We start from the raw sequence: 144,179 nt of genomic DNA on the forward strand, positions 1-144,179 counted from the left end.
TGGGAAGGATACGAGGAACTGCAGATCCTGGTTTACAAAAAAGACACAAATTGCTGGAATAACCCAGCGGGTCAGGCAGCATCCCACCCTGTTATAAGGAAACAGGTTCAAGGATCTAACTAGTAGAAAAGGAAAAGGCTCACTCGTCTGTTTAGTTTCAAATCAGTTTTATTGGCAAGAGAGGACAAAAGCAAAACTCAGTATGCGCGGGGTCCAGTTTTACAGCAGCACATCTCTCTCTCTCTCTCTCGACCTCCGTCTGCAGCGCTGATCGCAACTCAGCCGGTCGGTGAACGCCTCTCGTACATGAACTTGAACTAACTTCTGGCTTATTGGCGCCTGCGTTTATACAGGTAAGAAATCAGGTGTTGAAATAACCGCCGGTAAGTCCTGGCCAATAGCGCTGCTCCCAAATTCAGACCATAACCAATGGCAGGGGACTGCATCCAAGCGAGCCTTTGGGAACAAAGCACTTTCAGCCGCAGACTAGCACATAAGGGCGGCACGGTAGCGCAGCGGTAGAGTTGCTGCTTTACAGCGAATGCAGCGCCGGAGACTCAGGTTCGATCCTGACTACGGGTGCTGCACTGTAAGGAGTTTGTACGTTCTCCCCGTGACCTGCGTGGGTTTTCTCCGAGATCTTCGGTTTCCTCCCACACTCCAAAGACGTACAGGTATGTAGGTTAATTGGCTGGGTAAAATGTAAAAAATTGTCCCTAGTGGGTGTAGGATAGTGTTAATGTACGGGGATCACTGGGCGGCACGGACTTGGAGGGCCGAAAAGGCCTGTTTCCGGCTGTATATATATGATATGATATGAAAGCAATACACAGCGCTACAGACTTGGCGTGCAATTCAATACACGCAGCGCTACAGACACCGCTGCTAGTTTGGCGCACAAAGGTTTAAACAGAGCGCTGTTGGCTTAATGCATGGGAATTTAAACAAAGAGCTAGCTGTTGGCTGCAGCACGATGGGTTCTAAATACATCGCTATCGGCCACAGCGCTATGGGTCACAGACTGTTCGGGAAAATTCTCGTATAACGCACCCAAACCATCCCTTTCCCAGATCCTTTCTCCAGCAACTGCAGGAGATGTAACACCTGTCCCACTACTGCCTCTTCTAACCTCATCTCCTTATCTTACACTTTTTGTCTTTTCATCTGAGGCCTTTACCAACTACTACAGATGCACCATCGAGAGCCTGCTGACGGGTTGCATTACAGTCTGGTACGGAAACTGTTCTGCCCACAGCCACAAATCACTACAGAGAGTGGTGAAGACGGCACAGCACATCACTGGCAACTGTCTCCCGGCCATTCAGGACATTGTCTACCGGCGGTGCCTGCGGAAGGCACGCAGCATCATCAAGGACCACAGCCACCCAGCACGCAGGCTGTTCTCCTTGTTACCGCCAGACAGACGATACAGGAGTATGGCTGCGCGTACCACAAGACTGAAGAACAGTTTCTACCATCAGGCCATCAGGCTTCTGAACTCATAAACACATTTCAAATCATATATGTTGATTATTTTTAATATTGTTTTACCTATTTTTAATATTGTCTTTTTACCTTACTAATGTCATTTTTTATCTTATTTATCCTTGGAATATTACTGCTGAGGTGACCCATTGTCTTGTCAAGTACATTTCATTGTACCGTTGACCCTGTGTCAACCTACATATGACAAATAAAATTTATTATTATCTTTTAATCAAAAACAATCCTCACTTGTATCCATCTATCACTTGCCAGGTTTTTTTTCCCCCCCAACCCCCCCCCCCTCCACAATCAGATGGCAGAAGAGTTCCGACCCAAAACATCGCCTATCCATGTTTTCTAGAGATGTTGCCTGACCCACCGTCTTACTCCAGCACTTTGTGTCTCTCCTTGAGAGTGTTGGTCCCAAGATCTCACTGTGATCCCAGATTCATGTGCTGCTCCATGGTTCAATAAGGAGATTGATCCTGTTTGGAAGACCCATCTCCCTCTTAGTATAACATAATAATAACAGAACTTTATTGTCATTCGGTATAAATACCGAACGAAATTTCAGCAGTCACAAAACACAGCATAAAAAGAAAAGAACACAGGACACACGACCCCAACACAAACATCCATCACAGTGACGCCAAACACCCCCTCACTGTGATGGAGGCAACAAAACTTCCACTCTCTTCCCCCCGCACCCACGGACAGGCAGCTCGACCCCTACTGAGGTGACCGACACGCACAGCCCCCGCAAGGGGATGGAAGGCCCCGCGGCCGAGCCGCACCGGGCACTGAAACGTCCCGCGGCTGAGCCGCGCCGGCGATGTTAAGTCCCGCGGCCGTACCGCGCCGGCGATGTCAAGTCCAGCGGCCGAGCCGCGCCGGGCGATGGAAGGTCCCGCGGCCGCGCCGGGCGCTGAACCGTTCCGCGGCCGAGCCGTGCCAGGCGATGGAAGGCCCCGCGGCCGAGCTGCACCGAGCGCTGAACCGTCCCGTGGCCGTACCGGGCGATGGAAGGCCCCGCGGCCGAGCCACGCCAGGCACTGTTAGGTCCCGCGGCCGAGCCGCGCCGTCGATGTTAAGTCCAGCGGCCGAGCCGGGCGATGGAAGGCCCCGCGGGCGATGGAAGGCCCCGCGGCCGAGCTGCGCCCCGAGGAAGAGACCTAATAAAAGAAAGGTTTCCCCCACCCCACCCGCCGCCCCCCCGGGTGCTTTGTTCTGTGTCATTAGACAAGTTTTACAGAATATATTTGAACCACATTTATCAAAATTAAAATGTAATTGACAGAACACAAGAAGAATGGGGAGAGAACAAAGCCATCTGCATTTGAAAACAAAATGATAAGGTGATAGTTAAATAAAAGAACAAATACATTTTAGCTGTGCAATATTGGCTTTCCATGGGCAAAATCAGAAGACCTTGGATTCTGAATGGAAAAGAGAAGAGGAAGGATCTTTAAGTTAATAAAGTGTATTACATAGGTTAATCCATTAAAAAAACTGGGGTTCCTTTCCAAAAATTGAAAAGTGTATGTTATATCAAACCTGTATAGATATTTGGTTAGACAATTCTTGGAGGAAAAGAATGATTTCCATTTACATTGCACATTTTACAGCCTCAGAATGTCTTAAAGCCATTACGTTCAATGGAGTATTTTGAAGTATAGTTGCTATTGTAATGCAATTGACAAATAGGAAGAATTCTGGACTTCAGTAATATAACTAATTCGGAAATCATTGAAAAAGGTTCAAAGAAGATTAACTAAAGTTGAAAAATTATATAAATGAAGAGATTTGAGATCTTTTCTCCCAAAAGTCTATTGCTGACCAGAAAAGGCATCTTTAAGATAATGAAAGGTTTTGATAGGGCAGACATTGAGATTGTCTCCAGAAAGAGTGTTGGTCCCAAGATCTTACTGTGAAAGAGGGAATGACATAAATACAGAGCACTAACTAGTGAGTCCAACACGGATCTTAGAAGAAAGAGTTCATATGATTAGTAATGAGAACGAGTGACTTCCTATCTACTGGGAGGGGGTGGCCAGAATAGATAAATAGTTGAGAATAAAGGTATGAAACGAAAACATAGCAATATGATGAAGCAATTGATGAAAGAAGCAGCACGAGGTTTAGTGGTGAATAAATTTACACGGTAGTTATAGTGGAATGTCTTACTTAGTCTGTAACTTCTATTTAATTATCCAGTTATTCCCCAATAGTCCTTATTCAGTAATAATTCAGTTGTAATCTCCTAGCTAATAGTTGTAGCCAAATAACCCAGGATTAAATTGTCGAATCATCTTTAAATACAGGAGAGATGCCGGAAGACTGGAGGGTGGCAAATGTTGTGCCTTTATTCAAGAAGGGCTGCAGGGAAAATGCTGGGAACTACAGACCAGTGAGCTTAACATACGTAGTTGGAAAGTTACTAGAGGGTATTCTGAGGGATAGGATATACAGGCATTTAGATGGACTAGTGGTGATTAGGGATAGTCAGCATTGTTTTGTACATGGGAGGTCGTGTCTCACAAATTTGATTGAGTTTTTTGAAAACGTGACCAAAAAGGTTGATCAGGGCAGAGCTGTAAATGTATATATGGACTTCAGTAAAGCATTTGACAAGGTTCCCCATGGTAGGCTGCTCTGGAAGGTTAGATCGCATGGGATCTAAGGAGAAATAGCTGAATGGATAGAAAATTAGCTTCATGGAAGGAAACAGAGGGTGATGGTGGAAGTTTGCTTCTCGGACTGGAGGCCTGTGACTAGTGGTGTGCCTCAGGGTTCGGTGCTGGGCCCGTTACTGTTTGTCATCTATATCAATGATTTGGATGAGAACATACACAGCAAGATTTGCAGATGATACAAAAGTGGGTGGTTTTGCAGATAGTGAAGATGGTTGTGAAAAATTGCAGCAGGATCTTGATCAATTGGCCATGTGGGCTGAGGAATGGTTGATGGAATTTAATGCAGAAAAATGTGAGGTGTTACATTTTTAGTTCCCTGAAGGTGGAGTCGCAGGTAGATCGGGTGGTCAAAAAGGCTTTTGGCACATTGGCCTTCATCGGTATAGTATAGAAGTTGGGAGGTCATGTTGCAGTTGTATACGACGTTCGTGAGGCCACATTTAGTGTATTGTGTTCAGTTCTGGGCACCGTGTTATAGGAAAGATGTTGTCAAGCTGGAAAGGGTACAGAGAAGATTTACGAGGATATTGCCAGGACTAGAGGGTCTGAGCTATAGAAAGAGGTTGAGCAGGCTGGGACTCTATTCCTTGGAGCATAGGAGGCTGAGGGGTGATCTTATTGAGGTGTATAAGATCACGAGAGGAATAGATCGGGTAGATGCAGAGTCTCTTGCCCAGAGTAGATGAATTAATTGCCTGTCCCTGAATGTCCTGGAGAAGGTGGCACCATTGAACTACTGCACTCTTTCTGATGAAGCTGCCCTTGCGGTAGCATAGAGGGAGTTCCAGGATTCCAATCCAGCAATGGAGAAATTGTGACACATTTCCAAGTTAGAGAGCAAGTTCACCTGTGCCTGGCTGCCGTTTTACTTGGGAGGTGCCGTGGAATAACCTGGGTGAGTATCTTAAGTGGTTTTTGAAGATTACGCACTTCAGCCACTGCACACCAATGGCGGAGGAAATAACTCTTTAGGTTGATGGATAGAGCACTAATAAAGTCTGGATGGTACCGAATCTCTTGAGTGTTATTGGAGCTGTACACATCCATGTCAACGAAGAGTATTTTATTGCACTCCTGCCTTGGGCCTTGTTGATAGAGGAAAAGCTTGGGGCATCAGGAGCAAGATAGGCCCATCCAAGATCCCCAGTCTCTGGCCAGCTTTTGTAGCCACGTATTTATGTGGCTGGTTTAGTAGCGATCCTCAGACTATTGCTGGTGAATGACTCAATAACAAATGTCATTGAATGACAATGGTGTGTAGTTAGACACTTGTTGCCAATAGTTGGCTGGAGGAATTAGCAGGTCAGGCAGCCAGTGCAGAGGGAATGGATAGACCAAATTTCAGATTGTAACTCCTCTTTGGACTCACTTGGAATTGTGCATTGAACAGAGAGTATTACCGTGGCTGTTTGTCAGATGTTCATTGGCAAATGCAATGTGATAGCAATGTCTATTACCCTTCTTATCTCATTACTGATGATGGAGTGTAAACTGAATGGCTGGTAATTAGGTGAATTAATGGCAATGCAGGAGACTGCCATTAGGTCTAGGCTAACTTATAGGAAAACAATTCAGTGAATCTTATTCACCCCCTCATTTCCATACTCCTGCAGCTTATTCATGCCTGTCAGTTCCCTTTTTGATTACGTTTGCAATTAACCTACACTAACAGGTAATTAATCTATCAGCACGCCTTCAGAATGTGGGAGGAAACCGAAAGAAACCCATGCAATCACAGAAGGAAAGTGCAAACTCTACATGGAAAACACCCAAGGTCAGGTTCACACTCAGATACTTTGATCTGTTAGCACAGCACAAGGTAACACGAACTAGATAATTTTCTAATCGGTAGGTTCAGTAGTATGCAAAAACAGTCACTAATTGGAGAAAGTTAATAATTCTGATTTTTTTCCAGCACTGATAAAATATAACTAACAAAATGTCTTCACTGACAAAATGTCTTCACATTGCATTTATTATAAGTACAAACTCTTTAATATATTGGTCTTTCTCACATTGAAACACTTCTATGTAGTTAAAATTGGCAACATTCCAATAGATGTATAGTTTTAAAAACAGAATCAATAGCAATAGTTAATTTTACAAAAATAAACATTTATTATAGTCATCACTATTGCTTACATTAGCTCTGCAAAACAAACTAGCCTCATTCATAATGGCTTCAAACTTTACCAAAGCTCAATTTTGATTGAATATGGTTCAAATACATTCTATAAAGGGTCTTGACCCGAAACGTCACCAATTCCTTCTCTCCAGAGATGCTGCCTGTCCCACTGAGTTACTCCAGCATTTTGTGTCTACCTATAAAACTAATCGTTGGGATGTTTGTATCTTCATTTTATTGCGACATTCTCTCACACAGTTGTTGCCATAGTAAAAGTCATAACAAAGATGACGAACACCAGTTACCTGCAGAAAGATTTAGAATAAGATTGTAGGCAGTGTGAGTCATCAGATGAACTCAATTGCAGGTTTAGATGGATGTCGTAAACCACAAAATCAAAATTTACGAACGCTATCTAGATCTGAAGACTGAATCACTGCAGAGCCTATCATTTTCACAATTACTCCAGGCTAAATCTGAGCTAGGTCAGAGTTTAAAAGTGGTCTCACATTTAATGAGACAATCTGCAGAAGGGCGTCGACCGAAAACATCACCCATTCCTTCTCTTCAGAGATGGTGCCTGCCCTGCTGAGTTAACTCCAGATTTTGTGTCAATCTTTGAAATAGATTTATTTTATAATAATATGGTTTACCAAAAAGGAGTTGGAAATACATTTACACTGTCAAATAACTTTGCTACATGTTTCACACAAAATACAACAGGAATGGGATGGCGGGACTTACATATGAGGAAAGACTGGATAGACTGGGCTTGTACTCGCTGGAATTTAGAAGACTGAGGGGGGATCTTATAGAAACATATAAAATTCTTAAGGGGTTGGAGAGGCTAGATGCAGGAAGATTGTTCCCGATGTTGGGGGAGTCCAGAACCAGGGGTCACAGCTTAAGGATAAGGGGAAAGTCTTTTAGGACCGAGATGAGAAAACATTTCTTCACACAGAGTGGTGAGTCTGTGGAATTCTCTGCCACAGAAGGTAGTTGAGGCCAGTTCATTGGCTATATTTAAGAGGGAGTTAGATGTGGCCCTTTTTGCTAAAGGGATCAGGGGGTATGGAAAGAAGGCAGGTACAGGTTACTGAGCTGGATGATCAGCCATGATCATATTGAATGGCGGTGCAGGCTCGAAGGGCCGACTCCTGCACCTATTTTCTATGTTTTCTATGAATGGCGGGACTGTTGTATGTTGAAAGACTGGAGAGACTAGGCTTGTATACACTGGAATTTGGAAGGATGAGAGGGGATCTTATTGAAACATACAAGATTATTAAGGGGTTGGACACATTAGAGGCAGGAAACATGTTCCCAATGTTGGGGGAGTCCAGAACTAGGGGCCACAATTTAAGAATAAGGGGTAGGCCATTTAGAACGGAGATGAGGAAAAACATTTTCAGTCAGAGAGTTGTAAATCTGTGGAATTCTCTGCCTCAGAAGGCAGTGGAGGCCAATTCTCTGAATGCATTACTCCTGCACCTATTTTCTATGTTTCTATGAACCCGTTTGAATTCTCAACTGCATGGAAGAGTTAGGACCAGTGGCCACAGCCTCAGGATAAAAGGACGTACCTTTAGAATGGATATGAGGAAGAATTTCTTTAGCCAGAGGATAGTGAATCTGTGGAATTCATTGCCACAGATGGCTGTGGAGGCCAAGTCATTGGGTATTTTTAAAGTGGACATAGATAGGTTGATTAATAAGGTTACAGGGAGAAATCAGGAGAATGGGGTTGAGTAGAAACAAAAGATCAGCTATGGAAAAAATGGTGGAGCAGACCTGATGGGCTGAATGGCCTAATTCTGCTCCTGTCATGATCTTACGTTAGAATTTAAATATGCCACATTTCTATGAATGCATACAATTTACTAAAACATGTTGAAAAGCCTAGTATAATTGCAGTGGCAGGAAATCTTGCTGAAGAGAATGAAAGCAAGCAAGGTTTTGTTGAAAGCCCACACTCAATAATGGCAAATGATTCCACATTTCTTGCACAATGGGAAAGAAATATGCGAATACAATATTTAATAAGTTGCCAATGTTTTAAAATGCTCATCAAGATAGGTGATGCCGGTGAGGTGGAAAGTCTTACTTTCAGAACCATTCTCAGGATAATATATGCAAAGAACTGTTCATAAGCTGGAAAGGGTGCAGAAAAGAATTACAAGGATGTTGCCAGGATTCGAGGGCCTGAGCCACAGGAAGAGGCTGAGCAGGGTAGGACTTTATTCCTTGGGGTGCAGGAGGATGAGGGGTGATCTTACCTGGGTGTACAAGATCATGAGAGGAATAGATTGGGTAAAAGACTCTGCATTTACCCTGAGTAGGGGTATCAGAAACCAGGGGACATAGTCTTAAGGCGAGTAGGGAACCTGAGGGGCAACTTTTTTTTTACACAAAGGGTATATAGAACGAGCTGCCAGAAACATTTAAACAGGTACATGGATAGGATAGGCTTAGAGGGATATAGGCCAAATCCAGGCAGGTGGGACTAGTGTAGATTAGGCATGTTTGTCACCATAGGTGAGTTGGGCTGAAGAGCCTTTTTCCACACTCTATATCTATATAACTCCGTCCAATAATACAACTTCAAAGACAATTACAATACCCCGTCCTATAGTTCTCTGGACATATTTGTCAATATGTGCCACTTTAGAAATTTTATTTATTTTGACGAGACTCCATTAAATACTGATGAATTGATTACTATACTGTGTCATTTGAACCAACCTTGAATCCTGCAATAATGTTCATAATCTTAGTTTCCTACATTCCACTTTTAAAATAATTTTTAATGCAGTGCAGTGGAGGAACTAATCCTGCAGCCTAGAACTTGATGAACTTGTCATACAGCCACAATCTGTGATGAACATAATGCCACGCTGATTTTCTCTGCCTCTATTTGATCCATATCCCTATGCTTATACTAAAGCCTCCTACATAGCATTTTTGTATCGACCTCTACCACCACCCTTGGCAGTATGTACCACCCACCACTGTGTGTAAAAAAAAGTCACCCCTCACACCTCCTTTTAACTGCCACTTTCATTTAAAGCTATGCTTTCTAGTCTGATATTTCCACTCTGGGTACAAAGATTCTGTCTACCCTATCTATGCACCACATAATTTTATGTACTTCGATGCATCCATCAGTATTTGCTGTTTTTATCTATCCCAATTGCTGATCTATGAAGCCCTGTAAGAATTCTGAAATTTTCAGTGAGATCACCTCTCGCTGATGAAAGTTCTGGGGAGGAAAAGGATGTAGAGGTCAAAGCCGTAATACCTTAATAAAATACTTTGTATTTCTATAGTAATTCATAGAACAGTACAGCACAAGAATAGGTCCTTCAGCACACAATGCTTGTGCTGAACATGATGCCAAGACCAACTGTTATCTGCCTGCACGTAATCCATATCCTTCCAATTCCTGCATATCCTTTGCCAATCCTAAAGTTTCTTAAATGTCACTTTCATACCTGCCTCAACCACCACCCATGGCAACGCGTTCCAGGAACTCATTACCCTCCATGTAAAACAAATCTTGCCCCACACAGCTCCTTTAAACTTTGCCCGGGTAATCTCAGGACCGTGGTTGCTTTACACTGCACTGTACGAGTGCAAATACACTCATTGTTTTTGTGTCAGAAGAACAACAGCCAATTTGTGCACAGCAAGACCCCACAATTGTAATCAGTGATTTGACATTTTTGTGATGCTGAATGAAGGATTGTTATTGGGCACAATGCTTGGGAGAAGTTTCCTTTCCTTCTTCAATCGGTGTAAACCTTTAAATGTAGAACTGTACAGCACAGGAACAGGCCCTTTCATTCAAAATTATTTATTATTTTAAACTTTACAATCTTCTTGGACCGATGAATTCATCATCCGTTGGGGAATTCATCATTTCATAATCTTGTAATGGGTGTCAATGAACAAACACCAGCTGACCCAAAACAAAGTCGTTCAAACATCTAAGCCCTCCCTTGCTTCATTTTAGCAACCTTTTCTTTTCTTTTCTTGACATGTTTCGGCACTTTGCTTTTTCGTTTTTCTCGCTGGGCTTCTTTAACCAATCGTTTTTTATCCTAAGGATAAACAAAGAGCATTGTTCAGAAACCTAATAAGCATCAATGACAATATTATTTTTTCATTTTATATAGCTTTCCAATTAATTACATTAATTCAGTCCGCAGTGCAAATAATGCAATTACCAATTACATCTTTGGAAGCAATTTATGCGAGAATTTAAGTTCACTGCCAAAAACCACTGCACATCATAACTCCAAATACATTTTCCTCTCTATCAAACTAAACACAAGTGACGTGTGGGTAGGAACTGCAGATGCTGGTTACACCAAAGATAGACACAAAATGCTGGAGTAACTCAACGGAACAGGCAGCATCATCTCTGGATAGAAGGAATGGGTGACGTTTTTGGTCCCATTCTTCAGAGGTGATTGAAGACTCTTTAAGAAACTTTGAATGCAGACAAAGAGAAGTAATCACGTCCATCAGTCAGTGATGAAATCTCATGTATCAATTACCCATCCCTAACAACACACACAAACACTACCCTCCAGCCTGATCCTGATGCAACATCACCAGTTTTTGTCCTTGGATAGATAGAGGGAATGTTTTGGCACAATCCATTATATTCTGGTAACTTGTGTTTCCTGTGAAAATCCTCCACCACTTTCTCCCATTTGGCATTTCTCCCTGAACTATATATGGGCCATTCTTAGTCACGTGTGTGACCAGAAATGCGAGAAATTGTGGAATACATCTCTTCTAATTCTGAAAGCATTACAGGTATATTGTTTTGTACTGTATATATGACTTATATATGTCGAAGTTTATCAAGTGAAATTTGTATATGTTATGCTGACAATGTTTGTTTCGGGTCAGAGGTCAAATATGACTCATCACACGTGGGACCATGTGAGGTCACACATGTGACCAGTAATATTTGACTTACAGTACAAAACAATATACCTGTAATGCTTTCAAAATTAGAAGAGATGTATTCCCCAATTTTTCACATTTTTGGTCACATACGTGACTAAGGATGGCCCATATACTGTCTTTGAAAACGTTTGAAAGCTGCATTTAATCTTCACTCCTCAGTCACAGAGTATTATAAAACTGAATATATGTTCAAGTTTTCTAATTATTAAATTGTAGCAATTCATTTTACACAGAGGCACTATAAAGTGCTTAACTTTTTAAATGATCATAAAGAATTGCATTATTAATTGCTAGAAAAAATAAGTTGGCACTCATCAAGTAAAGCAATTTGACCTTTGTGAACTAACCTTTCTGTTAGTTTCATCTTCCTGAACATGTTTTTTAGGATGGGTCTTTTCTCCTTCTTCAGAATCAAGCTCTGAATCAGAGTCATCTTGTTCAGAATTAGATTTTTCATCACTTTCTTCTGAATTCTCAAGAAGAGCAGGTACCTGATACAAATAATTACAATTAATTAAATGAATGAACAATAACCTGCCATACAAAATGCATTAAATAAATTTAAAAGTAGATCAACAATCACCGAGAGATTCATTATCAAGTGTTAAAGCATCATTCAAATACGGAAACAAAAATAGATTTAAACCACTGCAAAACACATCATATTTCATCACTTGTGTAGGAAGGAACTGCAGATGCTGGTTTAAACCGAAGATAGACTCAAAATGCTGGAGTAACACAGCGGGACAGGCAGCATCTCCGTAGAGAAGGAATGCCTGTCCCGCTGAGTTACTCCAGCATTTTGTGTCTACCTTCCATCACTTTCTGTTTAATCTCAAACCATCTATTTCATATATTCTCAAGTATCTTGACTCTTGTTGAATTGCTCAATTTGCCTTGATTTATATAATGGCCTTGCTCAAAAGTAGGCCCACAACTTATCTTCTTAAAAAGTTCATTTTATTTCTCTTTGTTTTCAACTTTTTGATTTTGTTTTTAAGTTTACACCAGATTCCGGGTCCTCAAGAAAGGAATATTGTACAAAGGGAACTCTTCACATTTGAACTCATTTTCCAAAACAGAACCACAAATCTTACCCGTTGTACACCCGTCAAGTCCTTCTTCATTCCTGTCACCGTTTGGTACAGAATCTAAGCAAAGCCACAAATCAGACTGGTTGAAATATGTTATTTTATAACATGCAAAAAAATGCTATTTAATGGCATATTTAGAAAAGGTAGAAACATATTTTTGCTGCTGAATGTTATAAACATTTATTGTTAAGTATCTCAAAGACTAGATCCACTCGATATCCAAAATGCATTAAATGATTTATAATGGGTGCATTTGGCTCTTTTTTTTTTCCCCTCAGGGGTCAAGGACGACTTGCTTCTATTCCATTTCTGTGGGCACCACGGTGACAAATGAGCCCTATGCCCCTTCTAGGAGGAATAGGTGGGGCAGGTGGGAGGGTAGTTGGATTGGGTGCTCTTTTAGTTCATTCCATGTAGCCTCTGGGCTCATTTTGTAGAGACAATAGCTTCTCATCGTTTTCCCAATTGCTGCTTCTCCATTTTGAATCTTTGGGAGTGAGGAATTCGTATTGGTCAGAAGGATGTTAATTTTTATACAGAAAAGCTTGGAGAATAAACTTAAATCCTTCCTTTGTGCTCATGGGAAAACATTTTATGTGACTGATTTCAGAGTCAAGTGCTTGTTTTGGAAATCTGATGTCAGGCATGCAGATGATGTAGCCTGCTAACCACAGAGCCTTGAGGCAGGGATATTGCCCCAAAAGAGGACATTGCGATTACTTCATCTCTCTTAACAATGAATTTGTTGGATATTTTGGAGGCAGAGATGTACCTCTCCAGCGCTCCGAGGAATCCACTAGAGGCTGTCGATGTCCCTGAAACAAACAGTAGAGCAAAACATCAATGCTGCTCAGTAGACCGTGAGCTTTGCACTGATGTTCATGAGACAGGTGGCTCACACAGTTTGGGAACAGAAATGAAGGGGGTTCTAGGCAAGGTACATGTTAGTTCCATCAAGCTTGGATAGTTAACGCTGATTAGAAAAGGGAGCCAAATTAATTTTCTAAATTATTTATTTGTTAACCCATGAAGTGAATGTATTAAAACTGGCACCACTGATGAATTATATTTAAATTATACCAGAAATGAAATAAAGACTGGGTTATGCTGATAGGATTGAAGGAGAATTGTAAAGGAGGACAATCAGTAAAACCAAATGCTTTGTTTATACTACAATGTTAATTTTCCTTTGAAGGAATGTTAACATTTTTTTGCAGTTAATTGGTCAGGGTCTGAAAGTTGCTCAATTTAATTATTGCTCATTATACTGTTAATCATTCATATTTGCATAAACTAAACCTAACATTTGCATTTGCCTTTAGCATTAAACTTGTGGATAAGTTTGTACCATTGAAGTGATTATAAAGCCAGATCTGTTGGTGAAATCTGCAACTATCACCATAGTGAAACAGCTGAAGTTCGTGACAGCAACTCATGGTTTTCTGCCTTTTGGAGTGAATTGTCGTACGTACCAAAAACAGAATAAAGCAATTCTTACTTGCTGCAGCTTTACAGGTATGTAGGTTAATTGGCTGGGTAAATGTAAAAATTGTCCCTAGTGGGTGTAGGATAGTGTTAATGTACGGGGATCGCTGGGCGGCACGGACTTGGAGGGCCGAAAAGGCCTATTTCCGGCTGTATATATATGATATGATATGATATGATACAGGCCTATTAGCTCAATAGCACACAGATATACAATGATCATAAATAAATAAAAAATCAGTCAGTAATACTAGTTAACCAGACCGACTATTTACAGAATTGTGAAAAATCAAAATATGTAGTGTAACCAAAAACAAAGTCTACAGTATATCGTTGCAGAGGTAGGTTTGTTATTAGTGTTGTGGTTCGACAGCTTAATGGTGGCTGGAAAGAAGCCATTTTGAATCTGGAGGTCAGAGTTCTAAGACTGCTGTACCTTCTTCCTGATGGTAGTAATGAAATGAAAACGAGATCAGGGTGGTGTGGGTCATTAATTATATTGACTGTCTCTTTGAGGCAGCACTTCCAATGGATCCCTCTGATGGTGGAGGGAGGGGGAATATCCATGATGGATCAAGCAAAGTCAAGCACTCTGCAGCCTCCTTTCTTGGGCATTCAAGTTACCGAACGAGGCCGTGATGCAATGAGTATGATCTCTACTACTGCACAGCTGTAGAGGTTCAACAGAGTATTCAGTGGCATATCGGATCTCCTCAATCTTCTAAGAAAGTAGAGGCGTTGCTTTATTGCATCATTGTGCTAAAGAGATCATCGGTGATATGCACGCCCAGGAACATGAATCTATTGACTCTTTCTAGAAATGCAGAAGAGTCTGTTGGATATATCCAGACCTGCCACATTTGATTTTACAAATTCATAATTTTGATGTCCAAAATTCATAATTTTACATCAAAATTCATAATATGGCTAATAATGCAACTTTTCAGCAAAAAAAAGTATGCACGCCAAATGCGCTACATTCATGTGTGAAAAACGACTATTATTTCCAACAGTTGTTGTTCTTGGACTATATGTACAATGTCAGGCCTATCATGAGTATATTCCGCTATTTATAGAAAGGTTATTGAACAGATACCTTTTGCAACACAAAGAAAAAATTGTTTTGTTTTGATTTTTCTATTTGCTTTTTCTTTACACATCCCAATTCTCTTGGTCAAAATCACAATGGTCATAAAATGTATGACTAAGTTATGAAGAAAGAGTTGATATATGCAACTCGACTAAGCATATGGAAGTACTTGTTGAAGTAAATTCGCACATTAATTTATAATCAGCCCAAAAAAGTGGCAATTGGCTTTTCTGCTGTGTTTTATATTTTAACCCCATCTTAATTAATTAATATAGTTATATAATCTTGCACTTAAATTGAATATTTACTCATTACAGTTCCACCACTGATTTTCTGGCACTCTTGGTTCCAGAGCTTTGCTGGTTTATCCAGCTGGCCAAGGAAGTCGGCTATGGGGATAAATGTGCTGACTCCAGCTGGGCAGGAGTTCCAGAGCCCCGGCTGCAGGTTGCAAATTCAACCCATCGATCGGCCATGGAAGTCCCGATGAGGTTGAGATTGGCGGCTTTGCCCAGCCTAGGTGCCACATTTTCGGGGAGACTTCCAGAGCGGGGGATTTCTCGCGGAACCCCTGGCGGCCAAATTGACAAATTGGCCATGGAAGTCCCGATGAGGTCGAGATTGGCTGCCTTGCCCAGCCTAGGTGCCACATTTTCGGGGAGACTTCCAGGGCGCGGGGGATTTCTCGCGGAACCCCTAGTGACCGAATTGACAAATTGCAATTACCGACTGTTTTGTGGAAAAATGTGAGGCGAAATCGGAATGGCAGAAATGAAATAAGAAAACGGAAACTTTCCGCGAAATCCGGAAAGGTTGGGAGGGGTGTATATCCTTTCACGGTGGTGACTTCTAATTGCTTTGTTATTTTTAATATCAAAATAAAGTTTAGTGTATTGGTATTCACAGCTAAGCAAAGTGTCAGCAGCTGAATTATAAATTTTAACTGAAAGAATTGCTGCTTTGGGGAAGGTACTTGCAGAAATCATTAAAAATTATTGGACAGATTTTCAGAAATTCTATAAAATGAGGCAAATGTCTTGCTGGAGATTATACTTTCAATAAGCAGTAAAACAACATTATCTTCATACAATAGATTTTTTTTTTCTAAAGCAGATCACAAAGACTACCACTTACATTGTCATGCTGTCTATCTAAAATATTCTCTTCCTTAAACTTTGTCATGATATCAACATCTCGTTCATAATCTTTCACTTCATTTAGCGTCCTGGGAATGTAGGCCCTTTTGAACACCTACAGAGAGAAAAACAAATAAAACCAACAATCATTTTTTCAAATGGAGAGGAATATCCAGGGTATTGCATTGTCAATAATTGTCAAAATTCATACTGTCAAAATTGATATTTGTATCACTTCCAATCCACTAAGTTTATAGTTGTTAGAAAGAACATTTAATAAATAAAAATCTGATATAGCAATATCATATCATATATATATCTTTTATAAAATGCACTCACACTTAATTGATTTATACACAACACATTTTTCTACTTTAACTTTTAACTTCTTTTAACTTTAAACTTTTAGTCGAACACACTCACTCCCAAGTCTGGATCAAGGCCCAGTCTAGTACCTAAAGTAAATACTGAACCATGATGTACAATTAGAGGCACCATATTTAAAGTGAGATGTTACATCAATGCAACCCTTACATTCAAACGTTCCCTCACCCAGTATAGAACATCTTATATATCTGTTCAGCATTATAGCATCTTAGAGCAGTAAAGCTCCATGACAATTTTGATTAATACAAGCTAAAATACATCCAACTTTTATATATAATCAGTAACACTGAACAGTGCACTAATATGTATAACATAAATTTACAGAAGAAAGTAGATAATATGCTCAAGGCAAAACTGCAACTGAAATACATCTGGAGAGCTTAGGAAGATGAAAATACAATCAATTTCCCCGACAAGATACACACCTCTTCATTGACTTTGTCTTGGTTGGATCGTTGCTCCTCTGTTCTATTTGCAGCTAATTCCATTGCCTAATAACATAAGTAAAGCATCAGTTATGTTAGACACACAACAAACAAGCAATTTCCTTCATTGCATATTTGTTTATGATGATAAACAAATATTTTGCAATACTCTTGTTCAGTAAAGTTATTCGCAACCGAGGAGATTTCACACCAATTATCAAAAAGATGAAAACTTTTAATCAATCGTACTTCTTTGGAAAGAGTCACAAGTAATAATAAATAATCCAAAAGCCACAAGGCTCAAAAATGCATTGACCGGAAAGGATAGTATTAGGATAATATTAGGATAGTGCAAATATAAAGACCTTGGGATTCACGTAGAACCCAAGTTGATAAATAAATAATGGCTTTATAACACGAGGCATGTAATACAAAGATACTATCCTGAAAGTCTTTAATAAATCATAGGTTAAACACTTTGGTTATCAATATATAATTAAACCAATGATTTCAATTCTGGGCATGGCATGATATAAAAGACCCTTGAGAATTTTTAAGAGCCAGAGGAAATTTATTTGAATGACCCTAGGGATAAACAAATTTCGAATATTTATGAAGATATTAGTAAAATACTGGTGGGCAAAGTTAACCCATAATGGGGCTATTCAAAAAGATGAGGAGTTTTGATAGAATCGGTCAGGAAAATCCATTTCAATTGGTAGTAAGTAAACAGCGAAGACGTGTAAAATAATGGACGAAGGGTTCATATCTTAATAACTCGACATTATAAGTACAAGAAATAAAAACAAATTCCTTGATATAAAGCAGGTCAGACAGGTTCTGTTGAAAAACAACAGTCACAGGTTTTAGATCAAATATCTTTCATCAGAACTGGAAAGTGAGAAAACAAGTTAGTTTTTAGCTCAGATGGACACGGAAGAATGGATAAAACAAATGGAATATCTCTGAAAGAGCGAAGTGTGTGTTGCCAAGGTGATTCCACTGTTTACAGAGCCATCTGTTTGATATATTAATGAGAGCAGTTAGAGAAAGAGAAAACAAAGGAGGTGTAAAAGTTGTGAAATGCTCGACTGAGCTGTTGCTAAAAGACAAAACCAAATGTAAATGCCATGCAAATCAGACAGAGTGAGGAAAAACTGATGTAATATTGCAGATGAATATATTTTACACCAGAACTGGTCAATTCAGACACAACAAAAAAAGATATCTGAAGTTGTTGAATTCGGAGGCCACAAAATCTGAATGTAAGATGATGTTCTGTTCCTTGAGTTTACATTGCATTTCATTCAAGCGGCACAGAAGGCCATTGACATATAGATCAAAATGAGAGTGGTGTGGAAAATTAAAGAGAGAGATAACTGGTTGTCCTTGCAGGCTGAATGCAGGTGCTCTGATCAGCAGTCAGCCAATCTGTATTTAAAGAAACTCTTTTGCTGCAATTGGAACTATGCTTTTTAGCACATTTAAAAAATATAATTCTAGATATAGTTTCACAACCATTCTCATTCTTTTCATACCAAAAAACATTTTTAAAAAATCCTCATTTCTTTAAGATATAGTGGGTATTTTGGCCATCCATGCAAAAAAAAACTGGATTTTATATCTTTCTCTGACATATATGACAATGAAAAAGGTGGAAATATCCATTATCAGACCACTTAGAAGAATGCTTGCACGTTATTTAAAATAGAGATGCGCCTTCACCTGTGTTGTTCAGTGAAAAACATCCAATTGCAAGCTTGTTTGAAAATTAAGGTTTAAATTTAAGTTAAAATATTAAAAGACAAAACATTAATGGACAAATAAATGTATTGTGAGGACTCATGATCTAGTGTAGCCTTCGGGTGCAGTGTACTGGGGATTATTGGAACAGAATAGACATAAATTAAGCCACAATTCTAAGAGACACACATTGTTTTATATTTATCACACGTTTTTATAATGTTACTAGCCGGGCGTGGACCCGTTGGGTCCAAAACTCTCCTGCGGGTCCGGTAACCCTCCGTGCAAACCTCTCCTGCGGGCGTGGGAACCCCCGTTGGGAGGAAGACTCTCCTGCAGGCCCGGCAACCCTCCCCCAACTGACGATCCGTGGACCCTTTGCCGGCTGGGAGTGTCTCCTACGGTCGTGGGCGTGCGAGGGGGGAGGGGAAAGGGGAGAGGGAGGCATTCACCCTGGCCCCGAGCGGCCAGAGTGAGTCGGGGACCCATTGACTGGAAACCTCTCCTGCAGCGGCAGTTGGACGGCGACGGCCATCTTCTTTGATCCTCTGCCGCCGCGCTGCACCAAGGGGAGGAAGGTCAAGCGCGGGGCACGCCGGGACGGGCGCCGGTCCTCCGGGGGGGGGGGGGGGGCGCGGGTGCGCATTTATTAAAGTTTATTAAGTTAATTGCTTTTAAAATGTAACAAAACTTGATCAATCGAGACCGCAAGCGAATGATGAGGAGGGTGGGCCTAAAATTGTTGCGCTATCGTGTACCGTTTTGGATGTATTTCGGGTACGTACAATCAAACTAACAAAGTGACAAACAAACAAGATGAGAGTTTTAGTAATATATATATATACATATAGATAATCAAACAGAAAAATGCAGAGATTCAGAAAGTAGTGTTGCCAAGAGTACAATAATTTTCTTGCAGTTCGGGCTAATACTGCGAGTTGAAATGTGCAGGTGTAATTACAGTACGACAAACTTATGCTTGCAATTTATATTCTCAATATAGGAATGTAATATGAGAAAAAAATCAAAATGTGCAGCATTTTTGTAGCATATGAAGAAGCCATCTTGGTCAGGTAATGTAATAATTTATTCCAAGCACTGAATGAAAAATCACGTCAAATTACTACTTGCTGATTGGAGCTAATATACAAATTAAACATACAATATCAGAGAGGTGGGATATATATGAAGTTCCCAGATTATGACAGGGTTACGTTCCTGAGACGTCCATAAGTCAGAAATAAACAAAAATATTGCAAGATAGAAGCTCACAGAAACAGCCATGATGGAAGAGTGAGTAGGTATGGGAAGAGCAGCCATTAAGCGGCCTTACTGACACGGTGAGTCTGTTCAGAGCTCCCTTGGTCTGCTTGGTCCAACCCAGCACCCAATTGTTGCAGCTCAGGTGGAGAGAAAGAAAAGGCATGCGAAAAAGCCCCGCTCCCACTGGCAGACGATGCCTGCCTGCAGCCTTGCAGGAGCCAGCAAATCAATTCCACCAGTCTTCCAAACACTCATATATTTGGGATGTTCATAAGTCAACTGTTCATATGCAGGGGAGGACATGTACACTCTGTTTATTGCAAGGCCACCACTGATTAAACCTAAACATAATTAAAAATCAATATATCTTTCTGCATCTTGCTGTTTAAGAAAACTAGAATTTTATTTCAGGAATGTACTGTAAAGTCTTACCTTTTCTAGGTAAGCATCAAGGTTATCTTCTGCAATTGAAGGATCTGTGACAAATTCAAAGAGTTCTCGAACAGTCATCACAGCAACGTCGTGTTTACGGAAAAATTCTACCACAAAAAATATAACATCAGATTTTGATTTAAATCAAAATAATGGAAATAATGCAAACGTTCTTTAAACCTTATTCAATTAGAAAGTCAAGCAGGTAATTTTCAAAAATTTACAAACGTAGAAAATGCATATGAAATTTCATGTGTTCATTCTGTGCAGCTCTGGCAATAAGTTTAGAAACTCATCCATAACAGAAATAATGCATTAAAAACTATTAGATAAAAAATTACCAAGCAGTGAAAATTTGAAGATAAGTGTTCACTGAATACGTATGAAATATATAAATGTTACTTTTTTCATAATTGCCCAAAAGTAAAACTGAAATGAATTAAAGAATATGCCTAATTATAGCCTAGAAAAGCTAATAATACCAAAAATGAAACAATAATGAGCAGCCATGCATTCTAAGAGACTATCCTGGTTATGAACAAATAAAAACACCTAATTCATTAAATAACACCTAATTCTAAAATTGATTATTTTGAAAGAATCCCATTCTACCCTAATGTCATTCCCTAAATAATCCTCAGAAAACATACTTTTCCACATTTAGCCACTGAATATGAGATTAAAAATGTACCATAGTCAATATGTTTAATTTTATAGATAGTATTAAAAGCTAGATTAATAATTTAGCATCCTGGACATGGCATTATGTATCAACTTTCGTATCGAGGTTCCACATGGTAGACTGCTCTGGAAGATTAGATCGCATGGGATCCAAGGAGAGATAGGTGAATGGATAGCAAATTGGCTTCATGGAAGGAAGCAGAGGGTGATGGTGGAAGGTTGCTTCTCGGACTGGAGGCCTTTGACTAGTGGTGTGCATCAGGGTTCGGTGCTGGGCCCATTACTGTTTGTCATCAATGATTTGGATGAGAACATACAGGCCAAGATTAGCAAGTTTGCTGATGATACAAAAGTGAGTGGTTTTGCATATAGTGAAGATAGTTGTGAAAGATTGCAGCAGGATCTGGATCGATTGGCCAGGTGGGCTGAGGAATGGTTAATGTAATTTAATACAGAGAAGTGTGAGGTGTTACATTTTGGGACATCTAACAAGGGCAGGATCTACACAGTGAATGGTAGGCCTCGGGGAGTGTTGTAAAGCAGTGCTCGGAGTGCAGGTCGCAGGTAGATAAGGTGGTCAAAAAGGCTTTTGGCACATTGCCCTTCATCAGTCAGAATATTGAGTATAGATGTTGGGAGGTCATGTTGCAGTTGTGTAAGACGTTGGTGAAACCGCATTGAGAATATTGTGTTCAGTTCTGGGCACCATGTTATAGGAAAGATATTGTCAAGCTTGAAAGGGTTCAGCGAAGATTTTTTTTAGATTTTAGATTTTTTAGATTTTAGAGATACAGTACGGAAACAGGCCCTTTGGCCCACCGAGTTCGCGCCGCCCAGCGATCCCCGCACATTAACACTATCCTACACACACTAGGGACAATTTTTACATTTTACCCAATCAATTAACCTACATACCTGTACGTCTTTGGAGTGTGGGAGGAAACCGAAGATCTCGGAGAAAACCCACGCAGGTCACGGGGAGAACGTACAAACTCCGTACAGACGGCGCCCGTAGTCAGGATCGAACCTGAGTCTCAGGCGCTGCATTCGCTGTAAGGCAGCAACTCTACCGCTGCGCCACCGTGCCGCCCTTACGAGGATGTTGCCAGGACTAGAGGGTGTGAGCTATAGGGAGAGGTTGAGTAAACTGGGTCTCTAATCCTTGGAGCGCAGGAGGATGAGGGGTGATCTTATAGAGATGTATAAAATCCATGAGAGGAATAGATCGGGTAGATGCACAGAGTCTCTTGCCCAGAATAGGGGAATTGAGGACCAGAGGAAATAAGTTCAAGGAGAAGGGGAAAAGATTTAACAGGAATCTGAGGAGTAACTTTTTCACACAAAAGGTGGTGGGTGTATGGAGTTGAGGCTGGGACTATCCCAGCGTCTAAGAAACAGTTAGACAGGTACATGGATAGGACAGGTTTTGAGGGATATGGACTAAGTGCAGGCAGGTGGGACTAGTGTAGCTGGGACATGTCGGCCGGTGTGGGCAAGTTGGGCCGTAGGGCCTGTTTCCACACTGTATCACTCTATGACTCAAACTTTGGGGGCAACCTGTCTGTTCAATGAAGAGGAGATTAACGTAACATCTTTCTGCATATTCAATACTTAACATTAAATTTAACAGAGTTATTATATAACAATTAATCATCGTCTCCAGCAAATCAAAAGGAAAGATCTGAACAGGAACAAAAATATTTGTGGTTTTGCCCCACCATTAATATTGAGACAGTCTTTTCGGAGAAACTCCAAAGCACATGGATGATCGTGTTCCACTGACTGGGATACATCAATTATATAAATTCCCCCATTGTGGTACCTACATAATGACAAAAACAATATATACATAAATCATCTAGTTGCTCATTCGTGAATAGACAGGAAAGGTTTGAAGGGATATGGGCTAGATACAGGCAGGTAGAACTAGCTAGGTTGAGCAACTTGGTTGGCATAGACGAATTGGGCCAAAGGGTTCGTTTACATGCTGTATCGCTTAATGACTATGAATCCCATTAAGTAAAAAAGCCTGGGCAATACATACAATTAAATTTTAAAAACATATTTTCAAATGAAAGTCAAAGGATGAACGCAATTCAAAAATGAATTTCCCACTTTCAGCAATAGTGCACTTTAATATAATCACTTGAGACAAATAAAATATAGTAATAATTAGACTTATTAATTGCTTGATTAATAATGTGAAATCCATGGCCTACCAGATTAAAAAAATTATGTACAGATTCACTTTCCTTATTGTAAATAGCTATAGACATTCTGGTGAAAGTAAACAAAAGATTTAAGAATAATATTAGCAATGAATTACTGTAATTTCATGGAAAACTGAAGAGGCTGAATCATTTCACTAAAGATAAAGGTTGAGGAAATATCTGCTGGAGGTCTTGAAGGAATATGAGAAATAACATAGGATAGATTTTTTTCTTAAACTAGTTGAAAACTCGAAAACCAGGAGTCATAATTAAGATAGTAACAAAACAAATTCTCTTTTCTGAAGAAATTTTATCATCCAGAGAATGGTTAGAACATTGTTGGATACAGTATGTATGGCAAACAGCAATGACACAGGAAAAGGAAAGCCAGGTTGAAAAAAGAAAAGGGTACGCAGTAAAAAATTAGGTAAAGATGGATACAACTAAGGAAAGTACGACAATCTATCATTAAGGAACTGGTAAAGGGGCAATAAGAAAATAACAGAATTGGGCAGAGTTGACATAGGCTATGAAAGAGCATATTTGACAAACCCTTTGTAAAATTTTGAGCTTGTATTTAGCAGAATAGATAAACATGAACCAGTCAATGTGAATTTAGGCTTTCAAGAGTTTTTAGGAAGATACCAGTCTAGATATTATTAAACAAAATTAGAAGGCATAGTATTGAGGATAATACACTGGTATGAATTGGCAGAAAATAGTCAGAACAAATGGCTCATTTTTGAGTTGACTTGAGTTGAGTTCAAAGGGTTTCTTCGATTTATTGCAAGAGGATTTGAATAGAAAAGTAGAGACAAGTGATTTCAATTACACAAATCCTGGTGACACAACACCTGAGGTACAGTTCAGGTTTGATCTCTCTACCCAAGGAAAACCATATTTCAGGGTTTACGATTGGTTCCAGGGATTATGGGTTTGTCATACGATGACAGGTTTAGCAGGGCTTGAGTTTAAGAGAGTTAATTCATTGATTTCTTCTCATCCTCCAGGGTCCTAGAGAAAATAATCCAAGTTTGCCCAACCTCTCCTTGTGGCTAATACTACCTAATCCAGGCAGCATTCTGATAAATCTGATCAGTCTAAAGAAGGATCTCGACCTGAAACGTCACCCATTCCTTCTCTCCAGAGATGCTGCCTGAGTTACTTCAGCATTTTGTGTCTACCTAGCATTCTGATAAACCTCTTCTGCACCCTCTTCAATGCCTTCTAGTAATGGGCCGACAAGAACTGCACACAGTATTCCAAATGCAGCCTCATCAAACTCTTATAGAGCTGCATCATCAATGATTTGACCAATGAAGGCCATCATACCAGACAACTTCAAAACTTCATACAAACAACAAAAGGTATGATGAATAGATTCATTGTAAATCCTAAATACAGATAAGATTCAGACCGAAAATATTAGAAAAATAACTCACAACAGATTAAATTCACTGAGATCAGCATGAACTAGCTTGGCGTCCTTGTACATTCTTCGCATATATTGAATTAGAAGAAAATAAAGCTCCCTGGCCTTGGATTCAGACAAATGAGCATTCTTCAACAGTGGCGCCGGCCTAGAGAATAAAAGATGATAAATAAGTACGACTTTTTGATAAAGATAAATTACAAGTTTTTTGTAAACCAGCATCTGCAGTTTCTTGTTTCTACGATAAATAAGTGCAGTTTGTTAATTTCTTTATATTGAAATAGATACAACAGATGTTTACAACAGAAATGGAGCTGTGAAAATTCAGAACCGTAGCAATTTATTCTTAAGATGCAGGAATTTTGAATTTTTTAAACACGGCTGATTCCAATGAACCCACGTACATTGGCAGCCTTGTTACCCTGATTTAACTAAATACAAGTACTCATCTAGACCAGCATTTTTCAAAATATCATAGTTTCTAACATTTTTTAATGAAAGATTAATGACTTAGATGAAGGGATTAAAAGTACCATTAGCAAATTTGCAGATGATACTAAGCTGGGGGGTAGTGTGAATTGTGAGGAAGATGCAATAAGGCTGCAGGGTGACTTGGACAGGTTGTGTGAGTGGGCGGATACATGGCAGATGCAGTTTAATGTAGATAAGTGTGAGGTTATTCACTTTGGAAGTAAGAATAGAAAGGCAGATTATTATCTGAATGGTGTCAAGTTAGGAAGAGGGGATGTTCAACGAGATCTGGGTGTCCTAGTGCATCAGTCACTGAAAGGAAGCATGCAGGTACAGCAGGCAGTGAAGAAAGCCAATGGAATGTTGGCCTTCGTAACAAGAGGAGTTGAGTATAGGAGCAAAGAGGTCCTTCTACAGTTGTACCGGGCCCTGGTGAGACCGCACCTGGAGTACTGTGTGCAGTTTTGGTCTCCAAATTTGAGGAAGGATATTCTTGCTATTGAGGGCGTGCAGCGTAGGTTCACTAGGTTGATTCCCGGAATGGCGGGACTGTCGTATGTTGAAAGGCTGGAGCAATTAGGCTTGTATACACTGGAATTTAGAAGGATGAGGGGGGATCTTATTGAAACGTATAAGATAATTAGGGGATTGGACACATTAGAGGCAGGAAACATGTTCCCAATGTTGGGGGAGTCCAGAACAAGGGGCCACAGTTTAAGAATAAGGGGTAGGCCATTTAGAACGGAGATGAGGAAGAACTTTTTCAGTCAGAGAGTGGTGAAGGTGTGGAATTCTCTGCCTCAGAAGGCAGTGGAGGCCAGTTCGTTGGATGCTTTCAAGAGAGAGCTGGATAGAGCTCTTAAGCGGAATGAGGGGGTATGGGGAGAAGGCACGAACGGGGTACTGATTGAGAGTGATCAGCCATGATCGCATTGAATGGCGGTGCTGGCTCGAAGGGCTGAATGGCCTACTCCTGCACCTATTGTCTATTGAAAGAATAAAGCAATAATTTTCCTCAAAGATAGATACAAAATGCTAGAGTAACTCAGCGGGACAGGCAGCATTTCTGGAGAGAAGGAATGGGTGATGTTTCGGGTCGAGACCCTTCTTCAGACTGAAGTCTCAACCTGAAACGTCACCCATTCCTTCTCTCCAGAGATGCTACCTGTCCTGCTGAGTTACTCCAGCATTTTGTTTCTATATTCGATTTAAACCAGCATGTGCAGTTCCTTCCTATACCTAATAATTTTCCTCATATGCAGTAAAAGTAATAAATGAATGATCAAATAATAGGTGAGATCACTGGATACAGCAAAGGCAAAGGGACCAGACAACATCCCAGTGTTAGTATTGAAGATGTGCACTCCATAACTAGGTGTGCCTCATGACAAACTGTTCGATTATAATTGTGGATTGCCTTCACAGAATATAGGACTATTTATTCTGGCTAATTACTACCCAATCATTCTCCCCTCATCACTGATGACCTAATGGAGATTGTCATCAATAGTGCCATCCAGCGGCACTAACTCACCAATAATCCATTCACTGATGCCTGGTTTGGGTTTCCCTTGACCATTCAGCTCCAGACCTCATCACAGCCTTGATCCAACATGGACAAAAGAGCTGAATTCCAGAAGCTAGGTGTCTTCCAGAAGCAGGCCAGAGTGCCTGTCCTTGACAACAAGGCAATATTTGACTAAGTGTACCATAAAGCTAATAATGCCCAAACTTTCAAGTGAGTGGAGTGATACCTCAAACAAAGGAAGACTGTTGTGCTTATTGGCACACAGTAATCTCAGCCTGTACATATCTCAAGAGGTTCCTCATGGCAGCTTAGTGATGATTGCACAATGTTCGATTTTATTGACAATTCCTCAGCAATTGAAGCAATGTCTCTCACAGGAAAACTGTGACAATATTCAGGCAATGGCTGACAAGGAGCACACAAAATTCACGTCATAAATGTGCCAGGTGACAATATTCAACGAGAGAGAACTACCTGCCTCTGATATTCAATGGCACTACCGATGACAAATCTATCATCAACACATTGAGGGTCACCATCAATCAGAAACTCAAAGGGCCAAGCCACAAGCACCATTACTACAAAGGTAGATCAGAGGACAGATGCGTTTCTACCAAGCACAAACACGGAGCGTGATTAAATACACTGCACGTCCGATGAATGCAGTATCTACCTCTAACACAAGGAAGGACAAAAGCAACAGGCATAAAATGAAGGATTTTCCACATTGTCAAGTAGATGCCAGTGTATAATTGCACTGAAACAGCTTGGTCAGAGGCACAGCTAGTTCTTGAGCATAAATCTTTAGTGCTCCGGCTGGGATTTTGTTTGACCTGTATCAGTTATGCTTTATCCAGTAACACATGCTTTATTCTTAGTACTCCTGACATACAAAAAATCATCACAATGACAGTTTATCCAATGAATGCTGCAGCAAGGCTCTTAAATATATGATCTTTTTTGAATAAAATAAGAGTTTGAACTCTACAAGAGACTCACATGTCATCTTTACCAATAAAACCCATAACAAGCACATGACTCCTGAGCATAATTGGCTCTGGGCAAGGTAGTTTTGCTGTCTGCAACCTATGTTAGAAATGAAGAGTGTTATTTTTTACAGTTAAATACACAGTTTACAATTTACACAGTTTAAATTTTACGGTTATACAGTTTACAAGTCAGGTTTTCGACCACACCACAACTCTGAGACTGCTCTTGTTCAGGTCTTCAATGACATCCACTTAAATACATACAGTGGCAAAATGTCAGTCTTAGTATTACTGGATCTCAGTGCTCCATTTGACACGGTCGACCCCACCCTATTACTAGACCGATTGGAAAACTGGGTTGGACTCTCTGGCACAGTACTAAACTGGTTTGAATCCTACTTAAAGAACAGGGACTACTTTGTGTCTATAGGTAATAACACATCAAATATGACATGCGGAGTTCCCCAGGGCTCCATTCTGGGGCCTCTTCTGTTTAACATCTACATGCTTCCACTGGATCAGATTATGGAAAACAACAAAATAAGTTACCATAATTATGCAGACGACACACAAATGTACATAACCATATCACCATACCATATCACCAGGGGGCTATGGTCCAATACAAACACTGAGTATGTGTATCGAACAAATCAATGATTGGATGTGCCAAAACTTTCTTCAATTAAACAAAGACAAAGAGGAACGATTAAAAGTCAGCACTCAGCTTCTTCAATCGGCAATGTTAAAAACCATGGACAAAGCCAGAAATCTTGGTGTAGTCATGGACTCGGACCTGAATTTCAACAGCCACATTAAGACAATTACAAAGTCAGCCAATTATCACCTTAAGAATATATCAAGGGTTGAAGGACTTATGGCTCAGCAGGATTTGGAAAAACATGTCAATGCATTTATCTTCAGTAGACTTGACTACTGTAATGCTGTCTTTACAGGTCTCCCTAAAAAATGGATTAGACAGCTGCAGCTGATTCAGAACGCTGCTGCTCGAGTCCTCACTAAGACCAAGAAAGTGGATCACATCACTCCAGTTCTGAGGTCTTTACACTGGCTTCCAGTCTGTCAAAGAATTGATTTCAAAATACTACTGTTGGTTTCGAAAGCACTGAATGGTTTAGGGCCAAAATACATTTCTGATCTTCTGCTACACTATGAACCATCCAGACCTCTCAGGTCGTCTGGGACAGGTCTGCTTTCTGTCCCCAGAGTCGGACCTAAACATGGAGAAGCAGCGTTTAGTTTTTATGCACCACATATATGGAACAAACTCCCAGAAAACTGCAGGTCCGCTGCAACTCTGTTTTTTTAAATCGAGGCTGAAGACTATTCTGTTTGACGCTGCCTTTTATTAAATCAAATAATTATTCATTTCTTACACTGCACTGTAACTTTTAATTTTGTATTTTATACCTGTCTTATTCTATTTTAGCTTGTTTTTATTTTCTATTTTCTTTACTGACTGTTTTTAATTGCTTTTAACTGCTCTTTAATGTTTTATGTAAAGCACTTTGAATTGCCTTGTTGCTGAAATGTGCTATATAATAAACTTGCCTTGAACTTGCCTTGCCTTACAATTGTAATGTGCTGAATACAAACATTCAGTAAGTTATATGGAATACTCTCTGCTGCTTAAACTTTACTTAAACAGCCATAAACTTTGCTGTTTTAAAGAGTCCATTAATAAAGTGGATATCTTGTATGTTCATGTCCAGGTGTCGTCATTATTTAATTACTTAGCCAATAGAATATTTATTGTGTCAATAATGTGCATAATCATACAGATTTACTATCAATCTTATTGATGCCCAACAGAATATTGATGCGTCAAATAATTAGTTAAAAAAAAAAGTTTAGACATGCATTAATTTCTGACAGCAAATAACAGAAAATTATTGACTACATCCAAATGAAACAACCCAAAACACATGACGAGAACCAAAACAATTATTCAACTCAAATCTTTATCTGTTTCTCTCCCCACAGATGTGGTCTGACACTGAGTAGTTGCATTATTTTCAGTTTTTATTTCAGATGTCCAGCACCTGCAGATTTTTCTTCTGATTTTCAATTGAAACAATTTGTTGGTCTAATTGAACGCAGTATCCAAAGAAGTCAAATCATGAAATTCAGACAGCTTTTAGTTTAGATGGGCATCTTGGTTGGCATTGACAAGTTGGGCAGAAAGGCTGTTTCTGCCCTCTATGACACTATGACACTTTCTTGAAGATTTTGAAGATTTAAGTTTGTTTGAATCTAGCTATTTTAAGATGTTTATCAGATTCTTTTCAATATCAAGAACTTTGTATCTGAGATGTTAATCAAGCCGCTAAATTTCTGTAATTTAGGTTATCATAAAGTATTTTTACATAAGATGTACTTAGATTACAATTTTGCTTTCTGATGTCACCGAAGATCACAAAGGGGGATATGAAAAAACTAATGGGCAAAATAAATATTAATATATTCAGTTTTATTCATCGGCAAACATTCACCTCCACATCTGGAAAGTATGAAATGAGACACTAAAACTTAAAAAATAAACATGATTTAAAAGAAGTTAAAGAACCAAAATTCAAATTATGGTTGCAAGCATGTCCATTTTAAACAATTACAAGAGGATAAATGATTCATGAAGATTAAATCTCATATCAAAAAAGAAAAACAATGGGGATAAATGGTGTTGGGTAGACTGATGGGACTGAAGGCTGATAAATCCCCAAGGGCCTGATGGTCTGCATCCCAGGGTACTTAAGGAAGTGGCTCTAGAAATTGTGGACGCATTGGTGATCATTTTCCAATGTTCTATAGATTCAGGATCAGTTCCTGTGGATTGGAGGGGAGCTAATGTAATCTCACTTTTTAAGAAAGGAGGGAGAGAGAAAACGGGTAATTATAGACCAGTTAGCCTGACATCAGTGGTGGGGAAGATGCTGGAGTCAATTATAAAATAATAAATTGCAGAACATTTGGATAGCAGTACCAGGTCATTCTGAATCATGATTTACGAAGGGGAAATCATGCTTGACTAATCTTCTGGAATTTTTTGAGGATGTAACTAGGAAAATGGACAAGGGAGAGCCAGTGGATGTAGTGTACCTGGACTTTCAGAAAGCCTTCGATAAGGTCGCACATAGGAGATTAGTGGGCAAAATTAGAGCACATGGTATTGGGGGTAGGGTACTGACATGGATAGAAAATTGGTTGGCAGACAGGAAACAAAGAGTAGGGATTAACGGGTCCCTTTCAGAATGGCAGGCAGGGCCTAGTGGGGTACCACAAGGCTCAGTGCTAGGACCGCAGCTATTTACAATATACATTAATGACTTAGATGAAGGGATTAAAAGTAACATTAGCAAATTTGCAGACGACACAAAGCTGGGTGGCAGTGTGAACTGAGAGGAGGATGCTATGAGGATGCAGGGTGACTTGGACAGGCTTGTGAGTGGGCAGATGCATGGCATCAGTTTAATGTGGATAAATGTGAGGTTATCCACTTTGGTGGTTAGAACAGGAAGGCAGATTATTATCTGAATGGTGTCAAGTTAGGAAATGGGGAAGTACAAAGAGATCTGGGTGTCCTTATTCATCAGTCACTTAAAGTAAGCATGCAGGTAGAGCAGACAGTGAAGAAAGCTAATGGCATGTTGGCCTTTATGACAAGAGGCGTTGAGTATAGGAGCAAAGAGGTCCTTCTGCAGTTGTACAGGGCCCTAGTGAGACCGCACCTGGAGTACTGTGTGCAGTTTTGGTCTCCAAATTTGAGGAAGAACATTCTTGCTATTGAGGGAGTGCAGCGTAGGTTCACTAGGTTAATTCCCGGAATGGCAGGACTGCCATATGTTAAAAGACTGGAGCGACTAGGCTTGTATACATTGGAATTTAGAAGGACGAGAGGGGATCTTATTGAAACATATAAGATTATTAAGGGATTGGACACATTAGAGGAACGAAACATGTTCCCAATGTTGGGGGGAGTCCAGAACAAGGGGCCACATTTTAAGAATAAGGGGTAGGCCATTAGAACGAAGATGAGGAAAAACCTTTTCACTCAAAGAGTTGGAAATCAATGGAATTCTCTGCCTCAGAAGGCAATGGAGGCCAATTCTCAGGATGCTTTCACGAGTTAGATAGGGCTCTTAATGATAGCGGAGTCAGGGGGTATGGGGAGAAGGCAGGAACGGGGTACTAATTGTGAATGATCAGCCATGATCACATTGAATGGCGGAGCTGGCTCGAAGGGCCGAATGGCCTACTCCTGCACCTATTGTCTATAAACTATCAGCAGGAATAACAAGTCAGGACAATTTTCTGACTATCATTGAGATTTCTGTATACTATTTAGATAACTAGGGACCCTATAAAAGAGTGTAAGAAAATAACTGCAGATGCTGGTACAAATCGATGGTATTTATTCACAAAATGCTGGAGTAACTCAGCAGGTCAGGCAGCATCTCAGGAGAGAAGGAATGGGTGACGTTTCGGGTCGAGACCCTTCTTCAGACTGATGTCAGGGGGGCAGGACAAAGGAAGAATATAGGTGGAGACAGGAAGACAGTGGGAGATCTGGGAAGGGGGAGGGGAAAAGAGGGACAGAGGAACTATCTAAAGTTGGAGAAGTCAATGTTCATACCACTGGGCTGCAAGCTGCCCAGGCAAAATATGAGGTGCTGTTCCTCCAATTTCCGGTGGGCCTCACTATGGCACTGGAGGAGGCCCATGACAGAAAGGTCAGACTGGGAATGGGAGGGGGAGTTGAAGTGCTCGGCCACCGGGAGATCAGGTTGGTTAAGGCGGTCTGAGCGCAGGTGTTGAGCGAAGCAATCGCCGAGCCTGCGTTTGGTTTCGCCGATGTAAATAAGTTGACATCTGGAGCAGCGGATGCAATAGATGAAGTTGAAGGTGGTGCAGGTGAACCTCTGTCTCACCTGGAAAGACTGTTTGGGTCCTTGGATGGAGTTGAGGGGGGAGATAAAGGAACAGGTGTTGCATCTCCTGCAGTTGCAGGGGAAAGTGCCCGGGGATGGGGTGGTTTGGGTAGGAAGGGACGAGTGGACCAGAGAGTTACGGAGGGAACTGTCTCTGAGGAACGCAGAAAGGGGAGGGGATGGGAAGATATGGCCAGTGGTGGGGTCCCGTTGTAGGTGACGGAAATGTTGGCGGATGATTTGTTGGATACGCTGGCTGGTGGGGTGGAAGGTGAGAACGAGGGGGATTCTGTCCTTGTTACGAATGGGGGGAGGGGGAGCAACAGCGGAGCTGCGGAATGATGAAGAGACCCTAGTGAGAGCCTCATCTATAATGGAAGAGGGGAAGCCCTGTTTCCTGAAGAATGAGGACGTCTCTGATGCCCTAGTGTGAAACACCTCATCCCGGGCGCAGATGCAGCGTAGACGGAGGAATTGGGAGTAGGGGATAGACTTTTTGCAGGAGATCGGGTGGGAAGAAGTGTAGTCCAGATAGCTGTACGAGTCAGTGGGTTTATAGTAGATGTCAGTCACTAGTCTGTCTCCTGTGATGGAGATGGTGAGGTCCAGAAACGGGAGGGAGATGTCGGAGATAGTCCAGGTATATTTAAGGGCAGGATGGAAATTGGAAGTGAAGTGTATGAAGTCATTGAGTTCTGCATGGGTACAAGAGGTAGCACCAATGCAGTCGGCGATGTAGCGGAGGTAGAGTTCGGGGATGAAGCTGGTGTACGCCCGGAACAGGGATTGTTCGACGTACCCGACAAAGAGGCAGGCATAGCTAGGGCCCATGCGAGTGCCCATAGCTACGCCTCTGGTTTAGAGGAAGTGGGAGGAGTCAAAGGAGAAGTTGTTAAGGGTAAGAACCAGCTCTGCTAGGCGGAGGAGAGTGTTAGTAGATGGGGATTGGCTGGTTTATCCTATGCAACCCATGGAAATATGTTGTCTACAATAGTAAAAGTATTGATGTGGATTTTAAAATGCAAAAATGAGAATGCGTTGTGCAACATGAAGAGTAAAGTGAAAAAAGGTTGTGTGCAATGTATTGCATTCCTTACACAATTGTGACCCTGTATGGGAGATGTCAATAGTCAACAGTCTGATGCTCACAGAGGAAACAAAATTAATGGTGTAGGAAATTTCCAAAGTTGCCCTTAATTACAGATAGTCACAAAACTATGCAGCTGCAATTGAGACAGTATATAAATATAGCAAGACTGCCTAAGTTCCAACAAATTATTGTTTTCAGTACCTGATCAAATTTCTCATTTCCTTTTCTGCCCAAGTCCTCACCATTTTTCTTGGATTTCCCTTGCAGTAGCCATGGCGAAATCTAAAAAACAGATTTGCTCCTGTCAAATGTGCTTGGTTTATAAACTTTAAATGCACATATATTTCCATTCTATACTATTTAATGCCCTTTAACATTTTTCTTTAAATAACAATAGTCGATTTGTAGTTGCTAAATCATGAAAACTAGTATTTAATAGCATTATTACAGTATCGTAGGAAATAAATATTACACAAGTATTGCCTGTGATATCAGTACCTTAAATACTGAATATGCTTTTCATATACAGGTTATTGTAAGTAGCTTCAAGAAATACTTCATGTTCAGATTCCTGGATGGCATTGACGATGTTCTGGCCTTAAGAGGATATTTGCCTCAATCACATGACAATTACTACATTAATGCCAATGTACAAACATTATTAAAAAATGTAATGATTATCTGCAATGTTTCCCAAATATGCTTTCACAGATAATTTCCATTACTTTATGCATATCCTCTGTCTGAATTCACATGCCACACAAAGTTGTTCAATCATCGTTGATTCCTTCATATTAGGAGTTCTTTGCATGCATGTCAAACACATAGTTAAATGCAATTTACGGGGGGCTACAATAATTAAATAGTAACACGATGTAAAAAAGAAAAAAATCTTGATATGAGTGAGGTACAGAATGCATCCTTTATATTGCTTATAAATGAAATATAGAACAGGTGAATTAATTTTTTTAAATATAAGGCAAATTTCATAAATCATACCTGAATTCACCACTAACATATTTATCACGATCTTTAAATATTAGGATTGAAGTTTTGTAGATCTTTATTGCTCTGCTTTCTCCATTGTTTGCAGTAGCATGATATACATTTGCCTGTGGGTAAAAAGGATGGAAATTAGATCAATGAAGGAGGCTTGAAGCAATCATGCAAAAACAAATAAGTTAAATGTAATTTTTAAAAATCAGATTTTTTTTCAAAAACATGCAGAGGGATAATGATTTCCCATGTTAGCATTTGAGAGCATTATGAAGTGCCATCTTGTGTAAGGGAATCCCATTGTAAAACTAATCTATTTAGCTGTCTGAATTTGACACATTTTAAGAAGTCGACATTTGGTTAAAAAATGAAGTTGAAATGAAGTTGAGACATTAACCATTTCTTTCTACAAATGCTGACTGTCTTGCTAAGCATTTCAAAAAATTACTTAAGATTTTTAGCAATCACAATATATGAATCAGAAAGCTGATGACTGTACCAACAATTGCCACATTCTTTTGAAAACGCCACTGTATATTGATGGCATCTACCAAGCATATCCTGTTTAAATTCATCTCATTCACATTTATCATCTTGAAGTGAATCGAAACATCCTCAGTGAAAATTACCTCTTTGCCCGTGCTGATACATCCATGGATTTGAGAGAACACTCCTCTGCTCAGCATTTTAAACAGAATCATTCGAGTTCTTGGATCCAAAACCTAGAGAATGACATAACTGTGAAACCAAATTTCATAAAACAATATGTAAAGATTGATCAGTATGTTTTGGGCAATGTGATAAGCAGACCTGGAAAATGCCCTTATTTTCACAATTTTTAACCGAATCATATACCCTTCACAAATAAATTTACACCTTTGCCAAATAGATAAAATTAATGCATTGGGTGAGATCATTTTTCCATTTGAAATTTTAACTAAAATGTAGCTTGATTTTGTTTTTGCCCTCATGGATTGCCACTTTAACTGATTTCTGCAAACCACATTCTCTCTGCAATATGTATTATGAGGAGAGTATTTCAATACAATGGAAGGTATCACAAAATGCTGGAGTAATTGAGCAGGTCAGGCAGCATCTCTGGAGAAAAGGAATGGGTGTCGTTTCGGGTGGATGCTGCCTGACCTGCTGAGTTACTCCAGCATTTTGTGATACCTTCGATTTGTACTAGCATCTGCAGTTATTTTCCTACATAAATACAATGGAGATAAGTCTGGGAGCTGAAAAGAATTCATTCAAAAAACAAAGTGCAGAATGATACTGTGGCAATGCTTAAAAGTCTTTTAGAAACATATAAAATTCTTAAGGGATTGGACACGCTAGATACAGGGAAAATGTTCACGATATTGGGGGGAGTCCAGAACCAGAGATCACAGTTTAAGAATAAGGGGTGAGATGAGAACTGAGATGAGGAAAAACTTTTTCACCCAGAGAGTTGTGAATCCATGGAATTCTCTGCCACAGAAGGCAGTGGAGGCAAATTCACTGGATGTATTCGAGAGAGAGCTAGAAATGGCTCTTAGGGGTAACAGAACCAAGGGAAATGGGGAGAAAGCAGGAATGGGGTACTGATTTTGGATGATCATCCATGATCATATTGAATGGTGGTGCTGGCTCAAAAGGCTGAATGGCCTACCCCTGCAAATATTTTCTATGTTTCTATGTTTGGGGGGTTGGAGGTCTCCAAAGACATAATCCATTACATCCATCATGAAGTGTCTTAGAATGGTTTCAGAAACTACAAAGCAAGTCCCTGCAGCACTGCATGTTATAACTGTTAAAATATAACAAGAAGAATACGTAGTCTACTTCAGAAATACTTTGGTTTATCTATTACAAACAAAGAATAATCTAATTATAAAATTAAAAAAATAAAATTCAGGTCACATGGAATTTGGTTGATCACATTTAGAAAAGATTTCTTCATTTTGCCGCTTTGTCCTTTAAAATTAACATACTTTTTTCAACAGATATAAAAATTGTATGTAGCAGATTACAAACAAATGGCAAAGCAGATAGATTTTATTTGATCAATGTTAGTTTAATTTATTATCATTGTCACATGTACCGTGGTACTGTGAAAAGTTTTTGTTGCATCTACAATGTACAGATAAAGGATAAAGTGTAAAACATTCCATTACATTAACATTTCCAATAGGAGCTTGCACACACTATAGATTGTACACAACATTTTAAAAGGCAATGTAAAAGATTATAAATACAAATTGTATATGTTTGACATATGTTTACAAATACTTTATTTGTATTATTAATTAATATAACTATTACCTGTTCCACTGTAGCTCGGTCAGATTTATCTTTAACTCGATACCTAAAAAAATGGCCAATAAAGAATACTAATGCAGCTTATATCTTTCAGGTTACATGGTTCAAAGATATATTTAAAGTACAATAACAAAAAAAATTGCATGGAACTCAAAATTACAGTTGGAATAATTATCTTTAAAAAATATTAGAGTTTCACACTTCACTGGGTACCTGACCCTTGCTATATTTGGCTGGCAATTTGCACTTTATAAATAGCAGAAGAGGATTTCATATCTCAGCAAAATATCAGCTTTTATCCTTTCTCAATAAAAACAAAAACTAAAATGCTGAAAGGAGTGGTGACATTGCAAGCCTATGGCATAATCACCAGGACCAAAACAAGAGAAAGGCCATTTATTATATACTTGGAGGGTAAAAGGTAACAGAAATGGCCATATGTCATGAAAACTGAATTGACATGGACCAGTCTTGCTTTCACTTTTCTATCTCCTGTAATCTCTCCTCTTTCAAAAGCTTATTTGTGTGTTCAGTTCCATGACCTTTACAATCAAGTTCAACCAAGTTCACCCCAATATCTATATATTTGCACCTCCGAAAGAAGTCAATAGGCAGCCTGTAGGAGAAGGAAACACAGCTAGCAGTGAGGTTAAGCCAACACAAACAACACCATGAATCTGACAATATGGCTATATTGCTCCCTCTATAAACCAGTTCAAATGCTGAGGGAATCTAATATCCTTTACGTATTGGATACCAGGAGCCTATGTACTGTTAAATTATGTTCATTAATTGTATAGGTAAAAGCTGCCCAAATTGTTGTAATGCTGCCCAAATTTTGTTTTATCAAAATGAATTTTACTTACATATCTGTCTGTTTCTGCCTCGACTTCCCAGTTACTCGGTTTATCACAGAATCAGGAAAATTTAAAATATCTGTCAAAAGAAAAGGAAAAGTCACATGTAATGGAAAGCCATTCCCTAAAATCTATTATTTTGATGATGGAACATTATAGCTTTTAAACATTGCATTCTCACTCAACAATGTGCAACGATCCCAGACTGAAAAAGCAATGATCTGTCCGCTTTATTGACCTTTGACAAAACTACTTTGCATTTGATCACCATTCACAATATACCCATTTCTCTCCATTCTCCTGACAAAATCACATAATTTTCTGATTAGATGTTCAGTTTTTCTTTTAGAATGGTCGTATCTGACCAATTTATAACATGTTATGCTTGTTAAATTTTTATTGCATAATAAATTAAACTACATAAACAAACAAATTTAGTGAGATGTTTGCTTTTTTTAAAAACTTTAACTTAAAATTGAAACCTCATTTCAAATATTCATTAATATCAAACCAAATATATGAAGCAAATCAAACAGCTTACTGCTTGCAATGTTAATAGAATTTGCAAGCCGACCATATAACAGGGCCTTAAGTATTAAAGATAGTCAGAAATTATTCCCAATTAAAGACTGAGAGGAGTTTTAATTGAGGCATTTTAAATTAAGGAGCTTTACAAAAAGATTTACTCACGCTAACAGAAAGATCTATAGTTATGAGGGAGGGGGTGCAGGGGGTAGATTCAAGTCAATTGATAGAAAGCTCAAAGAGGAGCAAAATATTAGTTCAGTGTAGTGGGGGTCTGGAACTCACTAGCTCACTTGGCACTAAACGTGGGACTTGCTAAAATGGCAATGGCTTACTCCCAATGTTAGTTTGAGAGATAAGACAAATCTATATATTAAAAGAAAAAAAGGCAATATATTGTTTACTTGCTTACACAAGTAAAAATGGTTCTGAATTTTTAAAAACCTGAATAAAGCAATTTAAAAGTCATAATCTACAGGGGCAATGACTAAGAATTTGGGGTTGGGAACCCAAAGTCTATCTTTATTTTGCATTGCAAAGAAACAATTAGCCAAATGGGCTCCTTTCATATTTCAATTTCCACAATTTGAAATAATATTTAAAACTCACCAAGATTAATTTTATGTTCAAATTTTCTCAAAGCCTTGTCTGGAGGTGTGCACATCTTTGTTGAATTAAAGGAAGCTTGTCTATTTGCCTGAATGACAAACATTGCAGCAGAAACGGTTGCAGTTAGAGTCACCATTTTTGTCATCAAATTACAAGTAATCAAAAGATGTACAGACCATCAATAATAGATGTCCAATCTAATATTTGGACCATAAATGTATAACATTAAAATTGTCTATGAAAATGGTATATTAAAGCAAAATATTAATCCACAAGAATATTTCAAACAAATATAAAAATGAAATAAATGGCTGCAAAGACAGCCAAGGTTAGAATACATGTTGACTTAACCAAAGTAGCTAGAAAATGCATTCTTTATTAACATGATAATCAACTTTATCCTAAAGATAATTGTAAATCATGATCCAAAATTGTTATTTAAGATTTCTACATTTAGGTCGTAATTGCAAGCATTCTGTAATATTTTAACATGGTTACGAGCAAAATCTATTTATATTGCAAAATTGAAACCACTCAGAAAAATGATTTTTGTTTAATGTAAGTGACTTGAGTTAGTTGTTTTAAATATAAATTCCACGTCTAATTTATTTTGTTTCTCACTATAAACAACCTAATACCCAAATTTTCCAGCGAGAGAGCATCTTTATTGTTTTGCATCACCTGTTGGCTGTTGTTCCTCAAGGCAGTATAACGTTTGGTGAGGTCTCCATCACAAGATTCCCAGTCCCAATCTTCACCATCATCACTCTCAATAAGAAATTCCTCTTCATCTGAGTTATTCAGTTGCGGAATCTCAATCTTCTTCTCTGTCTTTCCAACTTCCTCTTGTGTTTTCTCAGCACAGCCACCATCACTAAACAAAAAACAAATTGCATTTAAAACAAAATAAAACATTTAAAATAAAACAAAATTCCAAGATCAGCACCAGAGCATATAATCAAATCATAGGTATCACTAGGTCACATGAGGAGGTAGTAGGACATTTGATTTAAAACTTTATCACAGCAGTTGGGTTTTCAGGAACTTATAAAAAGGAAAATTGCAAGGAGGTACAATGGCAATGGTAGGAGATGCCAGCGGCACAGCCAGTTGAACTGCTGCCTTCCAGCTCCAACATCCCAAGTTCAAATCTGACCTCTGGTGCTGTGTCTGTTTTCCATTTGACCATGTGAAAATGCACAGGTTGGCAAGTAAATCAGTCACTCCAATTGCCCCTAGTGTGTAGCTGTGTTTATTATGTACCTGAAGGGAAATAAGGTGACTATAGAGAGAATAGGGGCCTACTGAATCCAAAGTGGAGCCGCACGAGATACGCAAAATCCACAATGCGTATTTCTCCATTGTTTTTACTGTGGAGAAAAACATGAAGGCGAGGGAACTTGGGGCAGTTAATGGACATGTCTTGAGGACAGTCATTACAGTGGAAGAGGTACTGGACTTCCAAAGACATTTGAAGGTGGATAGATATCCATGGGCTGATCTCATATATCCATGGACACTGTGGAAAACTAGAGAAGAAACTGGGTGAGATATACGAATCGTCATTTGGCATGGGCGAGGTGCCGCAATGTTGGCGGGTAACTAATACTGTGCCTCTGTTTAAGAGGTTTGGCAAGGGAAAAACTGGAAACTATAGACTGGCAATGCTAATATCTGTGGTAGAGGCTATTTAGGGATAGTCAGCATGGTTTTGTATGTGGGCAATCGTGTCTTACGAATTTGATCGAGTTTTATGAAGTAACAAAAAGGTTGACAAGAGCAAGGGCGTAGACATTGTCTAAATGGACGACCTTTGATACGATTTCATGTTAGGCTGCTCCAGAAGGTTAAATCACATGGGATCCAGGGAGAGTTGGATACACAATTGGCTTAATGGAAGTAAGTAGATGGCGGTGGTGGTGGAAGGTTGTTTATGGGACTGGAGGCTTGTGATTATGAGTGTGCCTCAGGGATTGGTGCTGAGTCCAATTGTGTTTGTGGTTTAGGGTGAGGGGGTTTGTGGGTAGGAGGGGATCTCCATCAACCCCCTTCTGGCAAGATTTCACCCATTCCCCAAACCACAGACACAGTGGGGGGATCTGTCCTTCTACCGCGGTGCCCACCACCTCATTCCCCAATCAAACATACCAGGGGTGGTGTCCCAGAACAGTCAGAAGGTGGTGAATCAGTGGAATTCATTGCCGCAGAAGGCTGTGGAGGCCAAGGCAATGGATATTTTTGGCAGAATTTGACAGATTCTTGATTAGTAGTGTCAGGGGTGATGGAGGGAAGACAGGAGAATGGGGTTGAGAGGGAGAGATCGATCAGCCATGATCGAATGACGGAGTGGACTTGATGGGCCGAATGGCCTAATTCTGCTCCTATAACCTGTGAACAGGGAGGATTAGCGGGGTAGCGTTGCCCGGCCATGATGGGGAGCGGCCCGGGCCGAGGGACACAGAGATGCGTGTGAAAGCGACGGCCATGACCCCCGCACTCCCCCCGGGCCTGGTCCGCCGCCGCCGCTCACCTCCCTCCCGACTCGGCATCGTCGAACTGCCCCGGGACCGGCGCGTCTCCCCGGCAACCGCGCGCGCTCATCGCCATCCGCCGCCGGCCCTCAACGGCCCCGTGCTCGGCAACGGCAGCCGCGCCGCTCCCCAACACCACCGGCCAAACGCGTTTTCGAAATGGATCAGCCGCTTCCTTTACTAAGATCGTTACAGAGCACAAGAAAATAAACATGTGGAGGAAGGAACTACAGATGCCGGTTTACGCCGAAAATTGATACAAAATCCTGGAGTAACCCAGCGGGACCGGCAGCATCTCTTGAGAGAAAGAATAGGTAACATTTCGGGTCGAGACACTTCTCGATAGAAAATAAACTTTGGTTTCCCACCAGAGATACCAAGTAGATCACCCTGACCCAAATCCGATCCACAAAAATAAGTGCTGCTAAACAGGATGCATTTAATCCCGGTTTAGAAAACATAAAATCTCAATTTCAAGTAAAAATAAAAAGAATCAAAAATTACTTCTCACAAAAAAATGTGTAAATTCAAATTTCTATATTTCTGCATGAATCCACGAATTCGACTCACTTTTAATTTCAAATTACTGTACACAAATACTTCTCGAGACCCAAGAGTTCGCAGTCGCCGGAATCTTGAGAACAGTTCAGAATGAATAACGTTAAATGAAATTAGTGTGGAGGATTATTTTATGTTTGTCGTTCGTGAGTTGTGAACCTTCAAAAGGAGTGACGGACAATGTTATCCATCTCCGACAGTGTAATTTGTCTCTCGATTGCATCGATTGCCTCACACTTTCGAACAGACACAAATATGACCGATGAAGCTGAATTGGCAAATATATTAAATACCATTTTGTTTAGTTTAGTTTATTGCCACGTGTACCGATGTACAGTGAAAAGCTTTTGTTGCGTGCGGAAAGATAATACTGTGCACGATCACAATCATGGCGTACAGATACATGATAAGGGAATAACGTTTAGTGCAAGATAAAGCCTGTAAAGTCCGATCAGATAGTCCGAAGATCTCCAATGAGGGAGATTGAACATTTTGTGTCTATCTTCGGAGTAAACCAACATCTGCAGATCCTTCCTACACATTTCGTCTGCTCTCTAGTTGTGGTCAGTTGCCTGATTACAGCTTTGAAGAAACTATTCCTGAATCTGGAAATGTATATTAAACTACGAAATATTGTATGATTTTTTAAAAAAGTATTCCTCCCTTGCTTGTCCAGAGGAACAACCCTATAAACTCCCTTTTGCCATGTTTTGAGTAGCCAATGAATCTTGAAGTGCTAAAGGTGATCGGAGCCCGGAGCCGCCACGGTGCTGCACACTTGGATGGCGTCATAGAAGGATCAGCTGTAACTTAATCAGCCCTTTGTGGCGTCACACAGGCGGGTGCGAATGACGTCGCGGAAAGCCGCGCTGCATGTCCCGGGCGAAAGCCCAGGTGTGAATGCTGCACTGGGGAGGGCGATGGAGCCAAGAGCGTCTGCTTTTAAGCTGCAGGACGATGAACTGAATTCCTGATGTCTCATGGAATCCACTGACAGAGAAACGGAGAACGGTTATAAGTGGTGAGCATTTCAATGCTTAGTAAATAAATCCTATGCAGACTCGACCTACACTGCCATGCTTTATCCCCTATCTTTCGTCTGCCTTCATTCTCTCTATGCAGCGCTCCTTAGCTTAGGCAAAGGAGAGTTGTTTTTTAATCATAAAAGGATACAGATTGCTGGAGTAGCTCAGCGGGTCAGGCAGCATCTCTGGTGAACATAGATAGGTGAAGAAGGGTCTCGACCCGAAACGTCACCCATTCCCTCTCTCCTAGATGCTGCCTGACCTGCTGAGTTACTCCAGCATTTTGTGATGCTCTCCAGAGATGCTGCCTGACCGGATGAGTTCCTCCAGCACTTTCTGCCCTATTGTGTAAGTCAGCATCTGCAGTTTTTTCTACTTTTGAATCATAATTTTCAATTATTAAGAGGGGGGGAAAAGAGCATGAAAGAAAGCTTGCAGGGAATATAAAAACGGACTCTAATAGCCTCTTTAGATATGTAAAAAGGAAAAGAGGAGTGAAGACAAATCAGAGACAAGTGAATTTATAATGGAAAACAAAGAAATGGCAGAACAGTTAAATGAGTACTTTGGTTCTGCCTTCACTAAGGAAGACACAAACAATCTCCAGAAATACTAGGGGACTGAGGATCGAGTGGGAGGGGGGAACTGAAGGGAATCCACATTAGTCCGGTTAGGTAAACTGTTGCGGCTGAAGGCAGATAAATCCCCAGGGCCTGATAGTCTGCATCCAGGAGTACTCAAGGAGGTGGCCTGAGAAATCATGGATGCATTTGTGAACATCTTCCAATGTTCTCTCAACTCTGGATCAGTTCATGAACTTGAGGGTAGCCAATGTAACTTCACTTTTTAAGAAAGGAGGGAGAGAAAAAAACAGGGAATTATAGACCAGTTAGTCTTACATCGGTAGTGGGGAAGATGCTTGAGTCGATTGTTAAAGATGAGAACAGGCCATTCTAGACTGGGTATTGAGTAATGAGGAAGGGTTAGTTAGCAGTCTTGTTGTGCGAGGCCCCATGGGCAAGAGTGATCATAATATGGTAGAGTTCTTCATTAGGATGGAGAGTGACAAAGTCGATACAGAAACAAGTGTTCTGAACTTAAAGAAAGGTAACTTTGAGGGTATGAGGCGTGAATTGTCCAAGATAGACTGGCGATTGATGCTGAAAGGGTTGACGGTGGACATGCAATGGAAGGCATTTAAAGGTCGCATGGATGAACTACAACAAGTGTTCATCCCAGTTTGGCAAAAGAACAAACCAGGAAAGGTAGTGCATCCGTGGCTAACAAGGGAAATCAAGGATAGTATTAAAACAAAAGATGAAGCATACAGATTAGCCAGAAAAAGTAGCATACCAGAGGACTGGGAGAAATTCAGAGTCCAGCAGAGGAGGACAAAGGGCTTAATTAGGAAAGGGAAAATAGATTATGAGGGAAAACTGGCAAGGAACATAAAAACAGACTGCAAAAGCTTTTATACATATGTCAAGAGAAAAAGATTAGTTAAGGCAAATGTAGGTCCCTTGCAGTCGGAAACAGGTGAATTGATCATAGGGAACAAGGAGATGGCAGACCAATTGAACAAATACTTTGGTTCTGTCTTCACTAAGGAAGACATAAACCGTCTGCCGGAAATAGCGGGGGACCGGGGGTCTAATGAGATGGAGGAACTGAGGGAAATCCAGGTTAGTCGGGAAGTGGTGGTAGGTAAATTAAATGGATTAAAGGCAGATAAATCCACAGGGCCAGATAGGCTGCATCCCAGAGTGCTTAAGGAAGTAGCCTCAGAAATAGTGGATGCATTAGTGATAATTTTTCAAAACTCTTTAGATTCTGGAGTAGTTCCTGAGGACTGGAGGGTAGCTAATGTAACCCCACTTTTTAAAAAGGGAGGGAGAGAGAAAACGGGGAATTATAGACCAGTTAGCCTAACATCAGTAGTGGGGAAAATGCTAGAGTCAGTTATTAAAGATGTGATAGCATCACATTTGGAAAGTGGTGAAATCATCGGACAAAGTCAGCATGGATTTACCAAAGGCAAATCATGTCTGACGAATCTTATAGAATTTTTCGAGGATGTAACTAGTAGAGTGGATAAGGGAGAACCAGTCGATGTGTTATATCTGGACTTTCAGAAGGCCTTCGACAAGGTCCCACATAGGAGATTGGTGTACAAACTTAAAGCACACGGTATTGAGGGTTCAGTGTTGAGGTGGATAGAAAATTGGTTGGCGGACAGGAAGCAAAGAGTAGGAATAAACGGGTCCTTTTCGGAATGGCAGGCAGTGACTAGTGGGGTACCGCATGGCTCAGTGCTGGGACCCCAGTTATTTACAGTGTATATTAATGATTTGGACGAGGGAATTGAATGCAACATCTCTAAGTTTGCGGATGACACGAAGCTGGGTGGCAGTGTTAGCTGCGAGGAGGATGCTAGGAGGCTGCAGAGTGACTTGGATAGATTAGGCAAGTGGGCAAATGCATGGCAGATGCAATATAATGTGGATAAATGTGAGGTTATCCACTTTGGCGGCAAGAACAGGAAAGCAGAGTATTACCTGAATGGTGACCGATTGGGAGAAGGGGAGATGCAACGTGACCTGGGTGTCATGGTGCACCAGTCATTGAAAGCAAGCATGCAGGTGCAGCAGGCAGTGAAGAAAGCGAATGGTATGTTGGCATTCATAGCAAGAGGATTTGAGTTTAGGAGCAGGGAGGTTCTGTTGCAGTTGTACAGGGCCTTGGTGAGACCGCACCTGGGGTATTGTGTGCAGTTTTGGTCTCCTAACCTGAGGAAAGACGTTCTTGCCTTAGAGGGAGTACAGAGAAGGTTCACCAGATTGATCCCTGGGATGGCGGGACTTACATATGAGGAAAGACTGGATAGACTGGGCTTGTACTCGCTGGAATTTAGAAGACTGAGGGGCGATCTTATAGAAACATATAAAATTCTTAAGGGGTTGGAGAGGCTAGATGCGGGAAGATTGTTCCCGATGTTGGGGGAGTCCAGAACCAGGGGTCACAGCTTAAGGATCAGGGGGAAGTCTTTTAGGACCGAGATGAGAAAACATTTCTTCACACAGAGAGTGGTGAGTCTGTGGAATTCTCTGCCACAGAAGGTAGTTGAGGCCAGTTCATTGGCTATATTTAAGAGGGAGTTAGATGTGGCCCTTTTTGCTAAAGGGATCAGGGGGTATGGAGAGAAGGCAGGTACAGGCTACTGAGCTGGATGATCAGCCATGATCATATTGAATGGTGGTGCAGGCTCGAAGGGCCGAATGGCCTACTCCTGCACCTATTTTCTATGTTTCTATGTTTCTATGTTATAGCAGTGCATTTGGAAAGCAGTGACAGCATTGGTTAAAGTCAGCATGGATTTATGAAGGGGAAATCATGCTTGACTAATCTTCTGGATTTGCTTGAGGATGTAACAAATAGAATGGATAAGGGAGAGCCAGTGGATGTGGTGTATCTGGACTTTCAAAAAGCCTTTGATAAGGTCCCACACAAGAGATTAGTGTGCAAAATTAGAGCACATGGTATTGGGGGTAGGGTATTGACATGGATAGAGAACTGGTTGGCAGACAGGAAGCAAAGAGTAGGAATTAACAGGTTCTTTTTAAAATGGCAGACTGATTAGTGGGATGCTGCAAGGCTTGGTGCGGGGACCCCAGTTATTTACAATATATATTAACGATTTAGATAAGGGAATTAAATGTCACATCTCCCAGTTTGCAGATGACACAAAGCTGGGTGGCAGTGTGAGCTGCTATGAGGCTGCAGGGTAACTTGGATGGGTTGGGTGAGTGGGCAGATGCAGTATAATGTGGATAAATATCAGGTTATCCACTTTGGTGGCAAGAACAGGAAGACAGATTATTATCTGAATGGTGTCAGATTAGGAAAAGGGGAGGTGCAATGAGTCCTGGGTGTGCTTGTACATCAGTCACTGAAAGTAACCAAGCAGGTACAGCAGCAGTGAAGAAAGCTAATGGCATGTTGGCCTTCATTGCGAGAGGATTTGAGTATAGGAGCAAGGAGGTCCTACTGCAGTTGTACAGGGCTCTGGTGAGACCGCACCTGGAGTATTGTATGCAATTTTGGTCTCCTAATTTGAGGAAGGACATTCTTGCTATTGAGGGAGTGCAGCGTAGGTTCACCAGGTTAATTCCCGGGATGGCGGGACTCGCATATGATGAAAGAATGGATCAACAGGTCTTGTATTCACTGCAATTTGGATGGATGAGAGGGGATCTTATAGAAACATAAAATTCTTAAAGAATTGGACAGGCTAGATGCAGGAAAAATGTTCCCGATGTTGGGGGCTTCCAGAACCAGGGGTCACAGTTTATGAATAAGGGGTAGGACATTTAGGACTGAGATGGGGAAACATTTTTTTATCCAGAGAGTTGTGAATATGTGGAATTCTCTGCCACAGAAGGCAGTGGAGGCCAATTCACTGGACGTTTTCAAGAGAGAGTTAGATTTAGCTCTTGGGGCTAAAGGAATCAAGAGATATGGGAAAAAAAACAGGAATGGGTACTGATTTTAGATGATTAGCCATGATCATATTGAATGGCGGTGCTGGCTCGAAGGGCTGACTGACCTATTTTTCTATGTTTCTATAATTGGATGCCAGTTTTGCACACAACAGCATCTCACAAACAGCAAATGAGTTCTAGCCCGTTGGTTGACAATTAACTTTCATCAGGCCAAATTTTCCAATCTCTTTCAAATTGAATGCTATTTTATGGTCAGCAGGGTTTATAAATGAGGCCAGAGTTTAAAACTCTCATCAAAGTGGTCCAATCTCTGACAATATAATTTATTGTAATGACAATATAATGACTCTGATCTGTCAGCCATAATTGGGTTCAGGAAATGTGGAGCAGGGCTCACAACATTTTGACTGAAAAACCAGAACATCCAACCAAGATTAATTGGCAAATATATTAACATGATTATATTATATTAAATGCTGCCTTATGTTAAAGCACAAGTATGAAAATACAGCTTAAGTCTTCCTTATATGTCCACTTTTCATTCGAGTACTTCCTCATGCTTCAAGAATCCCCATGACCTTTGTTAAATCACCCCTTCTTACCTAGGTAACCATTTTGAAAAGTGACCTTTACTCTTCCAGTGTCAATGAAATGCAGACTGGAGGAACCCACATTAACTTTGCAGAACAAAATAAGCTACACGAGTTGAATATTGGATTTGCTGAAGGTAAGGCTTCCTTGGGATTCAATTGACCAGGATACCGTTGAGATGCAATAACAATCTATAAATTGACTTCCATGGAGGGCTTTGTATTGTTCATGTTTTTTTTTCATATGTCTTGAAATCTGTAAGAACAAAAGTTTCCAGCAAAATCTAATTCCGGTCAGCATTTAAGAATGTGGAGGAATTTGAAATTATTGAGTAATTTGATCAGTTTCCTTGTCTAGCCTTCTGATTATGTATCAATGCTACCACAAGGATTTCTTCAGTGAATGTCCATCAGGTAGGAAAATTTTGGCTGAGGTAAAATACATTTCTAAATTACCTAACTGCTACAACACATTTGTCGTATAAATTAATATACTGTGTTTGAATAAATTTATCTGTGATGCAGAAATGTAGCATATGTAAGTACATATTAAGAATATTCCAACAGCCATAAATTTTGGAAGGATATACAATATTTTCTTAATGCTAAAGATAAATTCGAATCAGAGACTACACTGTATTGTTGCTGTGATTTTTGGGAGTGATGGACTCCAGATAAAGTTTCATTTGGTCTCTTTCTCATTGTTCAATCTTATATAATACACCACAATGATGAGAAGAAAAGGAAAGTCTTTTCTATTTCCCTTTGCCTATCGAACAGAGAACATGACAAATAGCCCAGGAATGTGCCCTTTGACCCACAATGTTTGTGCCGAACATGATTTCTTCTCCCTATACATGAACCAAATCCCTCCATTCTCTGCATTTTCATGTGGCTATCCAGAAACCTCTTAATGCCACCACCACATCTGCCTCCACAACCACCCGTGGCAATGCATTCCAGGACCCACTGCCCCCTGTGTAAAAGGAACGTGCCCTGCACATCTCTATTAAACAATTCCCATCTCACCTTATTGCTATTTCCTCTAGCGTTGGACATTTCCATCCTGGGAAAAAAGGTTCTGACTGTCTACCCTATTAACGCCTCTCGCCATTTTATATACTTCTATCAATCTCCCCCTAACCTCCGATGAAACGGAGAAAACAATCCAAGTCTATCCATCTTCCCCCTGTTGTGGAAACCGTCTAGTCCAGACAGCATTCTGGTAAACCTCCTCTGCACCCTCTCCAAAGCTTCCACATCTTTCCTGTAATGAGGTGACCAGAACTGAACGCAATCTTCCAAATGCAGCCAATCCGAACTCGTACATCAATCATGTCTCAATGCCGGTGGCAATGAAGGCAAGCATACCGTTTGCCTTCTTTACCACCCTACTTTCAATGAGCTATGAGCTTGGACTCTAAGATCCCTCTGCACTTCAATACTGTTAAGGGTTCATGCCATTAACTGTATACTCAGTCCTTACATTTAACCTCCCAAAATGCAACACCTCACACTTGCTCGGGTTAAACTCTGCCTGCCATTTCTCCATCCATTTCTGCAGCTGATCTATATCCCGCTTCATCTTCTGACAACCTTCTTCACTGTCGGCAACTTTTGGTGTCATCAGCAAACATACTCACCAATCCATCGACATTTACGTCTGTCTTTTATATCTATATATATCTATATATATATTAATTGTGCTTATTTCTCATTGTGGTCACTGGAGTTTAGAAGGATGAGAGGGTATCTTATAGAAACATATAAAATTAGAAAAAGGATTGGACAAGCTAGATGCAGGAAAAATGTTTCCAATGTTGGGCGAGTCCAGAACCAGGGGACACAGTCTTATCTGAATGGTGTCAAGTAAGGGAAAGGGGACGTACAACGAGATCTGGGTGTCCTGGTGCATCAGTCACTGAAAGGAAGCATGCAGGTACAGCAGGCAGTGAAGAAAGCCAATGGTATGTTGGCCTTCATAACAAGAGGAGTTGAGTATAGGAGCAAAGAGGTCCTTCTGCAGTTGTACCGGGCCCTAATGAGACCGCACCTGGAGTATTGTGTGCAGTTTTGGTCTCCTAATCTGAGGAAAGACGTTCTTGCCTTAGAGGGAGTACAGAGAAGGTTCACTAGATTGATCCCTGGGATGGCGGGACTTTCATATGAAGAAAGACTGGATAGACTAGGCTTGTACTCACTGGAATTTAGAAGACTGAGGGGGGATCTTATAGAAACATATAAAATTCTTAAGGGGTTGGAGAGGCTAGATGCGGGAAGATTGTTCCCGATGTTGGGGGAGTCCAGAACCAGGGGTCACAGCTTAAGGATAAGGGGGAAGTCTTTTAGGACCGAGATGAGAAAACATTTCTTCACACAGAGAGTGGTGAGTCTGTGGAATTCTCTGCCACAGAAGGTAGTTGAGGCCAGTTCATTGGCTATATTTAAGAGGGAGTTAGATGTGGCCCTTTTTGCTAAAGGGATCAGGGGGTATGGAGAGAAGGCAGGTACAGGTTACTGAGCTGGATGATCAGCCATGATCATATTGAATGGCGGTGCAGGCTCGAAGGGCCGAATGGCCTACTCCTGCACCTATTTTCTATGTTTTCTATGTTTTCTATGAATGGCGGGACTGTTGTATGTTGAAAGACTGGAGAGACTAGGCTTGTATACACTGGAATTTGGAAGGATGAGAGGGGATCTTATTGAAACATATAAGATTATTAAGGGGTTGGACACATTAGAGGCAGGAAACATGTTCCCAATGTTGGGGGAGTCCAGAACTAGGGGCCACAATTTAAGAATAAGGGGTAGGCCATTTAGAACAGAGATGAGGAAAAACATTTTCAGTCAGAGAGTTGTAAATCTGTGGAATTCTCTGCCTCAGAAGGCAGTGGAGGCCAATTCTCTGAATGCATTCAAGAGAGAGCTAGATAGAGCTCTTAAGGATAGCGGAGTCAGGGGGTACGGGGAGAAGGCAGGAACAGGGTACTGATTGAAAATGATCAGCCATGATCACATTGAATGGCGGTGCTGGCTCGAAGGGCCAAATGGCCTACTCCTGCACCTATCGTCTATTATCTATTATCTATAATAAAGGGGAGGCCATTTAAAACTGAGGTGAGAAAAAACTTTTTCACCCAGAGAGTTGTGAATTTGTGGAATTCTCTGCCACAGAAGGCAGTGGAAGCCAAATCACTAGATGGATTTAAGAGAGAGTTAGACAGAGCTCTGGGGGTTGGGGAATCAAGGGATATGGGGAGAAGGCAGGCACAGGGTATTGATTGGGGACGATCAGCCATGATCACAGTGAATAGTGGTGCTGGCTCGAAGGGCCGAATGGCCTCCTCCTGCACCTATTTTCTATGTTTATGTGACAGTCATTATTTACCAAACTATCGCGACTTACCTTAATAAACACTCAGAGTAAATGGCAGTAAGCTACAACATTGACATGTTTAGCTTGTAATCCTGTGACTTGAGCCCTGACTTTAAGAATGTAATCTTACCATTAAATGTATTGGAAAGGTAATAGTAGAGTGCAATGCACAATACAACATAACCCGCACAACAGCAACAGGAAAATTCACAATGACTCAAAAACGAAAGGAAAAATGGAAAATGCTGTAAACTCTCAGCAGGTCAGGCCACGTGTGGGAAGCGAAACAGATTAATCACTTCAGACTAAAGTCACTTTGTAATTTTTTTGACCAAAGATTTCCGTGAAAATGCAACAACAGAGAATAAAAATCATCTCATCACTCTTAGTAACCCTATACCTTTAAACGGTGTATTTTACATCTAGATTCCTCCAGTCCATCTCCACCACCAACCCCGCCAGTAGTTGCTGACAAAGCAAAATTGTTTAATATTCAGCAGGCATACAATCATACAAATAAATTAGGAGCACATGTCAATCACTTAGACCCTTGAGTCCTGCAATTCAATAAGATCATAGCTGATCAAATTGTAACTTCAACACATTCCAGTCCACCCCTGATAATCTTTCGACCCCTTGTTTACCAAGAATCTATCTGATTCAAAGCCTCTGCTACTGGAATTCCAAATATTCATGACTCGGACAGAAAATAAGTCATCACATCTCTCTTAAATGAGTAACCCCAGTGAATCCTAGAACTAGACTCTTTCACTCCATCTCAACATACACCCTTTCAAGATGCCTCAGGATCTTATTTTCTAATAAAGTTGCCTTTCACCCCTTCCAACAGCATGCTGTTCTCTGTTTCTTGACAGTGTGAGTTAAAACATCGCAATTATTTTTTGTTTTAAATCTTTTGTTCATTAAAACAGTTTTCTTTTATGAAATTCGAGCACTCTGGATGAAAATAGTACAAGACAGATGCAAAGTTCAGATCCTATCCATTCTGTGTTCTCAGTACTATTTGCAAATTAAGATGAATGTCTCGTTGTACTTTATGAGGTGACGGAATTTGTCCATTCAGCCCAACAAACCTATGCAGGCATTTTGGTTTCCATATGTTTCTTCCCATCCACCTTTGTCAAAATCCACCTTCACATCCTTTCTCACTAATATTGCTTCAAAGTTACCTTGTCTACAATTGCTAAATGTCCCAAAGACTTGTGATAAAATATTTCACATTCTTAAAACCACTGAATCATACAGCATGGAAACAAGCCCTTCGGCCCAACTTGCCCATGTCAACCAATATGCCCCATCTACGCTAGTCCCACCTGCTTGTATTTGGCCCATATCACTCTAATCCTATCCTATCCATGTACCTGTGCAAATATTTCTTAAACGTTGCGACAGTACCTGCCTCAGCTACCGCTTCTCGTACAGCTCGTACACCCACCATCTTTTGTGTTAAAAAGTTACCCATCAGGTATTAAATCCTTCCTCCCCCTCACCATAAACCTATGTCCACTGGTTCTCAATTCCGCTATTCAGCGCAAAAGACTCAGCGTTTACCTGATCTATTCCTCTCATAATTTCGTACACCTCTAAAATTGTCCCACATCCTGCTGCGCTCTAAGAAATAAAGTGGTAGCTTGTGCAACCTCCCCCTATGACTCAGGCCTTCGAGTCCTGGCAACATCCTTGTAAATTGGATCTGCACCCTTTCTAGCATGACAACATCTTTCCTATAACATGGTGACTAAAACTGGACACAATACTCTAAATGTGGCTTCACTGGGTAAAGAAAATTCTTCTGAATTCCCTCTGGAATTTATGACTTATTGCTTTATGTTGAGCCTCCCCACTGCGAGATAAAACAGTTTCCACTGCATCAAATCTTCTAAGCTTAAAACATTTCTTGAAGATACTCAGTACTTGTATAGAGGGATCCTCTACAATTTGCCTACCACCACAATAGATCAATGGGGGATGTAATCTCACAGACTCTGCACTGGACTACATGTACAATAAAAACACGGACCTCAGACTGTTGTTGTTCATAGGCTACAGCTCAGAGTTCATCCCTTCCAAGCTTGTTAGCAAGCTCGGGGAACTGGGTCTTTGCACATCCCTTTACCACTGGATCCACGAATTATGTGTAATGATGAGTCAGAGTATAGGAGAGAGATCGATCGTCTGATTGCATGGTGCCAGAACCATAACCTTGCTTTCAACATTAGTAAGACTATGGGAGTTGATTGTTGACTTTAGAAGAGGAAGGCAGAAGATCCACAAACCTGTCTTCATTGGTAGGTTGGTGGTGGAGAGGGTCAACAACTTCAAGTTCCTGAGTGTGCATATCTCTGAAGATCTGTCCTGGTCCCAGCACATTGATGCAATCATAAAGAAAGCCCATCAATGCCTTTACTTACTTAGAAGATTGAGGAGATTTGGTATGTCGATGAATACTCTCTTGAATTCTACAGGTGTATGGTAGAGAGCGTAATGACCAGTTGCCTCACGGCCTGGTTCGGTAACTTGAACACCCAGGAACGAAGGAGATTACAAAACGTGGTGGACACTGCCCAGTTTGTCATGGGTACTGATCCCCCCCACCATGGAAGGGATCTATAGGAGGCGCTGGCTCAACAAGGCAGCCAGCATCATCAAGGACCCACACAACCCTCGCCACACTCTTGTTTCATTTCAGCCATCGGGAAGAAGGTGTTGGAGTCTGAAAACTGTAACGTCCAGGTTCAGGAGCAGCCTCTTCCCAACAATCCTCAGGTTATTGAACACTACAAACACCAACTAAACTAGGAACTGTCTAGGTTGCACCAGGGATTCCGGGCTTTTGTTTAGCTTTGTACTAATATTGGGGTTTTTGGAGTTTTTGAATTTCATGAACTTTTTTGTTTGTTTTATTATGTTATCTATTGAGTACTATGTTTACAGGCCTGTCATGCTGTTGCAAGTAAGAATTTTATTTTTCCATTTTGGTACATATGACAAATACACACTCTTAACTTGACTTTCTTCAGATGAGAACAGTTGAGCATTTTACTTTGTTATAGTTTGAACCTATTTAAGTGAGTGCCACATTGCAACTTTCAGATTAAATTACTTTATGGTCATATACTGCAGGGTTAAGTAAAAATCCTTCTTCGCATGAAGTTCACAGTAAACAGGTTTAGCTGCAGTACTTTATTTTACTAAGTACTTTATTTTAAGATTGCAACTGTGATGAGTCATAGAGTCATGCAGAGAAGAAAATAGGTCCTTCAGCCCACTGAGACTGCATCAGCCTTCAAGCACCCATTTACACTAATCCTATTCTAATTCCATTTTATTTTCCCTACTGAGAATAATTTGAAGTCGACAGGGAAATAAAAGGAAGGTTAATTCTATAATCTTTGTATTCTTATTTAGTGGCGATTTGGCCCATCGAGTCTTGTCAGCTCAGGAAGCAACCTTATTCCACCACTAGTTTTCCCTTTCTCCCTCACCGCTAAAACAAATCTCACTGGGATGTTACCTAAATGGAGGGAATGCACTTATTATCAATCACTAAATTGTGGGGCTCATGTCCCTCTTGAGAAAATATTAAAAGGAACTGGAGGAGATCCATGAGGTTGCAAAAATATTTGATGGTATAACCATAAAACAAATTATTCAAGTTAAAATAATTAAAACCAAAACCACAAATTTTATAACGGCCAGCAGTATACTGGGAATTTGGGTGGAAAACTTATTTACCCAAAAACCAGCAAGAATATGGAATGTTCTATCATAAGGAGCTGAGACAAAGAGCCTGGTGGATTTAAGGGGAAGTTGCACTGAGGATGAATTGATAACGGGATGCACTGAGAAACATGAAGAGGAACCGGAAGCCCAAGTGGAGGGTGGACGCTCCAGCATGGATCACTTGAGTTGGATTGTCCATTTGTGTGCTGTAGACTGTAATCATTTCCATTCAGTATACAGTCATGGAAATGTAAAAAGGTGTGCACATTGATATTTAGTTATAAGTCTGTTCAGTTCTATTAAATATATTTAAGCTAGAGAACAAAAATTGGACTCTAGGGGAATCAGCTGTTTAGGGGATTGAGCAGAAAGGCTTTGTGGCAAAAGATCAAATCAGCCATAGTCTTAATAACTATGTATGCCCTGCTCTTGCTTGTTGTGTTCTTGTCAATAGAATTGTCATCAAAACAGAATTACTTACTTGTCACAACACAGAAAGAGGCCATTCAGTTTACCCTTTCTCCACAGAGTAATCTCGTCAGTCACAGTCCCACTCTTCTCGCATCTCTCTACTGGTGAAACTTATTCTCTTTCATATGCCCATCAACTTCCTTAATGATTTCTGTTTTGCCATCACTTACTCTGATGGGTGATGTACAGTTGCCAATTAACCAATTAGCACATATTCAGGATGTGGGAGGAAACCAGAGCATCCAGCAGAAATCCATATCGTCGACAGACAGACAGAACATGCACTTTCCACACAGACAGCATCCGAGGATTGAACTCAGGTGCCTGTGAGGTAGCAATACTGATTGCTGTGCACCCGTATAATAATAATAATATATTCCTTTATTCGTCCCACACTGGGGAGATTTACAGTGTTACAGCAGCAAAGTGGATAGCAAGACATTATAAATAAAAGTAAAGACAAGGATAAATTGTCATCAGTTTTCTGTGTGTTCTTAACTGTTACTGTTGACTCATCTGCTGGGAGCAGTGCTGGTTGTGCAGTCTCATAGCAGCGGGAAGGAAGAACCTCCTATATCTCTCCCTCACGCACTTGGGGTGAAGGAGTCTGTCACTGAAGGAGCTACTCAGTGCAGTGACAGTGTCCTGCATGGGGTGGGAGTCGTTGTCCAGCAGCGATGTTAGCTTTGCCAACCCTATACAAACAGCATCATAATGTGGCACCAAAAATTGAAGAAAAATTTCTGGCGTTTGGGGAAAACTAATTCTCACTCTATGGGAAGTTCAGAGCCATAAACTTGAGGAAATTAGATTTTGGTACCTGCTGTCACACATGCTGCTGGGGAGGATTTGGGAGATGGAAACTGAGATTTGCAACGTTTCAATTGATCCTTAGGGGATGCAGGTTATAGCATCATCTTTCAAATAATGTTTTACAAAGTACAAACACAATGCAAACTTCAATAGCTCAAAATTACTGCATTGGAGGAATTGCAGTGCATTTTCCCCTCAATCAACAAACTTGTCCGACATAAAGAAATCCTGCATTCAAGAGAGAGCTGGATAGAGCTCTTAAGGATAGCGGAGTCAGGGGGTATGGGGAGAAGGCAGGAACGGGGTACTGATTGAGAATGATCAGCCATGATCACATTGAATGGTGGTGCTGGCTCGAAGGGCCGAATGGCCTACTCTTGCACCTATTGTTTATTGAAACATTGCTGACTATAGTTCATTTTCTGACCCCAAGACATGTTCGATGACTCGGAGCTTTGCTGGACTCTGCAGGGGAATGTGGTGTGAGCAATGGAGAACAAGGGGCAGCATGGCTTTGACAAGTTTGTATTCAAAAAAATTATTTTATATGGAACAAAAGACTGGTCATTAACTTTAGGAAAATGTGTGTAGTACATCCCCCAGTCTGAAGTGGAGATGTCGAGGGATTCAAGTTTCAATTCAAGTATGGTATAAATTTCACCAACAATTGGTCATGATCCAATCATATTGCTACATCTTGCTTGCTACATCCAAGCAAGGACACCGACAGGATACATGTCAAATGCAGGCAAATGGGAACATTGGTCAGCATGGATGAGTTGGGACGAAAGGCCTGTTTCCATGTTCTGTGATGCTACTTCTTCAGAAGGCTAAAGAAGATCGTCATGTCTCTAATGACTCTTAGCAATTTCTACAAATGCACTGTAGAAAGCAGTCTGTCTAGACGTTTCACAGCTTGGTTTGGCAACTGCTTTGCCCAAGCCTGCCAGAAATTGCACAGAGTTGTGGATGCAGTCCAGTCCACCATGCAAACCAACCTCTTCCTACTCCCCACCTCAATTATCCCCAGCGATTTACACTTCACACTGCCTCAGGAAAGCGGGCAACATAAACAAAGTCTATTCATATGCAGTCATTCCCTCTTCTCCCATCAGGTAGAAGATACATAGGCTTGAAATCAGATTCAAGAACAGCATCTACCCAACTCTTGAACAGATCTTAAAAATGCTAGGGATGAACTTCCAATCTACCTCGCTGCGGCCCTAACACTTTTTTAACACTATATTCTGCACTCTGTTTATTTTTTCTTTTGCATTACCTGATACACTCATGTATAGTATGAATTGCCTGGGTAGCATATTAACAAAACAAAGATTTTTATTGTATCTCAGTGAACATAATGATAGACCAATACCAATATAATACAGGTGGCCTTGCAATTGATTACATCAGTAATCTGCGCAGTTAAATTAAAATGGTTCCTGTAGCAATCGATGCTTGTTATGAACAGACAGCCCTTCAACCAAGTGATGCTGGGAGTACGTAATGAAAAGGCCAATGGGTGTTGTTTTATTTAACAGTTTATGGAATATTACAGGGTATGACTTTCCACAAATGGTCAGATATGTTACCCCGGAAATAACAGCAGCTGAAAGCTTACTAACGTCATTGTGCCATTCAGTAAAATTTCTCCATCAATTCTACTTTCTTACCAAGTCTTGGTATCTTCTGATGCCATAATGCCCAATGTCCATTATTCAAAACCATATAGACATTCTGTGTCTGTACATTCACAGCCTGAGAAAGACAATTTCAAAGATTCATAAACATCCAAGTGAAGACGTTTCTGCTCATCTCTCTGCAAGAACTCCCCTTATCCTGAGATTATGACCCCTGAAGAGCTAGACGAAACAGTCGCTTTGCTGCATAGCTCTATAGAAATGTTTGCACTGCAGTCCAATTCTTTTATGCTTCAAGAAATTGACCCACTTTATTTCATCATGAAAGGTTTCTTTTCACTCCTTGAATCAGGCTGGCGAGTCCTCAATGCACCCCTTCTAAACAAGGAGACTCAAACTATATGCAATACGCTCAAACTACACACAATTACAATGGGTTCTTTAGTCACGTCAAAGCCATTGGTCATGTATAAAGGTAAGCAAATCACATCCCCATTATTTCCAGGAGAGATGACACGGAGATGGCATGATGGTTGTGTCTTATAGAACACTTGCCCAAATCCATTTGAATTACATTGGGAAGCTAGTACAATTTGAGCGCAAAGGTCCAACCATCTATATACTAAAACTCTCGTTTGTTTGTTTGTTCCTGAACTACAGCCAAAACAGTACATGATAGCGTGACAATTTTAGGCCCACCTTACTCACCGTCGTCCCTTTGGTGCTAATGGAAGACGTTTCATTGAAATCGGTGTTATATTGTTAAAGTTTTTCACATTTTAAAGTTTAAATCTACCTCCTAGGGAGGGAGGGGGTGGAGGGAGGGGGAGGGGGTGGAGGGAGGGGGAGGAGGGGGGATGGGGAGGAGGGAGGGAGGGGGAGGGGGTGGAGGGAGGGGGGGGAGGGAGAGGGGAGGGGGAGGAGAGGGTGCTGCATCAATGCAGGAGAGGTTTGGGCCCAACGGGTCCACTTGGTCTAGTGATTTTCTTAAATACTGACTGCATTAGAGAGAAGGGAACAATAAAGATGAATCTCAAAATAAGTAGGTCTGAAAGATGTACTTTGGGATTTTCTTTATACGTAAGCAATATACTTTGAGCGGTTTTAGACAGGCAGTTGGAAGAAGGCCGTATTGCTGGATATATGTGTAAAAACGTTGATGGGTTTGTAAATGTTTTGGTAGAATATTTGCAGAAATAAAATTTGTTAAGAATAAATTTGATACTTTTGTAGAAATATTTCTGCATTTGGGAATGAGCGATGAGAAGTTTCTAACGTGGAATCGCAAAATGGATAATGTAGAAAGAAAAGAAGCTAACTGCAGTCAATTTCGATTTGACAGTAATTCTCCTTTAGACACTAGTTCATTAAGCATCACAAAGGAGGAAATGTCACTTGCCACTGAAACTATCAGTGTATCTTCAGAACTAGCCCAGGTAAGACCAATTAGAATTGCAGGGAACAAACTTAAATTTGTCACTTTTTTCCCAATAAGAGGATGTATTTCTATTTCACAAGTCAAACAGTATGTATTTATCACTGATAACGTGTAAACGTTATGGGAATGTTTACACGCAGAGCATGAATTCTGTTTTACGGAATGTACTGTAAGATTTTGTGCATTGTATCTTTAAAATTTTGTTTTATATCCCCCGACCCCAGTCCGTTTTTAAGTAGTCAGAAATAATATTGTTTAACGTGGAGAGGGTGGATTTCCCACTATCTTATCCACATTTGTGCTTCACAGTCTAATAATCCAAAATCAGCTCAACAATATAAGTGGCAATGCATAGTAAATAATTGCATTATCGTACTTAATTGTATTTATATAAGAATTTTTAATTTCTAGCCATGCAACCAGCTGCAAATTTCAATCTACATTGTTCAAAACCTGTTCATAATCTGGCATCCAATTAACTTTCACAAGAGCCAATGTAGAATCCCACATTTTGTGTGATCTGACTGGCAGTGTGAAGTGTGAGGAGGATGCTCTGAGGATGGATGCAGGGTGACTTGGATAGGTTGTGTGAGTGGGCAGATGCATGGCAGATGCAGTTTAATGTGGATAAATGTGAGGTTATCCAGTTTGGTAGTAAGAACAGGAAGGTAGATTATTATCTGAATGGTGTCAAGTTAGGGAAAGGGGAAGTACAACAAGATCTGGGTGTCCTGGTTCATCAGTCACTGAAAGTAAGCACGCAGGTACAGCAGGCAGTGAAGAAAGCTAATGGAATGTTAGCCTTCAGAACAAGAGGAGTTGAGTATAGGAGTAAAGAGGTACTTCTGCAGTTATACAGGGCCCTAGTGAGACCACACCTGGAGTATTGTGTGCAGTTTTGGTCTCCAAATTTGAGGAAGGACATTCTTACTATTGAGGGAGTGCAGCGTAGGTTCACAAGGTTAATTCCCGGAATGGCGGGACTGTCATATGTTGAAAGACAGGAGCGACTGGTCTTGTATACTCTGGAATTTGGGATGAGAGGGGATCTTATTGAAACATATGATTATTAAGGGATTGGACACGCTAGAGGCAGAAGACATGTTCCCGATGTTGGGGGAGTCCCAAACCAGGGGCCACAGTTTAAGAATAAGGGGTAGGCCATTTAGAACGGAGATGAGGGAAAACCTTTTCACCCAGAGAATTGTGAAGCTGTGGAATTCTCTGCCTCAGAAGGCAGTGGAGGCCAATTCCCTGGATGCTTTCAAGAGAGAGTTAGATAGAGCTTTTAATGATAGTGGAGTTAAAGGATATGGGGAGAAGGCAGGAACGGGGTACTGATTGTGAATGGCGGTGCTGGCTCGAAGGGCGGAATGGCCTACTCTTGCACCTAGTGTCTATTGAAACCAACTGAGACTGTTCATTTTCTGCAGTGTGAATGGGCTAAAATCATGATCTGATTTGTCCTTTGCCTGAACCTGATGTTTAGCTCTGTTTTTGTAGAGAAGTATAGTTTGAAGCAAAGATGCCTTGCTGCTTCTCACTCATTTTGTGTCACACATTCTTTACCATGCTAATCAACATGCAGTGACTTGCAATCCCTACTATTGAATTTGGTTTGAATTGCTGTGTACTAAACTTCAATTAGTAATTGGTACTGTATTTGATATGATGCAAGTTGCAACTAATTTACAGAAAATGCAGTAATTTCCCTTTTGTGCCTTAATTTATTTGGTTTATGATTGCAGAGAACGTAATCCACTCTAATTTAGATGTATGGATTTGGTTATTTAATATGTATGAATTATATCAAAGGATTGTTTTCACAAAAATGTTGACATGTAGACTGAAATAAAACAGAATCCATACCCTCATTGCAAACATTCCTGTCAATTATTCACAATGAAATCTATTTGTTTCTTTGTTTCTTTAATCCCTCTTCTCTCCTGCCCCAGTTTTGAAGACATTGACCTAAAAATCGGTCTGTAAGGCACCATTTTATTTGGTATTATTTGGACCTGTAATGGCATGGCAGGTGGAATGTGAACACATTTCAGTCCACAGACTCACCACTCTCTGTGTGAAGAAATGTTTTCTCATCTCGGTCCTAAAAGACTTCCCCCTTATCCTTAAGCTGTGACCCCTGGTTCTGGACTCCCCCAACATCGGGAACAATCTTCCCGCATCTAGCCTCTCCAACCCCTTAAGAATTTGATATGTTTCTATAAGAATGAGTCCAGCTGTCATGTCTGAAACAGACTCTGGTTCCTTTGTATATGTGAGGGTGTCACGCCTCCAATCTCAGACTGAAACGGTCCCTCCAACATCCTATTCTGTCCCCTGATCGCCACCATTTCAGGCCCTAGTCCAAATCCATAGCTTCATGTCCCTTGGTTGGTGCACATTCAAAGCTTCAGAAACCTCAGCTTCAGGGCTATCCCTCTCTGCCCAACCCTCCGATCCCTAGCCCTTGAAATTAGTTTATGGCTAGAGATCCACGCCCTGGCCCTACAATTTAGTTAAGCAATACTTTCAGGGCTTACTATATGGCCAAATGAAGTGCAACTGGGAGAACATCTTTTTGTTAGCTATTGTTATGAGCATTGTCTATTCCAACTTAGTTTAGTTTAGAGATACAGCGTGAAAACAGGCCCTTCGGCCCACTGAATCCGTGCCGATGAATAATCATTCGTACACTAGTTTTATGTTATCCCAGTTTCACATCCTACACACTAGGGGCAATTTACATAAGCCAAGTAACCTACAAACCTGCATATCTTTGGAGTGTGGGAGGAAACCGGCGCACCCAGAGGAAACCCACGCAGTCAGTCACAGGGAGAACAAACAAACTCCATACAGCCAGTTCCCGTTGTCAGGATCGAACACGGGTCACTGGGTTGTAAGGCAGCAACTCTACCGGTGCGCCACTGTGCCGCAATGAACAAAATGAACACTAATACTGTACTGAACAAAACCAGAGTCAAAACTAAATCTCCATATTTTTCTGGCACTACAATTCCACTAGTGGAGTATATTGGAATTTTTGTTTATGAGCTGTTCTTTTGTTCAAGTGGTTTACGTAGCTGGGAACTTGGTAATATTTCTCAATTTATGGTTGCCCTTCAAACCAGGATGAAGTGAACTCTAATGATTACAAGGAGGAGAAGATGCATGTAGATTTTATGAGCAGGCTTCTTTACCTGAACAACTTGGAAGAAGACTTGCACTCCCTGGATTTATCATCTTTTTCAGAGACCTGCTCCTGTGGTAAGTTTACTGATCCAATGACAGTTTCCCAGTATGAGGACGCACTCCTTTTTCATGAAATGTAATACACCTGCATAGCTGATTTCTTAGCATGTATAGAACTGAACTTTGTAGGTCCTGGGGTTTGATCCCTAGTGTATTAACCTGGCTCCACAAAACAGTACAGCGCAGGAACAGGTCCACATTGTTTGTGCTGAATGTGGTGCCAAGTTAAAACTGATCTCAGATAGACTTAAAGTGCCGGAATAACACAGCAGGACAGGCATCATCTCTAGAGAGAGGGAATGCATGACATTTTGGGTCGAGACCCTTCTTCAGACTGACTCAAGGGAGAGGGAGACTAGAGATATGGAAGGGTAAGATGAGAAAATGACATATTAAAGCAGATCATTGTTAGCTGAGGGGAAGGTGACAACGAGGCATACAATCAGTAAAATTAATCAGGAGAAGAGTGAAACGAGTTGGAGAACTAGGGTGGGGAAGGGGCAGATTGAGAGGGAAAGCAGGGGTTTCTTGAAGTTAGAGAAAACAATATTCATACTGCTGGATTGTAAGCCCAAGTGAAATATCAAGTGCTGTTCCTCCAATTTGCATTGGGCCTCACTGACAGTGGAGGAGGCCCAGGCCAGTATGGCAGTGGGAGGGGGAGTTAAAGTGTTTAGCAACCGAGAGATTGCCTAGGCCTAGGTGAACTGAGAGGAAGTGTTAAGCGAAATGATCACCAAGCCTGTGCTTGGTCTCGCCGATATATAGGAGTCCACACCTGGATACAGTAGATGAGGCTGGAAGAGGTGCATGTGAACTTCTGCCTCACCTGAAAGGACTGTTGGGCTCCCAACTGATCTCATCTGCCTGCATATGATCCATATACCTCTATTCCCTGTTACATCCTTATGCCTATCTAAAATCCTCTTAAATACCACTATAATTTCTGCCTCCACCACCATCTCTGGCAATGTGGTCCAGGCCCCCACTACTCTCTGCTTAAAAAAAAGCTTGCCCTACAAATCTCCATTAAACTTTCCCCCTCTCACCTTAAAGCTCTGCCCTCTAGTGTTGAACATTTTCACCCAGGAAAAATGGTTCTGACAGCTACCCTATCTCTGCCTTTTTATATCCTTCTATCATCACCCCTCAACCTCCGACATTCCAGAGAAATCAATCCGTCTATCCAATTCCCTGTAGCTGAAACCCTCTAATCCAGGCAGCATTCTGGTAAACCTCTGCACCCTCTCCAAAGTCTCCTCATCTTTCTTGTAGGGATGACCAGAACTGTTTGCTATACTCCAAATGTGGCCTAACTAAAGACGTTTCGAGCTGCATCATGGCTTCCTGGCACTTGCATTCAATGCCTCTAGCAATGAAGGCAGGCACACCATACACCTTTACCACCCTATCTACTTGTGCTGCCACCTTCAATGGAACTTGGACTCCAAGATCCCTCTGCACATCATTGCTGTTACGGCTCTTGTCATTAACTGTACACTCTCCCCTTACATTCAACCTCCCAAGTACAACACACTTGTTCACGTTAAATTCCATCTGCCATTTCTCCACCTATTTTTGCAACTGATCTATATCCTGCTATATCTTCTGACTGCATTCCTCCGTCTGTTTACAACTCCTCCGATTTCGATGTCGTCAGAAAATGTGCCTACCATCTGATGGGAGTACAACTAGAATTTTGTTTTAAGGAGGGGTGGAGTCCTGGCTTCATCAGATAAAGTGACTCCTGCTGGAAAAGGTACATATTTGCATAAACAGTGCGTCAGATTAGGTACAATTGCAATGGTTTGAAAATAACCTACCAACATTCATTTAATAGATTAAGGGGTGATTATTGATAACTTGGTCCAATTTTAAGGGGTGCATTGCTGCCAAAATCTGCCATCATCCTTCAGTTAGTGCAGGAGAATATGAAAACATTGGCAAGAATTTGAAAGAAACCAAAAATCAGCCAATTTATGCGAGAGAAGGACTTGTTATGTTTAAAGACATACTTAGTTGCTGGCTGATCTGTGGCATTGATGGCAGAAAGTTTCATGTTCCAGTGTTTTATAATCATAGATCTAAGTCTGTAACTCCCGATGCATCATATCATATGGATCATAACTGTGTAAGAAACTTATCCCCAGTCATGCAGTCAAACTAGTTAAGCAACTATGCCACTGTTTTAGTTTCAGTTTAGTTTATTGTCACGTGTACCGAGGTACAGTGAAAAGCTTTTTGTTGCGTGCTAACCAGTCAGCAGAAAGACAATATATGATTACCATCAATCCATTTAGAGTGTATGATTAAGGTACATGATTAGGGAATAATGTTTCCATTTACAGTACATGATTAGAGAATAACGTTTAGAGAGGGAATATTTTAAAATATGCCCAGTCTAATTGAACAATAAACCAAAACCTCTGATATCCTGATGATAAGTAATGTTAGACGTGTATTTGTTCATCATAGCAGGACTGTTCCTTTTAATGAATAGCAAATAGCAGAGGTAAGTCACATGAAATAGTTCAAAAAATCTGGATTTAAGGCTCCCTTCTATTAAAAGTTGCCAGACTGTGCCGGGGTGTGGCCCAGGAATAGAAGGATGTAGCTGGGAAATGTTTGAAAGTCCAAATAGCCTATTTCCTTAACTGACTAGAAAATGGTCATGTTTAAACAGAATATATATGTATACTAGACCAAGTGGGCCCAAAGCTCTCCTGCAATGGTGCAGCACCCTATCCTCCCCCCCCACCCCTTTCTCCCCCTCCCCTCTCCTCCCTCCCCCTCTCCCTCCACCCCCCTCCCCATCCCCCTCAACCCCCCTTATCCTCCTTATCCTCCTCCCCCCCTCCCTCCCCCCTCCCTCCCTAGGAGATAGATTTAAACTTTAAAATGTGAATAACTTAAAAAATATAACGTGAGTAAGGTGGGCCTAAAATTGTTGCGCTATCGTGCACCGTTTTGGCTGCAGTTCAAGAACATCAAACAAACAAACGAGAGTTTTAGTATACAGATAGTGCTGTTTAAACACTTTTTTTCATCAATCATTTCTTCTTGTGTGCGTAGAGGACACAGTTTCACATTATGGAAAATCACAATATGGTCCATTTTCTTGGAATTCTGCCCCCCCCCATATGATATGGAGTTTGCATGCACTCCAAAGGTGTCTGAATGAGGTTTTGGAATTTTGTATTGCTGGTGAAAAGAGCAGAAGGAATATTAGGAAAAAAAACTGCCGATGCTGGTTTAAATCGAAGTTAGACACAAAAAGCTGGAGTAACTCAGCGGGCCAGGCAGCATCTCTGGAGAGAAGGAATGGGTGACACAAAATGCTGGAGTAAAATTCAGTCTGAAGAAGGGTCTTGACTCGAAACGTCACCCATTCCTTCTCTCCAGGGATGCTGCCGGTCCCGCTGAGTTACTCCAGCATTTTGTGTCTACCAGAAGGAATATTAGTTCAGGCAAATTATAACGATCCGATTGAATTTGTCACAATCAAAACTGCATTTTGCAAAGTCGATTACAGATCTGATGTCTAATATTGGATTGATTCAAAGTCAGACATCAGAAAATGGGACTTTTCTGGAAGTCCGGCAGGTCACTGGTTTACCGGGTTTTGCCTGTTCACTTTGGTCTAGTTCAAAGTTGGTCCTGTGTTGTGAGCTGACCTGACCTGACACCAAATGCCTGATCTTACCTTGGAAACAGAAAGCAGAAAGAATATTTGGCAAGTAAAAAAAAAAAGAGTCTGTTTCCAAACTTTAGAATTGCACTGTCCAATTTCCAGGTAAATGTGAACTTGAGCATGCTCTCAATCGCAAAGCTGATAAATTTTGGACATCATAGCAAAATAGTACCTGGCTCCGTTTTTATAGTCACTGTTAAGATTGATGAAAAATAAGGCAAACATTTAAAAAAAAATAGATGGACTATAATGGAAGATAGTCGTCTTCTGCGAAGCATGGGAGACAGTGGGGATTTTAAGCTGTCTAGGCCGTTTAATGACTGCTGTGACTATTGTGAAACGGAACACTTTTATTGCTGAGAATGCAAAACACTAGTTTTAATTCTGTTTTTATTCTTAGATAGTGATGCAGAAGGATCCTTAATGAAGGATAAGAACTTGAGCCTAGATAAGAGGTCTAGTGGCAGCACAGGAGATCAGGTCAGTATTTATACTCCACTTATTACAAAATGAATTGCATTTTGCAGGAGTATGTCAATTAATGGGAAATTGCAAAAGTAAACTAGCTTTTACCAATATCCAATCAGAGCTCATTGGGAATAGAGTTACAGAGTTCAAGTGGTCTTTCATCCTCTTTGCTACCCATCAGCATTGATCCAACAACTCACCTTTCAGTTGTACTCAACTTTACTACATTATATGCATCGACTTCATTGATAAACAGCACTTCAATTACTTGATGCCAGCCCACTGATTTAACAGATGATAGCTCATGGCAGAGCCAAATGGAATTATGTAGATATATGAAAAGTGTAAATGTACTTTTTCTGGAAGCATAATGAATCATCATTTCATAAAAGATATTCGGGCTTGTTTCATTGTCAGATTTGGGGGAGGATCCATCATTCCCTACCATTGAGTTGTGTGCATTCCAGCAAAGTTCTATTCAACTACACCCACCCCTCAACCCCCACCCCCGAAGCCGTATGATTTGTGTGTGTGGAGACATTTACATTTGGCCAAGCAATGCGCGCAAAGTAAGAGACACAACTAGGAGAATGGCACCAAATGACTGGATACTTTGGTTTTAAATAAACTAGAATCTGGAAGTCGGTGATCAGCCCTGTGGACATAAAAAGAGTTCATCTTTAAGATGACTTTGTTTCAGAATAGGAGAAGATTAGAGCGACAAGGACTTTTAAGCAAATGTTGTGACAGGGAAAGGTGAGTTTAGTTTAGAGATACAGCGTTGAAACAGGCCCTTTGGCCCACCGGGTCCACGCCGACCAGCAACCCCCGCACATTAACACTATCCTACACCTACTAGGGACAATTTTTACATTTACCAAGTCAATTAGCCTACAAACCTGTACGTCTTTGGAGTGTGGGTGGAAACTGAAGATCTTGGAGAAAACCCACGCAGGTCACGGGGAGAATGTACAAACTCTGTACAGACAGCACCCGTAGTTGGGATCGAACCCGGTTCTCCGGTGCTGCATTCGCTGTAATGCAGCAAGTCTACCGCTGAGCAACCAACCAGAAAATAATGCAGAACAGTCTGTAATAAATTAGAAAATGCAGTAAATCTTCAGCAGATCATTGGCATCTATGGAGAGAAAAAGAGTTAATACTTTAATTAAATCTGACAAAAGGTTATCAACCACAAGCATTAACGTGACTGTCCTACGAATGCTGCCTGATATGGTGAGCATTTCCAACGTTTTCTGTTTTTATTTCAATTTTTTTGCATCTGTAGTGGTTTGCTTTGGATGGGAAAATTTATATTGGGATGGGAGATATGATGTAATGATAGCAAGCATATGGTTACATTCTGAACTTTGCATTGTAATTTTTATAGCTGTGAAAAATGCTTACAATACTTTCCTCCAAAGAATCCCATTTTTTCAATTCCATTAAAAAAATGTCTTTCCCACTGCAGTGAATATCAGCTATTCTATATTGCAAAGGGTATAGATAAGATAAAAATATATATTATTTTGAAAGAAAACAGCTGAATTTTTAAATTGCTGATTGTTACTGTGTTATTTAAGGTTGAAAGGGGCTGAATCCACTATACTATTGTGAATTATGTTTGAGAATTACAGAGCATGGGATACAGTGCTTGGTATTTTTGTTTTGTCAGCTATAATCCTGCTAGTGGTTTGTATTACAAATTGCAAATGAGTACTTTGGTTACTTAATTACTGCCCAAGAGTGTAAGGATCGATTGATTTCCCACCTAAAAGTGGTTTAATACTAAACCGACAAGTGCAATGCAATATTAGTTACTTAGGAAGGAACATCAAGTCAGAAATAGTTGACAGACCTACCACGGAGTTCAAATTCCTTTGATGCTGTCAATAAACAAGAGCTGAGATCTCTTGGCATATCATGAAGAACAGAATTGACAATACTACTCTTAATCCACCTACAGAGATCAATACATCAGCATTTAATTAGAAGACCTGGGGTTAAGTAGCTAGCTCCTCGTTGACAAGTTTTTTCCAATTGTGCAAAGTTAATTTTTAAAAGGAGAGTGAGATAGTCACTTTATTGTTAATTAAGAGTCAACTAGATGACAGTTATGAGCTTGCAACCCTGTGAGAACTAGATCAGTTCAGTAAGAAGAGAGAATAATGTTTTCTCTGAGCCAATACAGAAAAATGGACCAATTATTAAGGGGCATTGTAACTTCAAGTTTCACTTAAGCAACTCTCTGGAAGTATAAAATAAGACGGATAATATTGGCAATACTCGGGCAACATCTGAAGAGAGAAAGTCAGTCTATCAGGTTATTGTCCCTTCATCAGATATCTTCTGATGAGAGGACCTCACGCTGAGACCTGAACTGCATTTTTCTCTCTCCACAGCTGCTGCCTGAACCACTGAATATTTTCAGCACCAATGGTATTTTGCCTCTGGAATTACATGAAGCTGGCAGTGGCTCCAATCATTTAAATAAAACTTGATTTTTCTTTTAGATGATCAACATCCCCAAAAAAGATAAGCTGAAGAAGGAACAATGGGAAGATGATGCACAGGTCACTGAACATTCACAGATACAACAGCAACATGATGTCGTAGAAAAACAGTTTGATCATGTTAAAGCTTTATTGCAGGCAAATCAATTATTGACAGAAGGGCTTCGAACAAAATTGCTTCAGATATGGTGCAATGTACGTAAAAATCAAGTAAGAGAATCATTAAAAAATTTCTATTCCCTTCATCCCCATTTATCAAAGTGATTTTGCAACAAAGAACCAAAAGGCAACATTCGGTTTGTAAATCTCTCTTCTACGATGAAATGCCATGCCACCTTATATTTTGTTGCAGTATGAAATATAAATGTATCCAATTTCTTATGATATTCGTGTGCATAGAAAATGGGCATTTTGCTCAAACAGCCTGTGCTTGTTTTTATATGCCCCTTACAATCCTCTTCTGCTGTGGTATCTCACCATATCCATCTATGCTTTTCTCTCTCAACTATCGTCTCCTGTGACAGGCATAAATGCTGTTTGCCTCAACCATTCTTTATGGAATGAATTTTGAATACTCTGCTCTATAAGTAATACATTTTCCTGAATTCCCCAAGGATTATTAGTAAGTGTATTAATTTTGGACTTCCCCTAAAATGGGAGATTATCATTAAATGGTAAAATAATAAAAGTATTCTGCAGGCTTCAGTTTTTTACATTGAAAAAATGGTCAGCAATTTGAAAACTAAAAGCTAGTGTGATCCTGTATTTAAAGGTAATGCAAGATACTTTCACATCAATGATTCAAAACTAACGCACTACAGATGTTGTAAATTCAAAATAAACAAATGTTTAAAAAAATACCCAATAGTGCAGGCAGATCTGTGGAGAGAAAATGGACAATGATCTGAAGAAGATACATCAGCCTGAAGCCTTGGCCCGGTTTCTGTCTGCATGGATGCTGCTTGGATTCTTGGATATTTCAGATTGTCTGGTTAGTTTGCTCTCCTGGAGCCTAGTTAGTTTTCCTCTAGGCAGGATCTCAAGATCATGATCTTAGCCCAGTGTTGGTCTATAGTTCTGAAAAGATTAGTACAGGTGTCAGGGGTTATGAGGAGAAGGCAGGAGAATGGATCAGCTAGAATTGAATGGTGGAGTTGACTTACTTGATGGGCCGAATAACACAATTCTGCTCCTATTACTTATGAACTTATGAGATGGTGGAATGAGACGCACCCTATATTAGAACAAAAAAGATCAAGATTTTGGATAGAAGTATTCATCATAAAGGATTTCATTATTCCGGTTCCTAGTGCATATGACAAAAAAAACTTTCTTGACTTGACTCTTGAACACCACTGAAAAGTTAGCGAAACTGTTTCCACTGAATGATTATGGAGAGTAAATAGACAATAGACAATAGGTGCAGGAGGAGGCCATTCGGCCCTTTGAGCCAGCACCGCCATTCAATGTGATCATGGCTGATCATTCTCAATCAGTACCCCCGTTCCTGCCTTCTCCCCATAATGAAAGGAAATAAGTTCATACGTTATGGGAGCAGAATTAGACCATTCGGCCAATCAAGTCTACTCCGCCATTCAATCATGGCTGACTTATCTTTTTCCCTCTCTCCTGCCTTCACCCCATAATGCCAGTACTAATCAAATAATGGGAAAGTATTCAATCAAACGTAGTGAAGGAAACTGAATCCATTATAGCCTGTAAAATGAATAAAGGTAAATAATACACCAAGGAATGAAGGATATGGTTCTAATAGTGTTTATCCCTTTTGGCAAAAAGGCAGAAAAATATCTGGATGATGAGATGAGTGAAGATGACACAGAGAGCCTTGACGTATTTTCTGGGGAGGAATCATCTGTGGCTAGTGGAAGTGTTGGGGATTTATTGGAAAAGCAACAAAGCAGTGTGATAAAGTTACCCAGGGAAAATGGACAGACTGAAGGAACGAATGGACACACTGAAATAAGCCACTTAGAGCACAATGTGAATTGCTTCACTGACCATATTCCAATCACACAACTGCAAGTTGGGACCAGGTGCTTAGGAAAAGTGGCAGATCTAGAAAGAGACTTTGAGCAACACTGTGTGGTTCCTAAAGAGCAGATCACAAGTCCTAAGTATGCTAGTTCCAAAACAGAATCTGTGGACAGAACATCACATAAAGAACAGCTGGTTACTCGCTTGGAAAGTACCACAGACAAAGTGCGAGAATATAAACAGAAGATCATGCCTGCAAGAGGCACAAGCACAGATACCGTGAAGGGTAGGTTGCAAAAGGTTCAGTGGCAGCTGTCGGAAATTGAGGAGGCCAACAGGAATCTTCACTTTCAAATTATAAAACTGAATACCGATTACAGTCAAATCCAGGAATTTCACCAATCTATGACTGGTGACAACAAAACCTCAGCAAACCAGCGTGTTGATTTGCAAGCAAATTTCACCAATACGGCAGCAGAGAATGAGCAAATGCTGCATGTAATATCGAAACTGGAGACGAGAATAGAAGCAACACTTTTAAACTTATCTGAGATCAAAATGGAAAAAAACAGCTTGGAACGGCAATTCCAGTCATTAAAGGTAAGCAAGGTTATATTTGTTTATTCAACATTAATGCATCTAAGTTATAGAATGGTGCATGCCAGCACAATGCACTTTACCGAGGGAAAAAACCCCCATAATTATCAATAATTACAATGCTTTTCTTTTATGCTTTATAATGCTTTTGTAAATTTATATTTATCACTAAGTAGTATTTATTACAAAGTCCTTAAATTTGTGCTGGTGGGAGGGTGGTGTTTGTCCAGATGTCACCTGGTTTTGGCTGGATCCCGTTCACCCCACACTATAATGGATTAAAAACAGAATCCGCTGGAAATACTCAGCTGCGTCTGGTGGGAAGCGAAACAGAGCTAATCTTTCAGGTGGGAGACTCTTCCGTAGAACTGGGAAGGAGACAAATGGAGCTCGTTAGGCTGCAGGGAGCACGGGCAAGGCGGGATATCCCTGATTAGCGTAAAACTGGGGTGACCACGGGAGAAAGGTCATAAGCCAGGTAACTTACTCATTTCTCTGAATTTCCCAACTTTTCCACTTGTTTGCCTATGCTCTCCACTCTAACACTTACTATTTACTTATTGAAGAGATAACCTTATTCACTGGTTTTGTTTATCATTTTATTATTCGCTAGCCTTAGTACCCTTCAGACCCAGACTCCCTATTTTCAATGTGCTATCAGAGTTGGTACTGTGTGAGGGGTACGTTTATGGGGATGACAGGTTAATGCTGGCGGTGGGGACATTTAACCCATTGAACTCCACTGAAATACCATTCTGGAGGTTCAGCTTGTACCCCTGGTATCAGTCTCCATTTTGTTTCTACCAGGCTCCTGACCAATTGATCCCTGCCATCCAATTCCAGATTTTCATACTTGTCACTCTACTTACACATTCCTCTTTGGTCAATCTTTGAAGATCTTTAATTTCTTTTTTTTGTTTGTTTTCTCTTCAGTGACTTCAACTCAAACATTTTAACGTCTCTCGGACATATAAAATTATGAGAGGCATGGATAGGGTGGGCAAACTCCATACTGACAGCAGCAGTAGTGATGATTGAACCGGGGTCTCTAGCGCTGTAAGGCTGCAACTCTACATCAACACCACTGAGCTGTCCTTGCATTCCAATCGCTCACACTCCCCAACTCTGCCTGCATCCAGCCTTACACACTTTTGGCCTTTCCATCTTTGATCATCTTTGCCTTCCTACACAACCTGGATCTTGAGAACGGGTGTCAAGGGTTATGGGTAGAAGGCAGAAAAATGGGATTAGGAGGCAGAGAGCAGCCATGATTGAATAGCGGAGTAGACTCGATGGGCCGAATGGTCTAATTCTACTCCTATAACTTGTGAACTATTCCAGTTAGAGTGGCCTCAGCCCTAGACTTCTCTGCATTCACTCATTTAATGCTGATTCTTCGACCGATTTCCAGACCACTTCTCAGTGTAGCGTTAATCAGTATCAGATTTTTGTTTGCGAAGTTAAGAATAAAGTGCAACAGCAAAATAAAAAGTTATTTAATTTTTTCCCATGAGGATGTGTACAACTGCCAGAGAGGAGGAAGAATCGCAGAGAAGGAGCAGTTCAAAGACTGTGGTAAGGCCCTCAGCGAGGGTCAAGTCTTGCGGGCACGTTCCGACAGGGAGCACATCCGCACGCAGAACCTGAAACAGGAAATATCCACGGTGAGAAGTGAGAACCACCGACTTCAACGGGTCACTGAGGAGGAGATTAAAAAAAGCAAACTGGCCATGGCGGACGCCAAGAGGTGGAAGAACGAATGTCACAAACTCACGACCGAGCATCAGGAGAAAGTATGCTCTCACTATCATTCCGTTTGTTGGTAGCTGTTTTAGTAGATAACTTTATAGAAAAACAGCACAACAGGTTTGGTGCATTATATACTACTGTTCAAAAACAAACAGAATCTTTGTGTGAAGTGATAAAAGAGGATGACAGATAATTGAACCTGGTCAAGCCGACATAATCTTCCATCCCATTTTTAAGTCATATTTTGAATTTGTATTTATTTCCATGATAAGTTCTTAAGTGCTTAATGTTAATAAGAACCTGCAAATCTTCACGTCTTTGGAATGCGGCAGGAAACCAGTGCACCCAGAGAAATCTTATAATTAGCTATTATTAAAAACTTTTTGCTCTTCTTCCACTATTGGGAGTGTACAGTTTAGGTTATTCAATTTCAATATAACTCATGCATAATCAATCAGCTTGGGTCCTTTTATTTAGGTGTTGGAAACCTCCTAAATTTACACCTCCCAAAACCATGAACTCTACCTCTTAGGACGAGGGTAGCAAGCGCGCTGGAACAGCACATCCGCTGGTTTCCCTCCAAGTTCCCCTCAGGGGTGGCATAGTGAAGTGAGGGTAGAGTTGCTGCCTTACAGCGCCAGAGACCCGGGTGCTTGTCTGTACAGAGTTTGTACTTTCTCCCTGTAGCCGCGTGGGTTTACTCCAGGTGCTCCGGTTTCCTCCCGCACTCCAATGACGTACAGGTTTGTAGGTTAATTGGCTTCGGGAAAAAATGTGTTAAATTGTCCCTCGTGTATAGGATAGCGTTAGTGTATGGGGTGATTGCTGGTCGGCGTGGACTCAGTGGGCTGAATTGCCTGTTTCCGTGCTGTATCTCTAAAGTCTAAAGTCTCACACTATCCAGACTTGGAAACATGTTGACAATTTTCATCATCATTGGGTCAAAATCCTGACTCTTTCCCCAACATCATCGTGAGATCACCTTCACCAGAAGGACTGCAGGGGATCAAGAAGGTGGCTTAAAGTGGTAATTAATGATTGGTAGTGACTGCTGGTTTGCTGGCAATGACCTACATCCTTCAAATGAATAAATAGAATCCAAAAATAAGGCCATTGAGCCATCTCAGGGTTTAAAAAAAATATATAAAATGGGTTTGTTCTTATAATGCAGTGAGATAGTATCATAATAATTTTATGCTAAAAGTGCCACACAGGAGCCTAAAACCTATGTAGGTGCTTTGTAGCAGATTGCCGTCAATCACACAATCAGTATGAATAACTTTTTAATTTCTTCTTCTCTTCCCTCCCCCTCCGAACCCATCCCTCCTTTGCACTGTTTTTTTTTGTTTGGTTAGGAAAGACAAACTAATTTTGTGATCCAAATGTTGAAAACAGAAATGGAGGCATTGAAAGACGCTTCTGAAAAGAAAGAAAAAGAAATGAAGCAGAACATGAAAATGCAGGCTAATGTTATCCTGGTGAGATACTAAAAGCTGTTTTGTTTTGCTACATGAGAGGAAATCAGCAAAAGGTTGCATGGCATGATGACTAACATTAAAAACATGCTCTAAGTCCCTTCACTAAGGAGAAAGCGCTTCAAATGAGCAAATGCCTGAACTAATGTGTAACCATTGGGGAAAGTGGGCTTTAGAATTGAAGAAGGTAAAGGTGCATTTAGTGATGGAGCTTCAGGGAGCAGCAAGAAATCAGGTAATGTTGGAAAAGGTGGGGGTTGAGGAGGCACAAAAAAGATTGGAGGACCAAAGGTTTTAGGAGGATGATTGAATGATAAATTTGTGAACATTTTATAGAGTTATGTGGGACAGATTTAAAAACTAGGAAAATAATTTTGTATTTGTACAATGGGTGGCACTGAGCCAGCTGATGGGGTTTAATGGTGGCTTAACATGGAATAAAAAATGTAGGCAGTTGAAACGTAAATGTTAGTGCTTATTACTGAATGGGCACTAAGGCAAGAATTTGGTGATATTATTTTTTAAGTGTAAATTAGAATCGGGTTAACAGTGGAAATCAGATATCCGTGTTGAAAATTAGGATCAGAGTACTTTTCCTTGCATAATGCGAATTGGAGAGGATGTTTCTAGTAGTGGGGGAAAACTAGGGCCAGAGGGCACAGCCTCAGAATAAAAGGATGTACCTTTAGAATGGAGATGAGGAGGAATTTCTTTAGACAGGGTGATGAATCTGTGGAATTCATTGACACAGATGGCTGTGGAGGCCAAATCATTAGGTATTTTTAAAGCGAACGTTGATAGGTTCTTGATTAGTAAGGATGTCAAAGGTTACGGGGAAGAGGCAGGAGAATGGGGTTGAGAGGGAAAAAATAGATCAGCCTTGATTGAATGGCGGAGTAGACTCGATGGGACAAATGGGCCACTTATGTTCCTAGGTATGATCTTATGAGTCACTTCAGCAATTAATTTCCGCTACTCATTGCTTAACTGGCAAATACAATTCTTTTGATGCTTTCACATCAGGATGGGAATAGATTGCAATGGTATTCCCAGAAGTCGATCACTAACTCTGGATTATTGCCTTGTCCAATGCTTTACCTTTTCAGATACAGAGGAAATAATTATGGCCTTGTTTTTAAATGATGATCGAATAATTTAGTGGTCATAGTTTAGTTTAGAGATACAGTGCGGAAACAGGCCCTTCGGCCCACCCAGTCCGCACTGACCAGTGGTCCCCATACTTTAACACTATCCTACACACACTAGGGACAATTTACACTTATACCAAGCCAATTTACCTACATATCTGTACGTCTTTGGAGTGTGGGAGGAAACCGAAGATCTCGGAGTAAACCCATGCGGTCACGGGGAGAACGTACAAACTCCGTACAGACAGCACATGTAGTTGGGATTAAACCGCGGTCTCCAGCGCTGCAAGGGCTGTAAGGCAACTACTCTATCACTGCACCACCCTATAGTTATAACAATGTAACCTGTATAGATCTGTCAGCTCATGGGTGGACTGTGGAATCAAATTTCTTACATTTTGGCAATAATCATGAAATAAAGTGATAGGATGACTTTAAAATTTCAACGTGGGATCTCCATCCTTTCCTAAACACATCAGCATGTGAATCTTGTCCTTCATTGCAGTTAACCTTGTGGGACATCCAATCACTCAAACAGTTGCTTTCATGAAGCACAATTATCTCACCTACCAGGGATATTCTGCGTGTGACAACTTACTAGTTTGCCAACATCAGGGGAATGAGAGAAACATAACTAGTTTTCCTTCCTGCTTCTGGTGCAAAATAGATTTTCAATAATTAATTTGCTTTGTGGTACAACTGCATTTGTTTAATTGCTTATTATTCATGTAGGATATGAAACTGGTACACTCAGACTTGTCTGCCAAAGGGCCGTCAGACAAAGGGGATTGTGCCAATTCCACATGCGTAAAGAAAACCAGCCAAATATTGTCCAAGATAGATGGCATTCTCTCATCCATGGAAGGAATATTCGTTTGCCGGGTAGGTAAATTAAGAATGTAAAATTTTATTTCCAAAACGACATCTAGATAAAGCTTTTATTCAAGGGTAAGATGGCAAGATGCATCTTTCCCAATCAATCAACAAAAAGAATGGCTGTAAATAATGAGAAAGACAAGAATAATTGAACCTACACTAACCCTTTCTTCTTTTACACTAGCACTGAGTTATGGTCCTACTTTAATACATTTGCAGGGATTGGTGGGAAGAACATTAGCGTGGCACTGTGATGCTGCAGATAGGCCTGGGTTCAACCCTTTAAATTGCTCTGGTTTCCTGTCACATTCCCAAGACATGCAGGTTGGTAGGTAAATTGAGTTTGATGTGTTGGATGAGTTATAGAACTTTAAAGGTGGGGAGAGAGTAAATGGAAATCAAGAGTATTATTGTCATATGTCCCAAAACAGATCATTGAAATTCTAACTAGCAGCAGCACAACAGATATCTAAACATACTACTCTGTAAACACCATAATAAACAACAAAAAGACTCAATGTTTGTATGTGTATGTGTGAGATATTAAAAAAAACCCAATAATAGTGCAAAGATAAAAATCAATGCCATGGAGCTTATTTGGAGGTTGTGGTATTTAATAGCCTGATGGTTGTACGGAAGCCACTTCTCCTGAAACTGAACATGACAGTTTTCAGCCTCCTACATGTGGTGACCAGCGAAGGATTAGTGTCATTGGGTGCTTGACGGTCGATATAGATACGGTGGGCTCAAGGACCTGGTTCCATGCTACAAGACTCATTAAAACCAACTAAAACTTTTGCAGTATGGGACAAAACCAATAATTAAATTTATTGCTCAAGTTGAGACCTCAGAGGATGCCTGTATGGTTAGGATTTCCACAGATCATCGATCTTGACGGTCAACGTGGATTTGGTGGATGAAGGGCCTGTTTCCATGCCTTATCTTTATTTGATTATCTGTCAGTTCCTGAGGAAAATAATTTTCATGGCAAATATGTATTTTGATCAGAGGAGAGAGCAAACCTTGCTTACGAGATGCATTTTCATTAACCTCATGAGAAATGGTTGGGTGTGGATGTGGGTTGAGTGAGGAGGAAGATGGAGTACCATTTCACACACTTATCTGTGAAATATTTTCTTCTGATTGTGTGCACATTGGAACAATCACTTTGTGTAACGACTTCTATCATGTTAAACATTCGGTGGCTATTCACGATGTGGTCACCAGATGTGCTCAGCTTTGGTTATTGCAGGTTACAGTCTATAGTGAAGGGTGTCTGGATCCTGATGTGTTTGTTGTTATACCTCTGCTGCCAAAGTCACGAAACACACCACTATTAATGAAAAAACTAGTGATCAACTGAGAGAGGTTGCCATTAGGGTGATATGAATAATATCAGGGGAAAGATTCTCCTTTTGCAGGAACAAGGGGGTGAATGGTTGGGCATCAGTGAAAATCATATAAGCTGCAGATGCCAAAAACCTTTAAAAAAAAAATGTTAATGCTGAAAACACTCAGCAGATTGGTTTTGTAAGAAAGGTCTACAACCTGAACGTTGGTTCTCTTTCTCTTTCCATAGATGCTGCCTGACTTGCTGAGAGTTTCCAGTATTTCCCACTTTTCATTTTAGAAGTGATTATGGTCAAACCCCACAAGCAATTGCGTAAACAAGAATGCAAAATGTCCTTCCATCTTTTCCTCACAATTGCTAAGGACCTTTTTCTAAGACAACTGCTTCCCAAAATCTTCCTGCTCACATTCTGCGGATAGCAGCAGGAACATGTTCTCAGACTCTTGAACAAACTCTCATAAGTTAAGGATGTATCCCTAGTTTCCCTCATAGTGACCCTTATACTTTTTTACAGGATCAAAGCTCACCTGAAGATCAGAATGTGTAGACACGAAGCATAAAGTTGATGATTCCACTCCTCGTTCAAACTTGTTTATTTGTCATCCTGGTTTCCAGAGAACAATTAGTGGTGATCTTAGCATAATTTAAAGAAAGAAAGATAAAAGATGGTTGGAATAAAACTAACAACTGAGCTTTTGGCTGAATTAAATCATAGTCTCTTCAAGTTATTCATCCACAAACATGTCCAGCTAAAAGCATGCAAATTCTGTTCCAGGAATCCAACAATTGCTCTAGTGGTGGGCTACCAGGTGGAGACACTGGCAGCAAAGGAGTTAGAGACTTGAAGGAAATGGTTCCTGCAATGACCAATGGACGCAAACACTCAAAACATGAGGTGAAGTGACCTTTGCCCTACGACGCGGAGCATATTCTTTTAGAACAAATCTTATTCTTTTGAGTTTAGCTTGTAAATCTTGCTCTTACCATTTCACAGATTGACTGCATTGGATTTATTGATACTTGGTACATGAGGTACATGATGTCACAAATTGTAGAAACAAAGAACACAAAATACACAAAAGGACACAAAATGCTGGAATAATTCAGCGGATCAGGCAACATCTCTGGAGAACATGGATAAATTACGTTTCCAGTGGAGATGCAAAATATCACCTATCCATATGCTCCAGATATGCTGTCAGTAACCCACTGAGTTACTGCAGCACTTTGTGTCCTTCTGATGCCACAAAATAATGGACAGGCACCTATGCCAACAGGTTCTATATTTTGTTATTCCAGAGACACGAGGCAAATTTAATAAAGGTGGCAGAGCTTTGCTGGTTCGTGCATTACGTTCTCTGTTTAAATGGTCTAACATTTTGGCACCAATTATGACCATCCCTTCCTCAGCTTCACTGGAGATCTGATATTACATAAATATTTAATCCAGTCGTACCAAGTTCATCCCACTGCCATGTAATATAAGCAAGCTAGCTGCTCCAAAGATGAAAAATTGGGCTTGAGGCATGTTCATATAGTAAATCTTTGACAAGCTCCAAGCATTATGACGAATGAAGCATTTCATGAATACATTTTTCATAAATTAACCTTTGGTTGCAGGAATGTGCAGCAATTGATTCGAAAGTGAGGGAATCATTGGGCAGGTCTGCATCATCCCACAAAACAAGCAAGGTTAGTGCTGTGGAATTTGCCATGTATGCATGTATTTTCCTCATTGGCACTCTCGACGCACCCTCATTTTTCATTTCCTTGTTCTAAAGACGTAAACTCATAACAAATGTGGACTTCATTTTCTCATCTGTGGAGGTGCCCAGAAATATCAATGCAAAAATGTTTTCTCAGTAACATCTCAAAAGCATATTTTGTGCTCCCAAATGTCAAACCATTTGGCTGCCTTGCCGGGGTTCGACAGATTGTGTATTTTTGAGGAAACTTGTCCAAGGAAATGGCTTGCTGATTTGAAAAATTGTTTTCCTTCCAGATAATTGATGTACCTCCTGCATGCAAGTTGCTTTTGTTTGCATGTGGCTGGTCTTTATGCTTTGGCATCATTCCGCCTTATACCTTCTTATAGTCTTTCTGACTACTTTTTCCTCTGTTGGCGTTACACAACGTCCCCCTTTTTAATCTGAGGAACTACCATTTCTTGATGTTCCTGAGGTGAATAGGTTGTCCTATAAAATGTGATTGAGTCTAGTTGGCCTGGTTGAGGGACTTCTTCCTTTGACGGGAGCATTTAGAACTCAGCAGCATACAGTCAGGATAAAGGTTCTGACTTAGGGACTGAGATGAGAGGTAATTTCTCCCTGCAAAGCTTTTGCCGTTTTCTATCCCACATGGGAGTGGTTGGTCTGTGTTTGGGTGTATTCAAGATGGAGAGAACTATCAGCATTTCAGTTGATAAGGTTTAAGATTTAGGGATGGGAATAAAAGATTGGCCAAGAAACTGAACTGCAGAACAGACTCAGAGAGGTTGCATATCCTACTCCTGTTTCCACTTCCTTAACTATTCTATTTAATATGTCTATTCTAGTCCATCTCCTTTCTGCTTTTGCCGAGGCATGGTAGAATTTTGGTAGAAAATTGGTAGAATTTTGTACTGTTTCCTTTCCTGCAAATATTTTTCCCCATTATCTCTTTCATAGAGATAGCATTTATATCAATCCCTGTACATATTTTTTTTCCTTTTTTTTTTCTTTAATTATTCCTTTTTTAAACTTGGTCTTGCTCATCCAATTTCTCCAAAATCAGCTCTGTATTTTTATTAAATCATTGTGTTCCTGTTTCTGCCATCTTTTTAGATGTAATCTTCATGTACAATGTTACTGGAACTCTGATTTCTTTAGTTATTTAAGTGCTATTTATATTTCAGAAGGAGTCAATTCAAAAACGTATCATCAAAAGGATCGAAGAATGTCAAATGCTCGCTGCAGAGAATGTAAAGCTTCACAACTGTGTTAAAGAATTGGTGTGCAAGGTATTAAATAGTTTGCTATATTTAGAAACTGACAGTAAATTAATTTTAGAAAATACTTCCTCAAAATCAAAGTGAGCAACTTTTATTTGAACTCTTATCTGCAGCACAGTGCAGGACAACTTATCATAAGATAAAATAGAGCGTAATCAGCAAACTTCCAAATTAGCATCCTTAAATTCACACACTTGGAGATTGTTCTGTTGTTCTACTGTGCAATGGAATTGTTAGTACACTAAGGAAGAGAAAACTTCACAGCACTCACCAACTCTGAACTCTCCCTCAATGTCAGTAAGACGAAGGAGCTAGTTATCGACTTTAAATGTCTCTGAATATCTCATACAGTTAGAGATATCAGAAAAATAACAAAAATTCGTTTAATGTCACATGTACAAGTTTTTTATTGTATGCGAACCAGTCAGCAAAAAGACTATACATGATTAGAGTCAAGCCATCCACAGTGTATAGATGCAGGATGAAGGGTGTGACATTTAGTGCAAGATAAAGTCCTGTTAAAGATAGTTTGAAGGTCTCCAATGAGGTAGATGGGAAGTCAGGACCACTCTCTAGTTAGTGAGAGAAATGTTTCAGTTGTCTGATAACATGAAGTAAATAATTGCAAAAATTAAATTATTACATATAAAAAAATTGGTTTTGGAAGGGAACCTATCTTTTTGTTTCATTATTGGTGGACTGACAATTTGCATTGGGGCTCAGACTAAGCAATGTCCAATTTTAAGCCAATCCCTGTCTAAATCATACTTGTTCTAAGTCATCACGCGATGCAAGAGACAATTTTCACCAGTGCAAATACTGTGAAATCTCAGCCAACTGGTGCCCTGGCTTTTGGAGCCCCACAATGCTAGAATATGCAATACCAAATCTGTCTGGGAATTTGGGAAGTTTGCATTTGCCAATTTGTGTCAATATCCTAGACTTGTTTGCCTTTGAGAGGGTAAATGCCTTTCCATTAGAAGCTGTACGCATTCATCAACAAGATTCACGCCAATTATGTTTTCCTTGTTAGGTGCTGAGTGTATTCTTAAATTGGTTGACCAACTTTCATGGTTTAAAGTATACACTTTTTTCAACAGGTGAATGGATTCAACAAAATAATCCAATACGCTGACCAAAGGCTTCAAATGAATAATTCGCACATTTTGAGGTAATACATATTACAGCAGATCTCTGTGTGATTACAAACGGCAATTGGGAATGTATTCAAAATAGGAGGGCGGCATGGTGGCGCAGCTGGTAGTGCTGCTGTCTTACAACACTAGAGACCCGGGTTTGATCTTGATCTTGGGTGCTGTCTATGCAGAGTTTGCATGTTCTCCCTATGACCTAATGGGTTTTCTCTTGGTGCTCTGGTTTCCTCCCACATCCTAAAGATGTGCAGGTTTGTAGGTTAATTGGTCTCTCTAAATTGTCTCTTGTGTGTAGGCAGAGGATGAGAAATGGGATAACATAAAATTAATGTGAATGGGTGATTGATGTCGGTATTGATTGATATCCAAATACTAAGCCGGCCATATCTGTAGGGAAAGAAGCAGAATTAATGGTTTGGGTTGAAGACCCTTTGTCAGAACTGGGAAGGAGTCATTAGCAGCTTGTTAATCTGCAGCGAGGTTGGGGAGGGGAGTAAGGTTAAACCAGGGTGTCCATGGGGATAAGTTGTAAACAAGCTTACCTGGTCAATGAGAGACTTGGAGCATTGAGAACATAGACAAACAACTGAAGAAGTTGCAAAAGGTAGAGTAGGAAGATATATGCCTGACAGGTCATGCTAGATACAGTGCCCTCCATAATGTTTGGGACAAAGACCCATCATTTATTTATTTGCCTCTGTACTCCACAATTTGAGATTTGTAATAGTAAAAAATCACATGTGGTTAAAGTGCACGTTGTCAGATTTAATAAAGGCCATTTTTATACATTTTGGTACATGTAGAAATTACAGCTGTGTTTATATATAGTCCCTCCCCATTTCAGGGCACCAGAATGTTTGGGACACATGGGTTCACGGGTGTTTGTAATTGCTCAGGTGTGTTTGTAATTGCTCAGGGTGTTTGTAATTGCCTCCTTAATGCAGGTATAAGAGAGCTCTCAGCACCTCGTCTTTCCTCCAGTCTTTGACATTGCACCATTTCTGAAGGTACAAAGACCACTTGTGAGAACAAACAAAACTTCTGTGTTGAAACTTGTGGAAGAAATATGGACAGGTTGCTGCTTATTTAGATTTGTTTCTTTTAGAGATATGGCCAGGTTACAGTTTGCCAAGTACTTAAAAGAACAACCACAGTTCTGGAAAAAGGTCTTGTGGACAGATAAGATGAAGATTAACTTATATCAGAGTGATGGCAAGAGTAAAGTATGGAGGAGAGAAGGAACTGCCCAAAATCCAAAGCATTCCACCTCATCTGTGAAACACAGTGGTGAGGGTGTCATGGCCTGGGCATGTATGGCTGCTGAAGGTACTTGCTCACTTATCTTCATTGATGATATAACTGCTGATGGTGGTAGCTTAATGAATTCTGAAGTGTATAGACACATCCTATCTGCTCAAGTTCAAACAAATGCCTCAAAACTCATTGTCCAGCGGTTCATTCTACAGCAAGACAATGATCCCAAACATACTGCTAAAGCAACAAACGAGTTTTTCAAAGCTAAAAAATGGTCAATTCTTGAGTGGCCAGGTAATTTACCCGATCTGAACCCAACTGAGCATGCCTTTTATATGCTGAAGAGAAAACTGAAGGTGACTACCCCCCAAATCAAGCATAAGCTAAAGATGGCTGCAATACAGGCCTGGCAGAGCATCACCAGAGAAGACACCCAGCAACTGGTGATGTCCATGAATCGCAGACTTCAAGCAGTCATTGCATGCAAAGGATAAGCAACAAAATACTAAACATGACTACTTTCATTTACATGACATTGCTGTGTCCCAAACATTATGGTGCCCTGAAATGGGGGGACTATGTATAAACACAGCTGTAATTTCTACATGGTGAAACCAAAATGTATAAAAATGGTCTTTATTAAAATCTGACAATGTGCACTTTAACCACATGTGATTTTTTCTATTACAAATCTCAAATTGTGGAGTACAGAGGCAAATAAATAAATGATGGGTCTTTGTCCCAAACATTATGGAGGGCACTGTCTGTCCTTCACTCCTAGAGAGAAATAAAATAGAGAGAAAGAGGAAAAACATTTAGGTCATGTCATCCATCTGTGATATTACCTTAGCCCAACTTGCCAGGCATAGTTTCCTGTTATGTACGATAGAAAGATTGAGAAAGAGCTAGGTAGATTTGCTTTACAAGGGTCAGGGAATGGTGGGTGTCACTCAACAGGAGTACACAGAGGAAGGTTGGTGGGAAGGATTCTTTGCCCAGAATGCACTTTACTGGATCTTCAGATTATTTATTTAAATTAATGGAAAATCTGCTACATGACTGATCTTGCTGACCCAGTTTTCTTCAACACTCTTGGACACTTATTGTCTTCTTCTGGAACATAGAAACCAGATCTGCTGTCTCTGATAACTTTGATATTTCATTGTGTTACATTGCAGTGGATTGGAGGCTACACCTGAAACACTGCCATGGAAATATTAACTATATTCTCTTGTTTGTTTTATAGGCTGGAAAAGAAGAACTCTATTTTGTTTGTTGCTCTGAACAGGATGGCCAGAAAGAAAGAGATGAGAGACAGGTATTTGTTTCAGTTGACAGTGTTTTGGCATATTTCATATTTTCCTGGAAAATTAGATCAGCAAACCTTTGTGTGAGCCAGCAAGTAACTTTTCTTTTAACGTTGTATTGCAATGTTGCCTAAAAATTGAACTTCACCCTATTTTGGTGTCCTAATGGTGCTCTACATGTTTGCATTCTTCTGTTGACCCAAATTTTGTTATTAATATTATTTGTATGAGAATATTATACCCTACCTGCTTTTAACCATAGTAGCGCCCTTGCGAGCATTGCCCAGAATTTTGATGCGTCTCAATGTAGCCATAACATTAGGTCACATTTCTTATTTTGACTTTCTTCAAAGAATTGGGAAATTTATTAAAAATGTGGGTTTTAATTCCGAATCATGTGATTCCAATTTTAACTATGAAGTTGCTTCCAGAGATCAGAAATGCTGCCTCTTCATTGTAGTTTAGACCACTGGGAGCTCAGTCATCTCTTTAAGAGCACTCTCCTTGTCAGCTGCAAAACAGCAGCTTAAAAGGCTTCCATGGGTGGGAAATGGGTAATGATTAAGGAAATGGGATGGCGTTGAAGGTTCTCTCCCGTGTTTATGAACACATGCCCAATCAGATGGTTCTCCCTTTAAGTTTTTCCCACATCACTGTGAATGACGAAGGACAGCATGGTGGTGCAGTGGTAGAGTTGCTGCCCTACAGCGCCAGTGACCCAGTTTCGATTCTGACTACAGGTGCTGTCTGCATAGTTTGTACATTCTCTCTATGACCTCGTGGGTTTTCGCTGGGTGCTCCGGTTTCCTCCTACACTCCAAAGATGTACAGGTATGTAGGTTAATTGGCTATGGTAAAAATTGTAAAATTGGCCCCAGTGTGTAGGATAGTATTAATGTATTGGGTGATCACTGGTCGGCATGGAATCGGTGGGCTGAAGGACCTGTTTCTGCGCTGTATCTCTAAAGTCTAAAATAAAGCCTAAAGACCAATCCTTCAATGGATAAGTATCTCAGAGGTAGGGATAATACAATCATTAGTCAGTGATAATTGTGGATCATTCTGGAACAGAATAGAATGAGGTTGGTAGAAGGTGTGGACACAGTCCAAATTTACACCTTTTAATTCAGGCCTCTCTGCTACTGTACCACAGGATTGGTTCCTTATTTTACTGGGAGTTATAAATGCAGGTCAAAGGTTATTCCTTTCACAGCCAGCTCTGTCAGTAAAAGTGAAAATGGTGGGTCCTGTCCTTATCAAGATAGCACTGACCAGCCAGCACCAGCAGTTGGTTCCTTCACCAATCGCAGGGGCAGCCATTACCAGTCCAAACTGACAGCAGACACATTAAGGTCAGTCACACCCAACAGCTCTGCCAGTTTTCTGTTGTTTGCTAAAGCATCTTAGAATAACAGTCTCTGCAGACTGACTTTTATTATCAATCTGCACATAAATAAATGTACAAATGGGTCCGATTTACTTTAGTTCAGTACTTTAGAGTTACAGCGTAGAAACAGGCCCTTCAGCCCACCGAGTCCACACAGACCAACGATAACCCCATACACTCGCACTATCCTACACACTAGGGACAATTTACAATATTACCGAAGCCAATTAACATACAAACCTGTATGCCTTTGGAGTGTAGGAGGGAACCGGAGCACCCAGAGAAAACCCACATGGTCACAGGGATAATGTATAAACTCCATACAGACAGCACCCGTAGTCAGGATCGAACCTGGGACTCTGGCTCTACAAGGCAGTAATACTACCGCCGTGCCGCTGTGCAGCCCAAAATAATTTCTTGCCATATATTTTTGGTATTTTGGTAGTCCTTGGTATTTTCTCAGAATGTGGGCCTTTCAAGGGCCAGCTCAGAGACCTCAACTGCTGCACAAGAAACTGTGGATGGCAGCTTTTGCCTGGGTCCTGCTACATCTTCCAGCCAGTTGCAGTGACCACCAAAATAATTCCCTCTGCCACTTGCAGCCATAAAACGCTTCCCCTTTAAGGAGTGCCAGATACCTTTAATAGAAGTAAGTAATGTTAAATTAGCACAGACTGCTCCTGAAACTGGTAATTGAGTGAGGCAGTCAATGGGTGCTGGCCAGTGAAACCCTGATGCTGGTGTTAACTTGTAAGGCCAGTTGAATGAGTACAGTGATGGAGACCATTCAGCCCATTGACTCTCTGCTGGCTCCTGAAGCAAATCCATCATCCCCATTCCTCCACTTCCATGTAACCAATTTATCTCACATATTCATCAATTCCCCTGATTCTCCTGTCACCTTTGTGAGAGTTAATCAACAATGATCAATTAACCAACCACTACAGCTTCGGGATGTTGGTGGAAAGCACCCGGAGGAAAACAATGGGGGAGGATCTACAATTTTCTCACCACTCTGCACCCCCGGTTGGGATGGGACCTGGATCTCAGGAACTGTGCAATAGTTTTGTCAATCAATTGTCCTGACCTTTCTCAGGCCTGTTCAATTAGTCCCCAAAAGTTCACATAATTCACTTAATATACTGAAGCCTCTGTCAATATCTTGCAAAATCAAATGAGCATCTTTCAACTGATTGGTGTTCATTAAATCTCACCGCTTCCCAAAGCAGAGATGTAGTCACAATTGCATTGCAGAGAAGTAAAACAAGTGAGGCTGCCTTCAAATTAAATGAATTGGCTGTCACTTACCCTGAAATGTAATCACAACCGCTGGACAGGCTATTTATGGTACTTTATTAAATCATTCCGAAGTGTGTTCTAGCTGGCCAGCACTCTATTCGTGTTGTGCAATATCAGCAATCACATTTCACAGTTAACTAAAGCCAGTGCTGAGAGAAATGAAAGAACAATGATTCTATGTTGAACTGTGTAGTTTTGAGGTGCTAGGACATTGAACAGCACGGGAACAGGCCCTTTGGCCCGTGATGTCTGTGCTGACCATGATGCCAAATTAAACAAATTCTGTCTAACATATGATCTTCATCCCCCATTCCTTGCCTGTTCATGTGCCTGTCTAAATCTCTCTTTAATGTCACTTTCGTATCCACTTTCACCACCACCATGGTGTTCCAGGCACCCATCAGTCTCTGGGTGGAGAATAAAAACTTCTCTTGTAAACTTTCCCCTTCTCATGTTCATGCTCTGCCCTCTAGTATGTAACATTTCTACGCTGCGAAAAAGTTCTGACTGTCTATCTATGCCTCTCATAATTTGATGTGCTTCTATTTGTTCACCCACTCACCTTCCAACGTTCCATGGAAAATGATCCAAGTTTGTCCAACCTCTCCTTATAACAAATACTCTAATGCAGGCAACATCCTGGTGAACTTCCTCTCCAAAGCTTCCAAATCTTTCCAGTAATGGGGTGACCAGAACTGCACACAATGCTCCAGGCGTGGCCTAACCAAAGTTTTATACAGCTGCCACAGGACAATTAAGTGGAGAAGTTTATTTGTGAAAGCTGCAATAAAAGGGCATTTACCAGCAACTACTGCCACAGAGTCCACAGTAATGAGTGTACCTGGAATAAGACCCAAAGCTGAAAAGAGTTAGAAAAGTGAAGGGGCATTCTGATTTTACTCTGTTTTATTGGTTAACATTTGCCTGTTTATGTAATAATAGTATTTTGAATAATTTTTTAAAAGGGCAAAACTGTTCTACATAGTCGGGTATCTTTAATTCTCAGAGACACCTTCCTGCTGCCTGCTGCAGGATTCTGTCCCTAAGAATGAAAAGTACAAGTGGTCCCGGAAAAATGGGTTCCATTATTACAAATGTCCACAGGTCGTTTTCGTCTAAGTCAGAAAATACACAAAACATCACTCGCTATGGTAACCATACTGCCTCAGTAAAGTAATGAATGGCACCGAGCTGATAAGAACAAACAATTATGTCAGAGAGAGAGAGAGAGAGAGAGAGAGAGAGAGAGAGAGAGAGAGAGAGAGAGAGAGAGAGAGAGAGAGAGAGAGAGAGAGAGAGAGATTTTTTTGTTGCCGTTTGTCAGAGCATTTGTATGTACTGTATCGAACTTTTAAATGGATTTCATGTTACAGGAACTCGATCATGTAGAGTTGTCCATGATTTGTTCTTTCATAACTTGGGTCATCTTGTACCTAGCAATGCAAGGTCAGTCTGAAAAAGGATCCCGACCCGAAACATCAACTATCCATGTTCTCCAGAGATGCTGCCTGGCCCGCTGAGTTACTCCAGCACTCTGCGTCCTTTTGTGTAAACCAGCATCTGCATTTCCTTGTTTCTACTGTAAAGCTGATGTTGCTGTTTTGTGATTGGCTATCAAATAATCCTTGGATGGTGCATAAATTGGGAAATTAAGCAAATCCATTGCATTGCAGGGTCATCATTTATGCACCTTTGGGGTAAAGGTAAAGTTATGCCCTATTGGAAATAGTGGGAGTGATTCCCTTATACAGAGAGTGTGGAGCAGATGGAGAGGATTACATGCAAGAGGATTCATTGCCAGAAAAGGAGATGTGGGAGAAAGTTTGAATGGAGCATTAATGCTCATTTGGGTAATTTAGCATGCTTTTCTGCTCAACATTCTACGAAATTCTGCTCAAAAGCTGATATTAGCACTCCCTATTGTGCAAAATGCTTCTTTTATATTTTGCATAATTTTATTTTCCCGTCACTAATCTGCCTCAGTAACAATGCCATGTTTATTGAGTTGCTATTGTCTCCAGTTCCTGGTGTGTGCCAGGGAGAAGCTACCAGAGCCCATTTACATTAATTTCTTACTGAAGCACAATTAAACTTGTGTATTTAGGTGGAAAGTTTTCACTGTAATAATAACTAAATAAGGAGAGTAAATGAAATTAAAAGTATAGATGAACCTTAATCTAATTGAATGGTGAAACATTCCCTTGGAATCAATTGGCTTAAACCCTTGCTGGCACAATTTAATGCTCCGCTTTCCCTAAACCAGTTCACCAGGATCCACAAGCGACAGCAGTAAAACAAGTGAAAAAGCTCATTGTTCAAGGACAGAAGGAAACCACGTCAGTGAAAAGGGCATTTTCTCTGCTAAAGGTGAATATTTCCCATTTAATTTTCACAATTATACTGATGTAAGAATTGTTTTCAAAATCTGGTCATGGCCAGTTGAATGGAATAACATTCCACAGCCGCCTATTTCCTTTTATGGATCGGAAGGCGTTTTGATTCGTGGGAGTATTATCATGCCCCAGATGACCTTTCCATACACCTTCATTGCGGTTTAAAGAAGAAAAGACAATGGAGGACATTTACGGTCTCTGGGATGTGGGACAGTTATTACACAAACAGATCAAAGAGCCTGGGACTATTTTCTTTGGAGAATAGAAAGTGAGCGGACACTGCTGTGTATATAACATGATGAGGAGTCTGGTCAAGGTGGACAGTGGCTGTATTCTTTGGTGAAGGAGTCAAGGTATAAATGAATAAAGGGAGGAGAGTTAAGAATGCAGTGAGGATTTTTTTTTTAACGCAGCATATGATTGGAATCTAGAGCACCCTGGCTATAGATGTGGTGGAGGCAGGTTCCAATACAACTTTCAAGTGGGAATTGAATAAATATATGGTGTAGAAAAATTTGAGCTAGCATGGACACAATAGGCCAAATGACAGATTCCTGCACTGTTAGCATCCCATGATTATGCTACGGAATTCCAAAACACTTCACAGGTGATATTACTGGCACTTTCCCCTGGAGACATTTTTTCTTATTTCTAAATGACAACATTTAATCATCTGGAAAGTATATTGCCTTTGTTGCACAATATTAGTCCTGGTAGTGTATTATAGATGCGATGACATGCTATTTTCATCGTAACTTTGAAGACAGCTAGACAATGCATAAGCAAAACACAAAATGCTTTAGGAACTCGGCGGGTCAAGCAGCATCTGTGGAGAAAACGGTCAGGCGATGTTCCGGGGTTGGACCTTCTGCAGACTGATTTCAGTAGGGGGGGAGAAAGTTGGAAAAGAGAGGTGGGGGCAATTGAAGAATGGTCCCAACCTGAAACGTCACCCGTCCATTCACTCCACAGATGCTGCCTGACCTGCTGAGTTCCTCCAGCACTTTGTGCTTTGCTCAAGTTTCCAGCATCTGCAGTTCCTTGTGTTTCCATTAGATAATACATGAAACCCATTGGGAACCTCCAAGACAACCTCATGGATTTCAAAAGATGGGGGCTCCAGTTTTAGTACCTTAAGCCATCCTGACACGTTTCTTTTTTTCCAATGGTTCTTTTCTTGAGTGGAAAGAAAACAAATGGAGAACATTTACTGAATGTTTCACAGGAGATAAACTAATTGTTCTAAGATTGCTACTTTGTCATGGATAACTAAAGAGATACCATCTAAAATATTTTTCAAATCATATCCTGCATGTTAGTTTGTGAAGGGTCCATAGGGTAAAGTGGTGTCAGATAATGATGTCAAGTACCATTTTTTTTTCAATGTCTCTGCAAAACTGTCTATTACTTTGTCCATATCTACATTAAGCTCAATTTGTAAGGCAATATCTCGTAGCTCTGAATCCCCAGATATGGCTTTGGTAAAATATTTGATCTCTGTGGATGGATCGTTTTTTGATTTCTCTGCAGATTTGTCTAGAGTTCAATTGAAAAGTTTCATCGTCAAACAATTGGAAATCGTTCTTTCTTCCCCAGAGTAAAATGCTGCATAGCATTTGCAGGTAGTATCTGAAGATTCAACCAGGGTCAAGCAGGTGCAGGCCACCCATGCAGCCATGATACATGCAACACTGCTTTTGGAGTATTTGGGCAAGGATTTTGGCCAAGGAAAACCAGAACCTCCTAGTACAACACTGAACTGGGATCTTTGTCAATTAAGCTCCAGACCTGCTGTTGCCGCCCCCTCCCCCCCCCCCCCCCCCCCCCAACACCACCACTGGACCAATTTCCCTCTCTCCTGCACTACCCCTGATTTTTAATCCCAACCCCTCAGGCTGTGAACATCAGTCGCTGTCACTTTGTGGGAAGAAAGCATTGCTTTCTGCTGAATACGCTTTACAAAATGTTTGCTACTTTTGCAGGATCGACCTCGGGTTTGAAAACGTGTGCCTATCAGAATCAGAAAGAGAATCTAAGATTAGATAATCCAGAAGCTGCAGAAGGTATCTGCAGCCAAATTCCTTTTGATGGTTCTTCTCAGCCAGATATTTATTCAATTTACAACAGGAAAGATGAGCAGTCCTTTGAAACTGAAACAAGTAGCACACTTTCAGAGATATCACAGGTAGGATACTGTACAGCATAATAGAAAGTTCACCTTTTATGTACCAAAAACATTACTATGATAAGCATAAAATGTCTGTGTGAAATGACTCAGTACGTATTACTTCACGTTTTCATGGTGTATAGTAGCTCAGAATAAAATGGCTAATGTTTTAAGACTTCATCATAAAGTCATACGACATGGATCAGTGCTGTAGTTTTGTACAAAGTACACCATATAGGCCCTGCTTCCTGACAGGGGAACATTGGGAAAGGTCTGGTGGAATCCATCAGCTTGTAAGAAATCTGGGAAGGTTGAGTGAGGATCCTATCAATCGTATTGTACTAGGCTTCTTTGAATGTGGGAAGGACATTCCCAATAAACTATTCAGTCAGAGCTACTTTCACTGTAAAACCAGACAATCAGACTAAGTTTCAGTCCCTTTTATTAGGTTATTTATTAGACCAGATCTTGCTTGAAAAATAATGATACCTCCTGATTGTATGATACCTCCTGATTACAATGTGAAAAAGCTTAGAACTGGTGCAAATTTTCTATTGGAAAGAGAAAATGCTATTGACAGTAAATACTTCTATGAATAATTATTCCCAGCAGCAGATGCACACTCTCCACATAGCACATCAACACACTTAAACGACTTAGACGAAGGGATTAAAAGTACCATTAGCAAATTTGCAGATGATACTAAGTTGGGGGGTAGTGTGAATTGTGAGGAAGATGCAATAAGGCTGCAGGGTGACTTGGACAGGTTGTGTGAGTGGGCGGATACATGGCAGATGCAGTTTAATGTAGATAAGTGTGAGGTTATTCACTTTGGAAGTAAGAATAGAAAGGCAGTTTATTATCTGAATGGTGTCAAGTTAGGAGGAGGGGGAGTTCAACGAGATCTGGGTGTCCTAGTGCATCAGTCAATGAAAGGAAGCATGCAGGTACAGCAGGCAGTGAAGAAAGCCAATGGAATGTTGGCCTTCGTAACAAGAGGAGTTGAGTATAGGAGCAAAGAGGTCCTTCTACAGTTGTACCGGGCCCTGGTGAGACCGCACCTGGAGTACTGTGTGCAGTTTTGGTCTCCAAATTTGAGGAAGGATATTCTTGCTATGGAGGGCGTGCAGCGTAGGTTCACTAGGTTAATTCCCGGAATGGCGGGACTGTCGTATGTTGAAAGGCTGGAGCGATTGGGCTTGTATACACTGGAATTTAGAAGGATGAGGGGGGATCTTATTGAAACATATAAGATAATTAGGGGATTGGACACATTAGAGGCAGATAACATGTTCCCAATGTTGGGGGAGTCCAGAACAAGGGGCCACAGTTTGAGAATAAGGGGTAGGCCATTTAGAACGGAGATGAGGAAGAACTTTTTCAGTCAGAGGGTGGTGAAGGTGTGGAATTCTCTGCCTCAGAAGGCAGTGGAGGCCAGTTCGTTGGATGCTTTCAAGAGAGAGCTGGATAGAGCTCTTAAGGATAGCGGAGTGAGGGGGTATGGGGAGAAGGCAGGAACGGGGTACTGATTGAGAGTGATCAGCCATGATCGCATTGAATGGCGGTGCTGGCTCGAAGGGCTGAATGGCCTACTCCTGCACCTATTGTCTATTGTCTATTGTCTATTAATATGAAATAAGAGCAAACTAAAAAACTTAAAGCCTTATCTTTTCATTTCAAAATATTACCTCCTTAATAAATTTTGAAAATATAGTTGTTGAAATGCCACCAGGATATACAATAATATCCCATTTATATGACATTAGCATGACATCAGTTTTTCATCCCCTGCATTTCTTCAGTAAACAGGCTATGAGTTATTTTTACCGCATGTTCCATCCCCATCAGTTAGTGTTGTCGGGCATTCCTGGGAGTAGCCTGTAAAGTCCCTGTGTTACCCAGCTGTTCAGAACAGACCTCAACAAAGAATACTGTATCTCCTGCCAAACTTTCATTGCAAATGCACATTCCAGTAGATGGAATTACATTGTTGTTGTTCGTCACAGCTGCATTGTGTGGTGACAATCAGAGTTTGGATATGTCTGAAGGACGTGACAGAGAATAGTTTCAACACCAACCAAGGTGCTTCTTTAAAAATTCTGGTAGATGATCTTGAAAGTCTACTTGGTGAACTATCCAGCAGATTCCACCCTCTCCTTTTCCCTTGAATATTCTGTACAGCCCACCGACTGATTACTTTAAGGCCAAAGGTCTTCTTCTGTACAGGCGGTGCTAAGGAGGACAGGTGCTGTGGTATTCTCTGGCTAACTATTCCCATATGTTGCAACAACATTGAGGGTTTCTTTCTGTAGGTTCTTTCCCCTGCTCCTCTGGAGATTTATCTTTTTGAAAACATTCATCCATTTTTGACGTCCCCGATAAGCTGGACAATGGCTTTGGTACTTGCAGCACCTCAGGGACATGGAATAGGCCATGCACATAACACAAGGAAAACCTCACTCCTGATGACCAGGTTCTTTCCCACAGTTTAGGGAGAGTGCTGTGGCCACAATGCCACTCACTGCATCACCTTGGCAGTATGCTCAACCCAGTTCCAGGATGGTAAAAACCTTGAGCATGAACTGAGAGTTATTAACTGGAGTATCTCTGCTGCCCGGGATCATGAGCCCGCGTAAATCAAAATTCCAGCAATGCAGTTTCTTATGTCTCTATCAGTCCTCTAATGCCTGTAATGAATGAATGAATGAATAAGTTTATTGGCCAAGTATGCATATACAAGGAATGTGCTTTGGTGCTCCGCTCACAAATGACAACACAAACAATTAAGAATAAAGCATAACCACATAACATAACATAACATAACAAAACTTTATTGTCATTCGGTATAAATACCGAACGAAATTTCAGCAGTCACAAAACACAGCAAAAAAGAAAAGAACACAGGACACACGACCCCAAAACAAACATCCATCACAGTGACTCCAAACACTTCCCCTCTCTTCCCCCCGCACCCACGGACAGGCAGCTCGACCCCTACCGAGGCAACCGACACGCACAGCCCCCGCAAGAGGATGGAAGGCCCCGCGGCCGAGCCGCCCCGGGCACCGAAACGTCCCGCGGCCGCACCGGGCGATGTTAAGTCCGGCGGCCGAGCCGCACCGGGCACTGAAACGTCCCGCGGCCATGCCGCGCTGGCGATGTTAAGTCCAGCGGCCAAGCCGCACCGGGCACTGAAACGTCCCGCGGCCGAGCCGCACCGGGCACTGAAACGTCCCGCGGCCGAGCCGCACCGGGCACTGAAACGTCCCGCGGCCGAGCCGCGCTGGCGATGTTGTCCAGCGGCCAAGCCGCACCGGGCACTGAAACGTCCCGCGGCCGAGCCGCGCTGGCGATGTTAAGTCCAGCGGCCAAGCTGCGCCGGGCACCGAAACGTCCCGCGGCCGAGCCGCACCGGGCACTGAAACGTCCCGCGGCCGAGCCGCACCGGGCACTGAAACGTCCCGCAGCCGAGCCGCACCGGGCACTGAAACGTCCCGCGGCCGAGCCGCGCTGGCGATGTTGTCCAGCGGCCGAGCCGCGCCGGGCACTGAAACGTCCCGCGGCCGAGCCGCGCCAGCGATGTTAAGTCCCGCAGCCGAGCCGCGCCGGGCGATGGAAGGCCCCGCGGGCGAGCTGCGCCCCGGGGAAGAGACCTAATAAAAGAAAGGTTTCCCCCGCCCCACCCCCACACCACACTCCACACCCACACGTACACAGCCAAAAACAGAAACAAAAACCATCCGAACACCGACACAAGCAAAAAAAAGAAAAAAAGACAAACAGACTGCCAGAGAGCCACAGCCGTTAGGCGCAGCCAACTCCTCCCATCAAAACAATAAGGATACAACATTAGGGTCTAAACATGTGGGTGAAAATAAACCAGAGCAAAAAAGAGACTACAGACTAAAGGACTCAATACAAACGTGACAGAGAAATGAGGACCACCTCCCCTAGTTTTCTGTTTCTCATGCATTAATTTGGACTGTTCTTATATCTCATATCTGTTCTCAAATCTGTCACTGAAAGGAAGCATGCAGGTACAGTCACTGAAAGGAAGCATGCAGGTACAGCAGGCAGTGAAGAAAGCCAATGGAATGTTGGCCTTCATAACAAGAGGAGTTGAGTATAGGAGCAAAGAGGTCCTTCTGCAGTTGTACAGGGCCCTAGTGAGACCGCACCTGGAGTACTGTGTGCAGTTTTGGTCTCCAAATTTGAGGAAGGATATACTTGCTATTGAGGGCGTGCAGCGTAGGTTTACTAGGTTAATTCCCGGAATGGCGGGACTGTCATATGTTGAAAGACTGGAGCGACTAGGCTTGTATACACTGGAATTTAGAAGGATGAGAGGAGATCTTATCAAAACGTATAAGATTATTAAGGGGTTGGACACGTTAGAGGCAGGAAACATGTTCCCAATGTTGGGGGAATCCAGAACCAGGAACCACAGTTTAAGAATAAGGGGTAGGCCATTTAGAACGGAGATGAGGAAAAACTTTTTCAGTCAGAGAGTTGTAAATCTGTGGAATTCACTGCCTCAGAAGGCAATGGAGGCCAAGTCTGTGAATGCATTCAAGAGAGAGCTAGATAGAGCTCTTAAGGATAGCGGTGTCAGGGGGTATGGGGAGAAGGCAGGAACGGGGTACTGACTGCGAATGATCAGCCATGATCACATTGAATGGCGGTGCTGGCTCAAAGGGCCGAATGGCCTTCTCCTGCACCTATTGTCTATTGTGCACTGCAGCCATGTCCAATTGCGGAGCCTTGATTTCAAGAGTCAGGAGTGTTTTATTGTCATATGTCCCGAAATGGAACAATGAAATTCATTGCCCATGTTCATTGTTCAATTAAGTCAGGCTGTATCTGTGGAGGGAAGTGGTCAGGCGATGTTTTGGGTTGAGATAATTAGAAAGTATTTGTCTACATTTTTGAAAGTATGTGTACAATATTCTGTTAAAGGTCTTCTCTCAGTCAGAAGAAATGTCCACACCACTACCTGTATGTAGGTGACCATATTGCTGAGTAGCTCAAGACCCAAAATATTCCTGCCTGTGCAGGTTGTGTCTAGGTGAATCACCTGCTCCAGAGCAGACTTGACACATCCAGCAATAACCTTGGTCAGAATCGTATAATCTGCGGGAAGCCGTATGAAGAGCTCCAATTTCTGATCTCTTTTTGTTTATTCATAGATGAGGGTTTTATGTTTGCATACATGAGTTACCTGTCCCGCACTTCATTATTGAAACATTTGCCTGATTGCAGCCATATAGAGTAAATACAGGTGGTCGGCCAGTGAGACTTGTATTCACATAACATAGTGATTTGCAACATCTGGCTGGTGACTGCTAATGAAGATCAGTGCCATGGACAAGTTAACTCTGGGATTGTTAGTTGCGAAATTCGGTACCAAAGTTTGGCTTGATTTCCTTGCTCAACTTTGCTCAACTTTCAACTTTCAATTCAGGAAGATGGGGACCATAGCAACAATGAGGAGAAGAATGGCGCAGATTGGAAAGCCAGTTATTGGGGTAAGAACGGATTGATGGATTTAAAAAAAAGCAGCAGCTTGTGTGTGTCGAGATTTATATATGCAGCAGTCTTTAAGACTGCAGAAGGATTTGTTACAGTAAACATGGAGAATCTATTGTGGATGGGCTCTGTAGCAGTTAAGCACTAGGGACCCATTGACTAACCAGTTAAAGAATTTAGGAGTAATTACTTCACTGTGATGAGAATGTGCCACAAAAAAAGTAATCAAAGTAAATAGGATTGATGAAAATACTCAGTTATTTGGTTCCCCATATGATAAATAACTAATTATTTAATTGGTGTTTGAAAAGAGAACTTCTGGGTGATAAGGTCTGTATTGAATTAGTGAAGAAGTTACAGAATGTCAGAGGTCCTGATATTTATGGGAATAGGTTGAACTACCAAAATTGGAGCTAACAGACAGTTCTGCTCCTCATAACCAATGCTGGACAAACACCTTACCAGCTGATCCTGCTTCTGTCTAACACCCCCAGCTGCTGTTTCCTGAACTCCAGCAAATGTGAAATTTTAAATCCAAAAGGTTGGTAAAATTTGAGGCAGGCTCACTCGTCAATATATTTAAATAAAGAGCTGTTTCTGGTTTGCAGTTTGATTGCGTGATCCCACAAATCTTTCTGTTGAAACTAGAGCAAGGATAGTTTGATCCAGATTGAGGTGGGGGTTTCAGGTTGTTGACATTTCATAAAAGCCTACCGCTCACACTCTTGGAATGGGGATCTGTAGATAAAATGCTGCCTCTCCTTACTGACAACATTGTACAACATAAAGTCCAATAATAAGAAAAAAATATGAATTCTCCAAATCTATTTTCATTGTACTGATTCTTAGGCACTAATATTGACAAGTCTGTACCCAAGGAAGATATCTTGGAAGAGAAGACATCTAATGTTGTTGAAACAGAGGTCAGAAAAAAACATACTTCATCACGAATAAGTACAAATTAGTGTTTAAACATTTGCTTTACAATGTAATCATTTATTCTTAGAGAATTCCTGAATGAACTCAATCTGATTTATTTTGCGAAAGGGCCTTTATCAATAAAGAATCGGTGACAGTTTTACTTGCATACAGAGAGCTTGTCATTATTGTATAAAATGAACACGCTCCTTTTTTAAAGTGTACTTAAAAGCATGATTTAGAGTTTATCTAACTTTTTCAATATCTGCACAAATTCTGAGTGATTTTTGCGGGACGAAAGAGGAATGATTTCCAGTGGGCCGCGGGCCGCGTTCCTCGCAGAATGCTGTGTGCCTGCATCTGGTTTAACATGAGCAGTGAACTTCCAATGTTTACAAAGCCACTGACGGGAAGCTCACTCTTTGGAATTACAGGTGCTAGTATCGGGAGCTTTACAATGTGACAATGCCATAAATCATTATTACAACAAAGGAAGGGTATTATTGCAGCTACAGTTTGATAACACACTTTGAGAACTGTGGAAGGAAGAACATTGCTCCATTTGTCAATGAAAAGCTAATCATATGAAATACAAGCTGGAAGAAAAAAAATCTTGTGTTCACTCCATGCGGAAGACTTGGCTGGAATTAAGAAATAATTTTTAGAAACCACATTTAGCCAAGGGAAGACAGTGCAAGAACACAAACCAAATAGATTGGCAAAATATTAATGCGACAGAAGACTAAGTAGTAATGGAAAAAACTTTATGAAGGAATTAGGAAAGGGGTTGTCAGGATAGATACAGAGTATTTTTCAAAAATGATAAGACCTAAATAAATGGCTGTAAATGTTAAAGTAATAAATACTTGGGGGCATCTTCATTACCTACTTAGTGCTGAACTTAGCATATGCAACATTACTGTAAAAAATATTTAAGGATTTGACAAAGAGAAGTTACTCCACCACAGAAATTAGGTGAATTGGTTACATTACTTTGGCTAGTGCTTCAGTGGCCTATATTAATGATCTGGAGAGGAACTGGTATCTGACCGTTACTGTCAGGGAATGCCCGAATTTCAGAAAAGATTCAGAATGGATTCATCTCCGTAATGGAAGAGGAAATCGACAGCTCTAACTGATCTGGCCTATTTGTGATTCAAGGCATGGAGCAAAGTGTCGATAGCTATTTTCCCTCCTCAAATAGCAATCCATTCAACTTAAACCTGTGCACATAAGCCTCTTTCTAAGGCACCTTCATCCAATAGTCAGATCTCTCCATGTGATATTAAGTGGCTGAGAACACTGGATACAGAAAGGCTATGAGACCAGGCAATAACTCTGCACCACTATGAAATAGCTGCACCTCTAGCCAGTTCTTCCAGTGCAGTTACCCAACAATGTGGAAATTAGTCCTGTCCACAAAAAGTAGTTAAATCCATCCAAGCTAATTATAAACCACTTCTTCAGCATTACCTTACTGATGAAAGGTGTCATTTATAGGTTTATCAAAATGCACTTAACAATAACCTGCTCCCTTTTGCTTTTGCCAGGACTGACATGCTTTAGATTTCTTCACAACCTTAGTCCAAACAGGCAAAGGAACTGAATTCCTCAGGAAAGGAGAGAGTGACTGCCTCGATAATAAGGCAGCATAGAAGTGTGCCTGACTTCAAGAAGTCCAGCAGAACTGAACCCAGTGGGAATTAAGCGGAAAATTCAATGCTCTATTATGTCATGCCTGGCATGAATGAAAAGCCAGAGATGTTCTGTTTTGCAGAACCAAGTTCCTAAGGAACCCATCACAATGTTAATTTGTCCTTTGTCAATCCTGTACAGTCCCTTCCATAATGTTTGGGACAAAGACCCATCATTTATTTATTTTAGGAACTCATTGGCCGGCGGTTCATTCTACAGCAAGACAATGATCCTAAACATACTGTAAAAGCAACAAAGGAGTTTTTCAAAGCTAAAAAATGGTCAATTCTTGAGTGGCCAAGTCAATCGCCTGATCTAAACCCAATTGAGCATGCCTTTTATATGCTGAAGGGAAAACTGACGGGGACTAGCCCCCAAAACAAGCATAAGCTAAACAACAGTTCAACAGAGCTTTATTTGTCATTCGGTACCAAGGTACCGAACGAAATTACATAGCAGTCATACACAAAAAAAGAACACAAGACACATTTAGATGGCTGCAATACAGGCCTGGCAGAGCATCACCAGAGAAGACACCCAGCAACTGGCGATGTCCATGAATCAGACTTCAAGCAGTCATTGCATTCAAAGGATAAGCAACAAAATACTACTTAAATAATACAAAATTCAACATGACTACTTTCATTTACATGACATTGCTGTGTCCCAAACATTATGGTGCCCTGAAATGGGGGGACTATGTATAAACACTGCTGTAATCGTGAAACCAAAATGTGTAAAAATGGCCTTTTTAAAAATCTGACAAAGTGCACTGTAACCACATGTGATTTTTTCTATTACAAATCTCAAATTGTGGAGTACAGAGGCAAATAAATAAACGATGGGTCTTTGTCCCAAACATTATGAAGGGCACTGTAATTTGAGATTCTGAGAGATGTGAGAACCGCCTAGGTCTGAGAATATAGGTCCGACCCTGGAACATACAATTGTTATCGCTGAACAGATTGATGCTTGTGTAAGAAGGAACTGCAGATGCTGGTTTAAACCGAAGATAGACATAAAAAGCTGGAGTAACTCAGTGGGACAGGCAGCATCTCTGGAGAGAAGGAATGGGTGACGCTTCGGGTCGAGACCCATCTTCAGACTTCAGTTTGATGTTTCCTTCTTCAGACTTCAGATTGATGCTTGTGTTGTCATAATGGGTGTGCATGATAACTGAAACAAATGTTATTTTTCAAAATAGTTGAACAAAATGCTGCTCCAAATACATTGAAGTCAAACAAAATAAGCTGAATATCATGCATTGCCATGCATATGTTTCCAAACAATGTTTTTGTAACACATTTTTTCTTCAATTAAAATAGATAATTGATTTTTTTTTAAAGGATGCAGATATCTGTACATGCAGTCCTATTCCAGCAGAGGGCAACGAGTACACTGACGAGGACCATCAGAGGGAAGCTGCTTTATCGTGTAAACAGAAACACAACCAGGTGAAATAAAAAATTTAAAAGACACAATTACTGAAAATCCTTCCAGGTCTCTCTGCCTCTAAACAAGAAGAGTTCTTGTGAAAAGTAGTTTACACTTTACTGGAACGTTAGGATGGATATCAGGATGTTAATAGTTTCAACACAAGATAGACACAAAAAGCTGGAGTAACACAGTGGATCAGCCAGCATCTCTGGAGAAAAGGAATAGGTGATATTTAGGATTGAGACCCTACTTCAGACTGAAGAAAGGTCTCGATCCGAAACGTCACCTATTCCCTTTTCTCCAGAGATGCTGTCTGACCCGCTGAGTTACTCCAGCTTTTTGTACCTATACACCGGGGTGGCGCCATCAGCGATGGCAGCCTCGCCAACAGTCTGTCTGTCTTTTCGTCATTTTTTGTGTGTTTTAAAAGGTTTGTGTTAATGTTCTCTGGTTTAGACAATAGACAATAGGTGCAGGAGGAGACCATTCGGCCCTTCGAGCCAGCACCGTCATTCAATGTGATCATGGCTGATCATTCTCAATCAGTACCCCGTTCCTGCCATCTCCCCATACCCCCTGACTCCGCTATCCTTAAGAGTCCTATCTAGCTCTCTCTTGAGAATTGGCCTCCACTGCCTTCTGAGGCAGAGAATTCCACGGATTCACAACTCTCTGACTGAAAAAGTTTTTCCTCATCTCAGTTCTAAATGGCCTACCCCTTATTCTTAAACTGTGGCCCCTTGTTATGGACTCCCCCAACATTGGGAACATGTTTCCTGCCTCTAACGTGTCCAACCCCTTAATAATCTTATACGTTTCGATAAGATCCCCTCTCATCCTTCTAAATTCCAGTGTATACAAGCCTAGTCGCTCCTGTCTTTCAACATATGACAGTCCCGCCATTCCGGGAATTAACCTAGTAAACCTACGCTGCACTCTCTCAATAGCTTTTTGTGGGGGAGGGGGTCTGGAGGAAACCTTTTTCAATCTCTTACCTTGCCTGAGATGTCATGTTTTTTCTTGATCGTATCTCCGAACGCTCTACGGCCTAACATCATGGAGCTGGAGGCCTTGCTTGAGACTGACTTTGAGCCCCACCGCGGGGCCATGGACTTACCATCGGAGTCTGCGATCCCTTGCCTGGCATCGACGCTCCAACCATGGCCTGCGGACTTCAACATCGAGGAGCTTGCAGTCTCGGTTAGAGACTGATGTCGTGAAGCTCCAAAGTCGCAGGAGGTTCGACCAGCCCCGACCCGGGGTCCGATCACCCGGCGTGGGGGGGGAGCTGAGATCCCCCGATACAGGAGCTTGATTACCCCGATGCAGAAGGCCCGACCCCCGGCTACGGGAGCCAAGATTGCCTCGTCAACGGAAGGCTCGAGGACAAAGAAGGGAAGAGATTGATTTTTTTTTTGCCTTCCATTAGTGAGGAATGTAGAGGAGTCACTGTGGATGTTTATGTTAAAATGTATTTTGTGTGTTTTGTTGCTTTTTATTGGTATGACTGTATGGCAAATCAAATTCCTCATATGTTGCAAAACATACTTGGCTAATAAAGTATGATTACGATGATTTTTATTTGTCTGAGGAACAATTAAAAAATTGCTACACACTCATGAGACTCATATAATATATTGCATAATTATATTAATATAAATTATATGAGTCTCATGAGGAATGGGTGACGTTTCGGGTCGAGACCCTTCCTCAGTCTGAGGAAGGGTCTCGACCCGAAACGTCACCCATTCCTTCTCTCCTGCGATGCTGCCTGACCTGCTGAGTTACTCCAGCATTTTGTGAAATAAATACCTTTGATTTGTACCAGCATCTGTAAGTTATTTTCTTACACTATGATTACGATGATCTTTGTTTTAAACCAGTATCTGCAGTTCCTTCCTTCACAATAGATTCAACACAATTAGCTTTTCGTTCTCAGATTTATATTAATATAATTATGCAATATATTATATGAGTCTCATGAGTGTGTAGCAATTTTTTAATTGTGATTTTAGAAAACAGTTTTGGGATTTGTGTTTGTCAAGCTTATAAAATGTTTATTCATAATAATAATAATAATAATAATAATAATAATAATAATGCATTACATTTATATAGCGCTTTTCAAACACTCAAAGACGCTTTACAGGGATTTCTAGAACATAGAGAAGTGAATAAATAGATAAATAAGTAAACGAACAGAGAAAGGAGACAGAAGGTGAGGTGACCTTCAGTGGTTGAAGGCAGTGCTGAAGAGGTGAGACTTCAGTGATGTTTTGAATGTGGTGAGTGAGGAGGAGTCTCTGACGGTTTGGGGTAGTGAGTTCCAGAGGGTGGGATGGAGAAAGCCCTGTCCCCCCAGGATCTGAGTTTGGTCCGGATGGGGGGGGGGACAGGAAATTGGCAGCAGCAGAGCGGAGGGTGCAGGTGGGAGTGTGCCTGTGGAGGAGGTCAGTCAGGTAGGATGGGGCCAGGTTATGGAGGGCTTTGTAGGTCATGAGGAGGATTTTGTACTGAATTCTCTGGGGGATGGGGAGCCAGTGGAGTTTGTAAAGGACGGGGGTGATATGGTCACGGATCGGGGAGTGGGTGAGTAGACGGTCAGCGGAGTTTTGAATGTATTGAAGTTTACTGATGATTTTTGAGGGTGAGCCATAGAGGAGGCTGTTTAGAATGTTTCAGAAAACACTTTTGTTTTCATTTTCCTCTTTTGCTTAATTCATTTCTACTCAGACTTTTGTGATTTCTCTGTGCCCCTGGTTTCTTTGTGTCTCATCTTCCGGATATAGGATCATGTATAAATAATGCTGCTTAGTGCTCTCAGTAGCAAATTTATGCAAGAAAGCCAAGGTCCCATTCATCAATATGTTAAAACAGTTCTGAGTTGTACAGTGTTAAAGATGGATGAGAAATAAGAGAATGTATTTAATTTGGGAAAATTGGGCATATCAAAAAGATAATGCTTTATGTGTGTTTTTGCTTTTATTTATGAAACAGATGAACATGTAGTCCCCAGTTAGTTGCCTTCCCAATGACATTTAAATTTCTGCAGTGTTTACATCTGCAACAGATTGTGAACATAATCATGGAATTTCAGAAATACAAACTATGTAACTGCATAGTTCTTGGAATCCTATTTCTGTGTATTACAGCAATCACCAATAAAATGTAATCACCATAACAATGTAGAAGTATCAAGTAAAGAAAATAAGTAAAGTTTGCAATTGGAATCCATTGTATTTAATTTTCAGGCAGTAAATCATAAAGGAAAGTCATCTGATGAGTCTAAACTGCTTGCGGCAGAAAACGTTAGGCTCCACACATGTGTGTATGAACTACAAAGCAAGGTAGGAAGTACTGAGCCCACTACCTGAATATTAACCTCACTGCTCATGCTTTTGTTTTTAGTCTGAGTTGACAGGTATTAAAATTATTCCGGCTTGTTAATTAATCACAGCCCCTATAGAATCAATTATTTTCCTGCATCGAGCCATTCAAATCTGAAAATTTACCAGATTCTACTTTACGATTAATGATTGTCACAGATTGCCGTTATTGAAATTGTAAAGCATTTGCAGGTGTAGTATATATTTGGGTAAATGTGGAATGTGAACAAACTTCAGATCCCTGTTGATAGACAGTGTAATTCATTAATTAATAAGATTGGCAATTAATGTATTAATTACCATGATTTCAAAATTAGAAATATCTGGTGACTTGAATATATAATAGACAGTTTAGGCTTCAAGTCTGAGAGCTTTCTAAGAAATTCAACTATGAAAGCTTTCAATTTACCCAGAAATCAGTTGTGGTTTAGAGTGGCCATTTTTCTCCATAGTTGAGCTGTGATCAACTCACGTCCTGGGCTCCAGCCAAACAAAGCCCAATGGGACAAAAGCTTTTGCAGGCAGTCCTAACATTGTCTAACCACTTTTATTGGGTAAATTCAGAAGAGCTTCTACAGATCCTGTGTGTTCTTTTTAAGTAATTGTTATACATTTTATTTCCAGACGAGCAAAGAATTTTAGATGCCCTTTTGATCAGTTGATCATGTGGCATGGATAGCTGCTTTGAAAAAAGCAGACTAAGGGATCATTGGTTTAATTCAATTGCTAGTTCAACATTGTATAAGTATTTTTCATGTAGCAACAATGTTAGATTGATTAACAATGATTCTGTTTGAACCAATCAATATTTTGCTCTGTGGACATGATATTTTGGTATGTGATACTACTGAGGCTAATTTTTAGATGTAATATACTTTTGAAAGCATGAAACTTGTGGGAAATATATTGAAATTCCCATGAAGACCTCCATCGGTTAATTAGTCAATTCCCAGACCATTAACCATGAAGTGAATTTCTTTGGGCCTTCTTCTACTGTGTACATCTGTATATTTGGCAGAGGCTCAGTACACATGCTGCTTCGTTTCCGCAAAGGTTTAAAGAAATTTGCCCTTCATTTAATTCTAGAGAAACATAAGTAATGACAATGCATCCTTCAGATAAGATGCAGCTTAAACTTCATCACATTTTCAAGACTGGACATATTTTCACATGTAAAAATGAAGATCTAAGGGTTTGAAAACCTCGACCTCTGTTTCTGATCCATATTCAGGAATAAAGGAAAAATACTTCTTTTAAATAAGTGCAGGTTCCGATGGGAGTATTAGTCCATCTTAGATACCTGCTGGAATTGGGATGAAATACAAAGCACAAAACAAACATACCAAGAATGTTGTTTGCGGGCATCCCACTCATTTAAAAGCTCCTTGGAGTTACTTTGTAACATAGCTGTCGCATAAATGTAAAGAGTCACTTTTAAGCTCCTTTCGGGCCATTATACAGATTATTAGCTGCAAGAGGTAGTTTCAGAAAATTTGTGGATTCTTTCTTGCATAAAAACATTTCTGTGCTTCATCCCATTTTCACCATCACATCTAACCACCACAGCGCATTTCACTTTTTAGCTAATCTCTCATTCCCACACATCCAAATAATCACGCACCATGTTTCAAGCAAATTACTTGCTTTTGCATTCATTGAGTCTTGCATATGCTTTAATCAGGCACCTAAAGCAAATATTGCAGAGAACTCAATAGAATGCTTGACAGAGAAGGATTTCATCAAGCATAAAACATCATGAAATGGGCATTGTTCCTTATGATTCTTCTTACTTCCATCCTTCAGGTACAACTCTAAAGAAAAGGCTAATTCTATTGTGTTAGGGAATTATTGGGAGAATTAAGATGACCTACTAAAATAGATATTGTTCAAAAGGACACAAAGTACCGGAGTAACTCAGCAGGTCAGGCAGCATCTCTGGTTTCAGGTTGGGACCTTCCTACAGACCTGAAAAGTCACCTATCCATGTTCTTCAGGGATGCTGCCTGATCTGCTGAGTTACTCCAGCACTTTGTGTCCTTTTGCATCTGCAGTTCCTTGTTTCGAGATAATATTGCTGATCGAATTTGATCTTAGTCTGCAAAATAGGTACTGTATTCACTATTGGTACCCTGATCGGGGATCCACAAGAAAAAAATCAAATAATTGGGAAAATTGTATTCACTATTGGTACCCAGATCGGTGATCCACAAGAAAAAAATCAAACAATTGGGAAAATTGGGATGATTTTCACCACAAATGCTATGTTAAAACAGTCAGAATGGTTTTTAACAGCAGTTGCCTGCAGAGGTCAAAGCTTCCATGTTTTTGCTACTGTAAGGTGTTGGAAGTGAGTCCCATCCTCAAACAATTCTGCCTATGGCTGCCTAATTACATTAGCAGAAAAGGTTTTCATTTGAAGTGAAGGATACACAAGGAGGGGGAGGGAGCTGATGTGGCAAGGTGCAGAACACGCATCATTACAGAGCGTTGCCATCAAAATCCCAGCCCCGCTGCCCCTGCAGATTGATTCCATACCACTTTGAGTCATAGGCTTGTTATTTGGGGAGAGGTCACAATACATCAGTGTTGTGTGATTTTGAAAGCCTGCAATGAGCTCTGCGAGACCTAGCGTTATATATGCATAGTATTGAAAACTCAGGTAAGCACCTGCCATCAGCAACATGCCATTGTTAAAGTTGGAATCCTACAATTCATGTCTTCTTGCTGCAGGGTTTGCTCCTATTTTTATGAGGAATGGCTATACTATTACTGTAATTTCTGATGGTAAGGCAGAGATGCGCATTGCACATTGTCATGTGTGCAAATGATGCTGGAAAAGCATAACCACATTAATACCTGGAGGTGCCCAATCCAATTTCCTGATAGGCATGGCTTCTACCAAAAAGGTGTGGTAATGTTTAAACCTTCAGCAGAATACATGACTTGCTCAATAAATAAGAATGCGCTAAGCTCCATTATCTAACAACCCTTAACACTGAACATATGTGTTTTTTAAACAGATCGATGGCTTGAATGAAATTGTTCAGATTGCAGATCAAAGGCTTTGGATGTTTAATATACAGATTATGGGGTAACTAATCTTGTGTTTAACTGAGCATAGAGATAATTGAGATTAACGTTATCCCCTTTTAGTTTTGAGATTCTAATGGTTACAGAACTGAGCTGCTTTTTTCAATAAATCTCAACTTCCTTCCCCATAATTAGAAAACCATTAACTGTTAACCCTGGCTTTTTATTAAAACATATATTCATAGTGGTCATTTTGGAAAAAGATTTGCTCTTTTTTAGATGTAGTATTGCACCACAATATGTATCATTGTATCTGTAAGAAGGAAACGGAGCAGCACTTGTGCATTCCATTAGTGGCTGAATTCTGACAAGCTTTTATAAAAGTTTACTTGGCATAATTCAAACAAACATAGAAAATAGGTGCAGGAGTAGGCAATTCAGCCTTTCGAGCCAGCACCGCATTCAATATGATTGTGGCTGACCATCCAAAATCAATACCCTGTTCTGGCTTTTTCCCCTTATCCCTTGATTCCATTAGCTCTAAGAGCTAAATCTAACTCTCTCTTGAAGAAATCCAATGAATTGGCTTCCACTGCCTTCTGCAGCGGAGAATTCCACAGATTTACAACTCTCTGGAATGAGCTGAAAATGTTTTTCCTCATCTCAGTCCTAAATGGCTTACCCCTTATTCTTAAACTGTGACCCCTGGTTCTGGACTCCCCCAACATCAGGAACATTTTTCCTGCATCGAGCCTACCCAATCGCTTAAGAATTCTATATTTCTATAAGATCCCCTCTCATTCTTCTAAATTCCAATAAATACAAGCCCAGTCGACCCATTCTTTCATCATATGTCAGTCCCGCCATCCCAGGAATTAACCTGGTGAACCTACGCTGCACTCAATAACAAGAATGTCCTTCCTCAAATTAGGAGACCAAAACTGCACACAATACTCCAAGTGCGGTCTCACCAGGGCCCTGTACAACTGCAGTAGGACCTCCTTGCTCCTATACTGAAGGCCAACATGCCATTTGCTTTCTTCACTGCCTGCTGTACCTGCATGCTTACATTCAGTGACTGATGTACAAGGACACCTCCCATTTTCCTAATCTGGCACCATTCAGATGATAACCTGCCTTCTTGTTCTTGCCACCAAAGTGGATAACCTCATATTCATCCACATTATATTGCATCTGCTCACTCACCCAACCTATCCAAGTCACCCTGCAGCCTCATAGCATCCTCCTCGCAGTTCACACTGCCACACTTCCACAAACCTGGAGATGTCTCATTTAATTCCCTTGTCTAAATCGTTAATATATTTTGTAAATAACTGGGGTCCCAGCACTGAGCCATCGGGCATCCTACTAGTGACTGCCTGCCATTCTGAAAAGGATGCATTAATTCCTACTCTTTGCTTCCTGTCTGCCAACCAGTTCTCTGTCCATGTCAATAACCTACCCCCAATACCATGTGCTCTAATTTTGCACACTAATCTCTTGTGTGGGACCTTATCAAAGGTATTTTGAAAGTCCAGACACACCACATCCACTGGCTCTCCCTTATCCATTCTACTTGTTACATCATCAAAAAATTCCAGAAGATTAGTCAAGCATGATTTCCCCTTCATAAATCCATGCTGACTTTAACCAATCCGGTCGCTGCTTTCCAAATGCACTGCTATTACACCTTTAATAATCGACTCCAGCATCTTCCCCTCTACTGACGTAAGACTAACTGGTCTATAATTCCCCATTTTCTCTCTCCCTCCTTTCTTAAAAAGTGGGGTTACATTAGCTATTAATTCCTGAAGTAGCAAAGGATATCACCACTAGATCCATTTCTTTAAGGTGGGTAACAGATCTGGTGGGCAGAACAAGTAGGCAATACACATTCTTTCATTGAGTCTCATTTTTCTTCTCAAGAAAGTTTGATGTTTTTGTGCCTGTAATGTGAAAGAGATTTGAAAAATATCCTGCTAACGTTTGAACAAATTTACTAGAGAAATTGTAAATAGTATGTAATTGGAAGGGGAGCTGTGATTAATTAAAATTCAGATTTTAATAAAATAATTCCAAAAAATCTTTAATTTCAAGGTTAGAGAAGAAGAATTCAGCCTTAATTGCTGTTTTAAACAAGAAATCAAAAGAAGAACATCGTCAGAGGTATGTTATTGTAGTTTGGAGTTGAAGATTATAAATTGTCACAAATTTTTCTGATCACAAATGATTTTTATTTTTGATAATGGCATATGTTGTATATGTTCAAGGTAATGGAGATCTATTTTAGATCAAAGAATGATGTTATACCACAAGTCATGGCCATTCCACATATTTTCCAGTCTGAGGCTTCCGAGCTTAGAAATGAGTTATTTTAATCAGTTCTATTGGAATTTAAGGTGATTCGCAGTTTGAAAGATTGGTTGCTACCAACATGTAGTTATAGGGAAACTTATGGTCTGCATCCCAGGTACTCAGGGACGCATTGGTGATCATTTTCCAATGTTCAATAGATTCAGGATCAGTTCCTGTGGATTGGAGGGTAGCTAATGTTATCCCACTTTTCAAGAAAGGAGCGAGAGAGGAAACGGGAAATTATAGACCAGTTAGCCTGACATCGGTGGTGGGGAAGATGCTGGAGTCAATTATTAAAGAGGTAATAATGGCGCATTTGGATAGCAATAAAAGGATTGGTCCAAGTCAGCATGGATTTACGAAGGGGAAATCCTGCTTGACTGATCTTCTGGATTTTCTGAGGATGTGAAGTAAAATGGATGAAGGAGAGCCAGTGGATGTAGTGTATCTAGACTTTCAGAAAGCCTTTGATAAGGTCCCACACAGGAGATTGGTGAGCAAAATTAGAGCACATGGTATTTATTGGGGGTAGGGTATTGACATGGATAGAGAATTGGTTGACAGACAGGAAGCAAAGAGTAGGAATAAACGGGTCCTTTTCAGATTGGCAGGCAGTGGTGAATGGAGTGCCGCAAGGCTTGGTGCTAGGGCCGCAACTATTTACAATATATATTAATGATTTGGATGATGGAATTAGAAGTAACACTAGCAAGTTTGCAGATGACACAAAGCTGGGTGGCAGTGTGAGCTGCGAAGAGAATGTTAGGAGGTTGCAGGGTGACTTGGACAAGTTGAGTGAGTGGGCAGATGCATATAATATAATGTAGATAAAAGTGAGGTTATCCACTTTGGCAGCAAAAACAAGGAGACAGATTATAATCTCAATGGTGTCAGATTAGGTAAAGGGGAAGTGCAACGAGACCTGGGTGTCCTTGTACGCCAGTCACTGAAAGTAAGCATGCAAGTACAGCAGGCAGTGAAGAAAGCTAATGGCATGTTGGCCTTCATAACGAGAGTATTTGAGTATAGGAGAGTATTTGAGTATAGGAGCAGAGGCTCTTCTGCAGTTGTATAGGGCCCTGCTGAGTATTGTGTGCAGTTTTGGTCTCCTAATTTGAGGAAGGACATCCTTGCTATTGAGGCAGTGTAGCATAGGTTCACAAGATTAATCCCTGGGATGGCAGGACTGTCATACGAGGAAAAATCGGAAAGACTGGGCTTGTATTCACTGGAGTTTAGAAGGATGAGAGGGAATCTTATAGACGTATAAAATTACAAAAGGACTGGACAAGCTAGATGCAGGAAAAATGTTTCCAATGTTGGGGGAGTCCAGAACCAGAGGCCACAGTCTAAGAATAGACAATAAAGGGGAGGCCATTTAAAACTGGGTTGAGAATATTTTTTTTCACCTAGAGAGATGTGAATTTGTGGAATTCTCTGCCACAGAAGGCAGTGGAGCCAATTCACTGGATGAATTTAAAGAGAGTTAGATAGAGATCTAGGGGCTAGTGAAATCAAGGGATATGGAGAGAAGGCAGGCATGATCAGCCATGATCACAATGAATGGTGGTGCTGGCTGAAAGGGCCAAATGGCCTCCCCCTGCACCTATTTTCTATGTTTCTATGACATTGCAGCTAGATTTCAATACTCAATTAATAAACAGCTGCTTTTTATGATCTCAGTAACACCAGGGAGGAAAACAGCACTCAGCTTTAACAGTGTTAGACACCTTTTCACCACTTTATTAATCTTTAGAAACACTGAAATCATTCAACTAATCACCATTCCAATGCAGGCTAAATCTGAAAAGAAGCTGTAGACCAAGTATGCAAAGATAGGGATTTCAATTCCAAACACTATTATATTGAATTATCTTATCACCTAATGATCAATCTGCTAATTTAAGATTCATCGTGTGTGTGTGTGTGAATGAGAAGGAAAGTGCATGATCTATGAAGTGTTTAATCTCCAATCACCTTGGACCTTCTTGCCACTGGATAAATGCCTAGCTTCATTTCTCAGAACTGGAGTGGAAGCAAATCATCTTTAATCCGTCGGAACTGGCGAAAAAGTAGAGTCCTTTGTTCTTACAAATGTTTCTTCAGTAGCCTCAGCAAAGATGGTGGTAAACTGCTATTGTTCCATTTTGAGATCCTTGTGATCAATGTTTTATGCAAATGTGAGCTTCTGGGGGCACATGGACTTCAGTTTTTGGTGGTTGATCTGGTCTTCTGGAAGAGATGGCAAAATAGATACACTGGCAGAGGGCAGAAAATCTTTTTGTTCATGTCATGTTCATGCCTAGGGGTTGGCACTGAAGAACAACAGATCACAAGAGATTCGGTGTACCAAAATCCAATCCATGTGCCTGCCTGTTTGTCCACAATGGAGCAAAAGATATCTGTTCTGAGCCTACATGGAGTCATTTGAATCAGCAACATTGCTGCAGAGTGAGGATTAAGTTACAGTTTCCATAGAAGCAGCTATCTTTTTCAAAATTATAAAAAAGACAAAGCGCTGAAGTAACTCAGCGGGTCAGGCGGCATCTCTGAAGGACATGGATAGGTGACAGCTACTCCAGCACTTAGTGATTTTTTTTGGTAAACCAGCATCTGAAGTTTCTTGAAGTTTCTTGTATCTCTTTAAAATACGTCGGCACGGTGGCGCAGAGGTATAGTTGCTGCCTTACAGCGCCTGAGACCCGGGTCCAATCCTGACTATGGGTGCTATCTGTACAGAGTTTGTATGTTCTCCCCCAGACCTACATGGACATTCTCTGGGTGCTCTGGTTTCCACCCACACTTCAAAGACATACCAGTTTGTAGACTAATTGGTTTGGTAAAATTGTAAGTTGTCTCTAATGTGTAGGATGGTGCTAGTGTGTGGGGATCTCTGGTCCACACTGTAACTTTAAACTAAACTAGACAGTAATATGGTGATACAATGCAAAATGATTACACAGGAAGAGGACTCTCTTGTACCTATGTCATTGGTGAACAATTCTTGATAGGGCTTTGAATTGCTGATATAACTACTTGAGTGAAGCTAGCAGTTTTCTTCCTGTAACTGGGCTGCTGAAGTTCTTAATCTTGTTTTCTTCAACAGAAATAGATGGGCTTGCCTCTGGGCTGTTCCTTCAATTGGCATTTCAGCTGACTGCATCACCCAGAGCAGATACTTCTAACTCTGCCAGAATGCTAATTCCTGCACTAGTATTTGGTAATGACGCAACTCCTGTGAGCTGCAACTACGGCAACTGGCAGGCCCTGAGGAAAGAGAAATACATAGCACAGAGAAGCTATGGATGATCAATAATGCTAAAGATAGCTAGCCACTTTAGTTGATGCATGAATTATCGATGCATATTTGTTGTAATGTAGTATGACTACATATGTATTAAGAAAATTAGATACATTCTCATTCGATGAACTAAAGTATTATTTTTTTTGCAGACCAGACAAACACAAGACTACAGAGAACAGCTAAAGTTCTTTGCATAATGAGTGAAACACAAAGCTGTCAGTGAACTGAATGAATCGTCATAGTATTCATTTCAATTGTATAAATAATTCTATTTACAAGAATTGGATGTATTAGTGTACTTTAAAATATATTAATGTAGTGAATGAGATAATCTAGAAATCTAGGGATTGAATGAAGTGCAAGTTGCTTAAGAATATCTTTCTCAAGTTACATAATTTAAATGTATTCTCCATAATAAAGAATTCATTGTAACCAATGTTGCATATACTCACTACACAGATATTTGGTGAAGTGTAATAATAGGGGCTAGAAATGAAAGACTTTTTATTTTGACATATAAACTAAGGTTTATAACCTCATAAAATATGTTGAATTTGCTCTTCACATTGTATACCTTTTAATAAACCAGATTTGTAATTTATAGAATGAGACAAAGTCTCTGTTATTTGACTATCAGCTGTTAGACAGGGAGAGTTTATACATTTGCAACTACCTTGAGTGAAGTGAAATAGCAGCATAAATGGAAATGCTATATTGCCAGGTACACTGTGCATTGAAACCATGCTCAAGTACATGGAAGTTAAGCTTTTAATGCTAGGGAAGAACAAACATCCCCCACCTCTGTTTCTTCCTATCCACCTACCCCCATCTCCCCCTTACACACTTTTCTTTCCACTTCCCATCTCCGTTACTTTCTATTCCTCCACGCACTCATCTTCAACCCTTCCCTACTCAGTTCCCCCATTTCCGCACCCACCATCCCACCTTCTAGTTCAACAATTCATTTCCCTCCTTCCTTTCGTATCAGATTGTACCATTTCTACCCGTGTCTTCTCCACTTACCACCTCGTCTTGATTACTATCTCCACCCTTTTCTTCGCCACATGACTCATCTGCCAATCAAACACATTCTTACCTGCATCCACCTGTCACTTGCCAGCTCTTACCCCACTCAACTCTTTCTACCAGTTATCTCCCCTCTATCAGTCTGAAGGGTCCTGATTTGAATCATAATTTTTCCATTTGCTTCAACAGATGCAGGCTGACTTGCCGAGTTCCTCCAGCGATAACCCTGCTGCTGCATATTACTATAACCCTACCCATGATAAGATATTGATGAAAATGCCAGGCAGGCAATGTACCAGTCTGATTGCCAGCTCAGTTATTTTCAGTTCCCAGGCTTATTTAAAAATAAGTTAAATGGTATTTAATTTGAGAACATTGATAATATCCTAGTCCAAATTAGTATGGCGACACTGTGTCCACCTTTCACCAACACATCACTCTGGCATTTTCACCATCTTCAGTGATCCTACCCCCAGTCACATCTGCCTGCACCAACCCCTTTCTACTTTCTGTAGAGACCACTACCACCACAACTCCTTAATTCACTCATCCCTGGTCCCCCAAACAGACCCTTCCATAGGTACCTTCTAGTGCAACTACAGGAGATGCAAGACCTGGCCCTCCTTTATCACTTCCACCCAGGGACCCAAACAGCCCTTCCAGGGAGCCAGAGATTCACGTGCATCTGTCTAAACCTCGTCATTGCATTCAATGCTCCCGATGTGGCCTCTAAACTGAAAAGACCAAGCATAGACAAGGCAACTTTCGCCAAACACATGCTCTATCCACCAAGGCCTGCTGGATCTCCTAGTTACTAATCTTTTTAACTCCCATCCCACTCCCATACTGACATTTCAGTCCATTGCCTGGGCGAGCCACATCTGGGAGGACAGCACATATTCGGCTTGAGTAGCTTACAACTTAATAGTATGACCATTGAATTCTACCATTTCAAGTAATACCCCCCTACCACTCTCTTTCCCATGCTCCCCCATCCCTGTTCGCACCCATTTCTTCCACTGCCGCAGCCATCCTCCTCCATTTCATCATTTGTATTCATCTCTCATTCTCGTCCCTTGTTTCCTATTTATACCCCCTGTATCCCATCCCCATCCCTTTCCACCCAGCTTTACATTTCACTTCTCTCCTTAGCTGACAATGTATGGAGAGGAATGTCTCCTTTTCATTCCAAGCCTTTGTCCACTTACTCCATCCATCTACCAATCAAACCTTCATCACCTGTAGCCACCTATTACTTGGCGGGCTTTATCTCATCCAAACCTCTCTTCTAGCTATCTCCACCATCCCTTCTATCAATCTGAAGAAGGGTCCCGACCAGAAATGTTGTCTGTCTATTCACACCACTGTACTACCTGCCCTGCAGAGTTCCTTCAAATTTTTTGTTCCAAATTATTATGGCATGCCTTCCTAGAATATATTTGCAAAAAATAAAAAGTCCTTTAATTTCAAGCTTTTTAAAAGTTTACCATAAAAAATATATGGTAGCAAGAAACATCTCTGCACATATGACCTCATCCTTGTTTTGTCCTACTTTGTTGAGCACTTGAAGAAACTTGGGTGAGAATTGATTTAGAAATATAACTACAGGACATTTCAAAGCACTCGACATAGTCTTTTGCTGGGTAACCATTGTTCTAAATATAGGAAACACAACTGTCAATTTGCGCATAAGCTCCCACCAAATAATATTGCTTTGATGAGCATTTATTTTATCACTTTGGTCAAACATCAAGGATGATTCCCCTCTGGTTCTATGAGAAAAAAATATGATCTTTCACATCTAAAAGAGGGAGAAAAAAAGGCCTTTGTTCATTATCTGTAAGATTGTAAGGTATAGCACCAAAGCTCTGTCAAATGGGCTTCTGGCACAAAAACATTTGGCATATCAGAGATGCAGCCATGTTCGATTATCTGGAATGAGAAATTAAGTTATGCTTGGGGAGGAAGTCCGGTGAAAGTAGATGACGTTCACTGTCAAAGTGATGTGGTGATCACAGTATAAACTGTGATACACCAGCAATTTAAAATGTAAACAAAATTGTGGCTGGTTACTTTAGAGGCAAGAATGTAGTATATATTGAGTGTGTGTATACCTTTAAGAACTGTGTGTAGTGTGCGGTATGACTTCTGCTGCACCGTATCAGCTACTGGTGTTTGAGTATTGTTAGCTCTCATTAAAGGATATTTTGCAAGCATCTGTATCCTGTTTATTTGCATTCCTAAATAGCATAATGGGGAAAAGCAATATTAGTAATTTGGATGTTGCATATGATATCAATAGAAAGATGAATGCAAACTTTGAGAGAACTGTGGAGTAAACTGATAGATGGCTTGTGTATCGTTGGATCGTTGGATCATAAAGTTTACCATTCCAGTCACAAAACTGGCTCTGCAATAGCAATGTAGTTCCCTAAAGTAACAGCAATTTCAAACTTCCAATAATCAAAATTTGAAAAGTAGCAGGTTGAAAAAGCTCACGTTAATAAATGTATAAAAATGAAATCAATGCGAACAATCAGGAAACCAAGTATCTAACCAATGATGAACAGTGCAATTTGATTAATTGATAAACATATCAGGTTTCAGTTACTTTACTATAGTATTTTCATGCAACAAAATACATTGGAGAATCTTTTAACTTAATAAGGTTCCATAAATAATTTTACCTAGACTAACATGTCTCGTTTCCCACATGATCTATTGTTAAGATAAATGTTAATACTGATACATGGAGAAAGACCCTTCTGTTCTCGCTGCCTTTCTGCTTGACCCATTCCCCAACACTTCAAACTCAAGAACGGAATGTGATGAATTAGGATCAAAGCTCTAGATGCCCAATATTACATCTAAAATTGGGAAACGCTACCTATCTTTAAAATGGACCATGTGGGAAACTACATTTTCTCACATCTAGGCATAACTCTCATCTAAATGCTGAAAATGGTAAAAAGGCAAAACTACTCTTTTAATATTACATAGGTAATAATACCAAGAAAAACTATTAAATTGATTTGCATTTCTTTGCTTTAAATATTATGTGTCTTCATTATCGTGGGTGGACCTGAAAATAAAAGCACATGTGCAGGTAAGAGATTTACTGAGAATTTGAAGTTTTACGAGTTCGCACATTGTTACCTAAGCTGCACAAGCCAATACAATATTTATTTTACACAAGGTGATAAGACAATAAAACACAGGCTAAGATGTATTAGACCCAAAAGTCTAGTCTACGTCTATGCAAGGTCTCAACTGGAAATGTGAGCATATATTTTTTGCCTCCACAGATGCTGCTCAACTCTCTGTTCTCCCAGAGTCCAGCATCTGCAATCATGTCCCCAACAGTTCCAACTTGTACTGTAGGCCCTGTACTATGCTCTTGTCAAAGTAGAGCTTTCCTGAAATTCAAATGCCATTTAAGGGCTTAAATTTAACAGAAACATGTAGTCACAGAAACAGGTCTTTTGGTCCACCATGTCCAAACTGACTTTTTTGCAATTCTATGCTAATCTAATTTTCCCAAAGTCAGTGCCTTGCCTATTTAGATGTCTGTCTAAATGCCTCCTAATAGTAGTGATTGTATCTGAATCCACCACCATCTGGCAGTGCATCCAGATTTCAACCACTCTAAAATACTTCCTTCTTTAAAACTCTTTTCTTTCACCTTAACCTTCCACCCTCTTGTTTTGAAAATCCTACCACATTAAAACAATTCTGACTATCTACCCTATCTATGCCTCTTATAATTGTATACACCTTTATCAGGTCACCCCTCAGCCTCCTTCACTTCATGGAAAACAAATATATTTAATCTCTCCTCAAAACTAACACCCTCCAATCCAGCCGACATTCCTGTGAACCTCCTCTGCACTCTCTCCAGTGCATTTACATCCATCCAACAGTGTGACCGTCAGAAATACTCAAAATGTAGTCTGACCAGTGCTTCGTACAGTTGTAAACCTCCCAGTTTTTATATTCTCTGTCCTAACCTATGAAAGCAAGCATCACATCTGCCTTTTTCATCACCCTATCGACCTCTGTTGCCACTTTCAGGGAATTATGGTCTTGAACATGGAGGTCCTTCTTGAACACTACAAACGCCAACTAAACTATGAACTGTCTTGATTAAACTAGTGGCTTTGGGTTTTGTTTTACACTAATATTGTTTTTTCATTTAATGTATGGCATTTTGTTCATTGTGTTATGTATGAGTGCTGTGTTTACAGACTTGTTATGCTGTTACAAGTAAGAATTTCATGGTTCTGTTATCAACAAATATGACAATTAAATACTCTTGACTCCATGAACATTCCGCATTGCCTTACCATTTGTATATGTGTTATTCCTATTTGAGTTCCCAAAATGTAACACTTTGTACTAATTGGGATTAAATTCCATCTGCCAATGCTCCATACAACATTCTATTTGACCAATATCCTCGGTCAACTTTCCTTGCTATCCACACACCACCATCAAAAAACCATTCAGAATATCTCCCACCTTCATACTCAAGTCTCAAACAACAAGGCTCCAAGCACTATGGTACACCACTGGTCACAAACCTAATCAGAAACTGACTCACAGGTAGAGGCTTTTTAAAAAGACGTCCAAGCCCCAGGTTCTAGTGTTATACTTGCTTGGAACACAGAGAAGCAGGCAGTTGAAAAACAGAGTAAGGAATTAATTGGCTGTAATAGTTGTGCACGTGAGCACGAACGACATCGGGAGGAAGAGGAAGGAGGTTCTGCATCGTGAGTTTAAGGAGTTAGGAAGAAGACTGAAGAGCAGGACTTCCAGGGTGGTTATCTCTGGACTGCTTCCTGTACCTCTTGCTGGTGAGGCCAGGAACAGGTAGATAGGGGATATGAATGTATGGCTGAGAGGCTGGTGCAGGGAGCAGGGATTTAGATTTATAGACCATTGGGATCTCTTCTGGGGTAGGGGTGACCTGTACAAAAGGGACGGGTTACACCTTAACTGGAGAGGGACCAGAATTCTAGCAGGCATGTTTGCTAGTGCTACACGTGTGGGTTTAAACTAAATAGTGGGGGGAAGGGGTTGACAAATTGGGAATATAAAGATGGAGTTAAAGGGGAAGTGATTACAGGAAAAGTTGCAAAAGACTCCCGAATTAATGGGAAGGAAAGTTCGAGAAGGGATAAGGGAGTAAGGTCAGGGCCAATAGTGACTGGTGTGAGAGGGGAGGTGAATACCAAGGTTGAAGTGTTGTATTTGAATGCGCGAAGTATAACAAATAAAGTGGATGAGCTTGAGGCTCAGTTAGATATTGGCAAGTATGATGTGGGAATTACAGAGACATGGCTGCAAGAGGACCAGGGCTGGGAGCTGAATATTCAGGGGTATACGACCTATCGAAAAGACAGACAGGTGGGCAGAGGGGGTGGGGTCGCGCTGTTGGTAAGGAATGATATTCAGTCCCTTGCAAGGGGTGACAGAAAAATCAGGAGATGTAGGATCAGTATGGACAGAACTGAGGAGTTGTAAGGGTAAAAAGACCCTAATGAGAGTTATCTACAGGCCCCAAAACAGTATCCTGGATATAGGGTGCAAGTTGAATCAAGAGTTAAAATTGGCATGTCGCAAAGGTAATGCTAGGTGGTTATGGGAGATTTCAACATGCAGGTAGCTGGGAATGGTCTTCAAGAAAGGGAGTTTATGGAGTGTCTCCGAGATAGATTCTTAGAGCAGCTTGTACAGGAGCCTACCAGGGAGAAAGCAATTCTGAATTTAGTGTTGTGTAATGAACCGGATTTGATAAGGGAACTCAAGGTAAAAGAGCCGTTAGGTGGCAATGATCATAATATGATCAGTTTTAATCTTCAATTTGAGAGGGAGAAGGGAAAATTGGAAGTGTCAGTATTGCAGTTGAGCAAGGGGGACTATGGAGGCATGAGAGAAGAGCTGGCCAGAGTTGACTGGAAAGATACCCTAGCAGGGAAGACGGTGGAACAACAATGGCAGGTATTTCTGGGAATAATACAGAAGGTGCAGGATCGGTTCATTCCAAAGAGGAAGAAAGACTAAGGGGAGTAAGAGGCAACCATAGCTGACAAAGGAAGTCAAGGACAGTCAAAAAATAAAGGAGAAGAAGTACAACATAGCAAAGATGAGTGGAAAGCCAGAGGATTGGGACTCTTTAAGATCAACAGAAGATAACTAAAAAGGCAATAGGGGGAGTAAAGATGAGGTACGAAGGTAAGTTAGCCAAGAATATAAAGGAGGATAGTAAAAGCTTCTTTAGGTACGTGAAGAGGAAGAAAATAGTTAAGATAAATGTGGGTCCCTTGAAGACCGAAGCAGGCAAATTTATTATGGGGAACAAGGAAATGGCAGACGAGTTGAACAAATACTTTGGATCTGTCTTCACTAAGGAAGATACCAACAATCTCCCAGATGTACTAGTGGACAGAGGTCTTGGGGTGACGGAGGAACTGAAGGAAATTCACATTAGGCAGGAAATGGTGTTGGGTAGACTGATGGGACTGAAAAAATTGCGGATCATTTGGATAGCGGTAACAAGATTGTTCCAAGTCAGCATGGATTTACGAAGGGGAAATCATGCTTGACTAATCTTCTGGAATTATTTGAGGATGTAACTAGGAAAATGGACTAGGGAGAGCCAGTGGATGTAGTGTGCCTGGACTTTCAGAAAGCCTTTGATAAGGTCCCACATAGGAGATTAGTGGGCAAGATTAGAGCACATGGTATTGGGGGTAGGGTGCTGACATTGGATAGAAAATTGGTTGGCAGATAGGAAACAAAGAGTAGGGATTAACGGGTCCCTTTCAGAATGGCAGGCAGTGACTAGTGAGGTACCGCAAGGCTCGATGCTGGGAAATTTACAATATACATTAATGACTTAGATGAAGGGATTAAAAGTAACATTAGCAAATTTGCGGATGACACAAAGCTGGGTAGCAGTGTGAACTGTGAGGAGGATGCTATGAGGATGCAGGGTGACTTGGACAGGTTGTGTGGGTGGGCAGATGCATGGCAGATGCAGTTTAATGTGGATAAATGTGAGGTTATCCACTTTGGTGGAAAGAACAGGAAGGCAGATTATTATCTGAATGGTGTCAAATTAGGAAATGGGGAAGTACAAAGAGATCTGGTTGTCCTTGTTCATCAGTCACTTAAAAGTTAGCATGCAGGTGCAGCAGGCAGTGAAGAAAGCTAATGGCATGTTGGCCTTTATGACAAGAGGAGTTGAGTATAGGAGCAATGAGATCCTTCCGCAGTTGTACAGGGCCCTAGTGAGACCGCACCTGGAGTATTGTGTGCAGTTTTGATCTCCAAATTTGGGGAAGGATATTCTTGCTATTGAGGGCATGCAGTGTAGGTTCACTAGGTTAATTCCCGGAATGGTGGACTGTTGTATGTTGAAAGACTGGAGCGACTTATTACAACTTATTACATGTCATGTACCTGTGAGTCAATTTCTTCTTTATGAACTTCAAGAATGCCATTGGGCGATTTTCAACATCAGGTACATTGCCAAAAACGACATCATCTGAAATACATTTGCTTTCATTTAGTACTTTGTGGTATTGATTATCCATTTAATGTACATTTTCTTAACAATTTAGATTATCAGGATACATGGCATTTCTAGATCATAAGAATAGACAGACTTTACAGTCACCTATTCCTCAGGTCTTTGATCCTGAAGTCTTCAAATGGCAAAGGGACATGTATGTCCAGGTGTCCTAGTGCATCAGTTACTGAAAGGAGGCATGCAGGTACAGCAGGCAGTGAAGAAAGCCAATGGAATGTTGGCCTTCATAACAAGAGATGTTGAGTATAGGAGCAAAGAGGTCCTTCTGCAGTTGTACAGGGCCCTAGTGAGACCGCACCTGGAGTACTGTGTGAAGTTTTGGTCTCCAGATTTGAGGAAGGATATTCTTGCTATTGAGGGCATGCAGCGTAGGTTCACTAGGTAATTCCCGGAATGGCAGGACTGTCGTATGTTGAAAGACTGGAGCGACTGGGCTTGTATATGCTGGAATTTAGAAGGATGAGAGGGGATCTTATTGAAACATATAAGATTATTAAGGGATTGGACACATTAGAGGCAGGAAACATGTTCCCAATGTTGGGGGAGTTCAGAACCAGGGGCCACAGTTTAAGAATAAGGAGTAGGCCATTTAGAACGGAGATGAGGAAAAACTTTTTCAGTCAGAGTTTTAAATCAGTGGAATTCTCTGCCTCAGAAGGCAGTGGAGGCCAATTCTCTGGATGATTTCAAGAGAGAGCTAGATAGAGCTCTTAAAGATAGCGGAGTCAGGGGATATGGGGAGAAGGCAGGAACGGGGTACTGATTGTGAATGATCAGTCATGATCACATTGAATGGCGGTGCTGGCTCGAAGGGCTGAATGACCTACTCCTCTAGTGACGGACATTTATTACAAGCCCACCGACTCGCACAGCTATCTGGACTACACTTCTTCCCACCCGGTCCCCTGCAAAAAGTCTATTCCCTACTCCCAATTCCTCCGTCTACGCCGCATCTGCGCCCGGGATGAGGTGTTTCAGACTAGGGCTTCCGAGTTGTCCTCGTTTTTCAGAAAACGGGGCTTCCCCTCCTCCATTATAGATGAGGCTCTCACTAGGGTCTCTTCTACATCCCGCAGCTCCGCTCTTGCTCCCCATCCCCCCACTCGCAACAAGGACAGGATCCCCCTCGTTCTCACCTTCCACCCCACCAGCCAGCGGATCTAACATATCATCCACCAACATTTCCGTCACCTACAACAGGACCCCACCACTGGCCATATCTTCCCATCCCCTCCCCTCTCTGCGTTCCGCAGAGACCGTTCCCTCCGCAACTCCCTGGTCCACTCGTCCCTTCCTACCCAAACCACCCTAACCCCGGGCACTTTCCCTTGCAACCGCACGAGATGCAACACCTGTCCCTTTACCTCCCCCCTCAACTCCATCAAAGGACCCAAACAGTCTTTCCAGGTGAGACAGAGGTTCACCTGCACCTCCTCCAACCTCATCTATTGGATCCGCTGCTCTAGATGTCAACTTATCTATATCGGCGAAACCAAGCGCAGGCTCGGCGATCGCTTCACTGAACACCTGCGCTCGGTCCGCATTAACGCAACTGATCTCCCGGTGGCCCAGCACTTTAACTCCCCCTCCCATTCCCAGTCTGACCTCTCTGTCATGGGCCTCCTCCAGTGCCATAGTGAGGCCCGCCGGAAATTGGAGGAGCAGCACCTCATATTTCGCCTGGGCAGTTTGCGGCCCGGTGGTATGAACGTCGACTTCTCCAACTTCAGATAGCTCCTCTGTCCCTCCCTTCCCCTCCTCCTTCCCAGATCTCCCTCTATCTTCCTGTCTCCACCTATATCCTTCCTTTGTCCCACCCCCGACATCAGTCTGAAGAAGGGTCTCGACCCGAAACGTCACCCATTCCTTCTCTCCCGAGATGCTGCCTGACCTGCTGAGTTACTCCAGCATTTTGTGAATAAATCGATTTGCACCAGCATCTGCAGTTATTTTCTTATACTCCTGCACCTATTGTCTATTGTCTAAAAGTCACTTTTTGCTTTCATTGTATTACTTTTAGAAAGTAATTCCCAGCATTTTGGAATTACTTCTTGATGGTAAAGTCAAGATTGGGAACTCAGTTTGACTTGCTGAGAATACATTTGAAAACACAGCCAAAGCAAAGAAATGAAATAAATGTATACTCCTGCCATTCATATTATCTTCTAGACTGCATATCATGACCTATTATACTGTGTAGAAAGCTGTTCTTATGGGGGGGGGGCTTGGAAAATTACACTTAAAGAAACCATAAATCTACTCATTGTAATTTAATGGAGGGGACATTATAGACTGACAGACAATTCTGTATTTTTCTGACAGTGTGGATCATGGAGTCATCCCAATAAAGAAATTGAATGCATATTCCCTGTGATTTTCCAGTATTTCCAGTAAGGGTATCAAGCATATACAGTGAAGAATGAAATGGAGAATAATTGTTTTAAACACCTTATGAGAAAAAAATTTGGGTTGACTTGCACAAGATTATGTTAGCAATTATTTCTGGGTGAAATAAAATCACATTAAAAATTGTGGGTATATTAACAGGTCAGAGACTAAGTATCCTTCAGAGCCTTTCCAGCATCTGCAAGGCATAAGTCAAGAGTGTGATATACTCTGCTGTTGCCTGAATGAGTATAGCCACAACTGTCAAGAAGCATGACAATATCTAGGAGCTACACTGATCCAGCCAAGTGAAGCATATAGGCACCATATCATCCACCTCTAGTGCACAGTGAGTGTAACCCCAACCATCTAAAAATGCACTGCACTTATTTTCCCATTTCTCTAACAGCATCATACAAACCCACACTTAGGGAGATGCGGCCAGCAGACACTTTCAAACACCACCTGCAGTATCCTCTCCCAGTCTCACGTCATTCTGATTTGGAAATATATTTCAGGTGCTTCTGAAATTGGAATGGAGAGTTCTGCACATGATCTACAATAGCACAACTGATGTTGTAGAATCAGGAGCACAGCTAATGGCTTGATTCATCATGCATTTTCACCCATACAGGTGTAAACTGGAGCTCAATGATGATCATGGAATGGTCTCAGTACAACTAAGAGCACACTGCCTATTTTCTTGCTTTTTCACTATTTGAAAGAACATTCTCCTATTATTAGAAGACTTGGCTCAGGAACATCAGAACTGACTGTAGGTAGTTCAAAATCATTGAGCTGCTGAGCCAGTCAAGCAGTGGATGGCTAAGTGATGGCATTGCTGCAGTATTCTCCCTCTCTCCATCAGGTAGATGCACAGAGCCTCTTACCCAGAGTAGGTGAATCGAGGACCAGAGGACAAAGGTTTAAGGTGAAATTTAATAGGAATCTGAGGGGTAATTTTTTCACACAAAGGATGTGTGGAACAAGCTGCCAGAGGAGGTAGTTGAGGCAGGGACTATCCCAACATTTAAGAAACAGTTAGACAGGTACGTTAGACAGGTACATGGATAGGACAGGTTTGGATGGATATGGACCAAACACAGGCAGGTGGGATTAGAATGGCTGAGAAATGTTGGCCAGCTTGGGCCAGTTGGGCGAAGGGCCTGTTTCCATACAGTAGCACTTTACTCCACTACATCTGGCTCCAGGAATGGTGTGGTACACTAATTGGGGAGTTGTGTTTTTAGGGCAGGAGGAAAGGACCGGAACAAGGAGCTTAATCCCAGAGAGTCTTAAGAGAAGCCACATCCCATCAGGAGTTGATTGTTCTGATTTTCAAAGTCTGCCATCATAGAGAAATCCTGTGGGTCAAATTTTGGCCATGCTCTTGCATCTGGACTGCTCTTTGCATGAAGACTGCTTACTGATGAGTGAGTCTCAAAGTCTTGGGCACTGGGTTATTCCAGGCAGCCTTAATAGAACAATGTTAGATTTCTCAATTCATTGTACACTGCTCCATCTAAGAGGTCACATTGCTCTCCATGGCAAATTAATAAATCTATCTTCTTTGATTTTAGTAAGAAAGTGGCACCTTAGGCGTTTTGTTAGAAAAATGTGCTCCCAGAAGACCTGGAAATTATTGAGTGCACCCCTGTCCATTTTGGATCAGTTTAATAATCTGGACCTTTTCATCAACAGAAAGGGTTCCACCCCCAAAATACGCAGGTGGTTGTGGATCAGGAGAAAAAAATAGTTGATGAATGAATGCCATGTTTTCTTGTAGCTCCAGATTCTATAATCTGCAGGAAGGCCGCAGTGCCTGGTTTTTCGCAGTCAGTATTGTGCTGAGGAGTGGATCTGGAGAACCAGGGTTATCATCTCTTTCCTTAGCTGCTCACACCAATTTGTTCAAACCACACAAGCTGAGCACAGATACAGTAAACCAAGAGTCTTCAAAGTACCAGAATCATAGTGGAGAACTCCATTCGCCTTCTCAAGATGAGATTCATATGCCTGCATCAGGCCAGGGACACCATGCAGCATACACCAAGCACATGCGAAGATTTAATTGTAGTGCACTTAATGCTCAGGCTGCACTACTTTGCAAATCCTACAGACATGCAAACCCGCTTAGGTGGAGCATTTGGACCAGGAGGCAAATTCTGAAAACTAGTGGGTGCAAGACGAGGAGAAGGATGAAGGTCATCAAGAATATGTCCCAGTTCAGCACCCCATCCCTGCATTGCCAATGTCTGGAGGTGATGCAGCAGGTTGTCAGGTGCAATGACACCCTTTGGTATTCATAATTATTATCATCACGACCCTCTACCCAACCCTCCAGCATCTCTTTCTTTTAAGGCTCCTTCTGTTCCCCCTGTGTTGAATCATGCCATTCCAGAGAGGAGAAAACTGCAGGACACTTCAGAGACAAGAGCTGTAACTATTAATTGCAACCAGAACATCTTCACGATGATGCAGGATGACTCATGGTAATGAAGATGCCTACTGTAAATCAATTCTACAGAGATGTAATTGCACACTTGCTTTTGACCTATTTCACAATTTGGTTTGAGTGGGATTCAATTTGAGAAGTAACAGTATTTTAGCACATCCAAAAATAGATGCAATCCAATTTTTATACAGAGTTATTTAGATTCATAAAATAATCTTTTGCTTTGTATATTAGTACAACAGTTCTACAGTAATGAGAGCAATGATTGAAATATTTTATGTACCCATCCTCGGTATGTCATTTAATTCCATTTCTAGAAGATTACTCAGTTTTTCAATATTATTCTTTAGATGCATGTAACTGTCATCCTGTTGTCTGTGAAGCATTGTGACACTTTTCTGCAAGTTTGTAACCGTTCGCATGATTGTTAAAACCTTTTGCTCACTGAAAGAAAAGAGCAAAACAATTCCAGTACATTTGCATAATAACCAATGACTGGTTTTAATGTTCTATATGACACAGGAAAACTACTTTTCCTTAGGGTTACTAAAATTGTTGCTTAGTACGTTAGGATTTACTTAAAACAATGTCACTAATTTTCATGAATGTGATCACAACAAAATGTGAGGCTATGAATCCACTCCTAACTAACCCAGTTTTCTTTATATATATATATATATTTTTTTTTTAAATAGTACTGCTCATTTATGATTATTGCAATTGTATTCATTGTTTTACCCACCAACGGACTAGTCCTACCTGAACGTCAAAACACTTGGATTACAAAGCTGATTTCTTTTTTAATCAGGAAACCAATCTGAATAAACAAGTTCCAAGAGTAAGAGCATTGTTAAGGATCAAACAGTAAAATATGAAATAAACCCATAAATATTACATGTGGCATCAAGCCGGGTTTTGAAAGCCTGAAATCTAATGAGGGAATGGATTTGTGAGGGATAAATGCATCCATCACTTTGAGCTTGTAGCAAAGAATATGTTGGGTTGAAAAGAATTTGAAGTGGGGGAACAACAATGTTTGAGAAACTAAAGGTGAAATTACATATCAAATGTAAGCACCTTTGTAATCTGTTCGGGTATGAGACAGCAGTGTGAAGAACCTGCCCAAATTTGAGGGCTGTATTCATGTCTTGCATGAAATTGAACTTTACAAATCAAATGGTTATGTTGGATTCCATTTGCAATCAGAAGCAATTGTGAAAGTAAAAATATTGAACAATAGAGGATAAATCACAAAGCTATAAATAAAGAAATCATAAGCGGTAGCATCTGCTCATTTCACATATGTGAAATGTGAAAGTTGCTCTGAAATCTGAGAAACAACCATCTACGAAGATTGTCTGTGAGCTGTCTAAGGCTGAAACAATTGCCTTAACTTCAGCCCTCAATAATCCATTTTGCTCCCTCAAGAGGTTCTTAAAACAATTTAAATCACTACATTAAGAAATGACTGAAAACATTAGATACGGCAAATGTTATGGGCTTTGACAACACCCAAGTTGGGATGATGAAGGAGTGTGTTAGCACAACTCACAGTGTGGAAAATTGGCCAGATTTGTCCTAATTACAAAATGTAGGATGCCTAATATGCCCAGCCTGATTTCAACTCATCAGCAGAAAGCATCAGCAATTGATTATTAAAGATGTAACAGCAGCGCATTTGGAAAGCAGTGGCAGGATTGGACAAATTCAGCATGGATTTATGAAGGGGAAATCATGCTTGACTAATCTTCTGGAATTGTTTGAGGATGCAACAAGTAGAATGGATAAGGGAGAGCCAGTGGATGTGGTGTATCTGGACTTTCAAAAAGCCTTTGACAGGGTCCCACACAAGAGATTAGTGTGCAAAATTAGAGCACATGGTATTGGGGGTAAGGTATTGACATGGATAGAGAACTGGTTGGCAGACAGGAAACAAAGAGTAGGAGTTACGCGTCCTTTTCAGAATGGCAGGCAGTGACTAGTGGGGTGCCACAAGGCTCACTGCCGGGACCCCAATTATTTATAATATATATTAATGATTTAGATGAGGGAATTAAATGTAACATCTCCAAGTTTGCGGATGACACAAAGTTGGGTGGCAATGTGAGCTGTGAGGAGGATGCTATGAGGCTGCAGGATGACTTGGATAGGTTGGGTGAGTGGGCAAATGCATGACAGATGCTGTATAATGTGGATAAATATGAGGTTATCCACTTTGGTGGCAAGAACAGGAAGGTAGATTATTATCTGAATGGTGTCAGATTAGGAAAAGAGGAGGTGCAACGAGACCTGGGTGTACTTGCACATCAGTCACTGAAAGTAAGCATGCAGTACAGCAGGCAGTGAAGAAAGCAAATGGCATGTTGGCCTTCATAGCGAGAGGATTGGAGTATAGGAGCAAGGAGGTCTTACTGCAGTTATACAGGGCCCTGGTGAGACCGCACCTGGAGTATTGTGTGCAGTTTTGGTCTCCTAATTCGAGGAATGACATTCGTGCTATTGAGGGAATGCAGTGTAGGTTCACCAGGTTAATTCCCGGGATGGCGGGACTAACATGTGATGAAAGAATGGGTCGACAGAGCTTGTATTCATTGGTATTTAGAAGGATGAGAGAGGATCTTATAGAAACATAAAACTCGCAAGGGATTGAACAGGCTAGGTGCAGGAAAAATGTTCCCGATGTTGGGGGAATCCAGAATCAGGGGTCACAGTTTAAGAATAAGGGGTAGGCCATTTAGGACTGAGATGAGGAAAAAAAAATTCACCCAGAGAGTTGTGAATCTGTGTAATTCTCTGTCACAGAACGCAGTGGAGGCCAATTCACTGGATGTTTTCAAGAGAGAGTAGATTTAGCTCTTCGGGCTAACGGAATCAAGGGATATGTGGAAAAAGCAGGAACAGGGGACTGATTTGGGATGATCAGCCATGATCATATTGAATGGCGGTTCTGGCTCGAAGGGCCAAATGGCGTACTCCTGCACCTATTTTCTATGTTTCTATGTTCTGTTTCTATGTTTCTATCACATGTCACTTACTCAAAAAACATCTGTTCACCAATGCCCAACTTCAGATCAGAGCTCCAGACATCATTACTGTTTAGTTATATAAGCAAGGAAAAATACAGCTTGATTCAACAGGTGAGCTGTCACTTGCCTTCTCAAAAAGATAGTATTTGACTAAGATAGTATTTAAAAACCCGAATAAAAATCAGTGAAAATTATAGGAAAATTCTCCACCAGATGAGGCCTTATCCAGCACAAACAACAAAGTCAGTTGTTCGAGACCAGATACCTCAGCTCCAGGACACCACTGCAAAAAAACCCTTGCGGAAGTGCCCTTTGCCTTACCACCTTCAGCTGTTTAATCTATCTCTATCATAAGGTCAGAAAGTAGAATGCTTACTGACGAGTGCATAGTATTTAATTGCATATGCAACTCTTTGCATAAAGTCTGTGCTTGCATGCAGCAAAACTTAAAGAATTTTCAGAGCTGATAAGTGCAAAGTAAAATTTGTGCAATGCATGTAGTAATAACTTCTCCAACTAGAAAGAGTCCCCTTTCCATGATGGTAGTCATTCAAAATAATTACCATTGTGGAATTTCCAATGATTAACATTCTCAAGTCATAATTTTCAATATTTATATCCTTATGACATAGAAGGAAGCTATTCAACTCATTGACTATCTGTTGGCTCTTAGAGGATACCTATTGCTGCAGTTATTTTCCTGGAACATATTCTTCCTAACATGCCAATTGATTCAACCCTGATTCTTCTACCATTCACTTGCACCAGAGATAATTTACAGTACAAAAACATAGAACAGTGTAGCACAGGAGTAGGTCTTTCTGCTCATGATATCTGTGTCAAATATGATGCCTAATTAAACTAATCCTTCCTGTCTGTATGTGCTCCGTATCCCTCCATGCTTATTTCATGTGTCTAAAACCCTCAAGCGCCTCTATTATATCTGCTTCTGCCACCATCCCAACAGTGCATTTTAGGCACCCACCACTGTGTTAAAAAAAACTTTCCCCCTCTGACCTTATGACTTCTAGTATTTGATATTTCCACCTTGGGAAAGATTCTGACTGTTTTCCCTATCTATGCCTCTCATAAATTTATAAACTTTGATCACATGTCTCCTCAGCCTCCGACGTGCCAGATAAAACAATCCAAGTTCATTCAACATCACGTTTTCTCTAGCGCTCAAATACCCTCTAATTTAAACCACTTATGCACCCTCCTCAAACCCTCCACATCTTTCCTGTAATGGAGTGACCAGTACTGCACACAATACTCCAAATGCGGCCTAACCAACATTTTGGGAAGTTGCAATATGACTTCTTGAATCTTGTACTCAAAGCCTTAACCGATGAAGGCAAGCATAAGATACAATTCTTTATCACTCACTCTGCTTGTGTGCCACTTTCAGGGAGCTGTAGTCATGAACCCCAAGATCCTTTTCTACATCAAAAGACAAAATGCTGGAGTAATTCAGCGGTTCACGCAGCATCTCTGGAGAACATGTTTCGGCGATGTTTCGGTTGGGACTGAAGGGTCCTGACCCAAAACATTACCTAACCATGTTCTCCAGGGATGCTGCCTGACCCGCTGAGTTACTCCAGCATTTTGTGTCTTTTGTTATAAACCAGCATCTGCAGTTCCTGTTCTACATTCCTTCTGTACACGAATGCTTTTGCAGAGGTCACGTAGTCCTGAATTAAATAATCTAAAGGGACAAAAATTGTTTGTTGAATGTGATATTAATGAATAAACATAATACAGTTGTCTTCTCCTGGACTGCAACCTTGACGTGGTGGAGAGGCTTGCGTACTCCAGTGATCCTGTGAGCTATGCCGGATGGGGTTTTATATCCCTGGCAGGTCCAACCAAACCGGACAGGTCATGGGTGAGGAGGCAGACGAAGCAGTCCCTGGTCCTCCAAGTTGGGGGTTGGGCGTGGGGTTAACTACCCCACCCTGGAAAAAAGTGTGAGTTACAGAAACATTGACAAATGAAAACCAAATTACACACTTGGTTGAAGAAGGTGCCCCAACGACGGGGAACCTGACGCTTCCCAGCCAAACCCGCAAGGGCGCTGGGAAGCTGACACACCTTCTGACGCCAAAGAAATCCATCCTTGTGGGGACATGGAACATCCGAACCATGTTCCAGGCTGGCAAGGCTACCACAGTTGCCAACGAAATGGTGCGCTACAATCTCTCAGTCCTGGGCTTGGCAGAAACAAGATGAAGATGTAGTCAGGGGAGATCAAATTGGCCAGTGGGCAGTCCATTATCTACTCCAGAAAGGAAGATGAGAGAGAAACATTCAGAGGGAGTGGCCATAATGACAAATTCGAAAGAGAAAATGGAATTGGATTGTTCACACCCTCAGGAAACCTGCCACAAACATCATCCGGCAAGCCCTGAAATGGAACCCCCAAGGAAAAAGGAAAAGAGGTCGCCCCAGGAACAGCTGGAGAAGAAGTGTCCAGGCAGAAATGTCTGGGAGTGGGCTCAACTGGGGAGATCTTGAAAGAATCGCCAACACCGAGTGAGGTGGAGGACATTTGTCAATGGCCTATGCTCCTTAGAGGAGCCAAGGGCTTAAGAAGAAGAAGCAGATAATGCAGTTGTGCAATTTCTCTGCTCTGTTAATGCAATGTTAATTAATTTGTTTTTAATAGTTAACATACACAGCAATATGAAGAAGGGGAATGAAAGGAAGCATGCAGGTACAGCAGGCAGTGAAGAAAGCCAATGGAATGTTGGCCTTCATAACAAGAGGAGTTGAGTATAGGAGCAAAGAGGTCCTTCTGCAGTTGTACAGGGCCCTTGTGAGACCGCACCTGGAGTACTGTGTGCAGTTTTTGTCTCCAAATTTGAGGAAGGATATTCTTGCTATTGAGGGCGTGTAGCGAAGGTTTACTAGGTTAATTCCCAAAATGGCGGGACTGTCATATGTTGAAAGACTGGAGCGACTAGGCTTGTATACACTGGAATTTAGAAGGATGAGAGGGGATCTTATCAAAACGTATAAGATTATTAAGGGGTTGGACACATTAGAGGCAGGAAACATGTTCCCAATGTTGGGGGAATCCAGAACCAAGGGCCACAGTTTAAGAATAAGGGGTAGGCCATTCAGAAAAGAGATGAGGAAAAACTTTTTCAGTCAGAGAGTTGTGAATCCGTGGAATTCTCTGCCTCAGAGGGCAGTGGAGGCCAATTCTCTGAATACATTCAAGAGAGAGCTAGATAGAGCTCTTAAGGATAGCGGAGTCAGGGGGTATGGGGAGAAAGCAGGAACGGGGTACTGATTGAGAATGATCAGCCATGATCACATTGAATGGCGGTGCTGGCTCGAAGGGCCGAATGGCCTACTCCTGCACCTATTGTCTATTGTCTATAATAATAATCTGTTATGTATCAATGCAACTATCAAACTTCTTCTTCATCTTAAGCCCTTGGCTCCTCTAGGGAGCATAGGCCATTGACAAATGTCCTCCACCTCACTCGGTTGTTGGCGGTTCTTTCGAGATCTCCCCAGTTGAGCCCACTCCCAGACATTTCTGCCTGGAGACCTCTTCTCCAGCTGTTCCTGGGGCGACCTCTTTTCTTTTTTCCTTGGGGGTTCCATTTCAGGGCTTGCCGGGTGATGTTTGTGGCAGGTTTTCTGAGGGTGTGACCAATCCAACTCCATTTTCTCTTTCGAATTTGTGAGTCAATGAGATCCTGGCTTGTTCTTTTCCACAGGTCCACATTGCTTACTTTGTCTCTCCTCCAGATGTTTAGTATTCGCCTGAGACAGGTGTTAATGAATGTTTGCAGCCTGTTTATTGTGTGTCTTGTTGTTTTCCATGTCTCTGATCCATACAGCATACAGCAACTATCAATATTAGTGTATTAACATTGTTGCATGTTGTTGGGATATGGTTTTGAAATTTATGGAGAAAATGATGAGTCTCTAATGTAATCTGAAATGTATTTCTGTACTATACATTACCTAAGTGCTGTTGATGTTTTTCCCATTACTTCCTCTTCTCCATACAACTTTAGTAATCCTTGCAAAAAGTGGTGGTGTGCATCTTTTTCAATTTTCTGCATCAGCTGGTCTAATTCTGTCTACAAGAGAAAATGAAATAAAGTACATGCATGATATAATAAATTCATATGAATCGCAGTGCAAAATACTCATGGAGATTCTTTCCTTCAAAGAATATCTATTGTCTCAAAACACTTAAAGTGGAATCTCTTTCAGAGATGAGAGTTAATCCTTTAAGTTTATTAGATAGATTCAGCATTTCTCAATTTTGGACTTTAAAAAAAATCTTTTGTACAGATAGTTTACCATTACCAAATTATACATTACAAAAGTCCAATCAAGATGCAGCTTTGACATGCAATGGCAGGAAGAATCTTCAGAAAGAAATCAAAACAAGTTAAAAGATGAGACTAAAATAAGCATATAAGGTCCGGAAGTGACGTGAGAGGACGCTGGCGTTGTTTGTTCGCCGCTTCTCACCACTTCTATTTTTGGATTAATTTTGCCGTTTTTAAAAAGATTTCTCAGATTTGAAAAAATCCCTCTACTTAAACTAATCCTTCTGCTTGACCTGGTATCATCTGCCCAGCTCTTCCACTGCTGCCTCCGCACCCTTGGACTCCGCACCCTTGGACCTCTCACTCCTGTCTGTGCTCCTGTCTCTGCTGGCTTGGACTGCTCCCCTGTGGGTTACCTGACAGCTAGCGCTGACGTCATCAAATCGCTAACGCTAACGCTAAGGCTAACGCTAACAGCTGCCTGGCTGCCTGCTTGCTTGCCTGCTTGCCTGGCTACCTCCTCTGCCTGCACATCCTCAGCTCAGTATTAACCCTCAGGCTGCTCAGCTTCCTCGATCCTCATAGGCCTTGCTCTGGATCAGCCTGTTGTGCCTGCTGTGACCTTTTGATCTCTCTGGGCTCTATGCTCCTTCGCTCCTGCCTGGCATGGCACTGAAGTACTTTGCTGCGAGACTGCTCCAGCTCAACAACCACTCCACTCCGCCATGCATCTCTGCCATCATCAACCACGGACTTCTACGACGACCCAAATACATCCACAGAGGCTCCGGTCACAAGTTTGTCTACTCCCAGACCGGTCACTCAATCCCTACACTCTGGTCAGCTGATCGGACTTCCACTCGTCCATTACATCATCACAACAACGCACACGAGCATGCCCCCTGTCTACAAGCCCTGGCTAAATCACCCGTGTCCATCCACACCATACAAAGCAACATGAAGCTCACTCTGCTCAACATCCGGTCCCTCAACAATAAAAGCCTCATTCTAAATGACTTCATCCTGGAAAATAAACTGGACTTCCTCTGTCTGACAGAAACCTGGCAACAACCTCTGGATTACCTCTCACTCAACCTCACTACACCCAACGGATATTCCTACATCAATAAACCACGCTCGGAAGGCCGAGGTGGTGGGATTGCCGTAATTCACCGACAGGACTTCAAGATCAACCTCATCTCCATCTCATCTGCTCCGTCATTTGAACACCTGGCTTTCAAACTCTCTGGCCACACAAAATTAGTCATGGCAGTTGTCTACCGCCCTCCCAAACCACACCCATCATTCCTTTCTGACTTCTCTGACTTTCTGACCCAGTTCTGTTCTCTCTCCCCCTCAATCCTCCTCCTCGGTGATTTCAACATCCACATGGACTCCACTGACTCCACAATAACCGCTGACTTCACTGAAATACTCAACTGCTTTAACCTCACTCAACACGTAAATTTTCCCACCCATAACCGTGGGCACATTCTGGACCTTGTCTGCTCCACTGGACTAAATCTACATCACCTCTCTGGCTCCGACCCCACCCTCTCTGATCACTTAGCCATCACCATGTCCGTCAACATTCCCACCCCAGCTCCAAAGCAAAAACGCAAAATAAACTTCCGCAAGCTGAACTCTGTTTCACCTACCTCGCTCTCATCCTCCCTCTCTGAAATAATGTCCGCCTCTCCCTTCGTTGACCTCCACAGCCCCTCTGACCTCACTGACTACTACAACCGCACTCTCTCCTCCTGCCTCGACCAGCTTGCACCTATAAAAACCAAAACAGTTTCCTTCACCCACTCTGCTCCCTGGTTTACCCCTGAACTCCGCGTGATGAAAACTCATGCCCGTCAACTTGAAAGACTCCGCAACAAAACAGGTCTCACAATTCACTCCCAAGCCTATAAAGATGCCCTCTCCCATGCCCACTCCACCTACTACTCTCAAATAATTCACTCTGGCTCCGGAAACCCCAAAACACTCTTCTCTACAATAAACAAACTCCTCAGCCCCCTGGACACCATCTCCCAATCATTCACAGTTGACAAATGCACCACTTTCCTTTCATTCTTCCAAAGCAAAATAGACAACATCTACAGCACCTTAACCACCAACGCACCTGCTCCCCCTCAAACCACCTGCCCCCCCTTATCCTGTCAGCCCCTGCCTCAGTTCTCCCCAATCTCCACCACCGACCTCTCTGACCTCTTCACAGGAATAAAAACTGCCACCTGCTCTCTGGACCCCATCCCCTCCAGCTTTGTCAAGGCCTGCCTTCCTGCTCTCTCTCCACTTATCACTGCAACAATAAACTCCTCCCTGTCCACTGGCATCGTCCCGCCATCCCTCAAAATCGCTGCTGTCACCCCCATTCTGAAAAAACCTGGTCTAAACCCTGACACCCCAAACAACTTCAGACCAATCTCCAACCTACCCTTTCTGTCCAAAGTTTTGGAACGTGCTGTAGCTTCCCAACTAAAATACCACCTCTCTACCAATAACCTGTATGAAACTTTCCAATCTGGATTCCGCTCAAACCACTGTACTGAAACTGCGCTCCTCAAAATCACAAACGACATTCTCCTCTCCTCCGACGCTGGCAACCTCAACATCCTCATCCTACTTGACCTCAGCGCCGCCTTTGACACCATAAATCACTCCATTCTCCTCACCCGACTTGAAACCTCCCTTAACATCACCGGCACAGCCCTATCCTGGTTTAAATCTTACCTCTCTGACAGACACCAGTTCATCTCCATTAACAACTGTAAATCCCCCACCGCTCCCCTCCCCCAAGGTGTCCCCCAAGGCTCAGTCCTTGGCCCCCTCCTCTTCATCCTCTACCTGTTCCCCCTTGGTCAATTAATCCGCCGTCATGGTCTCAACTTTCACTGCTTCGCCGATGATATCCAGCTCCTCATCTCCACCAAGTCAATCTCCTCCACCACACACTCTACACTGACAAACTGCATTACTGAAATAAAATCTTGGCTTCAATCAAACTTCCTCAAACTCAATTGCAACAAATCTGAAATCATCATCATTGGTCCAAAAATGCTCACCAAATCCACCCAAAACTTCATCCTCAACATTGATGGTCTCCCAGTATCCACCTCACCTCACATCCGGAATCTTGGAATCATCCTTGATCAAACCCTCTCCTTCGACAAACACATCAAACACATCACAAAGACAGCCTTCTTCCACCTCAAAAACATTGCCCGTCTCCGTCCATCCCTCTCCTCCACAGCTGCAGAAACCCTCATCCACGCCTTCATCACCTCCCGTCTGGACTACTGCAACAGCCTCCTCTATGGCGCACCCTCAAAAATCATCAATAAACTTCAATACATTCAAAACTCCGCTGCCCGTCTACTCACACACACCTCGATCCGTGACCATATCACCCCCGTCCTTTATAAACTCCACTGGCTCCCCATCCCCCAGAGAATCCAGTACAAAATCCTCCTCATAACCTACAAAGCCCTCCATAACCTGGCCCCATCCTACCTGACCGACCTCCTCCACAGGCACACTCCCACCTGCACCCTCCGCTCTGCCGCTGCCAATCTCCTATCCCCCCACATCCGGACTAAACTCAGATCCTGGGGGGACAGGGCTTTCTCCATCGCTGCTCCCACCCTATGGAACTCACTACCCCAAACCGTTAGAGACTCCCCCACACTCACCACATTCAAAACATCGCTGAAGTCTCACCTGTTCAGTACTGCCTTCAACCACTGAAGGTCACCTCACCTACTGTCTCCTTTCTCTGTTCATTTATTTATTTACTTATTTATCTATTTATTAATTTCCCTATGTTCTCAAAATCTCTGTAAAGCGTCTTTGAGTATATGAAAAGCGCTATATAAATAAAATATTATTATTATTATTATTATATATTTAAAATATATTTTTAGAATCAATTCATTCAGGATCCAGAATTTACTCAAGCTCCTATCAACCTATATACAATAGAAACAGTCTATTTCAAACTTGCGAATCATCTTGAGAGACAACAGCAAGGGGAGCAAGTCTAAAAAAGGCAAAAAGTATTGCTAATGATCTGCTATACTACAAAGGATAAAATGTGAAATGACTTACGGTTACTTTCTTTGAATTCTTTTTTCACATTAATGTAAACAAAAAAAATTTGATGCATAAAACATCCACTTCAGGGAAACTGAAGAGTTCATTTTCCAGGTGAGAGTATTCTTCCCACAACCCCCACAAAGCAGATTGCAACATACTTCTTTAATGTCCTGAGTTTTATGAACATCAGAAATGAATTATACATTAGCAACAACTTCAGACAAGTGTTGAAAACTAATAAAACTGAAAATAACTGAAAAACTGGGTTGTAAGCAATAATAATAGTTTCAAACGAAACTTCAAATATATAGGCACTGCTTTTGAAAACAAATAGTTCGTCTCCCAAATTGCTTTGAAGCCAGTACCTTTTAATGATGTGTGTTAGCAATCAGGTCAAGCACAAACAGGACTCCAGCAAATGCGCAGGCCTGATGAGTGGAACTGGTCAACTATTTTACTTTATGTTATGGACAGCTACAAAAAATCCTGCAGAGTAATCTCTGGAGAATAATAGACCAATAAACTACCAATCATTATTGTCAGGAAATTAAAGTCATTTAAATGCCCAATTCTGCATATTTTCCGAGGACAACTGCGTAAGATTATAACCAGCAAGATTATTTGAAAATGCATGATCCAATTGTTAGCCATTTCAGTAATAATATTATAGTAAGTAATGAGAAAAATTAAAAAGGAATCCTATGTTGGAACTCTGGGGAAGAATGTTTGATATTAATATTCTCTTTATCTAATAAAGTGCACAAAATCTTACACTGTCCAGTTGCAATAGCAAAGATATTAGAAATTCATCGCAATCTGAGAAAAGAAGCTATCATAGGCATAAAGTTAATTAGAGCTACATTTTCATTCACTGGAAGTTTATCTCGTGGTGCCACTCTACAAATGAAAAATATTGAAATAAATATATTGTTACTGTCCTTGGTTGCTATGCTAAATCAGTTGTATGAAACTGCATCCTTTGCATAGATCCTAGTGAAGAATAAAAATCTTCAAACGGCTAATAACAAGTTCAAACCAAAAACCCAGAAAAACAAATAGGATTTTCATTAAAATTAACCCAGTATTGACTGTATGTATACCTATACATTATGAAGTAATGTATGATACTATCATGGCTAACTTCGGGAATTTTTGAAAGAGCATGATGAATGTCACTAGGAATAATGTCAGGCACATGTTGATATTGCTGTCTCTTTTTTGCTAAAGGTGATTTATATCTTCAATATTAAGAATTGGTTAAATTTATGGATAGAAAGCATGAGAACAAATTATCTGTGGGCTTCTTAATTAAACTGTTTACTAGACCTTCAATATTTCCAAATGGGACCTGATAAAGAAAAGTTTAGTCTATTGGACAAATATGATTAATTTTAGCTGAAGCTAGATATACGAGAAAATAATAAAATATTGTGTTGATCTGATGCTAAGGAGAGGAGCAAAAACAGTGGCATTGACCACTTGAGTTGAATAACTTATTTCTGTTCCACACATCCTGTATAAAATATATTTTTCATTAAATGAATTGCCAGCTGTAATGATCCAAGGAACATTGGGAAAATAAGATTAATATTGTAGAGACACAAGAAACTGCAGATGCTGGAATCTTGAGCATGACACAAAGTGCTGGAGCAACTCAGCGGGTGAAGCAGCTTTTGGAGAGTCGATGATTAGGGTCAGGACTGTTCAGACTGATTGGAGGTAGAGGGGAGAAAACCAGAAAAGAGAAGTGGGAGCGCTATACAAGATTTACATTGCACTATTTTATGACAAACATTAATTGTACTACTTACTTTAATTTCAAATATAGTAACTTTTAAGTAATTCTGTTCTTCAACTGTTTTTTCCTCAGTATAGGAAGCTTCTACAACTGGGCCAGTTAGAACATGGATGTAATTGTGGAATTCAGCAGCACGTGTTGAAAAATATGGCAGCTTCTCTATGTATAGCAGGATTCTTGCTTTTTGCATATAGATATTCTCTTGCAAATAATATGAATTACTGGATAGATTTAAAAAAATCAAACTTCTGTCAAGCAGTGCATTCAATTATTGAAGAAAGGAAACATATTTCTTTATAATACAAATTTACTGTGAAATAATGGTTTTACCATTGGGCAATTTTGCCAGCTTTTTTCAATGTCTACATGATATTTTTCAAACAATTTTCATTCACATTAATGAGATTTATTAAACATGTTTGTCGCGGCAGCTTACTGGTAGAGAGAAACAACGTTACCACTTCAAGTGATCTTTTGCCAGAACCAGAAAAGGTTAGAGAAAACAAGTTTGAAGGTGCAAAGAAAGATATGTAGTATTTTGGAAGGGGTAGAGTTTAAAAGACAAAATGAATTATTGCATATCGCAAAAGGGAGAATATCAATAAGACTGAGTTGTGGCAAATTTGGCAGAAAAGTTTGAGAACTTTACTCGACCCAATAGTCAAATAACCTTCAGTAGTGATTCTACACAACCTTTTATTTCTGCTGTTTTTCACTGCTGTTTTCTTTGGTATCCACCATCTTCCCATTTTATTAGTCCAGATGAAGGGTCACAAACCCCAAAAATAACCATTCAGTTTTCTCCACAGATGATGATCAACCCATTGATTTCCTCCAGTATTTTGTTTAGTGCTCCAGATTCCAGCATCTGTTTTTTTGTCTTATTTTTATTTATTTTACTTATTTTTATCTCTATACCCTTCCGCCATTCAGGGTTCCTTGACTGCACCTTAAAGATGATTTTCTCTTACCTATTCATTGTGCAAATGAAAGTCAATTAACTTGAAACATTAAAGTTGATTCTCTTTTCAAAGACAATGCCTGATTTGCTGAATAAATTCAGCATCTTAAGCTTTTATTTTAGATTTCAGGCAATCACACTATTTTCTGTACATTACCATTATCTCTGTGCAATTTAAAAGGAATGAAAAATGGAGTGAGTTTCAAATATATGAAGATGAATCCAGTCTGCATTGTCACCCATGTAATGAAGAGGAAGATGCAGATATAAGCAAATGCAGGTACTGGTTTACACAAAAGGACACAAAGTGCCAGAGTGACTCAGTGGGTCTGGGAACATCTCTGGAGTACATGGATAACATTGAACATGGACATTTCGGGCCTGGACCCTCTTCAGACTGATTTTTAAAGGGGGGGGGGGTGTGGAAAGAAAGCTGGAAGAGAGAAGCAGCAGGACAAAACCTGCCAATTAAAAAGTGGGTATGGCTGAGGGGAGTGTTTGATAGGCAGATGGTTGGACAAAAGTCAGAGATGAAAAGACAGAAGGTGCAAGACAAAAGGACAAAAGGGTTGAAGAGTTGCAAATTGTGAAACTGGAGAAAGGGTGGCACAATGGCACAACGACAAGGTTGCTGTCTTACAGCGCCAGGAACCCACGTTTGATCCTGAATGTGACTGATATCTGTACAGAGTTTGAACGTTCTCCCTGCGACTGCATGGGTTTGCTCCAGTTTCCAACCGCACTCCAAAGGTGCATAAGTAAGTTGTAGAATTGTCCCTAGTGTGTGTAGTTTAGTGTACGGGGTGATCGCTGGTCAGCGAAGGGCCCGTTTCTGCGCTGTATATCTAAAGTCTTAAGAAGGTAGGTGGAAGGGGAGGGGGAAGGGAGAGATAGGTGTGAATCCATGGGGCACAGGGAAACTGTGCGGGTGGGGGGGGGGGTAATGGTTAGAACAGGTGATGGTTTTCATAGTTACCCAAAATTGGAGAATTCAATGTTCATACCGTCGGGTTGTAAGGTCCCAGTTAGTTGCAATACATCTCTGTCACATCTGTATCCAATCTGAGGCTTTCCATTTCAGATGCCCTCTTTCTTTAGTAAACGTGGTTTCCCTGTTGCTTGTCTTAGATGGATCCCTCAACCCCACTCCTCTATATCCCGTAGTTCTGCTCTTGCTCCCCCTCCTCCCAGACGGCACAAGTATAGAGTTCCTCAGCTTTCACCCCATCAGCATCCACATCAAGCACATCATTCTCCGACATTTTCGTCACCTCCAACAGGTTAGTGATTCCTTTAAATAGTGTTGTGTTAAGCCTCGTGTTAATTTAGCATGTATAAAACTGTGGGAACTCAAAAATGGAGCTTTAAAATGGCAGGAAGGGGGTCAAAGCAGGATTCATTGAAATCATGATACTGACTATTCACATAGAAAATCTGAAACCATTCAACCCACAAATTTGAAACCTAATGGAATTGGTAATGCTCAAAATGTGAACTAACAAACAATCAATCTTTGTGTTTCCTACACCATCTGAAGTAGTAGGTGGGTTGGGTGAAGAAACTGAGATTGTGAAGGAACTGAAGAAATTATTGAAAATGATCCCATTAGTCTTAGGCACCAAGATTGCTGGTACAAAAAAATCAATGAGAAACCAGCCTAGAAATTAATTTGTGCTGAAAAACAAACTTGAAAGATGACTGATACTTTTGAACACATGTAACACACTGGCAAAACTGAATTGATGGCTATCATGGTTGTGGTTTGCTATTTCAGAGTTCACTGAACATGCAGCAAATGATGTTAATCGGCATGTAAAACTGCTGCAAAACTGAAGCAAGTTTTTGTACACAGAAGAAAGAGCATAAGCCTCAGCCAAGAAAGCAGGCCTTAACAGTGGAATGAAACCTTACTTAGGAATTAAAGAAACAACATTTGCTGTGACACCACTTGACGCTGCACCATAAAAGACAGCCATTTCTCATTTTGGGAGGGTTCTGAGCACTTCAACATTTGCCCTGCAGCTTAAATAAACAATTATCTATCAGAGCAGCTGTATACCTCCACCTTTGGTTAAATATCTATCAATCTTAACTGAGATATAGCCTACTACTTGGAGCATGATCCCCTTTGCAAAATGCCACCTTAAGAGAT

At 41.0% G+C, this 144,179-nt stretch overlaps 2 protein-coding genes across 3 annotated transcripts; one reads left to right on the forward strand and one right to left on the reverse strand.

Moving 5' to 3' along the window:
• Positions 1 to 10,140: 10,140 nt before the first annotated feature.
• riok1 (RIO kinase 1 (yeast)) lies at positions 10,141 to 41,664 on the reverse strand. Its single transcript, XM_078397731.1, has 17 exons — positions 41,507 to 41,664; positions 39,658 to 39,850; positions 38,977 to 39,064; positions 37,852 to 37,921; positions 36,989 to 37,031; positions 35,311 to 35,403; positions 34,685 to 34,797; positions 33,887 to 33,967; positions 27,660 to 27,746; positions 24,672 to 24,809; positions 22,738 to 22,841; positions 20,339 to 20,445; positions 16,901 to 16,966; positions 16,087 to 16,203; positions 12,381 to 12,434; positions 11,631 to 11,774; positions 10,141 to 10,403 (listed from the first exon to the last, which is right to left on the reverse strand). The coding sequence occupies exons 1-17, from the start codon at positions 41,581 to 41,583 to the stop codon at positions 10,290 to 10,292; spliced, it is 1,689 nt and encodes a 562-aa protein (XP_078253857.1). The 5' UTR covers positions 41,584 to 41,664; the 3' UTR covers positions 10,141 to 10,289.
• Positions 41,665 to 42,950: 1,286 nt separating this feature from the next.
• On the forward strand, positions 42,951 to 70,198 carry LOC144593157 (uncharacterized). Of its 2 annotated transcripts, XM_078398641.1 has the most exons (5): positions 42,951 to 43,086; positions 48,231 to 48,316; positions 62,796 to 62,931; positions 67,008 to 67,087; positions 69,589 to 70,198. In XM_078398641.1, exons 3-5 carry the CDS (start codon positions 62,832 to 62,834, stop codon positions 69,850 to 69,852), a joined length of 444 nt encoding a protein of 147 aa, XP_078254767.1. In that variant the 5' UTR covers positions 42,951 to 43,086; positions 48,231 to 48,316; positions 62,796 to 62,831; the 3' UTR covers positions 69,853 to 70,198. The 2 variants fall into 2 exon arrangements, with proteins under 2 accessions (XP_078254767.1, XP_078254766.1); XM_078398640.1 differs by lacking the exon at positions 62,796 to 62,931.
• The last annotated feature ends 73,981 nt before the right edge of the window (positions 70,199 to 144,179 follow it).

Source organism: Rhinoraja longicauda, chromosome 4 (assembly GCF_053455715.1).
Source record: "Rhinoraja longicauda isolate Sanriku21f chromosome 4, sRhiLon1.1, whole genome shotgun sequence".
Classification (NCBI taxonomy): domain Eukaryota; kingdom Metazoa; phylum Chordata; class Chondrichthyes; order Rajiformes; family Arhynchobatidae; genus Rhinoraja; species Rhinoraja longicauda.

Coding starts and splice junctions, on each gene's coding strand:
- riok1 (XM_078397731.1), bottom strand. CDS start 41,583: ATGGCGATGAGCGCGCGCGGTTGCCGGGGAGACGCGCCGGTCCCGGGG. Junction 39,851..41,506: donor GATGCCGAGTCGGGAGGGAG/GTGAGCGGCGGC, acceptor TTTTTTGTTTAG/TGATGGTGGCTGTGCTGAGA. Junction 34,798..35,310: donor GTATCAGCACGGGCAAAGAG/GTAATTTTCACT, acceptor TTTTACCCACAG/GCAAATGTATATCATGCTAC.
- LOC144593157 (XM_078398640.1), top strand. CDS start 43,046: ATGGAATCCACTGACAGAGAAACGGAGAACGGTTATAAGTG. Junction 43,087..48,230: donor ACGGAGAACGGTTATAAGTG/GTGAGCATTTCA, acceptor TTACTCTTCCAG/TGTCAATGAAATGCAGACTG. Junction 67,088..69,588: donor GTGGCAGCACAGGAGATCAG/GTCAGTATTTAT, acceptor TTTTTCTTTTAG/ATGATCAACATCCCCAAAAA.